Source organism: Macaca mulatta, chromosome 7 (genome assembly GCF_049350105.2).
Source record: "Macaca mulatta isolate MMU2019108-1 chromosome 7, T2T-MMU8v2.0, whole genome shotgun sequence".
Classification (NCBI taxonomy): Eukaryota; Metazoa; Chordata; class Mammalia; order Primates; family Cercopithecidae; genus Macaca; species Macaca mulatta.
The window spans coordinates 98,375,759-98,519,937 of NC_133412.1; positions in this window are offsets into that span (position 1 = coordinate 98,375,759).

Sequence of the window (144,179 nt, forward strand, 5' to 3'; positions counted from 1 at the left end):
GGGAGAAGGAAAATCTTTTAACTTTGAATTCAGACAGAACCAACAGCGAACCAAAAAAAAAAACACTTACAAATTTGCCTATTATAACTTGCATTTTTAACATCTAATGAGCACTTAAAATTCACAAATTTAAAGTTGTCATTTTGACTAATGGAAGGCCAGAGCAGAACTGCTGTTTTTGAATACATCACTTGAGTGGCAACCTAGATTTGCACAACACAATGCTACTTGCCCCAAAGCTCACGTCTCTCACATTTTATCAGTGTGTTGAGGGCCATTTTGGAGTCGTGGGTTTTTAGGATGGTATGCAAGTGACACCCTTTTGGCTGATGAATATGCCATGCTTGCCACCCAGCAACTATATCTCAGTTGACTTGTTATATATGCAGACAATATCTTTGTAGATTATAAAAGTAAATCTACAAAGAAATCTGAAGCTGGTAGTTGTGATGGAAGAGAAGATAAAGTTAATAAGCTGGAGTAAAAAAATGTAAAAATCAATTTTTCCAGTTGTGAAACTCTCAGTTTTATGCCTGACAAATGTCAGGAACTTCAGAACATAAAATTGCAGCACGTCACTCCCTTTATTACTGTAGAAGGTAATCAGTCCTTTAGTAAACATATCTTGAATGACTACTTTTTTGTTTTAGCATGATTCTTGAGGCTTAAGACAAGTGAAAGAATGACCAGAGATGACATCAATCATCAAAGTTCTTCAAACCTTTTTGAGAAGACAAAAGGAGCCTAGAGGAGACAGGAACAATAACAGTGTTGTTATAAAAGCCTGTCTAGAAAAAGAGAGCACTGATTGGGAGTCAGGAGAAGCAAATTCTAGTTCCAGCTCTTATAATAATTTCTCTCCACTACCTTCCAGAAGCTAATGTGCTCAAGAACTGGGCCCAGGTCTTAGCACAAGATCTTCATCCATGAAATAATTGTAATTTATCACCCAGACTGAGACACTTGGGAGAGTGAAAGGGAGCTTCATGAGTAATTATTCCAGAACAGCTGGAGTATATTGGGACTGTCTTGGACAAACTAAAAGGCAAAATCATTCTACTCCCATACTTCTAGGCTCTGGCTGATTCTCTCCACAGATCTCTTCCCAATGAAAATATCCTCCTCTTTGTAGCATATTTGTACTTCTACTGAATGATAAATAATTATATGCATTCCTTGTTTTTATGTAAGAAAATACAGTTTCCTGATACTGTTTGATGATTTTAGAAATTATGTCCTCATTTTGGTATTTTAACCCAATAATGGGAAATTTCAGACTGGAAGAAAGAAAACCAGTAACCTAAGGAAGATATTTTTATCCAGACCAGGACTTTTGGTCACTTTCAAATCTCCTGCCTAGGTAGCTGTCTGATCAGCCTATTTAAAATAATCACTGAGATAGGTATTAATAAAATGAATTCAAGAAAATTGCTTTTTAGATGTTAAGTTGATAAGAACATACCCCTATTAATAAGTACCTGTGTGCTTACTCTGCACAGGGTTATGCTATGTGCAAGTTGTGCACATGGCATATATATGACCAATGAAAACATGAAACTTGTTTTAACAAAATCAGTAACAGAGAGTAACATGTGCCAAATGTGTGTTAGAGAAAACAAGAACCACAAGACCCAGAAAAGGAGAGAGAAATTGAATTTGACATGTACCAGGAAGGTGGATTGAGCTTATATGGGTGGTGAGTATGTAGGGTAGCTGGTGGGTGGGGGGCAGGGGGTAGGTTTGGAGCGTGCTGTCGGAAGGACAACCAGATTGTCTATCTTTTGGTCTGCCAAGGGTGACATAAAAAAATTCTGCCCTTTAAATTTGGCTGGCCGAATTCTATAAAATGTGAATCACATTTTCCCATCAGAAACTAATTTACATTACCCTGAAGTGTGAAAGCTCAACCTGCAAGACAGATTTGATTTACCAGTCCATGCATTCCGCGTGTGTGTGTGCAACATTATTGAAGTAGGTGTGCTCTAAAGGCACTTTGTAGAAATGCCTTTGTCTAAAGGGTGGGTTAGGCACAACACGAGGGGCCTTGATGATGTACTTTACGCTAAGGTAAATGTGTAGAGAAGCCTCATGTGTGATTGCGTCTTAGTAAATCCACAGCTGACTGCAGATTTATGGGTGTCGTTATTCCGTTGTACAGACAGCACCTCCATTGAATTTAATGAGCTGAACTAGGTGAAAAGTTCATTCTAATCTCCTGGTCCCTGGAACTCAAGCACTCCCTGGAATCACAGAACATATCTCCTTCTCTTGTTTTAAAAACTGAAGGTGACTTTCTGATAAACAAGTCTCTCTTGAGGGTAATGACAAGGAAGTTATTTTGAAGATGCTTCCTTCAGTGCCTTGATTGAATATTAACCTACAACAGCTACCTGTTGCAAAGCTGAGAGGTGATTTGTCAAATTTAAGATCGATGGCAGATTTGCTTTAATTGATTTTTGTTCCCTAGAGTGAGTTTATTACTTTGAGAATGGCTTAGATTCTCTCACCCATATGTTTCCTTGCTATTCAGAAAAAAACATTAGCAAGTGATTTCTCTTATGTAGTCTTTTACGTGATAATTCTGAACTAATTCTAACATGTTTATCGTAATTAGGTAAAATGTTTATGAAAGACATGTCTACAAACCTAACCTGATGTTCCCTCCATATTTAAAAAACTGTCAACAATGAATTTAGGTAAAGAATTTTTTTTTTTTTTTTTTTTGAGACAGAGTCTTGCTCTGTCGCCCAGGATGGAGTGCAGTGGCGCAATCTCGGCTCACTGCAAGCTCCACCTCCTGGGTTCATGCCATTCTCCTGCCTCAGCCTCCTGAGTAGCTGGGACTACAGGTGCCAGCCACCACACCCGGCCAATTTTTTGTATTGTTTAGTAGAGACGGGGTTTCACCATGTTAGCCAGGATGGTCTCAATCTCCTGACCTCATGGTCTGCCCGCCTCGGTCTCCCAAAGTGCTGGGATTACAGGCGTGAGCCACTGCACCTGGCCTTTTTTTTTGACAGTCTCTCTCTCCAGGTTGGAGTGCATGATCTCGGCTCACTGCAACCTCCGCCTCTTGTGTTCAAGCAGTTCTCCTGCCTCAGGCTCCCAAGTAACTGGTATTACAGGTGCCAGCCACCATGCCCAGCTAATTTTTGTATTTTTAGTAGGGATAGAGTTTCTCCATGTTGGTCAGGCTGGTCTCAAACTCCTGACCTCGGGGGATCTGCCCGCCTTGGCCTCCCAAAGTGCTAGGATTACAGGCGTGAACTACCATGCCCAATCAGAGAATACTTTTGTTGTTGTTATTACTTGTTCTTGTTTTTTTCCACTACCCTCCCCGAGAATAGAACTTTTAAGGTCTCTAATGGAAGCTTTGAAATCTCACAGTGCTGCATTCACACATGGGAAGCACACTAGTGAAGTGGAACAATGGGTATATCTCAATAGGGATGCTCTTGGCATTTTGCATGTGTGGCGGGGGGACATTTTGTGTGTATGTGCAAGTCTGTCTACCTTATTGAAGGACTTTTACAATCACTGGACCCTACGCCGTAAGTGCCAGGAGCACACCCCAGTTATCGCAACCACCAAAAACATCCCAGCACAACTATTTAGCAGCTCTTAAGGTATAACTCATTGCAGATGGTAAAAGAGCAACTACTACCTAGATGTAAGTAATTTCTAACTTGAACAGTTTATGTTTTCAAAGATGACTTTGTTAAGTTGAAATGTAGAACACATCTCTCTATATGTAACACAGAATATAAATGGTGATTATGTCTCCAGGATGGTGATACCTGCCTGGCTTCCATGACCCCATTCACAATCCCTACTTCAAGTTCTTAGACTAAGACAACTTAATTCCAATCTTTCAATCTCTTTCCCTCTTCCTAAAATAGGCTCTTCTTAAAGTCTCTTTGTTCAAGGAGAACTTACGGAGCCATGTTTCAGGAGCATATTGATTTCAGGTCAGAGTTTTACTCGATCAGAACTTGTTAGTGGCTCTTACCATATCCCCAGTGAGCTGGTTCTTTTCTTACATCCCAGTTACTGGTGTAATCTCTATCTGGGTCTTACTTGCTTTGTGTCCTGTTTTACTTCTCTCTTTGCTGCCACTGCCAAACTCCTGGATGTTTGTTCTCGATGTCCCATGGGGCCACTTGTTTGCTGCTCTTTGTGGAGCCTTTTCGTTATCAACACCAAATGGGGCATCTGATCATTCCTTCCTTCCAGGCTGAAGAGGTTGTGCCCATCTGCTCATTGCAATTTCTTCCTAAAGACTGTTTTTGGGTGCTTTATTAATTGTTCACATTGTTCTGGTAGGTAGGTCTCTAACTCCTGACTCTTTTCTAGGAAGGGCTTGCCTGAGCACCAAGCGTAACAGTTATCTCACTCTACTGCAGACATGATGTAGCCTAAATCAGGAAACTGGATGAAAACATGGAAGCAATGCTGTTGCAGTATGGAAATTAAACGAAACTAAAAACAAATTGAATAAGAGTTTCTAAATCTTTAAATCCGATGCATAAAGTAGTCTTAATTAAAGTAAAAGAAGAGATACATGAGAATTTACTTTAAAAATTTGAATTTTCTGAGCCTTTAAGGCAAGGTCTTTAGAAACTGGTGGTGGCAATGACTTCTTATTATGGTTAATTTTCCTTCAGAACTGGTGAATTTACTGTTCCTTGATATGGAAATATTAACACTACTCTTAGGCAGATCAGACATAATTAGGATACTTTTTTTGCCTCACAAGTGAAATGAAAAGATAGATTTCCCTATTCTTCCTACAAGATAATTAGGCAAAAAATGAAATAGTGAGCTAAATGAAGAAAAGTGTTAAAAACAAGTGTGTGGGTAAGCAAAATGAACAGCTTGATGGGGAGATGGAAATAGCAGATAATGCACCTTAATGCACCTTATTATTATTTTGTGGGTAAAATAATTTTGTCTTATTTGTTTAATAAGTCTGTATTTGAGAAATCAAAAGAGGCAAAAAGATAACTACTGAAAAAAGTGAGTCTTCCTCATACCTCTTTAATCCTGCTGGCCCAGTTGCTTTCCCTAGGAGGAAAGTGTACATTGTGGATTTGCCGTGTATCTTTCCAGAGATACTATTGTTTGTTTTTATTTCAATAGCTTTTGGGGTACAAGTGTTTTTCGGTTATATGGATGAATTGTACAGAGGTAAAGGCTGAGATTTCAGTGTACCAGAGATATTCTATGAATAGGCAAGTGTTTGTATGTATACATGCATTAACACACACATAAATATCTAAAAATCTGAATTATTTGGATAGATTTATGTATAATTGGCATTGAAGTTGATGAGGACCAGAAGGCTCTTGTCAAGAAGTTCAGTAAGACAGTGATGTCAGGCTTTATTGAAAACCTTACTAGAAACATATTTCTCTCTCTCTCTCTCTTTTTTTTTTTTTTTTTTTGAAATGGAGTTTCACTCTGTCACCCATGTTGGAGTGCAGTACAGTGGCGCAATCTCAGCTCATTGCAACCTCCGCCTCCCAGGTTCAAGCAACTCTCCTGCCTCAGCCTCACAAGTAGCTAGGATTACAGGTACCCACTACCATGCCCAGCTAATTTTTCTATTTTCGGTAAAGGTGGGGTTTCACCATGTTGGCCAGACTGGTCTCAAAGTCCTGACCTCAAGTGATCCACCTGCCTTGGCCTCCCAAAGTGCTGGGATTACAGGTGAGAGCCGCTGCGCCCAGCCGAAACATACTTCTTTATGGTCTCATCTTTCAGTTGCAGCCATATGCTATCTTTAGTGTGGATAACATCAATAAAATGATGGTTTGGTTGACCTTATCCGTATCTACCTGTTCCCTCTGAATGGATGTATGGTTACAGATATGGTGCCTTGTGCTGTCCTTGGGCACAAATGTTTTGATATGTCCTGATCTAAACCAGTTTCCCTTTCTCTTCGAATGCAGTGGTTAACCTGGATTCTTCCTTCCCCATCACCCTGGACATTCTCTTCACTGTTCTCTTTGGTTGAAGGCATTGCTTCTTACATTTTATGTATTCTTCTTTCTTAGTTTACTTTCTCATTTTGTTGGAACATGACTACCAGTTATGTTTTGAGAAAGGGTATGTGACAAATAAATTTGAGATGTTGTACATCAGTAAATATCTTTGTTTTACGTTTCCACCTGCTTGATAATTTGACATGTATAGAATTCTCTGTTGGAAGTAATTTCTTTTCAGAATTTTGCAGGTATTGCTTCACAATCCTTCAGCTTCCAGGGTTGCTGATAAGTCAGAAGTCATTCTGATGCTTCATTTTTGTATTGTAGCATATTATCTGTTTTTTTTTTTTTTTTTTTAAATTCCCAGGAGCTTTCAGTATCTTCTCCGGGTCCTTAATGTTTTGAAAAGTTTTCACCTATTGTGTTGAGCACTTGGTGGCTCCTTTCAACCTGGAAAATCAGGTCTATTAGTCCTGGGAAATTTTCTTAAATTATTTTATTTATGATATCCTCCCACCTGTTACTTTGCCTTCTGGAACTCTTATTCAAATTAACCTAATATTTGAACATTATATTTTTTGCTTCCTCCTTCAATTTCTTTTTTTTTCTATTTGTTTATCTTCCTACTTTACTTTCTGGGAGATTTTCTCAAATGTATCTTCTAATTGTTCTATTGATTTAAAAAACTTTTCTGTTACCATATTTTTAATTTTCAAGAGCTTTTAAAAAAGGTAGCATCATACTTCATGGAAGTAACTTCTCTTATTACTCTGAGGGTAAGTACAGATTAAGTTTTTTTTTTTTTCTAGTGGCATTATCTCTGTTTTCTGTAAATTATTCTTTTCCAGTTTGTTTTTGTCTTTATCTGTCTCATAAACCAATTTCTTCAAATGTTCCTTGACCCTTTGTTGTCTGCTTGGATTAAAAGTGAGAGCCTAAAGTGCTCACGGAATGTGGGGCGATTTGAGTTTCACTTAGGGTGATTTGCTGTTCTTTCCTTGTCTTATTCTCTGAGGTTATTCAGGTAAAAATTTCAGCTCTTTCTAATGGGGCAAAGTCTGGCTCCCAGAGCTGTGGGAAGTTATGGCCAGGTGGCTAAAGGTCTCAGCACTTAGTGTAGAGCACTTAACAAGCATTTGCTATCCTAATTTCCCTTTTATGTATGGTACCCAATTCCTCAATTATGCCTGAGTCATTCCCTGGTTCAGAAACCCTGTTTTTCCCTTCTGAAGGCAAAACTCTACATTTCTCCTGGTGTTGGGAAAGATGGTCATCTTTCAGCATGCTGTGAGGAAAAGGATCTAACTGCTACACACACAACTATAATTAAATTTTCCTTATGTTAACCTCTCTGTCTTCATTACTTACTCCTAGTCCTACAGGTAGCTGGAATTTACAGTGTAAATCATCTAATTTATCAGCTTTCTTAACTGTTGGCTTTAGACATCTTTGCCTTGGGTCTGTAAGTCAATTCCCTCTCATGATCTGCTTTCCATCTTCCAAAATTTTGTTGCTGTTTCTCCAGGACTTCCCATCTTTGTGGATTTAGTTCTTAAAAAATTCCTTTTTTGTACTTTAATGGGGTTGTGGGCAGCTCATTTGTGTTATCCTCTGTCACCCAGGCTAGAGGGTAGTGGCACAATCACAGTTCACTGAAGCCTTGACCACCTCAGCTCAAGGGATCCTCCCATCTCAGCCTCCTGAGTAGCTGGTATTACAGGTATGGGCCACCATGCCTAGTTATTAGTGTTGGTTTGGATGGTGGGTTTAAATGTGATTATTTTTTACATTTTAAAATATTTTTACACTTTTATCTTACTTTTTGTGTGTGATTTTAATTTGTGAATTCTATATATTTTGAATTTACTACACTTGTTAATATTTTACTTTGGTAAAAACAAAACAAAATACAAAATACAAGCTCATGGAATTATTTTGAAAATTCTAAACGTTTTCTTGCCCTCAGGGATAGAAGTGAAATAAACAGTTACAAGTAATAAAAGAGTGGAATCACTATTCAGTAGCATCCTTTTATCTGCAGGGCGTATATTTCAACACACCCAGTGGATGCCTGGAAATTTGGATAGTACTAGACTCTGCTACCATAAATCAGAATACATTTCTGTTTATATCTTACCCACAAATTTAATGTGTTTTCTATCTTAACTAAGCATGTATCATGTACTGTGGCTGTAACTTTTGCAGTTTGAGGCAAGACAGCAAAACACAAACACATTTTTTTTTCTTCTTTACAATTTCATGGATGAAAGATTCATTCTTACTGTAGATCTTAGCAATTTCAGCATAATATTTTTCTTTGTTTCTTAAGTAGAACATGTTCCATTTAATAAAAGCACTTGACAGCTTCTCTTTGGCATATCTGAATTGCCATTATCACTATTCCTTTGCTGTGGGGCCATCATTAAGTAAAATAGGGGTTACTTGAGCACAGACACTGTGATATGCAATAGCAGATCTGATAATCAAGATAGCTACCAAGTTATTAAACGTGAACAGCATGAATATGCTGGGCGAAGGAAAGTTCAGATCCCAAACTGGAAGGAGCAGGAAGGAGATTTCATTGCACTACTCAGAATGGCATACAATTTACACCTTACGAATTGCTTATTTCTGGAATTTTCTATTTGATAATTTTGGACTGTGGTTGGCTACAGGTACCTGAAACAGCAGAAAGTGAAACCACGAATGGGGTTGGGGACACCTGAGGAAGAAGGTGGTTTGGGCAGTCTTTTGTGGCAACCACCAGATGATGTCATTGACCAAGGTCAGCTTTGTTATGGTTTAGCTTTGAGAGAGAGGGGTGGGGTATTGTTTTGAGATTCATAAGGATTGAGGAACAACATCTATCAACTTTCCATGTATGATGCTTATGTAAGTTTGGCATGCTTTCACTTGGTATATTTGGTCTGTCCATTCTCAGACGTAGAATGAGTTTTGGTGGCAGTTTTTCATTTGGTGTTTGTTTCAGCTGCTTTGGGATTTTGCCTTGAAGGTCAAGGGATCTAGCTGATTTAAATGATGTATTTTATTCAGTGAGAACCCTATTAAATGTATTAAGAGAGCTTACTTTTTATTAGTCATGGAGATAATGAATGAGTAAGAAAAAGCTGATGTAAATCCACCCACAATCCTAAAATCTCATTTGTAAAGTCTGGTGTTTTCTTCCTTGACATTTTATCTATTTCTGCTAGGGAAACCAGTTTCTTGAATTGCACAATAATCAAAAAATAAAGAAAGTAAAATCAATAAAAACAATGCTACTAGCTGGTGCTAAATGTGACCTGAAGCTTATATCCTTTAGATAAACACATCAGGGTTGGGACCCCAAATCATAACTATTTTTACAAATACTATTTTTTTAACAAAAAGATTTTTAAAAATCTTCTTATTAAAAAAATTACTTTTCAAAAGGCAGCTCTTGATTTTTTGTTTTTACCAGTTTTCATCTGGCTAAACACTGATGTAAACAAATGTAACTAATGGTAATTTTACATAAACCTATACTGGGTCGTTGAAAGGGTTTAACACCTGCATAAATGAAACCATAACTGGGACTGAGGATTTCAGGCTCAATTTTATAGAAGCTGATAATAATGTGCTTCATGAAGAATAATGAAGTTCTCTGAATTTCAACAATTTTTTCTTTTCCTTTTTCTTTAATTTTTTCCCCCTCTTATCACACTTTTTATAGAAGAATGAGGTATTTCAGCTAATGAAAAACATATTGCTAAAAAGACTGGAAAACAGGTTGTGGCCGGGTGCGGTGGCTCACACCTGTAATCCCAGCTATTTGGGAGGCTGAGGCAGGAGAATTGCTTGAAACTGGGAGGCAGAGGCTGCAGGGAGCAGAGATCGCGTCATTGCACTCCAGCCTGGGCAACAAGAGAGAAACTCCGCCACAAAAATAAAAAAAATAAAAAAATTTTAAAAAAAGCAAAAACAACAACAAAAAAACAAAAGTAGGTTGTAAGAGTTAAAGTGGTTGGGTGTGGTGGCTCACACCTGTAAATTCAGCACTTTGGGAGGCCAAGGTGGGAAGATTTCTGGAATCCAGGAGTTTGAGCTCAGCCTGAGTAACATAGTGAGACCCCACCTACACACACACACACACACACACACACACACACACACACACACACAGTGTGGTGGTACATTCCTGTAGTCTCAACTACTCAAGAGACTGAGGCAGGAGGATCACTTGAGCCCAGGAGATTGAGACTGCAGTGAGCTGTGGTTACACACTGCCCTCCAGCCTGGGTGACAGAGCAAGACCCTGTCTCAAAAACAAAAAAAAGTTTAGGTAGTACTCAGGAACAGATAAGACAAAAGGGGTTTAGGAATACACAGACCATATAACATAAAAGTGAAGAATTAATAAACTAAAGTAATTTGAACACAACTGTTCTTGTGAAGCATCTTGAAACTGTGATTTTTATGACTTTATCATTTTTTTTTCTTCATCTTCTCTTTCACATTTATAATGGAAATTAAATAGGAATGAAAATTGGTTGGAGGCTACCTGCCCAAATGAATTAGGTTGAAATGATGAGATAAAGAAATGGTTCCTAAGTATTTACTGATAAGGTTTAAAGGAAATGAGAACCAGGGAGAAGATTGGAAACAATATATTTTGCCTCTGGTATTATGATATAGATTATTTACAAACTATGTAGTTGTGGTTCAAAACGCAAAATTTTATCCCTGCAAATGCTACTACTTGGTAAATATGCTTTGTCTACCAAGACTGGAAAATAGGAAATGGAAAAGTGAAAAGGAAAAGTGAAAATGGAAGAGTAGGTATGCCAGATACAAACCTACATAATCAGAGGGTGCAGCAACAGTGGGGTGCCCCTGATTGATCCTTGAATTTTCTTACCTTTTTTAAAAAAATATATTGTTCATGTCTGTGTCATATTCCACTTTCTGGGAGACTATTTAAACCTTGTTTTTCAACAATTCTGTGGACATATTCATTACTGATATCATATTTTTAATTTTTAAGAGCCTTTCTTTAATTTATTATAGCATATTCTCATTTCATCTGAAGATATTAAAGGACATTTTTATTCATAAAATTTTCTTTGGATCCCTACATGATCTGTTTTTCATCTGAATTTTTTTATTTGTGTTCATTTTTATTTTGAACTTTGTCTTCGTTTACTCACTATTATGGTTTTGTTTTTTTTTTTTTTTTTTTTTGAGATGGAGTCTTGTTCTGTCATCCAGGCTGGAGTGCAGTGGTGTGATCTCGGCTCACTGCAACCTCTGCCTCCTGGGTTCAAGCAATTCTCCTGCCTCAACCTCCCAAGTAGCTGGGACCACGGGCGCGTGCCACCATGCCTGGCTAATTTTTTGTGTTTTTAGCAGAGACGGAGTTTCACTGTGTTAGCCAGGATGGTCTCGATCTCCCGACATTTTGATCTGCCTGCCTCGACCTCCCAAAGTGCTGGGATTACAGGCATGAGCCACTGCACTCGGCCTTATGAATGCTTTTTATCTAAAATCTCATTTAATCTTTACGACAACCTTATGAAGTAAAAATCTTATTCTATTTTACAGATATGAACATTTAGGTAAAGAAAGGTTAATTAGATTGACAATGGTCACACACTTAGTATTGGAGTCAGGATATGAACCTAGTCTGTCTGTCTCAAACATCTTGTGTCTTGTCTACCCACTCATATTTTGGAGTGGAGATCTCAAATACTGGGAGGAAACTCTGTGTGCATAGCTGGGGCTTCTCAGCTGCCAGACTTCTCTGTAGGGAACAAAGCAGGAACCAGATGATTGCTGATGGACCCTGACATGCTGCATCTGGAGATGTTTCCTCAGAGAGAGACCCTCTGTTCTCCTGTGCTGAGAGACTGTGAGTCTAGGGAAGGGGTTGGCATCTTCATCATTCTGTAAGCAGATGGTTTTCAGCCTGGTGCCTCAGCCCTTCCCTCCACTGTGCCAGATTTTATCAAATTTGGAGCTTCCCTGGTTCCATTTTTCTAGAACATAAAATAGTCTGTTCCTGTGATGATGGGAGAGGAGATGTCACCTGGCTACATAAAGTAAGAGAGGAGAACTGGTGGTCAAAGTCCTCCTTATTTAGACTTCATATTGACCTGTTTTTCTGCCTATTTCTGACATCAGCTTCAGAGGTGTCTGTGGTTTCCAATTCCTGAGTCTACCCAAGTTCTGTGGTGTGAATTGATGTGCAGTTTCCTGTTGCTACTGTAACAAATTACTATAAATTTAGTGCTTTAAAACAAGACAAATTTATTATCTCAGAGTTCTCAAGTCCAAAATAAGTTTTAATGTAGCTAAAATCAAGGTGTTGGCAGGGTTATGTTCCTTCTGGTGGCTTCTGGATAGAATGTTTTCTTTTCTGTTTTTTTTTTTCTTATTAAAAATGTTTCACTAGTTTGTGGAGGAACAGGTAGTTTTTGGTTACATGGATAAGTTATTTAGTGATAATTTCTGAGATTTTGGTGCACCTATCACCTGAGCAATATACATTGTACCCAACGTGTAGTCTTTTATTTCTCCCCCCAGACCCTCTTCTACCCAAGTTCCCAAATTTCATTGTATCATTCTTATGCCTTCATGTCCCCATAGCTTAGCCCCCACTTATAGGTGAGAACATATGATATTTGGTTTTCTATTCTGGAGTTACTTTACTTAGAATAATGGTCTCCAACTCCAACTTGCTGCAAAAGACATTCTTTTATTCCTTTTTATGGCTGAGTAATATTTGATTGTGTATATTTACCACATTTTCTTTATCCACTCTTTTTTTTTTTTTTTTTTTTCATTAAGATGGAGTTTCACTCTTATTAACTAGGTTGGAGGGCAATGGTGTGGTCTCAGCTCACTGCAACCTCAGTCTCCACCTCCTGGGTTCAAGGGATTCTCCTGCTTCAGCCTCCCAAGTAGTTGGAATTATGGGAGTCTGCCACCATGCCTGGCTAATTTTTGTATTTTTAGTAGAGATGGGGTTTCACCATGTTGGCCAGGCTTGTCTTGAACTCCTGACCTCAGATGATCTACACGCCTCAGTCTCCCAAAGTGCTGGGATTACAGGCATGAGCTACTATGCCCAGCTATCCACTCCTTGGTAAATGGACATTTAGTATGGTTCCATATTTTTGACATTGTGAATTGTACTGCTATCAACATGTGTGTTCAAGTGTCTTTTTCATATAACGACTTTTTTTCCCTCTGTATAGATATCCAGTAGTGGGATTGCTGGATCAAATAGTAGTTCTACTTTTAGTTTTTTGAGGAGTCTCCACACTGTATTCCATAGTGGTTGTACTAGTTTATATTCCCACCAGCAGTGTAAAAGTGTTCCATTCTCACCACATCCATGCCAACATCCATTATTTTTTGATTTTTAAATTATGGCCATTCTCGCAGAAGGTGGCATCTCATTGTGCTTTTAAATCTGCATTTCCCCTAATAATTAGTGATGTTAAGCATTTTTTCATATTTTTTGGCCATTTGTATATCTTCTTTTGAGAATTATCTATTCGTGTTCTTAGACCACTTTTTGTATTTCTGTGGTCTCAGTTGTAATATCTCCTGTTTCGTTTCTAATTGAGTTTATTTGGGTCTTTTCTTTTCTTGTTTAATCTTGTTAGTGATCTATTGATTTTGTTTATCTTTTAAAAGAACTAGTTTTTGGCGGGGGGTGGTGGCTCACGCACTTTGCATAATCCCAGCACTTTGCGAGGCTGAGGAGGGCGGATCATGAGGTCAAGAGTTTGAGACCAACCTGACAAACATGGTGAAACCCCGTCTCTACTAAAAATACAAAAATTAGCCAGGCATGGTGGCACGTGTGTGTAATCCCAACTACTCAGGAGGCAGAGGCAGGAGAATCGCTTGAACCCAGGAGGCAAAGGTTGCAGTGAGCTGAGGTCGTGCCACTGCACTCCAGCCTGGGAGACAGAGCAAGACTTCGTCTCCCCCCACCAAAACAACAACAACAACAACAACAACAAAAACTAGTTTTTTGTTCCATTTATCTTTTGTATTTTTCATTTAGTTTTGTTCTGATCTTTGTTATTTCTTTCTTCTGCTGGGTTTGGGTTTGGTTTTGGTTTGTTCTTATTTCTCTAGATTCTCAAGGTGTGAGCTTAGATTGTCTACTTGTGCTCTTTTAGAGTTTTGATGTAGGTATCTAATGCTACAAACTTTTCCCTTAGCACTATTTTTGCTGTATCCCAGAGGTTTTGATAAGTTGTGTCACTATTATTGTTCAGCTCATATAATTTTTTAAATTTCCATTTGATTTCATTATTGGCCCAAAGATCATTCAAGAGCAGACTATATAGTTTCCTTGTATTTGTATAGTTTGAAGAGTTCCCTTTGGAGTTAATTTCCACTTTTATTCTACTGTTGTCTGAAAGGATATTTGATATAATTTCTATTTTCTTAAATGTATTAAGACTTATTTTGTGACCTATCATGATCCATCTTGGAGACTGTTCCATGTGCTGGGAAAAGAATGTCTATTCTGCAGCTATTGGGTAGAATGTCCTGTAAATATCTGTTAAGTCCATTTGTTCTAGCTTATAGTTTAAGTCCATAGTTTATTTGTTGACTTTCTGTCTTGGTGACCTGTTTAGTGCTATCAGTGGAGTATTGAAATCCCCCACTATTATTGCATTGCTGTCTATCTCATTTTGTTTGTCTAGCGGTAATTGTTTTATAAATTTGGGATTGTCAGTGTTAGCCTCATATATATTTAGGGTTGTGATATTTTCCTGTTGGACTAGTCCTTTTATCATTATATAATATCCATCTTTGTCTTTTTTAACTGTTGTTGCTTTAAAGTTTGTTTTGTCTATCTGTATAAGAACAGCTACTCTTTCTCACTTTTGGCTTCCATTTGTGTGGACTGTCTTTTCCCACCCCTTTACCTTAAATTTATGTGAATCTTTTATGTGTTAGGTAAATCTCTTGAAGACAGCAGAAATTTGGTTGGTGAGTTCTTATCCATTCTGCCATTCTGTATCTTCTAAGTGGAGCATTTAGGCCATTTACATTCAAAGTTAGTATTGAGATGTGAGATATTGTTCCATTCATCATGTTAGTTGTTGCCTTAATAGCTTTTTTTTTTTTTTTTTTTTTTTTTTTTTGAGACGGAGTCTCACGCTGTTGCCCAGGCTGGAGTGCAGTGGCGCGATCTCGGCTCACTGCAAGCTCCGCCTCCCGGGTTCCCGCCATTCTCCTGCCTCAGCCTCCTGAGTAGCTGGGACTACAGGCGCCCGCCACCGCGCCCGCCTAAGTTTTTGTATTTTTAGTAGAGACGGGGTTTCACTGTGGTCTCGATCTCCTGACCTTGTGATCCGCCCGCCTCGGCCTCCCAAAGTGCTGGGATTACAGGCTTGAGCCACCGCGCCCGGCAATAGCTTTTTTTTTTCTGTTATGTCTAGGTCCTGTGAGATTTATGCTTTGAAGAGGTTCTATTTTTGTGTATTTTGAGGTTTTGTTTCAAGATTTAGAATTCCTTTTAGCATTTCTTGTAGTTCTGACTTAGTAGTGACAAATTCTCTCTGTTTCTTTGTCTGAAAAATACTTTATCTCTCCTGTATTTATGAAGCTTGGTTTCACTGGATACAAAATCCTTGGCTGACAATTATTTCGTTTCAGGAGGCTGAAGATGGGACCCTAATACCTTATGGCCTGTAAGGTTTCTGCTGGGAAGTCTGCTGTCAATCTGATAAGTTTTTCTTTATAGGTTATCTGATGATTTTTGTCTCACAGCTCTTAAGATTCTTTCCTTTGTCTTAATTTTAGATAACCTGATGACTAAGTGCCTAAGTGATTATCTTTTTGTGATGAATTTCCCAGATGTTCTTTGAGCTTCTTGTATTTGGATGTCTAGATATATAGCAAGGCCAGGGAAGTTTTTCTCAATTATTTCCTCAAATAAGTTTTCCAAACTTTTAGGTTTTTCTTCTACCTCAGCAACACCAATTAGTCTTAAGTTTGGCTGTTTAACATAATCCCAAATTTCTTGGAGGTTTTGTTCAGTTTTTAAAATTCCTTTTCTTTCTCTTTCTCTAGTTGGGTTAATTTGAAAGCCTTGTCTTTGAGCTCTAAAGTTCTTTCTTCTATTTGTTCTAGTCTATTGTTGAAAGTTTCCAGTGTATTTTGTACTTCTCTAAGTGTGTCTTTTATTTTCAGAAGTTGTGATTGCTTTTTCATTATGATATCTATTTCTCTGTAAAATTTTTCATCCATATCCTGTATTTTAAAAAAATTTCTGAGTTGGTTTTCACCTTTCTCTGGTATCTCCTTTAATAATTTAATAGTCAACTTTCTAAATTCTGTATCTGGCAATTCAGAGATTTCTTCTTGGTTTGGATCCATTGCTAGGGAGCTGTTGTGATCTTTTGGGGGTATTATAGAATCCTGTTTTGTTCATATTACCATAATTACTTTTCTGGTTCCTTATCATAGGCTACCCAGAATTACTGTTCTGGGTAGCCTATTTCAGTGGAAAAGTCTGAAACTCAAGGACTGCTGTTCAGATTCTTTTGTTTCATGGAGTGATCCCTTGATGTGGTGCTCTTGCTGTTCCCCTGGGATGTGGTTTCTTGAGAGCTGGACTGCAGTGATTGTTACTGCTCTTCTGGGTCTAATCACCCAGCAGGGCTGCCAGGCTCCAGGCTGGTGCTAAAGGATGTCTGCAAAGAGTCCTGTGATGTGATCCATCTTCAGGTCTCCCAGCCTTGGATACCAGTACCTGCTCTGGTAGATGTGGCAGGAAAGTGAAGTAGACTCTGTGAGAGTCCTTGGTTTTATATATGTTTAGTGTGCTGGCTTTCTTGAATGCTGGTCATGCTAGCAGTGTAGTTGTTCACATGGACATACTCAGAACCCGGTGTGTGATGTTCCCCTTCCTGTGTCCAAGTGATCTCATTGTTCAATTCTCACCTATGAGTGAGAACATGCGGTGTTTGGTTTTCTGTTCTTGCGATAGTTTGCTAAGAATGATGGTTTCCAGCTGAATCCATGTCCCTACAAAGGACACAAACTCATCCTTTTTTATGGCTGCATAGTATTCCATGGTGCATATGTGCCACATTTTCTTAATCCAGTCTGTCACTGATGGACATTTGGGTTGATTCCAAGTCTTTGCTATTGTGAATAGTGCTGCAATAAACATACGTGTGCATGTGTCTTTATAGCAGCATGATTTATAATCCTTTGGGTATATCCCCAGTAATGGGATGGCTAGGTCAAATGGTATTTCTAGTTCTAGATCCTTGAGGAATCGCCACACTGTTTTCCACAATGGCTGAACTAGTTTACAATCCCACCAACAGTTTAGAAGTGTTCCTATTTCTCCACATCCTCTCTAGCACCTGTTGTTTCCTCACTTTTAATGATCATCATTCTAACTGGTATGAGATGGTATCTCATTGTGGTTTTGATTTGCATTTTCTAAGACAATTAGTAGGAATTAATTGCTCCCTTCTCTGAACTCCTGAGGCATTTTGTTTTCCTGTTTAGTGGTACTTACTATTCTCCACTTTTTATTTATTGAATCTTCTCCATTAAGTTGTAAATTACTTGAAAACAGTCATTTACTTTTGTATCCTTTTAAATTCCAGATTTAGGCTGTGCTCATAGTAGATGCCTACAAGTTTGTTTAATAACTATTGCCAATAGACATTTTCAAATTGCATGTCATTTTCTTGTAGGGAAAATTGAGACCCTGGGCAATGGTTCACATACACTCTCTCTGTGTCTAGATAAAATTGCTTCCTGTGTAGTCGTCTCATTGGGGCAGTAATGTGATTTTCAGAAAGATATATATGGATACAGTTAGAGGCTTAAAGTTTATTTAATTGCAAAAAGAATAGGGAGATTTTCAGAGATATTTAGTTAAGGCAAGTGATAACATAGAGAGAGATTAGATAGAGATATAGTTTCCCCAGTCTTCCAAAATTTCCTATAGGGAACTATAGCTGTGGATTGTATCATATATAAAGAATGAAGATTCAGACAATTAACTGTTCTGGAGACAGGCTGCATTTCAGCCTCCCTAATAGGTAAAATTTACCTTTGCAAACAGCCCTAGCATATTCCTCAGAGGATTGTGAGACTGGATAAAGCAAAGGCCAGTTTTTAATGAGATGCCTCAATATATTTCAGCTTTATCCAAAGTCACTGCTAAAACATATAAGTTCTGAGAGTGGGTCACTCTTACCCTTGAGATTTCAAGACATGATTTTTGTAAATAATTTCAGGTGAGATCTTGAATGCATATGGGTGACTTCTTAATTTAGCTGTCTTAGAAAAAAAAAAAAAACACTACTGCGTGCTGTTTCAATTGTTTCTCTTAAGGAAGGTATTGAAATTCTTGACCAAAAATATGTTATCTATTAGGGTGCCTGATGTTCCTCATATTATAATCTTTCCTTAATGTTCTTTAGCCAATTTCTTAAAATTATGCCATTCCTCTTTCTTCTCTACAATTGCATACAAACAAAGCTGAGTTGCCAATGTAACCAGAAAGTTTTTCTGGGACAATGGGAAAGACTTTAGATATTTCTGTTTCTAGTTAGTAAAGAAAGCAACTTGGCATTTAATTCCCAGCCCTTTCAGGTTGCCAGCCACGAAGTATTCCTTACCAGTCTCCCACTGCTGAGTCTTCGTTCATCTGTCCACCTCCAGGTGAGTCTTTGTTTTTCTATCAATAAATTTATCTGGTTTACCTTTTCTTTTGTAAATCTGCCTTACATTGGCTAGACCTCAATGAGGTCAGACTTCTTGAAAATGGAGGCAGTCTCAGCTCTTAGGCCACTCAAAGGCCCCTGAGAGAACTTGGGTTGGACTTGGTGTGTGGGCGTGGGCCTGCCCTTTCCTCCTTTCATCAGGAGCGCTCAGAAGTGGGGCAGCAGCTCTTCTAGACCAGACAATTCTTAGTGCCTTAATTTTTTTAAATTCAAGGAGTCAACTTTCAATGGAATTTCTAATACATCAGAATAGAAATTAGGTTTAAAAGAATAGTACCCATAACAGAGAAATTGTGAGGGGGCAAAGAGATCAGGATGAAAAGCCAATCAGGAAGCTGTAATGAAAGGGCACTGGTGGGGGGTGGGATATGGTGAAAGAAGGCATAGAAAAGAGGTAGTGAGGCACCTGTGCTCAGCACAGAGAATCACCAGCTGTTCTCCTAGTCTTGGGGGTGTATTGGGGTCTGTATGTTTATGCTGTGCTGATACCCAGTGCCACACAGATGTCTTGCCCACAGTGATCAATGAGACTGGAGAAGGAAGGAAAACATATTTTTTTCTTTCTGCAAGAATTCTTTACAGAAATGGGCAAGTGTAACATCCCTAGGTATGTCAGGTGACATTGCCGGTTGTATTTTTTTTTTTTTTTGAGACAGAGTCTTGCTATGTGGCCCAGGCTGGAGTGCAGTGGTGTGATCTCGGCTAACTGCAAGCTCCGCCTTCCGGATTCACGCCTTTCTCCTGCCTCAGCCTCCGGAGTAGCTGGGACTACAGGCGCCCGCCACGATGCCTGGCTAATTTATGTATTTTTTAGTAGAGAGGGGGTTTCACTGTGTTAGCCAGGATAGTCTCGAGCTCCTGACCTTATGGTCCGTCCGCCTCAGCATCCCAAAGTGCTGGGATTACCGGCATGAGCCACCGCGCCCGGCCGCCAGTTGTATTTTTTTAATGTAAAAATTAGCAAACTGTGACCAAGAGATGGATTTCCCATGTTTCAGAGCGTATGCTTAAGTATTCTAGGAAAGAGAAAGCTCTATTCATGTTTTGAGCCCGCCAGCTTTATGGGGGCCTATAATCTAACTGGTAGGAACAGCACAGAGTAGCTGAATAATAGAATGAAACCATTTAGCATGGACAGGTGTATGTTCCCAGTCAGGCGTAAGATTCACAGGACTGCAAGTAATATTTTCAATGCAGCCAGTGACTGGGGAGGCCTGGTATGAAATATGGAAAAACACCTCATATGAGGATGTGCAAGGCTTTTAACCTTGGGGAGTTTGGCCCAGTTCATCAGAGAGAAAAGGGAGTAGGTACTTGTCACAAAGATTGGCTTCAGTATCAAGTTTTCATATGGCTGGCTAGAACCTGTATAAGGGTCCAGGAATGGATAGAGCTACTTTGTAATGAGAGACTTTGACACATGCGACCTCACTTAAACTGAAGCTGGATATCCTCTTAGTTGAAAAATACTCTAAAACACAAAAAACCTACTTCCAAGGTGCTTTAGTAGGTATCTTTAAAAAAAGATACCTTTATTTCCCTAGGATTTTGCAGGATTTTACAGCATCATGCATATCTTAGAATTTGGAGAATCTTATTATCCAGATATTTGAAAATTTTCCTTCTAGTATTTACATTTTTTTCTTGTGTGCATATGTTTGGATATTTTATATATTTTATTAATTATTCTTGGAATCCAACTTTACACAAACATATAAGTTGGTTTTGATTTTTTAGTGTTAAAAATAATGCTGTTATAAGCACATTTTACATAACGCTTTGTATTTAAAATTACTTTTCCTGGCAAGATAACTATAAGAAGAATTACTGATTTAAAAACTATAAGCAGGCCGGGCACGGTGGCTCAAGCCTGTAATCCCAGCACTTTGGGAGGCCAAGACGGGTGGATCACGAGGTCAGGAGATTGAGACCATCCTGGCTAACACGATGAAACCCCGTCTCTACTAAAAAATCCAAAAAAAAAAAAAAAAAAAAAAAAAAAAAAAAAAAAAAAACAACAACAACAACAACAACTAGCCGGGCGAGGTGGCGTAAACCTGGGAGGCGGAGCTTGCAGTGAGCCGAGATCCGACCACCGCACTCCAGCCTGGGTGTCAGAGCAAGACTCCGTCTCAAAAAAAAAAAACAAAACTATAAGCAATTTTAGGCTTTAGATGTATATTGCTACTTTTTCCCCAGAAAGAATGAATGAATTAACATGTCTATCAACAGAAGAGAATTGCCCAGTTTGTTGTATCCTCATCAGCATTGGGCATAATCTGTGCTAATTTAGTTATTGTTTTCTAATTTGCATTTTGGGTTATAACTTGCATTGAATATTCTGATATGTTTATTACCTATTAAAATTTTAGTTAACTGAGATTCAAATATGTATTATCTATTAAAGTCTTAATAGATAATAAATATATTATGTACTTGAATCTCAGTGAATTAACTTTTTATACTTCCTGTTGAAATGTGGAAAAAATTTCCTGGCACATCTCATCTGATCATTAACATTTCTTGGATTTTTATTTGTTTTAAGAATACAAAGATTGTCTATTTTAATAATTCTGCAACCTTCATATAATAAGAATTTTAGCTTTCTTAATTTTGACTGATGTTACTATAACTCTTACTACAGGTAAAACTCAACTCATCAGGATAACTCGAAGTGTTTATTAAATGCCTGCTTTCTTATGACATTGTGTTAGAGGCAAAACAGAAGCAGTTTTCCCAGCCACATGCCCTGTCAATTCCCAAGCTTGGCTTTTGTGGTAGTAACAGCTGATGAATTCGTGCACTTGTTTTGAAAACTAGTTATTCTGTGCCCAGTATTTGAAACTATTAATGAGTACTTTGGCCACCTTGGGATTCTAGTGACTTTAGATATTCTCTGTATTTATTCCCCCACCCCGACAGTTTTCAGCTTTGCCACACAAGCTGAAAACCATCACCAGGCATCTACAATTGCATGTCAATTCCCCTCCCACCTTAAGATATATTACTCACCATCCAGAATGAATCAAGAGCAAGTGCTTTAAATAAAAGAGAATTCCTTGTTTTAACTTTGACAGCACTTCCTCCAGTTAAATTTAAACATTCCTCAATACCCGCAGGGATGAATACGTGTCTGGATTATTGGAACATTACTGAGGCTCCAGCTCCTTGACCTTGGCATGCAAGCTTCTTCACCTTTGAACTAAAAGCTTTCTCTGGGTTGTGGGTGTGATGATGTCTTTCCAAAGTCATTCAAAGCAGTGTTGACACTTGCGAGCTATTTTAAGGTCTGTCATAGAGCCTAAGATGTATTTCTTTGCTTTAACAGTCACCTATCAAAGCCTCTGTGCTTGTGGCCAGAGAGTTCCCTCTGCTCCTGGGATCCTGTGTTGCTACTGGAGTAAACAGGGGTGCCAACCACCCCGAGGTGGCCACATTGGGTCGCTGCCTTAGCAGAGGGCACACTGAGCCACATCACACCACACTCTGATTCTTGGTGACTACACTTCAGATATGTCTCTTAGCCTCAGTGTCCTCATTTGTCAAATAACAGAACAGGAGTAGTTACAAAGATTTATTCAATTTGTATGAAAGAATTGATGAATGAGTTTATGAATGAGTGAATCTAACTCTACCAGCCTCTGTAGTCTTAATTTTTTTTAAAAAAAGATTCACATCCTCTTACCACAGAACATTAATTATTTTAATATACATTTCTTACAACCATGTACCAACAATGACCCTCAGTCAGGAAGCTAGTTTTTACTTTCTCCCAATTATAGAATCAAATCAAATGTTTCTTAAAATACGTAAAGAATCAACGAGGTTGAGCAATCACACGGTGAAGTCATAGTTGTCAGACGTGGGCTGTGAGGCTGTGAGACTGTAAGCCTAGATGATGGTGCATCCATGACAGTAGACACAGCCAGAGGAAGCTTAGGCAGGAAGGGACAGCGGCTATGGTAGAGAAGTCCTGTAGAAACTATTTCTATGATTAATGCAAGACAGGTTTTGTATTATAAGACAAGGTAGTTTGTGGAATTATAGAGCTGACAGCTCTCTTCCACAAAGCTATGAAGAAAGTAAATGTAGAAGTACAGATGAAACATTGGAAACCAAAGCAGTTCTGGGCCGCGGAGCCAGTGGCTTCACAGCAGGACTTGAGAGTCTTATTTTGAATGACGTATGAAATGATTTGAAATGTTTAAGGTTTAACAAATTTGTAACTGTTTAAGTTGTATTTTTTTATTTTCTAATAATTTCGTTGTTTCTAAAATTTCAATGGAAGAGTTTTATTTAAATATATTTGGAGTTGAGAAATGTAATCTTAGGTAGAACCAATCATACATCTGTTTAGTATATTAAAGTTCCGGTAGCATCAACAGACAGCAGGCACCCTGAGCATTAATGTTACCCTAACTAGGGACCCTGTTTAAACTGGCACCTGCAAAGATGGTCTTAGGACTCTACCTGTAAGCACAATTACTGGGTTTATTTGTTAAGGCAATATTCGGAAATGTTATCAACTAAGAACAAGCCTTCAAAGTAAAAAGTAAAGTAAATCACTGCCTCGAGCTGTCTTATTTTAAGCTTGATTGTAAATAAGTATAACTGCAAAAGATAAACACATGTTTAAGATTATAGTAAAAAAAGTTTGGAATCCTACCAAACAGCATTTAAAAAATTCCTGATTGTTTTCAGTGTAAAGTCCACATTAAGTACATTTTGCTATTTAGTTGTACATTTAATATTGGTAGTTTGATAGGAAATTTTTCACTGAGATTGAAATAATGAAAAAATTAAATTTGTATTCCAAATGAATTAGGTATTGGAGTACTTGAAGTATAAAAAGCATTGGGAAAGCTTATAGCTCTGTATCCATACCCATACCTCTATCTATACTTTTAAAATAGTCATCAATAGTCTCTATGATCAGATAATAGAAATACTGTATAAAAATATTTCAAGGAAAATCAAATAGATTTCTACTTTTTAGCTCTAAGTCTTTGGAGGAAGTGTAAGTAGTTTGATCCAGGGTTAGAGCTGAGCTTGAGAGCATTAAGCTCACATAAGTGAGGAAGTCTATTGTCCAAGCTGGTTCTGCCTGGATCAACCCTTTTGGTATTTATCTCATTGACTCCACTAATCTTGATCAGTTTTAAAAAGATGAAGCCATTTTATACAGCTGATTCTCCACTGCCAAAGTCCACTGTTTACAAAATTGACTAGAATTTAACATCTTAGATGGCATTTTGTACTACATTCTAACTTCTAGAGAATATAGTTCATTTATTTTGAAAATATAAAATAAGAATGCTCAAATAAACTCTCTGTGGTATTCCACTTAGGAAATACAGAGCCCAATAGCTTAGAGATGCTCACATCTGGGGCTTTATTATTTGTGTTTTAGGTTCAGCAATAGTAACTGCTGAGCAACTCTTAAAAGTTACAATGATTAGCTTAGCCAGTAAGTTCCCAGACAGCTTTAAAACACTGATCTATGATCTTATATCTTCTACATCAGCTCACAATTCTATGGCTATATTTTCTGTGTAGCAGGAATTAATGTTTGGAGAGAAATGTGATGGCTTAATTGATTCTGAACATAGAACCTCAAGGTAGCTTTTGTTAAAGTTATCTGAAAATGTCTCTCCCACTCTGTATTAGACAATTCTACCCCAGATTTTTACCCACTGGGTAGAAAGCAGTGTCCACCTGCTTTCCCTGTTAGGCTCCAGGCCATCTGCCATGATGCTGCCCTGTCCCAATGGTACCACCACTTCTGCCCGTTCTTGTTGCTGCTTTGCCAGGCACCACCACCAAAGCTCCCAGGCACCCCTGCCGATTCCACTGGGAATGGCTGTATTTGTTGGGGCTGTGGTTGCCCTGGATCACTGGAGGGGCAGAGTCTCCATCATTTCATATGGTAAAATGTCCTAGCACTAAACTCAAGGTCGGGTACAGAGCAGGCACGCAATGCTTTACTCCTCTTCCTTATATATTACTGCTAAAGGGGTACCAAAGTATTTCCACCTTGAGGCCATGTTTTATAGAAACGTTAGTGAAGCAACTCTTTTGCTTTTCTCTAACAAACAACCTTCATTCCCATAGAAGTAGTCCAGAAGTTCCTGGGAAGACAGGTATGGGGCAGATCTGAGAGAGATTCTACCCTTCTCAGAAGTATCCCTAATGCCTCATGACTAATTATTATTTCAAGCTGACTTACCTATCTCCCTTTAATATCATTTTTCTCCGGTAGGACTTCCAGCACCCTATGAAAATAAACTTATGTGAAATTTAACACACATTATGTGAAATGTAACAATATCAAAACAAATACAAAATTTGAATATCTTCCAGGGTATACAAGCAAATCATCTAAAGAAGACCAAGAATCAGATTGACATCAAATTTCTAACAAGAATCAGAATGATATCAGATTTCTCAATAGTAGCAATACATACAAAAAGATAATGAAGAAATAATTTTAAAGAAGATAAGTAACACTGAATTTATAATTTTATATCCATCCAAACTGTTATTCATATATAAGGGAAGAATAAAAACATTATCAGGCATGAAGGACCTCATACAATTTGCTATGCAAAGATTCACATTATAAACATTGGGAAGAAATATTCAAATAATAAGAGAAATCCAGAAAATGATCTAGGAGATGTGAGACTATCAATTAGAATGGACACTGGCCATAAACAACTGTCATGGCTAAAGTGGGGCATGTTGGCAGAATATCAGCCTGGGCGTTAGGGAGATCAAATAACTTAGTATGATTTATAGTTGTCTTAGGGGAAAAAAGTTAGGACAAAAGAAGAGACAGAGAAAGCATATAGAATACCTATGCAAACCCAGAACTACAATTTTTGACTATTAGCATGATGGAATTTGGGGTGGGCAAGTTAAGTGAGCAAGTGATACAAGAGCTTGCAAAAGGAATTTTCTTGTTGGGGAAAACATATATATTGATTGGTTTAAGGTATCTGTTTTTACCTTCATGAATCTCTCCTTTTCTGTCATTAACTTATTATTATTATTATTTTTGAGACGGAGTCTCGCCCTGTCGCCCAGGCTGTAGTGTAGTGGCGCGATCTTGGCTCACTGTGTCATTAACTTACTTTTCCCTTTCACCTGCATCCTTCTTTGTTTCTTCTTTTCTTTCTCTTTACCTTCTAACTACCATTCCCATTCAAAATTTCTACAATCAGAGATGTTTATTATAAAATACAGAATGGAATATCAAAGGTATAGTTGGTGTCTTTGGAAAGAGTACAGAAAGGTGAATGTTTGATAAATATTAATCTAAAGTGGAGGGCTCCATAACCTATAGCTCATATAATTTATTTAAGACTTAATGCCAGAAACAGCATGTATACTTTTATTCCCTTTTGTAATTACTGCTTCCTCTAACAATGACATATACTCAGTTAATATTTCCATCCACAAAGTGATTCTTAGATTTACTTTTTTTTTTTTTTTTTGAAAGATAGCGTCTCTCTCTGTCACCCAGGTGGCTGAGATGCAGTGACACAAACATCACTTCAGCCTCCAACTCCTGGGCTCAAGGGATCACACTGCCACAACCCCCAACTCTCCAACACTCCTCTTCCCTACCTGCAGGCTCCTGAGTAGCTGGGATTACAGCAAGTACATGCCAACATGCTTGGCTCCAAATGTTTCTAAAGCAAAGGTTTGTTCAATCAAGTTTAGCCTAAAGCTACCTCCCTACGTATTTTAACTTCAGCCTAAAGATTTCTCTGTACGTAGTGAACTATAACCTAAATAGAGATGTAAACAGACAGTAACATACTCTTGTGCCAATTACTGAGTTTTGGCCAATCAAAGGGGGCCGACTGTTCAAAACGTGTTCAGTTCCCTTCCAGAGTCTAAGTGATCTCATTGTTCAATTCCCACCTATGAGTGAGAACATGCGGTGTTTGGTTTTCTGTTCTTGCGATAGTTTGCTGAGAATGATGGTTTCCAGCTGCATCCATGTCCCTACAAAGGACACGAACTCATCCTTTTTATGGCTGCATAGTATTCCATGGTATATATGTGCCACATTTTCTTAATCCAGTCTGTCACTGATGGACATTTGGGTTGGGGGAACATCACACACCGGGGCCTATTATGGGGAGTGGGGAGAGGGGAGGGATGGCATTGGGAGTTATACCTGATGTAAATGATGAGTTGATGGGTGCTGATGAGTTGATGGGTGCAGCACACCAACATGGCACAAGTATACATATGTAACAAATCTGCATGTTGTGCACATGTACCCTACAACTTAAAGTATTTTTAAAAAAACTATGTTTCAGGGGACACTTGAGGAATTATAACTGATTCATTGGGATGCCCCAAGTTAAAGCCCTGGAGATTTCTCATGTACACAATTGGTGTTCAATACAGGTTTGTTGAATTGACAAAAAAAAAAAGTGTTCAGATAAGGCAAATGTCAAGTTGTAACCAATCCGGTTGCTTCTGTCCCTCACTTCCCTTTTCTGTACCTCACTTTCCTTTTTCTGTTCATAAACCTTCTTCCACCATGTGGCAGTGCTGGAGTCTCTCTGAGCCTACTCTGGCTTGGGAGGCTGTCTGATTCTCAAATTGTTCTTTGCTCAATTAAACGCTGTTAAATTTAAGTTGGCTAAGATATCTTTTTAAACAGATAAAACCTTAAATCATTCCCACAACTCTATTAGGCTATGTATTGTAGACCACCTTTTATTTGTCCATTAACATATAGAGAGAGCACATTAATTTTTCTTACAATATTAGCCCAATGTTTAGGCTAACCTTACTTACCGTAATCCTTCCTAAAAGCTCTAATATTTCAATGTGTCTCAGTGGCGACCATCTATATTTTCAGAAAATCCACTTTGGCAAGCTTGTTGTATTATTCATGGTTCTCTTAGAGGGACAGAACTAATAGGATACACACACACACACACACACACACATATACACACACACACACGATATATATTATATATATGATTATATATAGATACATACATATATATCTATGTATCATATATATAAAGGGGAGTTTATTAAGTATTAACTTACATGATTGCAAGGTCCCACAATAGGCTGTCTGCAAGCTGATGAGCAAGGAGAGCCAGTCTGAGTCTCAAACCTGAAGAATTTGGAGTCCAATGTTCCAGGGCAGGAAGCATCCATGGGATGCCCAGGAGAAAGATGTAGGCTGGGAGGCTAGGCTTGTCTCGCCTCTTCACATTTTTCTGCCTGCTTTATATTCACTGGTAGCTTATTAGATGGTACCCACCTGATTAAGGGTGGGTCTGCCTTCCCCAGCCCACTGACTCAAATGTTAATCTCCTTTGGCAACACACTCACAGACACACCCAGGATCAATATTTGCATCCTTCAATCCAATCAAGTTGACACTCAGTATTAACCATTACAAGTCCACCCCTTGTCAACTTCAACCCATATACAGCTCCCGAGATCATACTTTGACTGTTCTTCAAATAAAGACAATTATGCCTAATATAATACAACTATCCTTCCTACAACCAGAAACATACCAATCCCCAACCCAAATACTATTACATAAAGTTAACAATACTTAAAGGCTGATATGAAGTTAGTAAATCTTATGTCACATGATAAAGGAAAAGAAAATAAAATGAAGATTTTTGTTTTTTAGTACAATATATAGATGCACAAACATGTTTTTAACAAAAGAAGGAGGAAATACTCATGGTAGTTACAGTCCTCCTTTACTGCAGCTGGTCATGTGGTCATAGCTGGTATTGATGACTACCTTCTTCTACTACCCATTCTGTATTCCCTTTGTCTTCAGCAAACACCCCAGCAGGTTGTGGTTTCTTTCCTGGTGGAGTGACCCAAACCTTCATTCCTTAGGGGTCTGGGCCATTTGTAGTTCTGCCTGGATTGAGCTGTTGTAGTTTTCCATTGACCTTAATCACAGGGCGTGGTAATAGTAAGAGACAACCTAATGGATCTCCTGTATTCCATGCATACTCTTCCTTAGCTCTGTTATGGAGCAGTAGACTGATTTCATCTTGATAGTCTGGGTCAATCACCCCAGCCAACACTGTATTTCCCTTCTTAGCCTGTTGACTTAAAGGTAGGGGGAACCCAAAGTGTCCAGGTGGCAATCGTAACTTTCAGTTTAATTGAATAGTTGTGTCTTCTGGTGGCAGCATTCCTCCCTCTGGAAGCAAGACTCCTAGGCTAGCAGAACGTAATGTCACAGGAACAGGAAGCAAAAATTTTGCTAGTGGATCACTACGGGTGATACTGAGTGGTGCCACTTCCACTTCTACCCCTTGATTCCTGACTTGTGATTCCTGGCTAATGGAGAAACGGTAGTATATATTGGACCCTGATTCAGAGTATACATGGCCTTCTGGAGAACTTTGCCCCAGTCCGGCAAAGTATTGTCACCTAGTTGGCAGTGTAATTGTGACTTTAAATGGCCATTCCACCGTTCTATCAGTCCACCTGCTTCAGGATGATGGGGAACATGGTAAGATCAGTGAATTCCACGAGCATGAGCCCACTACCACACTTTTTTAGCTGTAAAGTGAGTGCCTTGGTCAGAGGCAATGCTGTGTGGAATACCATAATGGTGGATGAGGCATTCTGTGAGTCCATGGATGGTAGTCTTGACAGAAGCATTGCGTGCAGGATAGGCAAACCCATATCCAGAGTAAGTGTCTATTCCAGTGAGTACAGACCTCTGTCCTTTCCATGATGGAAGAGGTCCAATATAATCAACCTGCCACCAGGTAGCTGGTGGATCACCCCAAAGAATGGTACCATATCAAAGGCTCAGTGTTGGTCTCTGTTGCTGGCAAATTGGGCACTCAACAGTGGGTATAGCCAGGTCCATGTTGCTGAGCCATGTGTAACTTTCATCCCTGCCACCATGGCCACTTTGTTATTGGGCCCATTGGGGGATGACAGCGGTGGATGGAGAAAGAGGCTGAGTGTTGTCCACAGAACAAGTCATCCTATCTACTTGATTATTAAACACTGGTGAGCATTCGCATGGGATACAAATATCTTTACAGGTTTTGACCATTCAGAGAGGTCCATCCACACACCTATTCCCCAAATTTCTTTGTCACCAATTTCCCAATCATGGTTCTTCCAAGTCCCTGACCATCCAGCCAAACCATTGGCTACAGCCCATGAATCAGTACATAATTCCACATGTGGCCATTTTTTCTTCCATGCAAAGTGCACAACCAGGTGTACTGCTCGAAGTTCTGACCACTGAGGATATTTCCCTTCACCACTGTCCTTCAGGGATGTCCTAGAAAGGGGCTGTAGTGCTGCAGCTGTCCACGTCCAGGTGGAGAAGATGGTATTGTACAGAACCATCTGTGAACCAAGCCCTAGTCTTCTCTTCCTCTGTCAACTGATCATAGGGAACTCCCCATGAGGCCATCAGTGCAGGCTGGGGTACAGAAGGCAGGGTGGCAGGAATGGAGACCATGGGCATTTGAGCCACTTCCTCATGTAACCTACTTGTGTCTTCAGGACCTGCTCGAGCCCGATCACATATATACTACTTCCATTTGATGATGGAATGCTGCTGTGCACAACCCACTTTATGATTAGATGGGTCAGAAACACCCAGTTTATGATAGGCAGTTCAGGTCACAGGGTGACTTGATGGCCCATAGTCAAACGTTCAGTTTCCACCAAAGCCCAGTAACAGGCGAAGAGCTGTCTCTCAAAAGGAGAGTAGTTGTCTACAGAAGATGGCAGGGACTTGCTCCAAAATCCTAGAGGCCTCCACTGTGATTCATCTATGGGAGCCTACCAAAGGCTCTAAACAGTATCCCTATCTGCCAGTGACACCTCAAGCACCATTGGATCTGCTTGGTCATATGGCCCAAGTGACAGAGCAGCTTGCACAGCAGCCTGGACCTGTTGCAGACCCTTCTCCTGTTCTGAACCCAATTCAAAACTGGCAGCCATTTGGGTCACTTGATAAATGGGCCAAAGTAACACCCAAATGAAGAATGTGTTGCCTCCAAAATCCAAATAGGCCCACTAGGCGTTGTGCCCCTTTCTTGGTTGTAAGAGGGGCCAAATGCAGCAACTTATCCTTTACTTTAGAAGGACTATCTCAACAGGCCCCACACCACTGGACCCCTAGAAATTTTACTGAGGTAGAAGGTCCCTGAATTTTAGTCAGATTTGTTTCCCATCCTCTGGCTTGCAAATGTCTCACCAATAAGTTCAGTGTGTTTGCTACTTCTTGCTCACTGGATCCAATGAGCATAATGTCATCATGTAATGGACCAGTGTGATATCTTGCGGAAGTGAAAAGTGATCAAGGTTTCTCCAGATAAAATTATGACACAAAGCTGGAGAGTCTGTATACCCCTGAGGTAGGACAATGAAGGTATATTGCTGGCCTTGCCAGCTGAAGGCAAATTTCTTCTGGTGGACCTTATGGACATGAATGGAGAAAAAGACATTTGCCAAGTCAATGGCTACATACCAGATAGCAGGAGATGTGTTAATTTGCTCAAGCAATGAAACCACGTCTGGTACAGCAGCCGCAATTGGAGTCACCACTTGATTAAGCTTACAATAATCCACTGTCATTCTTCAAGATTCATTGGTCTCCTGCACAAATGGGAGAGTTGAATGGGAATGTGGTGGGAATCACCACCCCTGCATCATTCAAGTCCTTGATGGTGGCACTAATCTCCACAATACCTCCAGGGATGTGATATTGGTTTCGATTTACTCTTTTTCTAGGTAGGGGCAGCTTTACTGGCTTCCATTTTGCCCTTCCCACCATAATAGCCCTCACCCTACTAGTCAGGGAGCCAGTGTGTGGGTTCTGCCAGCTGGTAAGTATGTCTGTGCCAATTATGCATTCTGGCACTGGGGAAATGACCACAGGATGAGTCTGGGGACCCACTGGACCCACTGTAAGTTGGACCTGAGCTAAAACTCCATAACTTACCTAACCCCATAAGCCCCTACATTAACTGGAGGACTACAGTGATGTTTTTGGTCCCCTGGAATCAACATCAGCTCAGAGCCAGTGTCCAGTAGTCCCTGAAATATCTGATTATTTCCCTTTCCCCAGTGCACAGTTACCCTGGTAAAAGGCTAGAGGTCTCCTTGGGGAAGGAAGGGAGAAAGATTCACTGCATAAATTTTTGGTAGTGTAGTGGGGTCCTTCCTCCAGGGGACCTGGCCTCCCCTTCATTTAAGGGGTTCTGGGTCTGTAAACTGGCTCGAGTCTGGAAATTGATTGAAGGGCCATGATTCTCTGTTTTTATAATTCAAGTTAGTCTTTTGTCCATTCGACCTAGAAGTTTTCTGTTTGCATAATTAAAGTAGGAATGCAGTAGGCTTCCTATCAATTTCATTCTAAGAACACTCATTAATTAGCCAATGCCAGAGCTCTACATGATTCTGATTGCCGCTTTGCCTCTGCTGTCCATTATGGTAGCTATGCCCACTTTGCCTTTGATGGTTGAATACTGCCACTTGGCCTCTGCCTCCTGGGGATTCAATTATTTCTGTTGTATTTAAATTTTGTAGTTGAGTGATTGTGGTTTCCACCATTAGATCCGACATACAGAGAAGAACAATTATAGGGTTCTTCAAAGATGCAGGTGCTGCCCTCACAAATCTGTTTTGCAAGGCATTTGTCAAGAGTATATCTTCTGGACCCTCCCAGCTGGAATGAGTAGGTCTAAAGTGACTAATCCACTCCACCATCCCAATTTCTCTAAGCCTTTGGATCCCTTCCTCTACATTAAACCAAGGGATATTAGGCATTTCCAGCTCCCTCACAGTGGGCCATCTTTTAATCCATATTTCAGCCAAACAAGCAAATAAACAATTATAACCTTTTTTTTTTTTTTTTTAGCTCCCCAAGCTGCAACCTTAAAAGCAGACTCCCTACTTTTTGGGCTCCTTTTTGAGGGTAGCACACCTCCTCATGGGTCACACTCTCAACTTCACTTCTAGGGGCCAGCTGGGATTTTAGTCTAGTTATAGGTCTAAAAGGAAACAGAGGTGTTGGGGGTGGCTTCTGAGGAGAATCAACATTTTCCTGCCTGGCAACTGCCTCAGGGGAGGCCATTACTGTTGCCTCAGGCAGCACAGGCTCTATCTCCTTAGACAAAGGTAGAAAGGCTGATGACAGCATGGGTCAGGGAGGGGATGTTGCCACTACTGGGGATGGGGAAGCTGTTCCATCTGGCAAAAACTTTAATCAGAGTTCATAAACTCAGTGTACCCAGCTTCATCAGGGTCCTCCCACACATCCCCATTCCAAGTTGCAGAGTCCCATTCTCTTCCAATCAATGTCCTCACTTTAACAGTAGACACCTGGTGAGGCTGTGCGTGCATCTTTTGTTGCAGGTCAGTCACTTGCATGACAAGAGCTTGTGTCTATTTTTCTACAATTTCAGCTCTCACTCAAGGCTCTACAGAAAATAAGACTCTCACGCAAGGTAATCGTAGCAGATTTGAGGCTCAGTATCTGCTTCTGAAGCTGGGAGGCAGAACCCCTGAGTTCATCATTTTCTTTTCTCACTTTGTCCACTGAACTTAGGAACAACCAACCAGCTTCATTATATTCCTTGGTTCTCCACATGTGGTCAGAGATATTATGTAGAGGGTCACTAAACGCCTTGCCTCTCACGAGTGGTGAATCAGGAGTGTCAAATCGTTTATTTTGCATGAGTCTCTAAACAGTTTCCACCAAGGACTATCAGTGTTCTACATGCTATTAGAAGAAGAGTCCTCTGTTCCTGTGGAACCACTCCTGGTACCAAAATCGGTATTAGTCAGGGTTCTCTTAGAGGGACAGAACTAATATATATGTGTGTGTATGTGTGTGTGTGTATATATATATATACGTGTGTGTGTGTATATATATGTATATATATGTGTGTGTATATATATATGTGTGCATACACACACACACACATGCACACAAAGGACAGTTTATTAAGTATTAACTTACATGATCATAAGGTCCCCCAATAGGCTCTCTGCAAGCTGAGGAACAAGGAGAGCCAGTCTGAGTCCCAAAACTGAAGAATTTGGAGTCCAGTGTTCCAGAGCAGGAAGCATCCATGTGATGCATGGGAGAAAGATATAGGCTGGGAGGCTAGGCCCATCTTGTTGCTTCCCATTTTTCTGCCTGCTTTATATTTGCTAGCAGCTGATTAGATGAGGTCTACCCGATTAAGGGTGGGTCTGCCTTCCTTAGCCCGTTGACTCAAATGTTAATCTCCATTGGCAACACTCTCACAGACACATCCAGGATCAATACTTGCATTTTTCAATCCAAGTTGACACTCAGTATTAACCATCATACTTGTCAACCATATAAACCACAAATTCAATGAAGTTTAATTCAACAAATATTTATTAAATATTATTATGCCCAGTGCATTCTGTTAGATACTATGGATTAATATAAAGAAGTCTTAGGTTTTGGTATTTTATTGGGAGAGACATATATAAAATATCATTTAATTCAGTTCAATTGAGTAAATTTTACTGTGAATGAACCATGTGGTAGGCACCATTTGGTGCTGGAGACACAAAAAGAGTCTATGTGCTTGAGAAATATATAGTCTAGCAAGGAGAAAACAGAAATCTGTGGAGAACATTGATTTTTCTCCATACATGGAGAAATGCTGGAGAACAGTAATTTGTGTCATGATTGCCATATCCATAAACATTGTAGACACACACACATACACACACACACACACAACTTCAGACATCAGTATTGCAATTCAGACTAGGCTTCATCTTGTTACAGATTGGTGATAAACATACTAAGAGTAGGAGACAACATTTCATCTGAGCCTTGTGCTATGCCTAGGACTGCGCTGACTGGACAAGAGAGAGAACGACATTCTAAGTAGATTGAACTGCATGAGTTAATGTAAAAAGGCAGAAAATATATTCCAGCCTCAATGCATGTGGTCTGAAATTGGTGAAATGGTAGAGCAGCAGACTGCCAGAAATCTATTTAGACAAAGAATTCAGGAGACTCCTGGGAGATAACTCATCCCAAGACGAGAACATCGAATGGACAAGCTTGACTCAGGAATAAACCACTCCCTCAGTTATTAAAAACTGACTTTGAATGCAGTTTCATGGATTGCTCTTGTCAAGGATGAATCAGTAATAAAGCATTTGGAAAATGAAAATAAGTTTAATTGCTAAGATTGCAAGAGAGATCAGGCTTTAAAATTACTGACTCACAAACTTAAATCTAAAGTGATTCTTAAAGAAAACACTCTTTACAAGATTACTAAGGTGACCATGTTTATTAGCCAACTCTTATCAAAATGCTGTGTAAAAAACAACTACAAAATCCACTGGGTTAACAAGCATATAAGTATGTTAGCTGAGGTGTATTAGTTCTAGTCAGAGTTTGACTTGTGGCTCCAACCTTACGATTGGTCTCAAGCCTACTCTAAGTGTCTCGCATCCTGAATTCCTTGGTCCAGTGGGCTAGCTGGTGCCTATTCTCAAGTGATGGCCGAAGCTCAGGGGTGAATAGATAAAGGTGATGTCTCTCAAGGAGTGAGACCTAAACTGGCAAGCTGTCACTTTCACTTACTTCCCATTGGTCAAAAAAAATTATGTGATGAAGCCCAAAACCAATGGTGTGGGGAAGCATACTCACCTCTACTGGGTGAGACTGCAAAGCTACATGTCAAAAAGCAACGTTGGAGGGAGGGTAAAGAACTGAAAATATTCTGCTATGCTGACAGTTCATGGTGCAGAACAGTAAGTTTTGTCATGATTGCTGTATTCATAAACATTGTACACACACATACATATACCTTTCAGACATCGGTACTACAAAAGTTAAAAATAACTTTGTTTTTGTTTTGGAGACAGTTATGGGAAAAGCTTAAGGTTTCACTTATTTTGGAGACTAGAACTAGACAAGGCAACCCTGTTTTTTAAATTTTTTTTTTGCTTATTTGGGGATTATTGCTTGTTTTTCCTGACTGTGAGATGTGATGGTCATGCTTCTCCATAGAGGTAACAGGTACCCTCTGTTCTGCATAAAGACCTCCTGCCTAAAGCTGACTTAGGGGTTGGGATAGTATAACATGATATGAGGTTGGAAAAAAAAATTGACTGGGATCAGGACGTAAATTATACATATATCAGGTTAAGGAGATTGACTTTACCCTCTGAGGAGTCTTCAGAAAGCTTTGAATACATTGAATTTGAATATATAAGATTTATGTTGTAGAAATTTGACCCTCATGATAATTGAATAAAGACACAAGGAGAAATACATGAATAGAGACAAATGTAATTTGGTGCAAGGTAGACAATAATTATTATTTAAAAAATACAGCAGAGGGAGAACAGAGAGCAGAAAAATTAATTCTATCGGGGGGGGTTTTGGGAAGATCAATAAATAAGATAGGCATCAAAATGACTTTCACAAATGGAAAACAAGTAATAGGGGAGGGAAAACAAACAAGAAAGACAGTAGAACATTCATTTATTTAGCAAATAGTTACTGAGTGCTACTGGGTTCTGGGTACTGTGCTAAATATTGGGGTGTAATTTTGGGCAAAACCAAAAATATTTTTTGCCGTTCAAGAGTTTATTTCTAGTGGAGTCAGACATCAGCCAGACAGTAACTAAAAATAAATGTAAAACTGCATATGTAGCAAGCCCTGTGAATGAGAGCTACACAATGCTAAGGCTCTTCAACAAAGAGTTTTCTGTGGTAGGGTCAGGGAGATCAGGGAATTCTTCCATGAGGAAGCAATGCTTAAGCTGAGACCTGGAGGATTAAAAGGGGTTAATTAGGTAACCAGCGGAGGGATGGTGTCTGACAATGTGGAGAGCTTACTCTGTACCAGATGTTTACTAAATGCCTTACATATAACAAATCTTTTCATTTTCAGAATAACTCTATGATATAGACTGTTATTATCCCCATTTTGCAGATATTGAAACTATGGTTTTCAGAGAGTTAAAGGTTATACAGCTAGTATACGGTACACCTGGCATTTGAACCCATACATTCTGTTTCAGTGATTCTGTTATCTCTGTGTTTACTATACCATCTTTCCAGGTAAGGAGGAGAATTTTAGGCAGAAGAAATGACATGTTCCAAGGTCTAGAGGTAGAGTTTCTAAAATGATATGAAATGAGACCATGTCAAGCAAGCAAAGGTAGTAAGCAGCAGGGTGTAATGGGATCAGGCAGGAAAGGCAGATAAGGAGTATGGATACAAGCTCTGTAGTCCAACTGAAGGACTCTCCTTCCCTCTCCTCCTTCCATCCCTTCCTCCCTCCCTCCCTTCCTCCCTCCCTCCCTTCTTCCTCCCTCCCTCCCTTCTTCCTCCCTTCCTCCCTTCTTTCTCCCTTCCTCCTTCCTCCCTTCCTTCCTCTCTTTCTTTCTTTCTTTCTCTTTCTTTCTAAAGGAATTATAAGATATTGAAGCATTTTACACAGAGTTCACATTTTTAGATACTCATTTTGAAAATATTGTGGGGAGAGAGTGGGGGGAGCAGCAGAGATACAAATGGGCCATTTCAGGGCCATCACGTCATGCCAAACAAGAAGTTACGGTAGTTTGTTGTGGGAAGTCAGGTACCCCAAAAGGAGGGACCAGCTGAAGCCATAGCAGAAGAACATAAACTGTGAAGATTTCATGGACATTTATTAGTTCCCCAAATTAATACTTTTATAATTTCTTACGCCTGTCTTTACTTCAATCCCCAAACATAAATTGTGAAGATTTCAAGGACATTTATCACTTCCCCAATCAATACTCTTATAATTTCCTATGCCCGTCTTTAATCTCTTAATCCCGTCATCTTTGTAAATTGAGGATGTATGTCACCTCAGGACCCTGTGATGATTGTGTTATCTGTACAAATTGTTTGTAAAACATGTGTGTTTGAGCGATATGAAATCTGGGCATCCTAGAAGAACAGGATAACAGCGATTTTCAGGGAAGAAGGGAGATAACCATAAGGTCTGACTGCCTGTGGGGCCAGGCAGAACAGTCATATTTCTCTTCTTGCAAAAGCAAATAGAAGAAATATCGCTGAATTCTTTTTCTCAGCAAGGAACAGTCCTGGGAAAAGAATGCATTCCCAGTGGGAAGTCTCTAAAATGGCCACTCTGGGAGTGTCTGTCTTACCTAGTTGTAGATAAGGGATGAAATACGCCCTGGTCTCCTGCAGTGCCCCCAGGCTTGCTAGGATTGGGAAATTCCAGCCTGGTGAAATTCTAGTCAGATTGATTGTCTGCTCTCCAATCCTGTTTCCTGTTAAGATGTTTATCAACGACAAATCGTGCAGAGTGGGACATGAAACCTCATCAGCAATTCTAATTTCACCTTGGCCTTGTGATCTTGCTCTGCCCCCATTTGCCTTGTGATATTTTATTGCCTTTTGAAGCATGTGATCTCTGTGACCCACTCCCTATTTGTACACCCCTCCCCTTTTGAGTCCCCTAATAAAAACTTACTGGTTTTGCAGTTCAAGGGGCATCACGGAACCTGCTGACATGTGATGTCACCCCCAGAGACCCACTTGTAAAATTTCTCTCTTTTGTACTCTTTATTTCTCAGACTGGCTGACAGTTAGGGAAAATAGAAAAGAACCCACGCTGAAATATTGGGGGCTGGTTTCCCCCAATAATAGTTTAGACAAGGCTGCTTCTGCAAAAAATGGGAGGTTGGCATGGATCTGAAAGCTTTTCAGCAGGTAAAATTGCAAGGACTTTGTGAATTGAATTTTAGAGAGGCAAAAGAAGTGTCAAGAATGACTTGGTTTCTGACTTGTACAACTGGGTGGACAGTGACACTACTGAGGACAGACTTGCTTAATGGATTATTTTTGGGACTAGGTTAAGTCCACTCTGGAATGTTTGAGGATTGAAACATGGGGAAAAAATGCAGTCTAGGATAACTAGCAGAGAAACTCCTGTTTGTCTATGAGTTTTCGTCTTACTGTTGCAAATTAGTAGTTGTCAGTTGCCACAAAAATATAGATACAATTAAAAATAGAAAAAGAAATTCACTTTTTCTGGTGAACAAAATTAAATATAGGGACAAGAATTACCTTATTAAGTTCAGGATTATTCTCATATCCATTATACAATATATGGTTTTATTTACAATGTAAGTATAGAATATATAGATCATATAAATTGTATATAGATTTTTTTACATCAATGGTAGAAGAATAATAAAGCTGGATAATTGTAAGTAGTTTTGATTCAAGATGAGTTGTATTTTTTCATTGTCTAGAATCTAATAAAATAGAGGGCCCTAAGATTAGATCACAGCTCAAGAGATTAAAGTGTACTGCTTTGCCTTCAAGCTCAAATGCATTCAGATTGCCACAAACTATTTTTCCCCTTAAACATAGTCATAGAAAACTAGCATTTATTTACTTATTTATTGGCAAAGAGTATTTTCTTTCCAAAAAAGACAAGAAAAAAATATTGCTAGCTCCTTTCCGTATGAAAATCAGATTGATTGAAAGCAATGCTTTGCCTTAAAGAACAGACCCACTCTGTTGCAAAATTTTAATTTAGCTTAAAAGTGCTATGAAATGCAATTGAACATTGCAAGCAAGTGGACTGGAATAGTACCTTCAGGTGATAAAAAGGGTAGTAAATGTATTTCAAAGTAAGGTTCAGATATAAAAGAAACTGCCTCACTAGAAGCTATTTTTAATTAATGCTTTACTTTTGGCTCACTTGTATAAGAGCTAATAAGGATATTTAAACCCATAAATTTAACTTTGCTTTTATGTCCTTTCTTGAGACATAAATTCTCATGAACTGTAAAGCACATATGGGAGGTTATTTTCAAACTCTTGATTACATTCATTGCAAGAACTTCACAGCTCAATCAAAAACATGGTCTAGGCAGTTTTTCAGTGAATTTGGGTCACACAGATAAGCAAGATACTTTAGACCACTGGTTCTCACAACAATGCCATTATGATCCTGTATGGATTGTTTTAGAAATTTGTGGAAGTCTTCTTTTGAAAAGTGTCTGTTCATGTCCTTTGCCCTGGGTATATACCCAAAGGAATATAAATCATTCTATTATAAAGACACATGCACATGTATGTTCATTGTAGCACTATTTACAACAGCAAAAATGTGGAATCAGCCTAAATGCCTAGAAATGATAGATTGGATAAAGAAAATATGGTACATGTACACCATGGAATACTATGCAGCCACATAAAAAGAATGAGATCATGTCCTTTCCAGGAACATGAATGGAGCTAGAGGCCATTACTTTTGGCAAACTAACACAAGAACAGAAAACCAAATACTTAATGTTCTTGCTTATAAGTGGGAGTTAAATAATGAGAATACATTGACATGTAGAGGGTAACAACACACACTGGGGACTATTGGGGAATTGAGGGTGGGAAGAGAAATATGATCAGGGAAAGTAACTAATGGGTACCAGGCTTAATACCTGGGTGGTGAAATAATTTGTACAACAAACCCCCATGACACAAATTTACCTATGTAACAAACCTGAATATGTACCCCTGAACTTAAAAATAAAAGTTAGAAAAAACAAATATGTGGAAGTATTTTGGGTTGTCACAATGACTGCAACAGTTTACTGCTGTTCAGTGGGTGGGATCAAGATGTTGACTATCCAGCCATGTGCAGGGCAGTTTTATACATCATGTAATTTTACCCTACATTGCAGAATTTCTGAATATTCTATTGGTCATTCACATAGGTGAGAACCTCCTTTACACTTATTTGAATCTAAAACCTAACTTGGTTTTACATATCAACACAAAGTTCTTTTTTTAGAGCTTTAATATACACTGAATATTTCAGAATCACAGTTGCAATGTATACTGAAGAAAAATTTTATATTATTTTATTTTCAATTTTACAAAGATGTGTTTTCCACTTTGATAAATCATGCCATCGATGGGAATGCCTGCTGCTTATAGTAGATATCTGAGTAACTAATACACTGTCTCTCATCAGTCTGCATTTACTGCTATTGTCCAGTTCATGGTGATTCTATATAGAGGTATAAGAATCTGACTTCTTCATTACGCCTTCCAGAGTAGGCGCAGTATTGCAAATGTAGCTACCTGATCACTTATATCTCTAAATACCAATTATTTTATTATTCATTGTTTAAAAAGTTTAATATATGTTTATATATATTTGGTAATCATGAATATAGACAACTTATATTATCTATGAGAGTGCTCATTACAAAATGTGTGTTATAAAGGGGGAGTTTTTGGTCTAAAAGGGTTGAGTTTTAACATTATACAAACATATATGTGACATATATCAATTTTAAAAGGCCAAAGAGAGATATTTGAGCCCGCTGCAGTCAGAGACTAGGTTATAGACAGTATAAATCAATACCTGAGCTTTGAATATGGGTATTTGATTGAAATATCAAATTGAAGTAAAAAATACTAGCAATTATTTACATTATACTACACATATATACATCAGAATATTTTGAAGGTGAGCACATATTTGGCAAATCATGCACAAATCTATATGCATTTTAAATGAAGGCACTCAAATTTCTACCCTTAATTAGACACTGTATTTAAATTTGGTTTGGGTAGTTGCTCTGTCTTATTTTTAAAGCACTCCATCTGGAGGTAAAATTAAACTAATTTATAAAAAAGTAGTGTTTGACATATTATATTGAAAATGTTAATATTTATTTCAAAAATGTACTATTAAGCACTTAGAACATTACAATTGACATAAATATTGCATGTACATACCAAGATGACATAGGCACACTCTTTTTAGCCAAATTGTTCAAGTCTTGACTTCATGACTTTGATGCTTTATATGTATTATTTATATATAAAACAACACAACATGACATAATATATTTTAGATGAGGGAGTAGATTTGGAATATCTAAGACAAAATCTCCATTTCTTATCACAGATTTTTCTTTATTTAACCTCACTAATAATCTCAATATACACTTTGCTCACCTAGAAGATTCAGGTCATGAACAAATGGGTGAGACAAATAAACTCTAAAATTTGGGAGCTGAATTAATATGTTAAATTCTGCCAGAGCTAATATTCAGACTGAGAATATATATCTCACTATAAAGTAACATGTTACAATTATGTAAGAAAATATGCAACTCTCAACTCTCATAAATCAACATTCTTATAATCAACATTGATATAATCAACATAAGCATCTCTATACTGCCTTATCTATACTAAATGCTGTACATCAGCTGGACAATACATTTTAAAAAATATTACACAGAGGTGACCAGTCATCACACCATCTTACTAACTGGTTCCTTTGCTTACTAGCTATGAAATCATATGCAAATGACTTTAACTTACTAAGCTTCAGTTTCAAATGGATAATTGTGGCAACTCGTAGTATTGCAGTGTTAAATGGAATAATGCATATAAAGATGTTTTATATAGTCCTTACATAAAAGAAACTCTTAGAAAATTTTAATACTAGGAATATTAACTATTGGTAGTAGCAAAGTTCACAACTATCTGAACATTTTACTTTATTTTCTTATTTTTTTAAGAAACATGAGGAATAATAAAAGTTAAGGTGCTTATATTATTGCTAAAATGCTTAGTCTCACAAAATTAAAATAACGCTGACAGAGTTGGAAATTATTAGTTAAAGGCCTAATGTGTCAAGTTGTTATTATTAAACTCACACTCATGAATCTAAGCTCAAGTTTACATACACTGAGTTTATATGTGAAGGAAAATAACAGAATTAGAGGTGATGTATGACATATGGAGGCTATATATTAGAAAAATGGTTTTGGAAAAATGGTTTATTTTTATAGCAGTTTTTAGCTCTTGGAATAAAAGTTTTATTATTATATCTACAAAATGTTTTCACAGTAATTGTTTTGTGTTTTAAAGGAATATATGATATATGAAAATAAAGAAAAGTCTGTATAGTAAATTCTAATTACAAATTTTTCTTTTCCTTCCTTCCTTCCTTCCTTCCTTCCTTCCTTCCTTCCTTCCTTCCTTCCTTCCTTCCTTCCTCTCTTTCTTTCTTTCTTTCTTTTTCTTTCTTTTCTTTTCTTTTCTTTTCTTTTCTTTTCTTTTCTTTTCTTTTCTTTTCTTTTCTTTTCTTCTTTTTGAGACAGAGTCTTGCTCTGTTGCCCAGGTTGGAGAGCAGTGGAATGATCTCGGCTTACTGCAACCTCTGCCTCCCAGGTTCAAGCAATTCTCCTGCCTCAGCTTCCCAAGTAGCTGGGACTATAGGCCCGCACCACCATGCTTGGCTAATTTTTTTTTGTATTTTTAGTAGAGATGGGGTTTCACAGTGTTGGTCAGGCTGGTTGTAAACTCCTGATCTCAAATGATTCACCCGCCTCAGCCTCCCCAAGTGTTGGGATTACAGGCGTGAGCCACCATGCCCGACCTTATTTTCATTTTTAACTCATGGCTGTGCTCTAACAATAAAATTCTGTTGCTAGTAGATGTGAACATACAACAGGAACTGAGATAATATACTTGTGCTAACGTAATTTCTTTCCTTTAAAAAAATGAAAAAAGAAGTTATTAATGTAACTATCTTCTTATATACTTTCTTCCCTTGCAGAGGATGCTGCAAAGGACACCCTATTTCTCATAATCGTATAGCATATTTTTTGAAATTCTGTATTTTACATAATATATGGCTTTAAATTAAAAAAATAAATCTCTTTCTCAATTACTTGTATCTTCCTGAGGGTCAAAGATGAAATGTTTTTAAAGAATATTACCATTATATTTCAAAGCAGCACATTTTCCCCCAGGAGTTTGGTTCTACATGGTTTCCAATGTGCCAAATTTTAAAAATATTTGCATGTACATTCTATTGAAAACCTATTAAGTACCTCTCATATAGTGAAACTAAGAAATATTCTTATTCTTCAAGGCAAAATTGTTATGTGGTAATTTAAAAAATTGCTGAGAGTGATAGTAAGCAATTATGTATATTACCTACTCATTCTTTTCTTTGAGTGAAGGGACACAATTAATTTGGCTCACGGTCCCATTGATGATAATGTATATGGATCTAGAAAGTCAATGGTCAAGTTTTTTATATAAGTGAGCCTATTTCTAAAGGCGACAAGCTGATAGATGGACTTAAAATATAGAATGTCTAACAAAGAGATGGAAGAACAAAAATTAGAGAAGTTAGTCATCTTCTGGGGATGAATAGCAGAGATCATATTGAAGTTGTCACTGACAATGTAATGATCAAATGCTTGCAGATACTTCATGGCACAGACATGATAAAATCTATATATTTAATTGGCTCTGGTTTTAGGAAGTAATTTCTAAGTTCTGTATTTTAAAGCATAATTGACTTAGGCAATTCTATAGAATGTACTGTTTGTAAACTGTTGATGTTTTGGTAATAATTAAATTTCCTGAACTCATTCTCTCCACTTTCTCTTCATCTATAAGTGTGTGGGACCTGGAAGTCAATGTCAGGATTCTGCCGAGAGGTGGGCATGTCAAATTTCAATTACCTATTCAGGAACAGGGGATGCAACCACGGGGTCTGCACATGGAGACATGGGGCACACTGTAAATTTAGGAAGAACCTGAGGTTAAAATTCCAGGTATCACCAATTACTGGTGTATCACCACAGGTATCTCTACTTTGACTGGTGGACTACCTTGGTGCTTTGAATCCCTATGGAAAGGCCAGGCAGGCTCACGCCTGTAATCCCAGCACTTTGGGAGGCTGAGGGCGGTGAATCCCTTGGGATCAGGAGTTCAAGACAAGCCTGACAAACATGGTGAAACCCCATCTCCATTAAAAATACAAAAATAGCTGGGTGTGGTGGCATACGCCTGTATTCTCAACTGCTTGGGAGGCTAAGGCATGAGAATTGCTTGAACCCAGGAGAATCGCTTGAACCCAGGAGGCAGAGGTGGCAGTGAGCCAAGATTGTGCCACTGCACTCCAGTTTGGGCAACAGAGGGACACTCTGTCTCAAAATAAATAAATAAATAAATGAAACTAAAAAAGAATCCCTAGGAAATAGTTCATTGAGAGCCTGTATCTAGAGACCCCCTGAAAGATCTTGGTATTTCCTTTCTCCTGTGTGTGGTCACTTAAGAAAATGGGGAGTGACTTTAGGGAAGAAAAGAAAAAAAAAACAAAAAACAGTATGCATTTGTATAGTGTTACACAGCCCTTCCTCAAGGGCTTCTTCAAACTTTTCTTCAGATAAGAAACTTGAAGTCCATGAACTGGCTTCATTGTGAAAACTGAATGGTAGGTTTTGGCTCTCCTGTGTGAATCTTAAAGTCCAGTTTCTAGCCCTGGGTTTTCTGTTAAACACATCAGGTGACATTTTAGAACCTATCCATCTATTTCCTTCCTAGGGAAAACATAATCAGTTAAGGACTGTCACATCTATGAGGGTCAAAACATTCAGACTACCACATTATCTCTACTTTCTGTTGCCCCTTACAGAAATTATGTTTACTTTGCTTCTCATGGCTAACTATTACCATTTGGTCTTTGCCACTTGGAGATCCCATCAGCTCCACTAACTCCAGGGACCACATCTCACTAGTGACACATTATTCTTTCATCCTGGCCTACACAGACAAACCCCACAGAACTTTCCAAAGATATTGGTACTCCTATCATTGATGTATTTTTTCAATATCTTAATAAAGTAAGTGTTTTTTTTTTTTCCGGGAAGATATAGTGGTCATGGGGATGTGCAGTTTCACAAGACAAATTTACTGCAACATCCCTATCTTCTTATCTTTTGGTTTCCTTCCTCTACCTGATGTTAAGAAAGCTATGGCTTCTCAACTTTATCAAACAAACTGTTACAGGTACTTCCAGCTGCTAGAGCTAGCACATGCCATCCAGGATCTCTGGCAATGCCCTCACCAGTAAATTTAAACTTAATATTAAATTCCATTCTCCTTGATTTAACATTCTTAGAGTCCATTCACATGTATTTCTCAGATGTCTGCCAATACAAATTGGTATAACCGTGCAATTCCTTTGAGTATAAGTTATTTTCTCCTGCTCATGCTTTACAGTTTTCTTTCCAGAGCATGATGAGATCTGACTCTATTTATTGGTCTAACGGCCATGAAGGATGATAGGTGGGACTAGGGAGAATGGGCATCCCTTTGTAGGATGGAACTGGAAAGTTAGGATCAAAGTCACATGTGAAAGAGTTATCTTGTCTCAGCAGCTTCTTCCTCACCCTGGAGAGTGGCCTGGGCCTCTGAGCTCATGTAAGCATCCCTGTGCTTGGAAAGGGAGTCTTACCGCCTTGGGGTTCTAAATGGTTACATAGATTGATGGGACCCTGAAATCTTTTGAAACAAAATCTAAAAACCTGATTCCACTGGTACTGTCAAGGAAGATTTGTTCTTGTCTGCAAGTAATTGGCTTTTAAACAGCTTTGTATGTAAAATTCATCACAGTTTCATTAGAATTCGGGAAATGCTGAATCAGGGAATTGTTTGAATAAGAATGATGTAAAGGATGCCATCACAGAAGGATAATATCATTATCATCAACTAATGGTCAGGTAGTCCTCAGTGAATTAAAAGTACTGAGGCTGGGCTCAAGGAATATATCAAGGTTGCCTGACTCAGACACTGACTGACTGTGACTTTGGGCAAATCATTTAATCTAAGCCCCAAGTATTTTTTATGTGAGATGGTAAAGTAATGCCACCTGACTACCCACAAGACAATTATTAGGATAAAATAAGGGTGAGGTTTGCTAGAATGGTACACAGTACAGGGCAAAGGATTTAAGGATAAAAATGTGGATATCTACACACAAAAATCTGTTCTAATTCTTATTTTCTGTTGTGAGACAAGAATGAGATTGATATATGATTGCAGTGGTCATGTACTGACTTTATTTTATCTTGAGGAATATAGCTACCTGCTGAAGCATATGGGAATTTGTTATAATATTCTGTTTTTGTGTATGTATTGATTTTACATGATAATGTTAAGAAGTTAAACTATAGGTCCCTAATTTAGAATCATTCTATATTTGGAGTGGTATTAAGGAATAAAGCTTTTATTACAAAAGAAAGATGATTAGAAACAAATATGAAAAAAGTAAAAGTATAAGAAGGAAGGTGATGAAGATAATAATGGATCAAAAAGTAAGAGTTATGCTTGATGCTAGAAAGGAACTGAAAAGGGGCACATGAAATCTATGTTTTTTGTAAAGAAACAAAGGGTAGAAAATAGTAGTAAAAAGAAAATAGAGGAAATCAAAATACATTAAATACAATAATTTAGTGGATGGACAGGCAAGAGGCTCCCCATCCATGCCCAAGATTTCTGCTACCATATATGTGTGGATGTTCAAATCTATGAGACTTTATGCCCAATGGGTTACTGGATATGTCTTCTTAAAGTCCTGCAGTCTTTCAAACTCAGCATGTCCAAAGCAGCAATTATTTCCAATTCCTCACTGCCCCCAAATCACACACACTTGCAAATGCACATGTGCGCACACACATATGCACACATACTCATTGCTCTTCATTCTTATTCTGCTTGTCCTGGCTAATGCCACCCAAGCATCCACTTACCCACACACTTTTTCTTCTGCATTCCTCCTCATATCCAATTGGCTATCAAATCTTACTGCTTCTGCCTTCTGAACATATTTGTCATATTTGAACAAATTTGTCATATACTTAATTTGTATTGTTTTCAGATGTATTACAGAATGTTCCTAGCTGATCATCCTACCTGATCATCCTTTCAGTGCTGACTTTGTCTGAACTGTGGTCTTTCGAAAGCCCAGATCTGACAGTGCTTCACCCCTGCTTAAAAGTCAAACAGTTTTGTTTTACGTATGAGGCCCCCTGTGATCTATTCCTTGCCTGCCTATTTAGCATTATTAGGTGCTAATTCACACTTGCCACCTTTCTACCGGTATAAGACTAACTGAAGTTTTTCCAACATGGCATGCATATTTATACTTAATGTGTTTTTGCACCTGCTTTTTTTCCCCACATGGAATGTTTTTCTGTCTAGTTGATGGACTTTTGGTCACTCTTTTAAGAGTATGTTTAATAATCTCTTTCTCTGTGAAGCCTTCACTGACACACATACCATGATAACTCAAGCATAACATAATTAATATTCCCTTTAAGCCAACCATTGTCTCTTTTACATACCACTGATGTGATATCTGATGCCATGTGTTTTCACGTCTGTCTCATCTTATAGTCTGAACTTGTTGAGGTCAGAAATCTTGTTATGGATATTTCTGTATCCTCAAAGACCAGCTCAATACCTGGTATATAAAAGACTTTCATTTGGTGTTTAATGAGGAATGAATGTTTACCTTAAATATCTGATCACTGGAGTTTGACATTAGCAGATCCTATTGATGATTTTATGTCCTGAGCATAGTGCCATTTGTAATGAGTCCACATTGCTGCTTCAAGACTCCAATGCCACCTGCTTTCATCACTGGTTATCTCTGGCTGCAGTTGCTCCATGGCATAAATAACATATATTTCATGGACAACAAAGATATTTCAGAGTGAGTCCTCAAAGCCAAAGCCCTTTCACTGGTCGTCCTACCTGTCTTTGTGGTCACTGATTGGTGACTGTTTAGAGTTATTTCCAGATATAAATCCTGTGCCATTCTCACTTAGGAAGTGATATTTTGTTGTTTATCCTGGTTTTTGCTGAGGTAGGGGAAAATCTCATGTTTAGCAGAGAAAATGCAAGTGCTATAGATAGCCAGAAGAGAGAAGACAGTCCTAGATCTAATAGTTTATAGTGCCTATTTCCCAGCTACCCTCTCCTGATAGTTGACCTCAGTTCTGGTGAAAATGTTTTGCTGCATTTTTCCAGTCCCATCATAAATGTTAATTTAATCATCAAACACCAGTGATGTCAGCATTGTCACTCATCCTGCTTAGGCTTAGGTGCCTTCTGAGTTACTTTTGTAATGCTTTTTCAAATGGTAGGTAAAGTAATTGGGAAAGGGATGCGTTTACAAGTTAGCCATGCTCCCTCCCTATGCTTTGTCTGATTTGCATGTATTTGACTTGAAAGTTAAAAGTCAGTGTGTAGTGGTACTGCTATTCATCGGCTGTGATATCTATTTTAAGAGATACTCACACAGGGAGGGAGTATTTTGAAATAGAGCTATTTACCTTTAGTAGCTCTAATGTATGTGCTCATTAAGGGCATTTTCTCATTATTCAAAATGGGGCACTTGAATTGATAAACTGATGCTGCTTGGTTTGGATAACCAACTTCTGTGAACTGAGTGTGCAATACACTTAGCAAGCACAGTGTGGGAAACTAGAATTTTCAGGAATATGCTTCCTAGGTAACTAGTTTTCAAAGCAGAATCGCTATACTTCTTTAATAAAAATAAGACCATAGAGCATGTGAGACATACTAATATTTTAGTTGATGTATCCTTGCTTCTTGGAAACACATAGCTAAAATTTACCTTTAAAAGTAATCTTGTAAAGAAGTCTGAGATGGAAAATCTGTAAATGTTTGAAGGGCATGGAGAATCTGAGATATTTCCTAGCCAAGACTTTAGATGAAAATCTAGAAAATTATGGTGGCCTTTTATAGCCTTCAAGCATATCTAAAGACATATTAAGCACACAGTGCTTTGATGAAGCAGGGGAAAAATGTAAAATAATTTGTTGAGAAATCTTTTCGAACTCATGGATTGTGGTATTAAAAAGTGAGAATGGATTAATATTCATTGAAATCTCAAAGGAGTTTATAAAAATCCTGTGGGTCAATCGAGTGACAGCTATAAGATGCTGGTTTAAAGATGTGATTATTTCCTTAAACAAGGGGATCTTTGGAACCAAAGGGTTCTAGGACTCTTGGTGCCAACAGAGCTACTCTAATATTTATTTGAAGCCCGTTGACTGAACCTACCTTATACCACAATCAAACCCCCAAGGGCAACAAATAGGATAAAAGAAAAAAACACCCATCCAAAAGATAACAACTTCAAAGGCTGAAGGAACAGCAGCCCACAAAAATGAGGAAAAAACAGCACAAGAACTCTGACACTCAAAAAGTCAGAGTGCCTTCTTTTCTTTACACAACCACAATAGTTCTCCTGCAAGGGTTCTTAACTAGGCTGAGATGGCTGAAATGATAGAATTCAGAATATGGGTAGAAACAAAGGTCATTGAGATTCAGGAGAACATTGAAACCCAATCCAATAGGAACAAAGATCATAAGATTCAGGAAAAAATTGAATCACAATTCTTAGGAAGACAAGAATCACCATAAAATGATACAGGAGCTGACAGACAAAATAGCCAGGATAGAAAAGAATGTAACTGACCTGATAAAACTGAAAAATGTACTATAAGAATTTTATAATGCAATTGCAGATATTAACAGCAGAATAACCAAGGTGAGGAAAGAGTCACAAAGCTTGAAGACTGTTTTTCTGAAATAAGACAATCAGACAATAATTGTAAAAAAGAATAAAAAGGAACAAATAAAACCTCCAAGAAATTGGGATTATGTACACATACTAAATCTATGACTCATTGATATCCCTGAAAGAGGTGAGGAGAATGGAAGGAACTTGGAAAATATATTTAAGGATATAATCCATGAAACTTCCCCAACCTCGCTAGAGAGGCCAAAATTCAAATTCAGGAAATGCGGAGAAACCGCACATGACACTTAACTAAAAGGTCACCGTCAAGACACATAATCGTCAGATTCTCCAAAGTCAAAATGAAAGAAAAAAATGTTAAAGGCAGCTGGAGAGAAAGGACAAGTCACCTACAAAGGCAAATCCATCAGATTAACAGCAGACTGCTCAGCAGAAATTCTACAAGCCGGAAGAGATTAGAGGCCTATATTCAACATTCTTAAAGGAAAGAAATTCCAATTACAAATTTCATATCTAGTGAAATTAAGCTTCATAAGATATGAATTCATATCTAGTGAAATTAAGCTTCATAGGAGAAATATGATCCTTTTTAGACAAGCAAATGCTGAGGAAATTTGTTACCACCAGACCTGCCTTACAAGAGTTTCTGAAAGAAGCACTAAATATGAAAGGAAAGACCATTACCAGCCATTACAAAACCACACTTAAGTACACAGAACAGTGACACTATAAAGCAACCACACAAACAAGTTGGCATAATAAACAGCTAACAACATGATGACTGGATCAAATCCATACATACTAATACTAACCTGGCATGTAAATGGGCTAAATGCCCCAATTAAAAGGCACAGAGTGGAAAGCTAATTAAAGAAGCAAGACATAATGGTATGGCCTTCAAGAGACCCATCTCACCTGCAATGACACCCATAGGCTTGAAATAAAGAAATGAAAAATAATCTACCCAGGAATTGGAAAACAGAAAAAAGCAGGGGTTCCAATCCTAGTTTCTGATAAAACAAACATTAAACCAAGAAGGATCAAAAGAGACAAGTGAGTTACATAATGTTAAAGTGTTCAATTTAACAAGAAGACATAACTATCATAAATACATATGTACCCAATATAGGAGCACCCGGATTCATAAAGCAAGTTCTTAGAGACCTTCAAAGAGACCTAGACTCCTACACAGTAATAGTGGGAGACTTCAACACCCTACTGACAGCATTAGACAGATCATTGAGGCAGAAAATTAAGAAAGATATTCTGCACCTGCACTTAACACTGGACCAAAGGGATGTGATATACATCTACAGAACTCTCCACCCCAAAACAAAAGAATACATTCTTCTCATCACCACATGACACATACTCTAAAATTGACCACACAATGGAACATAAAACACTCCTCAGCAAATACAAAAGAACGAAAATCATATCAACCAGTCTCTCAGACCACAGCATAATAAAAATAAAAAGACCAAGAAAATAACTTAAAACCATACAATTACATGGAAATTTAACAACCTGCTCCTGAATGACTTTTGGGTAAATAATGAAATTAAGGCGGAAGTCAAGAAGTGCTTTGAAACTGATGAGAACAAAAACAAAATATATCAGATTCTATCGGACACAGCTAAGGCAGTGTTAAGAGGGAAATTTACAGCACTAAATGTCCATAGCACAAAGTTAGAAAGATCTCAAATTAACAAACTAACATCACAACAAAAAGTACTAGAGAAGCAAGAGCAAACCAACCCTAAAGCTAGCAGAAGACAAAAAAAAATTGAAGTCAGAGCTGAAATGAAAGCGATTGAGACACACAAAAAAACGTCTAAAATATCAACAAATCCCAGCTACTACAGAGGCTGAGGTAGGGGAATCGCTGAAACCCAGGAGGCAGAGTCTGCAGTGACCTGAGATCATGCCACTTCAGTCCAGCCTGGGCAACATAGCGAGACTGCATCTCAAAATAAATAAATAAATAAAATAACAAATCCATGAGTTTTTAAAAAATTAATAAGGTAAATAGATCACTAGCTAGACTAATAAGGAAGAAAAGAGAGAAGATCCAAACAAACACAATTTGAAATGACAAAGGGGATATTACCATTGATGCCACAGAAATACAAATATCCATCAGAGACTATGATGAATACCTCTATGCACGCAAGCTAGAAAATCTAGAAGAAACTGATAAATTTCTGGACATGTACACCCCCCAAGACTAAACCAGGAAGAAATTAAATCACTGAACAGACCAATAATGAGCTCCAAAATTGAATCAGTAATACATAGCCTAACAATAATAAAAAAAACAAGCCCGGGACCAGATGGATTCACAGATGAACTCTACCAGATGTACAAAGAACAGCTCATACCATTGCTACTAAAACTATTAAAAAACAATGAGTAGAAAGGACTCCTTCTCAACTCATTCTATGAGACCAGCATCATCCTCATACCAAAACATGGCAGAGCCACAACAAAAAAAGAAAACTTCAGGCCAACATTCTTGATGAACTTTGATGTAAAAATACTCTACAAAATACTAGCAAATGAATCCACCAGCACATCAAAAACCTAATCCATGATGATCAATTAGGCTATATCCCTGAGATGCAAGGTTGGTTGAACACACTCATATCAATCCATGTGATTTATCACATAAACAGAACTAAAAATAACCACATGATTATTTAAATAGATCCAGAGAGGCTTTAGATAAAATTCAACATCCCTCCATGTTAAAACCTTTTGATAAACTAGGTGTTGAAGGAACATACCTCAAAATAATAAGCACTATCTATGACAAAACTACAGTCAACATCATACTGAATGTGCAAAAGCTGGAAGCATCCCGCTTGAAAACTGGCACAGGACAAAGATGCTCTCTCACCACTCCTACTCAACATGGTAGTGGAAGTCCTGGCCAGAGCAAACAGGCAAGAGAAAGAAGTAAAGGGCATTCGAATAGGAAGACAGGAAGTCAAACTATCCCTGTCTGCAGATGACATGATTCTATATCTAGAAAACCCCATAGTTGAGAACAAAAAGTTCTGTAAGCTGACAATCAACTTCAGCAAAGTCTTAGGATACAAAAATCAGTACACAAAAATGACTAACATTCCTATACACCAACAACACCCAAGCAAACAGCCAAACAAACAATTTCATTCACAACTGCCACAAAAAGAGTAGAATACCTAGGAATGCAGCTAATTAGGGAGGTGGAAAATCTCCACTATGAGAAGTAACAAAACATTGCTCAAAGAAATTAGAGATGATACAAACAAATGGAAAAAAAAAATTTATGCTCATGGATAGAAAGAAACAATTAAAATGGCCATACTGTTAAAAGCAATGTATAGTTTAAATGCAATTCCTATCAGACTACCAATGTCATTCTTCTCAGAACTAGAAAAAAACTATTTTAAAGTTTGTATGGAACCAAAAAAGAGCCCAAAATACTGTTCAAACCAGAAATCCCATAACTGGGTATATACCCAAAGGAATATAAATCATTCTATCATAAATACAGGTGTACTTGAATGTTCAATGCAGCACTATTTATAATAGAAAAGACATGAAATCAACCTAAGTACCCATAACAATAGACTTGATAAAGATAATGTGGTACATATACACCATGGAATACAATGCAGCCATAAAAAGAATAAAATAATGTCTTTCGTGTGAACATGGATGGAGATGCAGGTCATTACTTTTGGCAAACTAACACAGGAACAGAAAACCAAATACTGCATGTTCTCACTTATAAGTGGGAGCTAAAGGATGACAACACATGGACACAAAGTGGGGAACAACAGACACCGGGGCCTACTTGAGGGTAGAGGTTGAGATGGGGGAGAGGATCAGAAAAAATAACTATTTGGTACGAGGCTTAGTATCTGGGTGACAAAACAATCTGCACGACAAACTCCTGTGAGTTTACCTATATAACAAACCTGCACATGTATTCCTGAACCTAAAATAAAGGGATTTTTTTTTTTTAATGAAGTGAGAAAGGTCAGGACCTTCAGATTATGAGACTGATGGATTTATTAATAAACTTGACTTAGTCATTTCCCATGTATACATGTATTAAAACATCATGTTATAGACCATAGATATATCCAAATATTGTCAATTAAAAATAAATAATTTTAAAAAGATATGTTTGTAAAAAGTGAGAATGCAGAGATGTTACTTATGAATCTTATTGAAAGAAAAAGACAAGAATTTATAGTGCATATTCAAATTATGTTTAATCTTTTCTAAGTAAGAAATCTTGATTCAGTCCCATAGAAGTTGTAGTAAAAGCTCAGTCTTATTACACTCTATTGTGTTAATAATATATTCTTGTACTATTTATGGTTTCATGATCCTGTCCAGAGAATTAGAATAACAGGATACTAGATCCAAGTTGAGACAGGATGGACTTCAGGATTCCTGGTGAGGAGCAAGTACAGAGATATTCCAGGAGCAAACCTAAAGAGAAAGCACTGTAGGACAAAAGCCAAGACATCCGTCCATAGGGGCTTGGCTGATTTCATAACGGGCCTGGGTCTTTGATACACATGAAGGGTGAGCAGTTAAGAATCTTAAACCGTCTCAGACAGCAGCCAAATGTGTAGGAGATGTATATAAATTGCATTTAAAAGATAATTCTTGAATATTTTATATGACAATGATTTCAACATCAAAAAAATAGAATATAAAGTTGTATATGCAACATGATCCAGATTTTACACACACACACACACACACACACACACACACACACACACACACACACACAAAAGTAGCCACAGGGGAAAAAACTAGAAACCATCTCTAGGTAGCATTATGGTTATTTTTTATGACTTCTTTGGCAGGTTCTGTGTCCCAAATATTCTATTACAAGCACACATTACTTTTGAAATCAATAATTAAAAAATGCAAGCGTAGAAACTAATGGAAAAATATCAGACAGGAGACAGGACTAACACACAGCTCGCACTTGGATGGACAGAACAGCATGTGGAGACTCACACTTTTGTTCCAAGAACCAGTGCAAGAACATAACAGGAAAATGGAAAGAATTCGCAGTGCCTTTGAAAGAAGGAACTTGCCACTGCAAACTCTGCAAGAGAGCTAAGAAACTGAATTTCCAAAGCGTGTGAGAGAGAAAATTTGTCTCTGAACACACATCCCCACTGGGGAACTTGAAAATACAGATTGGGGAGAAGGATTTAACGTTACCTAGAGCTGAAACAGATTTAGGGGGGCAAGTGAAATATAAAAATAGAAGAAAAGGCAGGAAGATCACTGTAGGCACTCCCAGTTCCTAGTTCAAACCCAGAGAAGTCATTCCCGGCTTTATCACACAGGGGTCCTTCGGGAAGGCAGCCAGTGGAATAGCGGAGAGGGCCACAGGATGAAGGAATCTTCCAACTGAATTTTGTAATAATTTTGACGCTGCATGAACTTTCCTGAGCAGAATCTGGGAGGGCAAATTGGAAGTGCAGATACAAGAGTAGAAGCTACAGTCAATGGTACAGGCAGGCAGGGAGGAGTAAGGCCTGAGAGCCCTACTTGTTTTCTCAGCAGGGAGGCTCGTAGCCTGGAACAAGATCTCAGACCTGCTCCCAGCCGCTTGGATATAAACTCAGTGCTGTTGTTGGGCACTGGGGGAATGAGACAGGCCTTGCTGGCTGGCTGAGAGCTGGGTGAAGCCTGTCACTTCTGGCTTTCCTTCAATTCCCTGACGACCTGTATGATGCAGTAGAGGGAGCCATAATTTTCCAGAAAACACAACTCCATTGGCCTGAGAACTACCTCTTCATCCCCAACAGTGGCTGCAGCAAGCCCCAGCCAAGGAGAGTCTGAGCTCAGACCCATCTAACCCTGCCCCCACCTGATAGTTTTTCTCTACCTTCCTAGCAGCTGAAGACAACAGACATAAATTCTTGGGAGCTCTATGGCTCCGCCCACCACCCGAGAAAACAAATACTTATCCTGGCCAATGTAGGGAAATATTATATCCTTCTTCCACTACTGTGGCTGGTGCTCTCTTGAAAGCACCACCTTCTGGTTGAAGGTCAACAAATTCTAGTCATTACAGCAACTCATAACAGAACAACCCTGCTTCAAAGAAGAAAAAAACAACACCGTGGCTAATCAGAGGTCCTGAGTCTGTTCATGTGATGAATTCACTGCTAGCATTACCAGCATTTGAGAAAACCAGCACATTAAACCAAACTACAACCAAGGACTCCCAGACAGTCCACTTTACTCACCTCTACCGAAGTAGGTGCTGGTATCCACAACTGGGAGACCTGAAAACAGATAAAATCACAGGACTCTTTGTAGCTGTTCCCCAGCACCAGCTCAGAGCCCAATAGCCCAGCTGGGTGGCTAGACCAGAAGAGCAGTAACAGTCACTGAAGTCTGGCTCTCAGGAAGCCCCATCCCTAGGGGAAGGGAAAGAGCACCAAATCAAGGGATCACCCCGTGGGACAAAAGAATCTGAACAGCAGTAATTGAGTTCCAGATCTTTCCACTGAACTGGTCTACGCAGATGAGAAGGAATCAGAAAAGTAATTCCGGTAATATGACAAAACATGACTCTACAACACCCCTGAAAAATCACACTAGTTCTCCAGCAATGGATCTAAACCAAGAAAAAATTTCTGAGTTGCCAGGTAAAGAATTCAGAAGATTGATTATTAAGCTATTCAACAAGGTACCAGAGAAAGGTATAAACCAACTTAAATAAATTTAAAAATATATAGGATATTGATTAAAAAGTCCATCAAAAAGTGGGCTAAGGACATGAATAGACAATTATCAAAACAAGATATACAAATGGCCAATAAACATATGAAAACATGCTCAACATCACTGATTATCAGGGAAATGCAAATTAAAACCACAATGTGATACTACCTTACTCCTGCAGAAGTGGTAATAATTAGAAGATCAAAAATAAGAGATGTTGGTGTGGACGTGGAGAAAAGGGAACACTTTTACAGTGCTGGTGGCAATGTAAACTTATACAACCACCATGGAAAACAGTATGGAGATGCCTTAAAGAACTAAAAGTACAACTACCATTTGATCCAGCAATCCCGCACTAGGAATCTACCAAGAGGAAAAGAAGTCATTATGTGAAAAAGACTCTTGCACATGCATGTTTATAGTAACACACTTCACAATTGCAAAAATATGGAGCCAGCCTAAATATCCATCAACCAATGAGTGAATAAATAAATAAATAAAATGTGGTATATATATATATACCATGGAATACTATTCAGCCATAAAGAGGAATGAAATAATGGCATTCCCAGGAACCTGAATGGAGTTGGAGACCATTCTTCTTCTTCTTCTTCTTCTTTTTTTTTTTTTTTAATACTTTAAGTTCTAGGGTACATTTGCACAACGTGCAGGTTTTTTACATATGTATACATGTGCCATGTTGGTGTACTGCACCCATTAACTCGTCATTTACATTAGGTATATCTCCTAATGCTATCCCTCCCCCCTACCCTCTCCCTACAATATGCCCCAGTGTGTGATGTTCCCCTTCCTGTGTCCAAGTGATCACATTGTTCAATTCCCACTTATGAGTGAGAACATGCGGTGTTTGGTTTTCTGTTCTTGCGATAGTTTGCTGAGAATGATGGTTTCCAGCTGCATCCATGTCCCTACAAAGGACACGAACTCATCATTTTTATGACTGAATAGTATTCCATGGTGTATATGTGCCACATTTTCTTAATCTCTCTGGCCGTCCTTAATATTTTTTCCTTCATTTCAACTTTGGTGAATCTGACAATTATGTGTCCTGGAGTTGCTCTTCTGGAGGAGTGTCTTTGTGGCGTTCTCTGTATTTCCTGAATTTGAATGTTGGCCTGCCTTACTAGGTTGGGGAAGTTCTCCTGGATGATATCCTGCAGCGTGTTTTCCAACTTGGTTCCATTTTCCCTGTCACTTTCAGGCACACTAATCAGATGTAGATTTGGTCTTTTCATAATCCCATGTTTCTTGGAGGCTTTGTTCATTTCTTTTTACTCTTTTTTCTCTACACATCTCGCTTCATTTCATTCATTTGATCTTCAATCACTGATACTCTTTCTTCCAGTTGATCAAGTCGGTTACTGAAGATTGTGTATTTGTCATGTAGTTCTCGTGTCATGGTTTTCATCTCTATCAGTTCTTTTAAGATCTTTTCTGCATTGATTATTCTAGTTATCCATTCATCCATTCTTTTTTCAAGGTTTTTAGTTTCTTTGCACTAGTTACGTAGTTCCTCCTTTAGCTCTGAGAAGTTTGATCGACTGAAGACTTCTTCTCTCAACTCATCAAAGTCATTCTCTGTCTGACTTTGTTCTGTTGCTGAGCTGCATTCCTTTGGAGGGGGAGATGCGTTCTGATTTTTTGAATTTCCAGCTTTTCTGCACTGCTTTTTCCCCATCTTTGTGGTTTTCTCTGCTTTTGGTCTTTGATGATGGTGATGTACTGATGGGGTTTTGGTGTGGATGTTCTTTCTGTTTGTTAGTTTTCCTTCTAACAGTCAGGACCTTCTGCTGCAGGTCTTTTGGAGTTTGCTTGAGGTTCACTCCAGACCCTGTTTGCCTGGGTATTGGCAGCGGAGGCTGCAGAAGATAGAATATTGCTGAACAGCGAGAGTGTTGCTGTCTGATTCTTGCTCTGGAAGCTTTTTCTCAGGGGTGTACCCAGCCGTGTGAGGTGTGAGGTGTTGATCTGCACCTAATGGGGGATGTCTCCCAGTTAGGCTACTCAGGGTTCAGGGACCCACTTGAGCAGGCAGTCTGTCCCTTCTCAGATCTCAACCTCTGTGCTGGGAGAACCACTGCTCTCTTCAAAGCTGTCAGACAGGGACTTTTACATCTGCAGAGGTTTCTGCTGCTTTTTGTTTAGCTATGCCCTGTCCCCAGAGGTGGAGTCTACAGAGGCAGGCAGGCCTCTTTGAGCTGCTCTGGGCTCTACCCAATTTGAGCTTCCTGGTGGCTTTCTTTACCTACTTAAGCCTCAGCAATGGTGGGTGCCCATCCCCCAGCCTCGCTGCTGCCTTGTGGTTAGATCTCAGACTGCTGTGCTAGCAATGAGGGAAGCTCCGTAGGCGTGGGACCCGCCGGGCCAGGTGTGGGATATAATCTCCTGGTGTGCTGTTTGCTAAGACCTTTGGTAAAGCAGTATTAGGGTGGGAGTTACCCGATTTTCCAATGTTGTGTGTCTCAATTTCCCTTGGCTAGGAAAAGGAATTCCCTTCCATCTTGTGCTTCCCAGGTGAGGGGATGCCTCACTCTGCTTCAGCTCTTGCTGGTCAGGCTGCACCAGCAGATCAGCATCGACTGTATGACACACCCTAGTGAGATGAACCGGTACCTCAGTTGAAAATGCAGAAATCACCTGTCTTCTGTGTCGCTCATGCTGGGAGCTGGAGGCTGGAGCTGTTCCTATTCAGCCATCTTGGGTGCCCCCCTGGAGACCATTATTCTAAGTGAAGTAACTCAGGAATGGAAAACCAAATGTTGTATGCTCTCATTTATAGTTGGGAACCAAGCTCTGAGGACACAAAGACATAAGAATGATATAATGGACTCTGGGGACTCAGGGGGAAAGGTGGGAAAGGGGTGAAGGATAAAAGATTACACATTGGGTGCAGTATGCACTGCTTGGGTGATGGTGGCACCAAAATCTCAGAAATCACTGCTACAGAACTCATCCATGTAATAAAAAACCACCTGTTTCCCCAAAATGATTGAAATTAAAAAAAAAAAAAGCACGGAAGCTGAAATATCTAACATTTTGTGACACCACGGTTTGTGAATTTTAGGGGATGGCTCAATAGAAGATATAGACAAAAGGAAATTTAATTAGAGAGCTGAAGAAAAAAGTATGAGTTGGAAGTAAAGTAAGGATGTCTCCTTATGAGAGATAAAATATTTGGTCATTTTGATGAGGACTTAATTACATAGAGGCTGTTAAAGAGGGTGATAGCTGCACGTTTGTGGCAGTGGGTTATGGTGATTCACTGTTAGTTAAGATTACAGGAGGAATAAACTGTTTAAATATGCCATGACTTTTTCCACAGGTAATGAAGGCAAATTATAATGCTACATAAAAAAAGCAAGTAGCATAATTTAAAAGTAATAGGAAGATAATATCAAGGTAGGTCACAAAATGAATATGACTCTCTTTGAAGTAATAGCCATACATATGAGCACTGAAATGAGAGATTAGGAGCAAGTTTATGTGAGAAGAACACACTTTTCCTACTGTGCAATTTTGCCGGATATTGGCTCTAATAATATTGAAACTAATGATGTACCATTTGACCCTAAAGTCCTACTTAAATGAGTAATATTTTCTTCCAAATCATGTAGCTAGCAATTTTCTCAAAATAGAAAACAACTCATTTTTGAAAAGCATAAGAAAATTAACTTAGAGATAATTTAAATTCCAATGGGGAAAAATGAAAATTCAATAATGGAGAAAATACTGTTCTAACTTTGATAGGAAGAATTATGTTTCTTTTTTTCCCCAAGGAAGTTCCTCAGAAAAATATTTAAATGTGTTAAATTTTTGCTCTGGATATCTTCTTTTTTCAATCCCTTAGCTACTTGATAATCTTTAGTTTTTCTTCTTCCCTCTTGAGTGGTTTATCTTTTGTCTCATCTTTCTTAGTTCACTCTTTGGAAAATGTCTACTGTTATTTATAATACATCCTGAAATTAAGTTAATTATTTCAGTAATATTTACTCTTTAGTCCTCAAAACTAATTTTTAGAAGTATGTGGACTTCGCTCCTCATATTTTAAGTCTTAGGCAAAAGGAGGCTTGGATATGCAATGGTAACAAGAAATTCCAAAATCTCAGAGGCTTGAAAGAACCAAGTTTATTTCTTGCTCACACTGCTGGTTGGTTCATTATGGGTTGACAGGGTATCTGCCCATTATAATCAGAGTTGCAGGCTAACAGAAGCTCCATCTCAACACATGCTTCCATAATAAGGACAGGGAAAAGAAAATATACAGTGTGTTCTGTATTCTTTTCTGTGATGATTAGTCAGGTGGGACCATGAGAGAAGATGCCAGATAGGCTGAGGAGAACAAAGTTTATTATACTCACAGGTCCTAGCAACAGGAGGCATGGCATATCACCCAGGGCCACATGTGAAAATACCAGGGTCAGTCTGGAGGCAGAAGGGATAGGCATGAGGGGAAGGAATAGGACACAGTCTTTATTGTAGTTTTAGACGAACAGCAAGGCAGGACAGGGTAGACAGCTTAGGACTGGCTATTTAAAAAAAAATCCAGTGAGCTCTAAGCTATAAGAGTGGTCCCTAGTTGCCTGGAACCTAGCCCTAGGATGGTTAAGGTAGAGGAATATTGGCCCTTGAGGTGTATGGAACAGATAAAGGAGGTATGCATCTGGATTGGTTAGGTTGCATGTTGAAGGCATGCTCCCACAGAAGCCCCTTGCTGTCTCTAAGGATGGACTAGCCCTGGGAGAAGCAAACTTTCCAGCCAGAAAGGCTTTTAAGATGTCAAAACCTAATATACAGAAAATAAAAATATAAACAATACACAGGGAAATACACAATGGCTTTAAAAATTTCTGCTTGGAAGAGACCCACATTATTCTTCTCACTTTTTAATGGCCCAAGCAAGTCACAAGGTCATGCACGAGTTCAAGTGAAAGAAGGATATCTTCCCCATGCATGTGGATATTGATGAACAACGAGTTTATCATACAGGGGAAGTTGTGTTTGTTGCAAGTGTTTTCACCTAATCCCTTGCTGTTTCTCCAGTGCAAGATTACCTGTTGCTTCAGTTAGACTGATCCCTTGAGCATAGACACAATGGGTGCTGTTTTACCCAGCATGGCCTTAAGAATTTACGAGGCCCATTACTTCCCTAAGAACTTGGAAGAGTGAGAATATTTTTTCTTGTGGGACTTCAGTGGTTGATAGAAAGTTACTTGAATACTAGGCAGGATCTGTCCCTACTTTCATTTCTGACTTTATTTGACTACTCGTTCTTGTTTTTATTTAGTCTAGCTAAAGTTTTGTTCATCTTGTCAATCTTTTCAAAGAACAGGTTTTGATGCCATTAATGCTCTCTTTTGTTTTCTATTCTCTAGTTCCTGTACCACCATTTTAATCTTTATTATTTCCTTCCTACTTCTAGTCAAGTAAAATAAATATCTAATTATTGTTTTATTCATTTTTCTTTTAAATTTTATAGAGAACAAAAAGAGGAGTTACATAACAAAAATGCAATGTTAGTGGTTTTAATGTTTATTTATGTATTTACCTTTACCTAAGTTTTTTATTTATTCATATGGCTTCAAATTACTGTCTAATACTTCTTTAATTTCAGCCAGAAGGACCCCTTTTATCACTACTTAAAGGGAAAGTCTGCTATCAACAAACTCAATTAAGGTTTATTTGGGAATGTCTTAATTTTCTTTTTCATTTTTGAAGGACAGTTTTACTGAATATAAAATTTGTGATTGATATAGTTTTTTTTTTCAGTTTCAGCACCTTCAACATGTTATCCTAATGTCTCTCGTCTCCATGGTTTCCAAAGAGAAATCAGATGTAAATCTAATCAAGGACCCCTTGCATGAGATGAATTGCTTCCCTCTTGCAGTTTCCAGGATTTTCTTTGTCTTTCAACAGCTATAATGTGTTTCAGTATGGACCTCTTAGAGTTTATTCTGCTTGGAGTTCATTCAGCTTCTTGAATATGTAGTTTTATACCTTTTATTAAGTTTGGAAAGTTTTTATTCATTCTTTTTTCAAATATTCTTTCCTTTTTTGTCTCTTCTCTTTTTCTTTCAAGACTCCCATTATATGTATGTTAGATATGCATTGAACAAGAAATTCTATACAATTGTTGATGTACTAAAGTTTTCTTTGACTCTGTTCAATTATTTTTCTTTTTGTCTCCCTGCTTCTCAGGCTGAATAATTTCAATTGACATGTTATCAAGTTCACTGGTTGTTTTTTTTTTTTTTTTTTTTTTTTTTTTTTTTTTTTTTTTTTTTTTACCTACTTAAATCTGCTGTTAGAACATTCTCAGCTTTCCATTTCAGTTTATAGTACTTTTCAGCTTCAAATTTTCTGTAAGTTTTTTGTTAATGCTTTTAAAAATTTGAAGTTCTTTTTTCTTATGCCATTCTCTTGGTGTTTAATTTTTTATCCATGGTTTCATTTAACTCTTTGAACATGTTTCAAACAAAAGTTTTGAAGTTTTTGTCTAGTAATTCCAACATCTGTGTTTCTTTAGGAATTGTTTCTGTTAATTTCTTCTGTAAATGGGCCATACTTCCTTATTTCTTTGATGCTATTTTTTACTAAAAACTAGATTTTTTTTTTATAGTGTGGTAACTCTGGATATCAAATACTTCCCCCTCCTTGGAGTTTGTTCTTGTTGTCTGCTGTGTGCTGTAGCTATTCATTTATTGACTTGTCTAAACTATTTTTGTAAAGTATGTATTTGCATGTGTGGTCTCTGAAGTCTCTGTTTCCTTAGCTTATGTTCAGCTTGTGTTTTGAAGGACTTTTCCTTGAATGCAAGGAAAAAAATTAGGAAAGGAAGCAGTGAAGGAAAGAAGAAAAATAGAAAGAGTAAAATGGGAAAAACACTTAATTCTTGATAATTGGTTTTCTGTTGGGGCACCTTTTTAATACTTAACCAGGCTGTTTATAGCTCTGCCTTAGCCTTTACTTACCGATAGTGCTGAGTCTAGAGATCAGCCAGAGGTTAAAACTTAGGGTATTTTTAGGAATTTTCTGAGCATGCCTTCTGCTCTGGTCATGCATGGGGCTTTCTAAATTCCCCAGCATACATGGATATTATTGAACCCTAATTTCTCAAACCCCAGGTTTTCCTATAAGCCTTTCAGCAATCTGTTTTTTTGCTTCAACTGTAATGTTTGACTCCAGGTGATAACTGGCTGTTTGTTTGCCTTACGATGTCTTTAAGAAATTTCTCTTGCTTTTTCTACCCAGAATGAGTTCAAGTTAGGTGGAACTGAGTTGAGTGCTTTGTCTCAGTCCTTCTGGTAGTTTCTCATAGCATCCAGACAGGTAAAAATAGAGAACAACATTTATTTGAAAATAAGGTCTGCTTGGCTTCCTCCATAACTAGAGACCACACAGGGGAACATATGTTATCATTTCCTTGACCGACGGTAAGTCGGGGTGGTTGATGGGGTTAAGAACATATTAAAATAGCAAAAGGCTTTAGTTTTAAACTTCCTTTATTTGTGTTAAAATTCGTACTCTATAAACATTTGACTATGTTCCAGAGTATTTATGAAGGTGATGCTGACAGATTTTGATTTATATTTTCATATTTCTGTGGAGGGCAGACACCTAGAGCTATCTAGCCCTCCATTATTGCTGATGTCTTACCCTTCATATGCCTTTATAAACGAGCATAAGACCTGCTGGGTTTGTAAACCAATAATAGTAACTTTTTTTTTTTTTAATTTATTTATTATTATTATACTTTAAGTTGTAGGGTACATGTGCATAACGTGCAGGTTTGTTACATATGTATACTTGTGCCATGTTGCTGTGCTGCACCTATCAACTCGTCATTTACATCAGGTATAACTCCCAATGCAATCCCTCCCCCCTCCCCCCTCCCCATGATAGGCCCTGGTGTGTAATGTTCCCCTTACTGAGTCCGAGTGATCTCATTGTTCAGTTCCCACCTATGAGTGAGAACATGCGGTGTTTGGTTTTGTGTTCTTGTGATAGTTTGCTAAGAATGATGGATTCCAGCTGCATCCAAGTCCCTACAAAGGACTCAAACTCATCCTTTTTTATGGCTGCATAGTATTCCATGGTGTATATGTGCCACATTTTCTTAATCCAATCTGTCACTGATGGACATTTGGGTTGATTCCAAGTCTTTGCTATTGTGAATAGTGCTGCAATAAACATACGTGTGCATGTGTCTTTATAGCAGCATAATTTATAATCCTTTGGGTACATACCCAGTAATGGGATGGCTGGGTCATATGGTACATCTAGTTCTAGATCCTTGAGGAATCGCCATACTGTTTTCCATAATGGTTGAACTAGTTTACAATCCCACCAACAGTGTAAAAGTGTTCCTATTTCTCCACATCCTCTCCAGCACCTGTTGTTTCCTGACTTTTTAATGATTGCCATTCTAACTGGTGTGAGATGGTATCTCATTGTGGTTTTGATTTGCATTTCTCTGATGGCCAGTGATGATGAGCATTTTTTCATGTGTCACTCATCTGACAAAGGGCTAATATCCAGAACCTACAAAGAACTCAAACAAATTTACAAGAAAAAAACAAACAACCCCATCAAAAAGTGGGCAAAGGATATGAACAGACATTTCTCAAAAGAAGACATTCATACAGCCAACAGACACATGAAAAAATAGTAACTTTTTTTAATGCATTCTATGTGGTGGGTACATATAATATTATACAGTAGTTTAACTATTTAGAATCAATAAGATATGAGATGAATACACCCCACCAGCAACAAGCAAACAAACAAAACCCATCAAAATTGTGCAAATATGTAAAACCTTCTCATCTCCCAGGGCTTTGCTTAGGACTTGTCAGCTCTTTTCTAGTTTTCCTCCAAATGCGGATCAGAAAGAGCAAATTAAAAGGTTCAGAACTGGAAGCCTTAAAAAGTAGAAAAAATCTGCACTAATGGAAGAAGTATATAGATAAGTTAAAAGCAGACATGGACTCAAAGGAATTTGTTCAATTTTGTATTTTAATTTTTAATTTTTGTGGGTACATAGTAGGTGTATAGACTCACATCAGGTTAAATGGGGTATCCATTGCCTCAAGCATTTATCCTTTGTGTTATAAAAATATCCAATTATATTCTTTCAGTTATTTTAATATGTACAATTACATTATTTTTGACTACAGTCGCCCTGTTGACCTGCTAGGTCTTACTCATTCTTTCTATTATTTTTTTGTAACCGTTAACTACCCCACTCTCTCCCACCCTCCACTATCCTTCTTAGGCTCTGGTAACCATCCTTCTACTGTCTATTTTGATGAGTTATATTATTTTAATTTTTACTTCCCACAAATAAGCGAGAACATGCTAAGTTTGTCTTCTGTGCCTGGCATATTTCATTTAACATTATGGCCTCCAATTTCATCCATGTTTTTGCAAATGACAGGATCTCATTCTTTTTTATGGCTGAATAGTACTCCATTGGATATATGTACCATACTTGCTTTATCAATTCATGTGTTTATGGAAACTTAGGTTGCATCCAAATCTTGGCTATTGTAAATAGTGCTGCAATAAACATGAGAGTGCAAATACCTTTTTTACATACTGATTTCCTTTCTTTCGGGTATATACCTAGGAGTGGGATTGCTGAATCATATGGAAGCTCTGTTTTTAGTTTTTGGAATCTCCAAGCTGTAGTGGTTGTAATAATTTACATTACCACCAAGTGAATGAAGATTCCCTTTTCTTTACATCCTCACCAGCATTTGTTATTGCCTGACTTTTGGATGAAAGCCATTCTAATTGGGGTGAAAAGATATTTCACTGTAGTTTTGATTTACATTTCTCTGATAATCAGTGATGTACAGCACCTTTTTATATACCTGTTTGCCATTTGTATGCCTTCTTTTAAGAAATGCTCTATTCAGATATTTTGCCCATTTTTAAATGGGATTATTAGATTTCTTCCTATAGAGTTGTTTGAGTTCATTATATATTCTGGTTATTAAACCGTTGTCAGATGGGTAGTTTGCAGATTTTTTTTTTCCTATTTTGTGGGTTACATCTTTACATTGTTGATTGTTTCCTTTGCTGTGCTTTTAACTTAATAGGATCCCATTTGTCCACTTTTGCTTTGGTTGCGTATGCTTGTAGGGTATTACTCAATAAATCTTTGCCCAGTCCAATATCCTGGAGAGTTTCTCCAATATTTTCTTGAAGTTGTTTCATAGTTTGAGATCTTAGATTTAAGTCCTTAATCCATCTTGATTTGATTTTTGTATATGGTAAGGGATAGGGGTCTAATTTTATTCTTTTGCATATAGATACCCAGTTTTCCCAGCACTATTTATTGAAGAGACTGTCAATTCCCTAGTGTATATTCTTTGCACCTTTGTCAAAAACAAAATCCTTGTAAATGTGTGGGTTTATCTTTGGGTTCTTGATTCTGTTACACTGATTCATGTTTCTGTTTTTATGCCAGTTCCAAGTTGTCTTGGTTACTATAACTCTGTACTATATCTTAAAGTCAGGTAATGTGATTCTTTCAGTTTTGTTCTTTTTGCTTAAGCTAGCTTTGACTAGTCTGCATCTTTTGTGGTTTTACATAAATTTTAAGGTTGTGTTTTCTATTTCTGTGAAGATTGTCACAGATAGTACTTTGATAGAGATTGCATTAAATCTATAGACTGTTTTGTGTAGTATGAACCTTTTAATAATATTAATTCTTCCAACCCATGAGTATGGAATATCTTTTCGTGTGTCTTCTTCAAGGTCTTGCTTCAGTGTTTTATAGTTTTCATAGTAGAGATCTTTCAATTATTTGGTTAATTTCTGACATGTTTTACTTTATTTGTTTCTATTGTGAATATGATTACTTTCTTAATTTTTTTCTTCAGATTGTTTGCTGTTGGCATATAGAAATGCTCCTGATTTTTGTATGCTGATTTTGTATTCTGCAACTTCACTGAATTTGTTTATTAGTTCTAATAGCTTTTTGGTGGAGTCCCTAGGTTTTTCCAAATATAAGATTATATAATCTATAATGAAGAATAATTTGAATTCTACTTTGCAATTTGGATGCCCCTTTTGTTTATACTTGTCTGATTGCTGTAGCTAGAAATTCCAGTCCTGTGCTGAATAACTGTGGTGAAAGTGGGCATTCTTTCTTTGTCCCTGATCTTAGAGGAAAAGCTTTTATTTTTTCATCATTCAGTATGATACTAGCTATGCTTCTGTCATATATGACTCTTACTATATTGAGGTATGTTCCTTCTATACCCATTTTTGAGGGTTTTTATGATGAAGGGATGCTCAATTTTATCAGATGTTTTTTCAGCATCAATTAAAATGATCATATGATTTTTATCCTTCATTCTGTTGTTATAATGTATGACATTAATTGATTTGCATACGTTGAGCCATCCTTGCATCACCCACTTGGCCATGATAAATAAGTTTTTAATCTGTTGTTAAATTTGGTTTGCTAGTATTTTGTTGATAATTTGTGCATCAATATTTATCAGAGATGCTGGCTTATTGTTTAATTTTTATATGTATTTTTGTCTGGTTTAACTATCAGGGTAATGCTGGCCTTGTGTAATGTATTTGAAATGATTCCCTCTCCTCTATTTCTCAGAACAGTTTGAGTAGGATTGGTATTAGGTCTTTAAATGTTTGGTGTCATCCATCAATGAAGTGATCAGGTCTGGGCTTTATTTTATTTTTATGTTTTTGCTGGGAGACTTTTTATTACAGCATCGACCTCATTGCTTTTTATTTATCTGTTTAGGTTTCGAATTTCTTTGTGAGTTCAATATTGGTAACTTGTGAGTGTCTAGAAATTTATTCATTTCTTCTAAATTTTCCAACTTACTGGCATATAGTTGTTCATAGTAGCCACTAATGATTCTCTGAATTTCTGAGGTATCAGTTGTAATGTCTTCTTTTTCATCTCTGATCTTGTTTATTTAGGACTTCTCTCCTTTTTTTGTCTTAGTCTAACTACATGTCAATTTTATTTATCTTTTCAAAACACCACCTTTTTGTTTGTTGATCTGCTTTTTTCTTCATTTCAAATTTGTTTATTTCTTCTTTTACCTTTATAATTTGTTTCGTTCTCCTAATTTTGGGTTTGCTTTGCTTTTGCTTTGCTAGTTCATTAACAGACATTTTTAGGTTGTTTATTTGACATTTTCTCCCTCTTTGATGTAGGCATTAATGGCTACAAACTTTCCTTTTAGTACTACTTGTATTATATCCCATAGGTTTTGGGATTTTGTGTTCCTATTATCATTTGTTTCAAGACATTTTTCAATTTCATTCTTAATTTCTTCATTGAACTACTGATTATTCAGGAGCATATTGCGTAATTTCCATGTGTTTGTATAATTTTTTAAATTCTTTCTGTTATTGATTTCTAGTATTATTCCATTGTGGTCAGAGAAGATATTTGATATTTCAATATTTTGAATGCTTTTAGACTTGTGTTTTGACCTAGGATATGATCTATCCTTGAGAATGATCCATGTGCTAATGAAAATGATGTGTATTCTGCAGCTGTTGGATGAAATGTTGTGTAAATATCTATTAAGGCCATTTGGTCTATAGTACAGATTAATTGTGATATTTCTTTTTTTGATTTTCTGTCTGGATGATCTGTTCAATGCTGAGAGCGGGGTGTGGATGACCTGTTCAATGCTGAGAGTTGGGTGCTGAAGCCTCCAGCTATTAATGTATTGGGATAAATCTCTCTTTTTTGCTCTGATACTGTTTGCTTTAATATATCGGTGTGCTCCAGTGTTGGGTGCACATATGTTTGCAATTGTTATATTCTCTCTTGCTGAATTGACCCCTTTATCATTATATGATGACCTTCTTTGTCTCTTTTTATATTTTTTGTTTTAAAATCTATTTTTTTCTGATGAAAATATAGCTACTCCTACTCTTTTTTGTTGTTTGTTTCAGTTGACATGGAGTATCTTTTTCCATCCCTTTGTTTTCAGTCTATGTGTGTCTTTATAAGTGAAGTATGTTTCTTGTGGGGAACAAATCATTGGGGCTTTTTTAAAAAATGTATTCAGCCACTTTATGTCTTTTGATTGGAGAGTTGAGTTTAGTTACATTCAATGTTATTATTGATACGCAAGGATTTACTCCTGCCATTTTGTTATTCGGTTTCTCTTTTTTTGTGGTCTTCTCTTCTTTCTTTCTTTCTTTCTTTCATTCCTCCCTGTCTTCCTTTTAGTGGAAGTGATTTTCTCTGGTGGTATGATTTTATTTCTTGCTTTTTTATTTTTTCTGTATGCATTGTATGAATTTTAATTAGAGATTACTGTGAGGCTTGCAAATAATACCTTATAATTCATTATTTTAAGCTGATAACGCTGTTTGCATAAACAAGCAAGGAAAGAGAAAACTAATAAAAATGCTACACCTTAACTTTGTCCCCTTTTGGCTTTTTAACTTTTTGCTGTTTTTATTTATATTTATTGCACTGTCATGAAAAACTGCTGTTGTTATTATTTTTTATTGGTTCATCATTTAGTCTTTCTTAAGATAAAAGTAGTTTATACACCATAGTTACAGTGCTATAATATTCTGTAGTTTTCTGTGTACTTACTATTGCCAGTGAGTTTTGTATCTTCACATGATTTCTTCTTCTTTATTAATATCATTTTCTTTCTGATTGAAGAACTCTCTTGAGAATTTTTTTGGACAGGTCCTATGTTAATAAAATCACTCAGTTTTTGTTTGTCTGGGAAAGTGTCTATTTCTCCTTCATGTTTGAAGAATATATTTTGCCAGATATACTATTCTAGGGTATAAGTTTTTTTTTCAGCACTTTAAATGTCATGCCACTCTCTCCTGGCCTCTAAGGTTTCCACTGAAAAGTCTGCTGCTAGATATATTGGAGTTCTATCATATAGATATCATATAGTTGTTTCTTTTCTCTTGATGCTTTTAGAATCCTTTCTTTATCCTTGATCATTGGGAGTTTGGTTATTGAATGCCTGGAGCTAGTCATCTTTGGGTTAAATCTGCTTGTTGTTCTATAACCTTCCTGTACTTAAATATTGATCTCTTTCTCTAGGTTTGGGACATTTTCTGATATTGTGTCTTTGAATAAACTTTCCATCCCTATCTTCTTCTCTACTTCCTTATAAGGCCTATGAGTCTTAGATTTACCTTTCTGACATTATTTTCTAGATCCTGAAGGCATGCTTCAGTTTTTAAATTTATTTTTCTTTTCCTACTGTATGTTTTCAAATAGCCTGCCTTCAAGCTTACCAATTTTTTTTCTGCTTGATTATTTCTGCCATTAAGACTCTGATGCATTCTTTCTTATGCCAATTATATTTTTCAGCTCCACAATTTCTGCTTTGTTATTTTAAATTATTTCAATTTCTTTGTTAAATTTATGTGATAGAATTCTGAATTCCTTTTCTGTGTTATCTTGAAATTCTTTGAGTTTCCTCAAAAGAGCTATTTTTAATTCTTTCTCTGAAAGGTCACATATCTGTTTCTTCAGGATTAGTCCCTGGTGCATTAATTAGTTCATTTAGTGAGGTCATGTTTTTCTGGGTGTTCTTGATGCTGGTGGGTGTTTACTTGTGTCTGGGCATTGAAGAGTTAGATATTTATTTTAGTCTTCACAGTCTGAGCTTCTTTCTACCCATCTTTTTGGGAAAGGCTTTTCGGGTATTCAAAATGACTTGGCTGTTTCAGTCTAAGCCATATCTCTATTAGGGTGCACCAAAACTCAGTAATGCTGTGGTTCTTGCAGACTCATAGAGGTACTACCTTGGTTATCTTGGATAATATCTAGAAGAAATATCTACGTTACCAGGAAAAGACTCTAGTTCTCTTCCCTTATTTTGTCCCAAACAAGCAGAGTGTCTCTCCCTGTTCTTAGCTGCCTGGAGCTGGCGCTGTGGTGTTACAAGTTCCCCTGTGGCCACCACCACTGACTTGATGAATCAGACCTGAAGCCCACTACCTGTCCTTTGCCTATGTTTGTTAAGGCACTGGAGCTCTACTATCACGAAGTGGTGTAGCTAGCCAGGCTTGTGTCCTCTGTTTCAGGGTTATGAGCTCTGTCACGCCCTGGGTGGGTATGGAAGTACCATCCAGGAGCCAGGGACTGGAGTAAAAAACCTGGTGTTCTACTTTACTGCAACTGAGCTGCCACTCAAACCATGAGATGCAGTCCTTCCCACTCTTCCTCCCCTTTCCACAGGCAGAGGAGGTTCACTCCATGGCCACCAGTGCCACAGGCCCATGGGGAGTACTGCTAGACTACCAGTGACGTTCCCTTCAGGCCCAAGGGCTCTTCAGTCAACTTGCAGTGAATGCTGCCTGGCTTGGGACTCACTCTTCAGGGAAGTGGGCTTCCCTGTGGCCCAGAGAAGGTCCAGAAATGCCATCAAAGTGTCAAGGCCTGGAATCAGGGACCCCAACAGCCCTTTTGGTCCTCACAACTCTGAGACTGAGCTAGTACCTAAGGTGCAAGACAAAGTTCCTTTTCTTTTCCCTCCTCTTTTCTCAAGCAGAAGGAGTCTCTCCCCATAGCTAACATACCTTGGAATGTGCTGAGTCTCAGCTGAAGCCAGCAAGTCTCAGAATCTCACCCAAGTCCCATGGTGTACTACCTAGGTATTGCTGCTGGTTATTCAGGGTTCAAGGGGTCTTTAGTCAGAAGGTGATGGGTCATCCCAGGGCTGGGTGATTTCCTTCAAGGCAGTGGGTTTCCTTTTGGCCTAGGATGTGTCTAGAAGTGTTATCTGGGAGTTAAGGCCTGGAATGGGGGACTCATGACTCTGATTGTTGCCTTATCCTACTGTTGCTGAGCTGGTATCCAAGATGCAAAACAAATATCCTCATCATTCTCCTCTCTCCTCTCCTCAAGTGAAAGAAAGGGATGTCTTCAGAGTCATGAGCTGTGCAGCCTGAGGTTAGGGGGGTGCGTGGAACCCTGGCAGGTGTCTGAGTAGGTCTCATGCCACTAGAGTCCACTAGTTCTGAGCCCAGTTCAGCACTAAAACTCACCTAGAAGTTGCATTCCTTGTGGCCTAAGGTACCTTTCAAATTTATTTATAGTCCCTGAGCAATTTAGCCCACAGTGGCAAGGCTTACTGGAACTCAATTTCTGACCACTGGAATGTACAATTTCCCTCTTGATAGGCCTGGTTTAAATAATCCTTCTGTGGACAGGCATAAACTGAGGTCACCCAGGTTTTAATTTCTGCTGTGACAAGGCAGCACGGAGTTTAATGTAACGTCTCACAGTTGCTGCACTTTTCCTCTCCCAAGAGCACAAATTATCTGTGCTGTGTGGCTGTTGCCAGGAGATGGGGGAAGGGTGGCATTGGTGATTTGAGACTCTTTCCTACCATCTTCAATACCTCTTTCATCAATATGAAGTTAAAACCAGGTACTGTGAGTGCTCACCTGATTTTTTGGTTCTTATAAAGGTACTTGTGTGTGTGTGTGTGTAGATAGTTGCTAAATTGGTGTTTTTGCAGGGGGAATAATTGGTGTAGCCTTCTATTCATGCATCTTGCTGTGTCTCCCTTTTCAAGATACAGATATTTGGGTGGTACATGTAACAGATGAGTGAAAAATCAGTTGCCATCAATGATATTATTGTACAGTAGGGCTCAACTAAAAATTGAACAACGATATGTTTTGCAATGTGAGATCTCGCAGTAATAAGTATCGACTAACGATGATAACAATAATAATAGCTAATGGTTTGATGTTCACTCTGTTCCAGACTGTGATCTAAGGGTTCTATATCTATAAACCTATGTAATCATCATCAGGTGTACTGTTAGTAGCCCCTGTTTACAGTGAATGCACAGACATGTCACAAGGTCACATAGCAATGTCAGAGAATGGCCGAGAAGGGTTTCAGACCCAGGCTTTAGAGCCCATGATTCCAAACATTTCAGTATGTCAATAAACATGGAATTTGAAATCTGTGATTATTATACCAATGACTGCCAAGACCAAAGTATATCCAATTCTCAAATGAATTATACCTCCATTTATCTCTTGGTCCCTTTCCCTTTTCTCACTTCCACAGAAAAATTATAATTTTTAATAGTTATTAATAATAAAATTTTATCCTTAGTATTATACTTAGATAGACCTCCTGGAAACTCACCTCCACTCCAACACAATGCTTGAACATAGACCATTTTATGCAGAGTGAGGTTACCAATAGACTGGGAAGATTAGCTCTGAATACAAAAAAGGTGAAGGGTGGTTTCTGGGTCAATTGCATGGAGTATTCCAGAAAGTTAGAAACAAATCATAGTAGGTTATTCAAAGTCCTAAGTTATAATCTTACACCATTTAATCAAGCTGTTCATTTGTGCAGGTTACTAAACCTCTTCTCTGATATTTCCTCAACAGTAAAATGAGGATGCTAATACTTAACTAGTGACTTAATTATTCATTTTATAAACATATTTTCAGCATCTACTATGTCCAGGAGTACATTAAACCAATCGTATTTGAGCCCTCACTCAACTTACAGTCCAGTTGAGAAGACAGAAAAAGTGTAAGCAAATCAGTAATTTCAAAGAATGATAAGTACTCTGAAAGAAATTCAAGAACAATGGGATGAAGTGACTAGTGGGTGAGGTCAGGGATAACTTACTAGTTAAATGAAATTTGAACTGACAAATAAATGATGTGATGGAACTGATACAATAACGATGAGAAAGAAGACAGCAGAAACAGAAGGAATAGCCTGGGGAAAAGCATCAAGGTGGGGATGCACTTTACACACAGAAAATACAAAAATAGGCCAGATAACTCAGATGACATGACCCAGAGGGAGTAGCAAGGGTGGTGAGGTTGAAGAGAAAGCCAGAACCAAACCATATTAGTTGGAAATTAGGGTAACATTTGCTGTGAAATCATGATATTCATCATTATGTTTCCAGAACATGGTAAATTTATCAAACAATTTTATATAAAATTTATCTTGGAGAGGATGGGTTAAAGGTGGGTTGCACTAGCCTTCCTTATATGTGGTTATCCTCTGTGTAGCATCAGAGGTTATTTTCTTGGCAGTTCCTATGTCTCTGCACATTGACTGTTGTTGCTACTACCTATGCTATCATGCTTATTTGGTATAATTCCCATTTTAGTACTTCACAGAAATTATATAATCTTAATGCTGGAAGGCTTCTAGGGATCAGGTCGGCCAATGTCTTAATTTTACAGATGTGGAGACAGAGACCCAAAAGAGAAAAAGTTTTCAGTTTTCAATGCTTTTTGCAGATCCTCTGCAGTCTCTATGAGAGTTTTTTTCTTCTGTTTATGAATGTTTAAATCCTTCAGTACTTCTGTGCCTTTAATGGTTCTGGTCATTTCCACATCCCCAGGGCAAGCATCCTGAATACTGATTCTTTCAGATATTTCGCAAACTCACTTCCCATTTTAGATAGGACTACAAGAGCAATTTCTCCCTAACAACTTATTATTGTACCTGCTTCTGTTCAAATTTAGTTAATTTTCTCATGAATAGTAAAATTTCCAGCACCGTAAGCCAGCTCCTTTTTTTCCTTCTGTCCTTCATGTTATGGCTGCTTAGTGAAGGCAGAACCTATTTTTTTGTAGAGACCTGTGGATTTATCAACTGTCTGCGGAAAAGTTCTTATTCACATTGCTCCTTTTGCCTGAGCTATAAGTTGTTGTAAATATCTAAAGTCTCTGGCCTGGGTGGGAAAATAAAGTGATCTTTTCTCATTTGTTCGGTCTGACTCCAGCAGTTTGCAGATTTGAAGTGAAACATTGCTTAACTTGTTCCCAATTTTATTTGACATTGCCAGAAAGGCAGAGTTCAGGCAGGTATTTTCCATTATCATTCTTTCTTGGCTTGTACCATTTCTGGTTGTGTTGAAGGAGGTTGATAGACACCAGCATAACATCTCACAAATGGAACTGTTGTTGAGAGACTGTTTCTGTGTGTGGCACTGGGCTCATTCTACCTGAGTAAATGTTTCTAAACCACCTGCTTCAGGCCTGATCCTCATATTTGTCAAGTAGAAAGTATTGTTCTACTAGCTCTGGATCTGAACTCAACTTTTAAGAACTTCTTGAAAAAAGGAAATCAAGACTCTAGACATGACATGATATCTAGTTCACTTATTTATTAAAAATAAAACTTTATAGAAAGTTTGCAAACAAGTAAATTATATAGAATAGGGAACACATGATGGACCTATGTAGAAAACCAATTGACTTGGGTACAACTTCCCAAATAATACACAGTGTCCCTTTGCATCTTTTCTTTATTGTTATTATTATTGTTGAACTTTAAGTTCTGGGGTACATGTGCAGAACATGCAGATTTGTTAAATAGGTATACACGTGCCATGGTGGTTTTCTGCACCCATCAACCCATCATCTACATTAGTTATTTCTCCTAATGCTATCCCTTCCCTAGCCCCCCAAACCCTGACAGGTCCCAGTATGTGATGTTCCCCTCCCTGTGTCCATGCGTTCTCATTGTTCAACTCCCACTTATGAGTGAAAACATGTGGTGTTTGGTTTTCTGTTCTTGTGTTAGTTTGCTGAGAATGATGGTTTCCAGCTTCATCCATGACCTGCAAAGGACATGAACTCATCCTTTTGTATGACTGCATAGTATTCCAGAGAGAATACATAGTATTACAGAAAGAAAGAAAATGTGCCACATTTTCTTTATCCAGTCTATCACTGATGGGCATTTGGGTTGGTTCCAGCTTTTTGCTATTGTGAAAAGTGCCACAATAAATATGTGTATATGTGTCTTTATAGTAGAATGACTTATAATCCTTTAGCTATATACACAGTAATGGGATTGCTGGGTCAAATGGTATTTTTGGTTCTAGATCCTTGAGGAATCACCATACTATTTTCCACAATGGTTGTACTAATTCACACTTCCACCAATAGTGTAAAAGCATTCCTAGTTCTCTACATCCTCTCCAGCATCTGTTGTTTCCTGAGTTTTTAATGATTGCCATTCTAACTGGCGTGAGATGGTATCTCATTGTGGTTTTGATTTGCGTTTCTCTAATGACCAGTAATGATGAGCTTTTTTTCATATGTTTGTTGGCTGCATAAATGTTTTCTTTTGAGAAGTGTCTCTTAATATCCTTCACCCACTTTTTGATTTTTTTTTTTTAATTTGGTTAAGTTCTTTGTAGATTCTGGATATTAGCCCTTTGTCAGATGGATGGATTGCAAAAATTTTCTCCTGCTCTGTAGGTTACCTGTTCACTCTGATGATAGTTTCTTTTAGTGTGCAGAAGCTCTTTAGTTTAATTAGATCCTATTTGTCAATTTTGGCTTGTGTTGCCATTGCTTTTGGTGTTTTAGTCATGAAGTCTTTGCCCATGCCTATGTCCTGAATGGTATTGCCTAGGTTTTCTCCTGGGTTTGATGGTTTTAGGTCTTACATTTAAGTCTTTAATGCATATTGAATTAATTTTTGTGTAAGCTGTAAGGAAGGGGTCCAGTTTCAGTTTTCTGCATATGGCTAGCCAGTTTTTCCAATGCCACTTATTAAATATGGAATCCTTTTACCATTGCTTGTTTCTGTCAGATTTGTCAAACATCAGATGGTTGTAGATGTGTGGCATTATTTCTGAGGCCTCTGTTTTGTTCCATTTGTCTATATATCTGTCTTGGTACCAGTACCATGACATTGTGGTTACTGTAGCCTTGTAGTATTGTTTGAAGTCAGGTAGTGTGATGCTTCTAGCTTTGTTCTTTTTGCTTAGGATTGTCTTGGCTATACAGGCTCTTTTTTCATTCCATATGAAATTTAAAGTAGATTTTTCAATTCTGTGAAGAAAGCCAATGGTAGCTTGATGGGGATAGCATTAAATCTATAAATTACTTTGGGCATTATGGCCATTTTCACAATAACGATTCTTCCAATCCATGAGCATGGAATGTTTTTTCATTTGTTTGTGTCCTCTCTCATTTCCTTGAGCAGTGGTTTGTAGTTCTCCTTGAAGAGGTCCTTCACAGCCCTTGTACAAACTACCATCAGAAAATACTATAAACACCTCTATGTAAATAAACTAGAAAATCTAGAAGAAATGGATAAGTTCCTGGACACATACACCCTCCCAAGTCTAAACTGGGAAGAAGTCGAATCCCTGAATAAACCAATAAGAAGTTCTGAAATTGAGGCAGTGATTAATAGCCTACCAACCAAAAAAAGTTCAGGACCAGACGGATTTATGACTGAATTCTACCAGAGGTACAAAGAGGAACAAAGAGCTGGTACCATTCCTTCTGAAACTATTCCAAACAATAAAAAAAGAAGGAATTCTCCCTAACTCATTTTATGAGGTCAGCATTACCCTGACACCAAAACCTCACAGAGACACAACAAGAAAAGAAAATTTCAGGCCAATATCCCTGATGAACATCGATGCAAAAATCCTCAATAAAATACTGGCAAACTGAATCCAGCAGCACATCAAAAAGCTTATTCACCACGATCAAGTCAGTAGCATCCCTTGATGCAAGGCTGGTTCAACATATGCAAATAAATAAACATAATCCATCACATAAACAGAATCAATGACAAAAAACACACGATTATCTCAATAGATGCAGAAAAGGCCTTCGACAAAATTCAACAGCACTTCATGCTAAAAACTCTCAATAAACTTGGTATTGATGGAAGGTATCTCAAAATAATAATAGCTATTTATGATAAACCCACAGCCAATGCCATACTGAGTGGGCAAAAACTGCAAGCATGCCCTTCAAAAACCAGCACAAGACAAGGATGCCTTCTTACCACTCCTATTCAACATAGTATTGGCAGTTCTGGCCAGGGCAATCAGTCAAGAGAAAGAAAGGGTATTCAAATAGCAAAAGAGGAAGTCAAATTGTCCGTGTTTGCAGATGACATGATTGTACATTTAGAAAACCCCATCATCTCGGCCCCAAATCTCCTTAAGCTGATAAACAATTTCAGCAACCTCTCAGGATACAAAATCAATGTGCAAAAATCACAGGTATTCCTACACATCAATGACAGACAAACAGATGGCCAAATCATGAGTGAACTCCTCATGAACAATTGTGAACTCACAATTGCTACAAAGAGAATAAAACACCTAGGTATACAACCTTTGTATCTTTTCTCTGCATCTTTTGTTTTAGTATCTGTAGGACTTGGAATAAGAAATGTTTATTTAGGAGGGGCTTCAAGATGGCTGACTAGATGTATCTGGTACTCACCTCTTGTATAGAGGGGAACCAAAATAGCAAGTAGATCTTCAAACTTCAAATAGACCATCTAAGAAAGAACACTGGAAATCAACAAAATGATGAGAAGTCCTAACAGCAAGAAAGGAGATGGAAACAAGGCAGCCTGTTTGACCAGGATCCACTGGGCATCTGAAGTGGCCTCTAATAAGGGGGAAAAGTAAGTGAAAATCCCCCAGCAGTCCATGTTCCTGCATGAACTCCTATAATATACACTGTTGGAGAGCCCGTCAACCCTCTTGAGCCTCTGGGGAACTGCCTGGAGACTTGGAAAAAGCTTTGCTCCAAAGAGAGAGCTCACACTGGATCTCACAAACCCCTAAATCCTGAGCTGCTGCAGCACAGCACCATTTTGAAAGCACAGCCCCTGGCAGCCTACATCCTGCCCTGCTGCCAGGGTCAAGGAAGGAGCCATGGGCAGCAATCTCATTTCCCCCTACCCCCAGCAGAATGGCAGCCATTACATTTCACATGCCCTAAGGACAAATTCCAACTGCCTGTGCAACACCAAAACTGCAGGCTACTACAGGGCTGAGGAGCAGCTGCCTGCCTATGGCTGCACCCAGGGATAACATCCCTCCTATATCTAATAGCAGGGCTGCAGTGCAGCTGTGACCACCCCTACCTGAGCATTCCACTGGTTTCCTGGGGATCACCCCATTCTTATCACAAGGAGCACCTGCATGGACCATGAGGGAGCCTGAAGGCAGGTCTGCCCAGCTTTACTCCACTGCCTCCAGTACCTGAGCACACTATCCAGGGGTCTTGCAATTACCCTCACACACTGTCGAGGGGCTTGGGGAATCACTCAGCCGAGTTTACTACCAGTGGCACCTGAGCACTCCTCCCAAGGTTCGAAATCAGACCCACTCAACCTGCCACTACCCCCATAGCTGGCACCCACCCACATGCACCACCTATAGGTTAGAGGAATGGCCCACCCAACACATTACAGTCACTGCCAACATCAGTGTGGGCTGCTTGGGTCCCTGAGGGTTGTCTCACTACTGTTACTGTCATTGCCCATGCCATGCTTGTTGCCCAAGGGCTTGAGAAACCGCTCACCTATTTGACCCACCATATCCAATTTTTGTACCAAAAAAAAAAAAAAAACCCACCTGGGGGCTCAAGAACTGACCTGTCTATACCCACTAATACAAATGCCAGGGCACACACTGCCCTGGGTCCCATGAAAAGGCACTCTCAGTCCACAGCTGCCATTCTTGGGGCCTGAAGACTGGCCCACTCAGCATCCCAGTCCCCAGAAAAAATTCATCACAGCCTCCACTAACAATCATACCCTAAGGCACTAAGGAAATCACAGACACCACTGACACTGTTTACAGCTAAAGAAAACAGAGACTACACTACTGAACACACCCATAATAAAAACCAAAATGCCCTACCCATCTATCATTATAGATACATCTTCAGGAAAATTTCTTCCCCTATGACAGAAAATTTAAAAAATTGGAAGAAGTTACTGTTAGAGCAGATGCACAGGTATCAATTTAAGGAAACAAGAAACATGATAAAGCAAGAATATATGACATCTCCAAAGGAAACTAATAATTCTCCAGTAAGAGATTGCAACTAAAAAGACATTTAGAAAACCCTGAGGAAATAATTTGAAATATTAGTACTAAAGAAACTCAGTGAGATACAAGAGAATTCTGGAAAAACAATGCAAAGAAACCAGAAAACCAATTTGGGATATGAATGAGAAATTTATCAAAGAGATAAATATAAAAATGAACCAAACAGAAATTGTGGAACTAAATAACTCATTGAATAAAATACAAAATACATTTGAAAACTTCAACAACAGACTAGATTAAGCAGATAAAGAATCTCAGAATTTGAAGACAGGTCTTTTGAAATAACAAAGTCATATAAAAAAGAAAAAAAGAAAAAAAGAATGAGCAAAGTATTCATGACATCTGGACATATAGGACACTATAAAGTGATGAAATATTAAAAATTTTGACATCCCAAAAGGTGAATAGACAACAAAAGGGTTAGAAAAACTATGTAACAAATAATAGCTAAAAACTTCCCAAGTCTAGCAAGAGATTTAGACACCCAGAACAAGATTTCCAAATAGATACAATGTAAAAGGTCTTCTCCATGGCACATTATAGTCAGTGTCAAAAGTCAATGACAAATAGAAAATTCTAAAACAGTAATCAAAAAGTATCTGTCACCTATAAAGGAATCCTTATCAGCAACAGCGAATTTCTCAGCAGACACTTTAGATGCAAGGAAAGAATGAGATGATATATTCAAAGTGCTGAAGGAAAAACAAAATAAAACCAAAAAAACACTGTCAGCTAACTTACTCTCTTCCCCCTTAGAAGACACAGAATGGCTAAATAAATTTTTAAAATTACCTAACTGTATTCTGTCTACCAGAAACTCATCTCACCTATAAAAACACATATAGAAAAATAATGAGACGGAAATAGATATTTCATGCAAATGGAAGCCAAATGTGAGCAGGAATAGCTGTATTTATGTCAGATAAAACAGATTTTAAGTCAAAATAGTAAAAAGAGACAAGGTCATTATACAATGATAAAGGAATCAATTCAACAAGAGAATATAATTCTGAACATATATGTACCCAACATTGAAGCACTCAGATATATAAAGCAAATATTATTAGATCTAAAGCAAGAGATATATTCCAATACAAGAATATTTGAGGACTTCAACACTTCACTTTCAGCATTAGACAGCTCACTCAGACAGAAACATTGCACTTAAATTGCACATTAGATCAAATGTACCTAACTGATATTTATAGAATATTTTATCCAACAGCTGCAGAATATGTATTCTTCTCTTCAGCACACAGAAATTTCTCCAGGATAGACCATATGTCGAAACACAAAACAAGTCTCAACAAATTTTTTACAGTTAAAATCATATCAGGTATCTTCTCAGACCATAGTGAAATAAAATTATAAATCAATACTGAGAAAAATTTTGAAAACTATAAGCACATGGAAATTAAACACTATACTTCTGAATGACCATAGGGTCAAGAAATAAGGAGGAAATAAGAAAACTTGAAACAAACAAAAATGAAGATGCAACACACTAAAAACCTATGCAATACAACAAAATCACTGCTAAAGAAGAAGTTTATAGTAATAAACAGATATCAAAAAAAATAGAAAGATTTTAAATAAACAACTTAAGGATGCACCTCAAGGAATTAGAGAAGCAAAAACAAATCAAACTCAAAAATTAATAGAAGGAAAAAATAATAAAGACCACAGCAGAACTAAACAAAATAGAGACTAAAAAAGTACAAAGAATCAATGAAATAAAAGGTGTTTTTTGAAAAGATAAATACAATTGATGAAAACTTGCTACAATAATCACAAAACAGAGATACCCAAATAAAACCAGAAATGAAAAAAGGAAACATTCCAACTAATACCATCAAAATACAAAATACCTTCAAAGATTGTGATAAACAACTGTACACTAACTAGAAAACCTATAAGAAATGGATAAATCCCTAGACACATATAACCTGCCAAAATTGAATTAGAAAGAAATAGAAAACCTGAACAGACCAATAATGAGTAATGAGATGGAATCAGTAATCATCTCCCAAAAAAGAAAAGTCCGGGGCCAGGTGGCTTTACCGACAAATTCTACTAAACTTTCAAAGAAGATCTAACACCAGTTCTCCTTAAATTAGTCCAAAACAATTGAAGATGAGGAGTTTCTCCCTCGCTCATTCTATATGGCCAGCATTATCTTGTGTCTTGGTTTATTTGTATTGCTATAAAGGATTATCTGAAGCTGAAGCTATGTAATTTATAAAGAAAAGAGCTTTATTTAACTCATCATTTTGCAAGTTGTACAAAAAGCATGACACCAGTATCTGCTTCTGGTAAGGACCTTAGACTGCTTTGGCACATGACAGATGGTGAAGGGGAGCCAGAATATCACATGGCAAGAGAGGGAGAAAAAATGACAAGGGAGAATGGTGCCAGGCTATTTTTTTTTTAAATTTATTTATTATTATTATACTTTAAGTTGTAGGGTACATGTGCATAACGTGCAGGTTTGTTACATATGTATACTTGTGCCATGTTGGTGTGCTGCACCCATCAACTCGTCATTTAAAACAGGTATAACTCCCAGTGCAATCCCTCCCCCCTCCCCCCTCCCCATGAGAGGCCCCGGTGTGTGATGTTCCCCTTCCTGAGTCCAAGTGATCTCATTGTTCAGTTCCCACCTATGAGTGAGAACATGCGGTGTTTGGTTTTCTGTTCTTGTGATAGTTTGCTAAGAATGATGGTTTCCAGCTGCATCCATGTCCCTACAAAGGACACAAACTCATCCTTTTTGATGGCTGCATAGTATTCCATGGTGTATATGTGCCACATTTTCTTAATCCAATCTGTCACCGATGGACATTTGGGTTGATTCCAAGTCTTTGCTATTGTGAATAGTGCCGCAATAAACATACGTGTGCATGTGTCTTTATAGCAGCATAATTTATAATCCTTTGGGTATATACCCAGTAATGGGATGGCTGGGTCATATGGTACATCTAGTTCTAGATCCTTGAGGAATCGCCATACTGTTTTCCATAATGGTTGAACTAGTTTACAATCCCACCAACAGTGTAAAAGTGTTCCTATTTCTCCACATCCTCTCCAGCACCTGTTGTTTCCTGACTTTTTAATGATTGCCATTCTAACTGGTGTGAGATGGTATCTCATTGTGGTTTTGATTTGCATTTCTCTGATAGCCAGTGATGATGAGCATTTTTTCATGTGTCTGTTGGCAGTATGAATGTCTTCTTTTGAGAAATGTCTGTTCATATCCTTTGCCCACTTTTTGATGGGGTTGTTTGTTTTTTTCTTCTAAATTTGTTTGAGTTCTTTGTAGGTTCTGGATATTAGCCCTTTGTCAGATGAGTAGATTGCAAAAATTTTCTCCCATTCTGTAGGTTGCCTGTTCACTCTGATGGTAGTTTCTTTTGCTGTGCAGAAGCTCTTTAGTTTAATGAGATCCCATTTGTCAATTTTGGCTTTTGCTGCCATTGCTTTTGGTGTTTTAGACATGAAGTCTTTGCCCATGCCTATGTCCTGAATGGTACTACCTAGGTTTTCCTCTAGGATTTTTATGGTATTAGGTCTAACATTTAAGTCTCTAATCCATCTTGAATTAATTTTCGTATAAGGAGTAAGGAAAGGATCCAGTTTCAGCTTTCTACTTATGGCTAGCCAATTTTCCCAGCACCATTTATTAAATAGGGAATCCTTTCCCCATTTCTTGTTTCTCTCCAGTTTGTCAAATATCAGATGGCTGTAGATGTGTGGTATTATTTCTGAGGACTCTGTTCTGTTCCATTGGTCTATATCTCTGTTTTGGTACCAGTACCATGCTGTTTTGGTTACTGTAGCCTTGTAGTATAGTTTGAAGTCAGGTAGCGTGATGCCTCCAGCTTTGTTCTTTTGGCTTAGGATTGTCTTGGAGATGCGGGCTCTTTTTTGGTTCCATATGAACTTTAAAGCAGTTTTTTCCAATTCTGTGAAGAAACTCATTGGTAGCTTGATGGGGATGGCATTGAATCTATAAATCACCTTGGGCAGTATGGCCATTTTCACGATATTGATTCTTCCTATCCATGAGCATGGTATGTTCTTCCCTTTGTTTGTGTCCTCTTTTATTTCACTGAGCAGTAGTTTGTAGTTCTCCTTGAAGAGGTCCTTTACCTCCCTTGTAAGTTGGATTCCTAGGTATTTTATTCTCTTTGAAGCAATTGTGAATGGAAGTTGATTCCTGATTTGGCTCTCTGTTTGTCTGTTACTGGTGTATAAGAATGCTTGTGATTTCTGCACATTAATTTTGTATCCTGAGACTTTGCTGAAGTTGCTTATCAGCTTAAGGAGATTTTGGGCTGAGACAATGGGGTTTTCTAAATATACAATCATGTCATCTGCAAACAGGGACAATTTGACTTCTTCTTTTCCTAACTGAATACCCTTGATAAGTTCTGGCTAGGGCAATTAGGCCAGGCTATTTTTATACAATCAGTTTTCACAGGAAGTAAAAGAGTGAGAAGTCACTCATTATGGTAAGGATGGCACAAAGCCGTTCATGAGAGATCTACCCCCATGATCCAACCACCTCTCACTAGGTTCCTCCCTAAACATTGAGGATTAAATTTCAACATGAGATATTTGTGGAGGGACAAATATCCAAATTATATTACTCTGCTACCAAAACCAGACAAAGGATACAACAACAACAACAACAACAACAACAACAACAAGAAAACTAATATCCCTGGCTAACATAGCCTCAAAAATTCTCAACAAAATATTGCATCCAACAACATATCAATAAAATAATACACCATGATCAAGTGGGACTTATCCCAGGGGTTCAAGGATAGTTCAACACATGCAAATGAATAAATGTGATATATCATTACACAATGAAGGACAAAAACTACTATGATCATCCTAAAAGATGTAGAAAAAGCATTTGGTAAAATTCAACATCTTTTTATTATAAAAGTCTCAACAAACTAGGCAAAGAAGGAACATATCTCAATATGATAAAGACCATATATGACAAACAATGGCTAACATCATACTTGCTGGAAAAAGTTGAAAGCCTTTCTCCTAAGAACTGGATCAAGACTAGAATGCTTGCTTTTATCACAACTATTCAACAAAGTACTGGAAATCCAAGCCAGAGCATCAGGCAAGAAAAAAATAAATAAATAAAAGTTGTCCAAATTGGAAAAGAGAAAGTCAAATTGTCACTTTTTGCTGATGATTTAAACTAAACACCACATGTTCTCACTCATAGGTGGGAACCGAACAATGAGATCACTTGGACTCGGGAAGGGGAACATCACACACCGGGGCCTATTATGGGGAGGGGGGAGTGGGGAGGAATTGCATTGGGAGTTATACCTGAATGTAAATGACGAGTTGATGGGTGCAGCACACCAACATGGCACAAGTATACATATGTAACAAACCTGCACGTTATACACATGTACCCTAGAACTTAAAAGTATAATAATAAAAAATTTTTTTTAAAAAATCTTATATTTAGAAAAACCTAAAGGCATTTCCAAGAAAAGCCCCTTAGGTCTAATAAATAAATTTAGTAAAGTTGCAAGACACAAAATCAACATGCAAAAATCAGTAGCATTTATATATACCAATAATAAACTATCTGAGAAAGAAATCAAGAAGACAATCCCATTTACAATAACTACAAATAGTAAAATTAAATGCCTAGGAGTACATTTAACAAAGGAAGTGAAATACAAAGAAAACTATAAAACACTAACAAAAGAAATTGAATAAGACATAAATGGAAAAAATCCCATGTTTATGAATTAGAATAAATACTGCTAAAATGATCACGCTGCTTAAAGAAATCTACACAGTCAATATAATTTCTACCAAAATAGCAATGTCATTTTTCACAAAATAGAAAAAACAATCCTAAAATTTGTATAGAACCAAAAAAGAGCCTGAATAGCCAAAACAATATGGGCACTGTATTAATCCATTTTCTCACTGCTAATAAAGACATACCCGAAGCTGGGTAATTTATACAGGATAAAGATTTAATGGACTCACAGTTCCACATGGCTGGGGAGGCCTCACAATCACGGCAGACAACAAGGAGGAGCAAGTCATGTCTTATGTGGATGGCAGCAGGCAAAGAGAGAGCGAGCAGGGAAACTTCCCCTTCTAAAGCTATCAGATCTTGTGAGACTTATTCACTACTACGAGAACAGCATGGGAAAGACCTGCTCCCATGATTCAATTAACTCCCACTGGGTCCCTCCAACAATACGTGGGAATTCAAGATGAGATTTGGGTGAGGACACAGTCAAACTGTATCAGGTACAAAGAACAAAGCTGGAGGCATCATCACACTACCTGATTTGAAAATATGTTTCAAGGCTATATTAACCAAAACAACATGGTATTGACCACCCCCCCCCCCCCACAGCAAAGAAAACCCGCAAAAACAAACAAACAAAACCCCAGACACATAGAATGATAGAACAAAATAGAGAATCCAGAAATAACTTCATTGATTGCTCTTACAGCAGACTGTTTTTCGACAAAAACATCAAGCACCTACATCAGGGAAAGGACATACTCTACAATAAATGTTGCTGGGGAAAATTGGACATCCATATGAAGGAGAATGAAACTGGCCCCCATTTCTCATAACCTAAAAATAAAAAAGATGGACTAAAGACTTAAATATAAGATTTTATAAAACTATAAGCCACTAGATGAAATCATAGGGAAAACACATTTTAGGATATTGGTCTAGGCAAAGATTTTATGGATAAGACCTAAAAAGCACAGAAAACAAAAACAAAAGACAAATGGGACTAAATTAAACTATTAACTTGGTGCAAAAGTAATTGCAGTTTATACTGTTACGTTTAATGGCAAAAACCACAATTTCTTTTGCACCGACCTAAGAAAAAGCTTATACAAATAAAATTAGTCAAAAGAGTGAAAAGACAGTCTGTCGAATGGGAGAAAATATTTGCAAACTATGCATCTGACAAGGAATTTTTATCCAGAATACACAATAAATTCAAACAATGCAACAGAAAAAAAAAGAATTCAATTAAAAAATGGGCAAAGGACATGAGACATTTCTGAAAAGAGGACATACAAAGGCAAGCAGGTGTATGAAAAAAATGTTCAACATCAGTAATCATCAGAGAAATGCAAATCAAAGCTACAATGAGTTATCACCTTACCCCAGTTGGAATGGCTGTTATTTGAAAGTCAAAAAACTACAGTTGCTATTGAGAATGTGGAGAAAAGTGAACTCATGCACTGTTGGTAGGATTGTAAATTAGTACAGCCACTATGGAAAACAGTATGTAAATTTCTCCAAAACTAAAAATACCATAAGATTCAGCAATCCCACTATTGAGCATTTATCCAAAGAAAAAGAAATGAGTATATCAAAGGGATACTTGCACTACCATGTTTATTGCAGCACTATTCACAATTGCAAAGATATGGAATCAATCTAAGTGTCTATCAACAGATGAATGGATAAATAAAATGTGCTATACACACACAGTAGAATACTATTTGGCCATAACAAAATGAAATGCTGTCATTTACAGCAACACAGATGGAACTGGAGATTATTATGTTAAATGACATAAGTTAGGCAGAGAAAGATAAATTTCCTCCATGTTCTTATTCAAATGTAGGTGCTGAAAAAAATTGACCTCATCAAGGCACAGATTAGAATGATAGAAACTACAGGCTGGGAAGGGTGTGTGGGTTGCGCTGGGTGTTGGCGATAGAGACTGGTCAATGGCTACAAATATACAGTTAGATAGAAGGTATAAGTTCTAATGTTTGAAAACAGAGCAGGATGACAATGGTTAGCAGCAATGTATTGTATATTTCACAGCAGTGTGAAGAGAAATCTTGAAATGTTCCCAACACATAAAAATGATAATTACTCAAGATGATAGATTTGCCAAATACACTGACATTATCATTACACATTCTATGCATGTGAGAAATATCACATGTACCCAATAAATACATAAAATATTTGTATCAATAAAACTATTATATTGTATTGATATATGTATCAATAAAAATAAGCTTATCAAATAAAAAATAATAATTTATTTGGATTAGTTAATTATGAATCAAAACATTAATTCATCAGATCATCAGATCATCTCTTTTTTAATTATTTCTTTTTTAACATTTAACAAGTCATTTATTGGAAATTTTTTTAATACTTTAAGTTCTGAGATACATGTGCAGAACATGCAGGTTTTAAAAATAGGTATACATGTGCCATGTTGTTTTGCTGCACCCATCAACTCATCATCAACATTAGGTATTTCTCCTAATGCTATCCCTCACCTAGCCCCCCACACCTCGACAGGCCCCGGTGTGTGATGTTCCCCTCCCTGTGTCCAGGTGTTCTCATTGTTCAACACTCACTTATGAGTGAGAACATGCAGTGTTTCGCTTTTTGTTCCTGTGTTAGTTTGCTGAGAATGATGGTTTCCAGCTTCACCCATGTCCCTGCAAAGGACATGAACTCATCCTTTTGTATGACTGCATAGTATTCCATGATGTATATGTGCCACATTGTCTTTATTCAGTCTATCATTGATGGGCATTTGGGTTGGTTCCATCTCTTTGCTATTGTGAAAAATGCTGCAGTAAACATATGTGTGCATGTGTCTTTATAGTAGAATAATTTACAATCCTTTGGGAATATACCCAGTAATGGGATTGAAGGGTTAAGTGGTATTTCTGGTTCTAGATCCTTGAGGAATCACCACCCTGTCTTCCACAATGGTTGAACTAATTTACACTTCCACCAACAGTGTAAAAGCGTTCCTATTTCTCCACATCCTCTCCAGCATCTTTTGTTTCCTGACTTTTTAATGATCACCATTCTAACTGGCATAAGATGGTATCTCATTGAGGTTTTGATTTGCATTTCTCTAATGAGCAGTGATGATTAGCTTTTTGTTTCATGTTTGTTGGCTGCATAAATGTCTTCTTTTGAGAAATGTCTGTTCATATCCTTTACCTACTTTTTGATGAGGTTGTTTGTTTTCTTCTTGTAAATTTGTTCAGTTCCTTGTAGATTCTGGCATTAGCCCTTTGTCAGATGGATAGATTGCAAAAAAATTTTCTCCCATTCTGTAGTTTACCTGTTCACTCTGATAATAGTTTCTTTTGCTGTCCAGAAGCTCTTTAGTTTAATTAGGTCTTATTTGTCAATTTTGATTTTTATTGCCATTGCTTTTGATGTTTTAGTCATGAAGTCTTCACTCATGCATATGTCCTGAATGGTATTGCCTTGGATTTATTCTAGGGCTTTTATGGTTTTAGTCTAAGTTTACATATCTTATCCATCTTGAGTTAATTTTGTATAAGGTGTAAGGAAGGGGTCCAGTTTCAGTTTTCTGCATATGACTAACCAGTTTTCCCAACACCATTTATTAAATAGGGAATCCTTTTCCCATAGCTTGTTTTTGTCAGGTTTGTCAAAGATCAGATGGTTGTAGATGTGTGGCATTATTTCTGAGGACTCTGTTCTGTTCCTTGGTGTATATATCTGTTTTGGTACCAGTACCATGCTGTTTTGGTCACTGTAGCCTTGTAATATAGTTTGAAGTCAGGTAGAATGATGCCTCCAGCTTTGTTCTTTTGCTTAGGATTGTCTTCGCTATACAGGCTCTTTTTTTGGTTCTATGTGAAATTTAAAGTATTTTTTTCTAATTCTGTGAAGAAAGTCAGTAGTAGCTTGATGGTGATAGCACTGAGTCTATAAATTACTTTGGGCAGTATGGCCATTTTCACGATACTGATTCTTCCAATCCATGAGCATGGAATGTTTTTCCATTTGTTTGTGTCCTCTCTCATTTCCTTGAGCAGTGGTTTGTAGTTCTCCTTGAAGTGGTCCTTCACATCCCCTGGAAGTTGTATGCCTAGGTATTTTATTCTCTTTGCAGCAATTGTGAAATGGAGTTCACTCATAATTTGGCTCTCTGTTTGTCTATTATTGATGTATAGAAATGCTTGTGATTTTTGCAAATGGAATGTGTATCCTGAGACTTTGCTGAAGTTGCCTATCAGCTTAAGAAGATTTTGGGCTGAGATGAAGGGTTTTCTAAATACACAATCATGTCAACTGCAAATAGAGACACTTTGACTTTCTCTCTTCCTACTTGAATACGCTTTATTTCTTTCTCTTGCCTGATTTCCCTGGCCAGAACTTCCGATGCTATGTTGAACAGGAATGGTGAGAGAGGGCATCCTTGTCTGGTGCCAGTTTTCAAAAGGAATGCTTCCAGTTTTTGCACATTTGGTATGATATTGGCCATGAGCTTGTCATAAATAGCTCTTCTTACTTTGAGGTATGTTTCATCAGTACCTAGTTTATTGGCAGTTCTTCACATGAAAGTCGGTTGAATTTTATCAAAGGCCTTTTCTGCATCTATTGAGATAATCATGTAGTTTTTGTCATTGGTCTGTTTATGTGATGAATTACATTTATTGATTTGCATATGTTGAACCAGGCTTGCATCCCAGGGATGAAGCCAACTTGATCGTGATGGATAAACTTTTTGATATTTTGATGGATTCTGTTTGCCAGTATTTTATTGAGGATTTTCACATCGATGTTCATCAAGGATATTGGTCTGAAATTTTCTGTTTTTGTTGTGTTTCTGTCAGATTTTGGTATCTGGATGATTCCTCACAAAATGGGTTAGGGAGGATTCCCTCTTTTTCTGTTGTTTGGAATAGTTTCAGAAGGAATGGTACCATTTCCTCTTTGTACCTCTGGTAGAATTGGGCTGTGAATCCATCTAATCCTGGGCTTTAATTTTGGTTGGTAGGCTATTAAATACTGCCGCAATTTCAGAACATGTTATTGGCCTATTCAAGGATTTAACTTCTTCCTGGTTTAGACTTGGGAGGGTGTATGTGTCCAGAAATTTATCCATTTTTTATGGATTTTCTGGTTTATTTGCATAGAGGTGTTTATAGTATTCTCTGATGGTAATTTGTATTTCTGTGGGATCAGTGGTGATATCCTCTTTATCATTTTTTATTGCATCTATTCGATTCTTCTCTCGTTTCTTCTTTATTAGGTCTGGCTACTGGTCTATTTTGTTGATCTTTTCAAAGAATCGGATCCTGGATTCATTGATTTTTTGAAGGGTGTTTCATGTATATATCTCCTTCTGTTCTGCTCTGATCTTAGTTATTTCTTGTCTTCTGATAGCTTTTGAATTTGCTTGCTTTTGCTTCTTTATTTCTTTTAATTATGATGTTAGGGTGCTGATTTTAGATCTTTTCTGCTTTCTCTTGTGGACATTTAGTGCTATAAATTTCCCTCTAAAAACTGCTTTAGCTGTGTCCGAGATTCTGGTACATTGTGTCTTTGTTCTCATTGGTTTCTAAGAACTTATTTATTTCTGTCTGAATTTCGTTATTTACCCAGTAGTCATTCAGGAGCAGGTTGTTCAGTTTCCATGTAGTTGTGAGGTTTTGAGTGAGTTCCTTAATCCTGAGCTCGAATTTGATTGCACTGTGGTCTGAGAGACTGTTATGATTTCAGTTCTTTTGCATTTGGCCTTCAGACATTTTTAAGTTTTTCTTTTAATTTCTTCATTGATGCATCGGTTGTTCAAGAGTCTGTTGTCTAACTTCCATGTGTTTGTGAATTTTTTGAAGTTCCTTCTGTTATTGAGTTCTAGTTTTATACCATTATAGTAAGAAAAAGTATTTGATATTGTTTCAATCTTCTTGAATTTGTTAAGACTTGTTTGTGACCTAACATATAATCTGTGTGTAGAATATTCCATGTACTGTTGAGAAGGATGTGCATTCTGCAGCTGTTGAATGGAATATTCTGTATGATCTGTTAGGTTCATTTGGTCTGGAAGAGTGCTTAAGTTCAAAGTTTCTTCATTGATTTTCCTCTGGATGGCCTGTTTGTTGCTGAAAATGGGGTGTCAAAGTCCCCTGCTACTATATTGCAGTCTCTGTCTTCAGATCTATTAATATTTGCTTTATATATTAAGGTGCTGTGGTGTTGGATGCATATATGTTTTAAAGTGTTATATCCTCTTGCTGAATTGACACCTTTATTATTATATGATCTTGTCTCTTTTTGCTGATTTTGACTTAAAATCTATTTTGTCTGATGTAAGTATAGCCATTCCTGCCCTATTTTGGTTCAATTTGCATAAAATATCTTTTTACATTCCTTCACTTTCAGTCTATTTGTGTCCTTGAAGGTGAAGTGAGTTTCTTAGAGGCAGGTGGCTTATGGTTGGGTCTTTTTTTTTTTTTTTTTTTTTTTTTTATCCGTTCAGCCACTCCACGTTGTTTGATTAAATAATTTAATCCATTTACATTCAAAATAATTATTGATAGACAAAAGACAATGTTTCTACTTTGTTAATTGTTTTCTATTTGTTTTGTGGATTTTTGTTTGTTTGTTTGTTACTTTCTTCTTTTGTGGCTAAGTGATTTTCTCTAGTGGTGTGTTTTCATTGCTTTATTTTTATTTTTTGTGTATGTACTATAGATTTTTTCTTTGTGGTTAGCATGAGCCTTAAAAGTCATCTTAATAAATAGATTATTTTAAGCTTATAACAACTTAAGCTTTTTTTTTGACCTTAAGCTTTGATCACAAAATACTTTATAATTTTACTCCATATCCTCACCAACATTTTAATTTTTGATGTTACATTTACATCTTTTTATATTGCATATCTCTTAACAAATTACTCTAGCTATTATTTTTCATAGTTTTGTCTTTCACTATTTATACTAAAGATATAAATGATTCATACACTATCATTACAGTATTAGAATATTGCAAATTTGACTGTGTACTTACTTTTACTAGTGAATTTTATACATTCAGCTATTATCTTACTCATTGACACCCTTCCACAGCTTGAAAACTCCCTTCAGCATTTTTTTTTTTTTTTTTTTGAGATGGAGTCTCTCCTCTCTGTCACCCAGGCTGGAGTGCAGTTACCTGGTGGCTCACTGCAACTGCGCCTCCCGGGTTCAAGCGATTCTCCTGTCTCAGCCTCCTGAGTAGCTGGGATTACAGGTGTCCTGTACCTGTACTAAATTAAAATTTAATTTAGCCACCATGCCCGGCTAATTTTTGTCTTTTTAGTAGAGACAGGGTTTCACCATGTTGGCCAGGCTTGTCTCGCATTCCTGAACTCAGGTGATCCACCCGCCTTGGCCTCCTAAAGTGCTGGGATTACAGGTGAGAGCCACCGTGCCCGAACAGCATTTTTAGTAAGACAGGTTTGGTGATGATAAACTAGCTTAGCTTTTGTTTACCTCTCCTTTATTTTTGATGCACAGTTTTGCCAGTTATAGTACTCTTGTTGACAGGGTTTTTTTTTTTCTTCTTCTTCTTCTTCAGCAGTTTGAATTTATCATCCCACCATCTCCTGGCCTGTAAGGTTTCTGATGAGAGGTCTACAGCTAGCTGTATCAAAACCCTTTTACATGTGATTTGATTCTTTTTTCTTGCTGCTGTCAGAATCTTCTCTTCATCTTTGATTTTTGACAGTTAGATTGTAATATGTCTTGTGGTAGTCTTATTTGGATCAAAACCGATTAGAGACCTTCTTGTACCTGGATACTTATATATTTCTTAAAGTTTGGATACTTTTCTGTTATTATTTTTTAAAATTATATTTCTACTCCTTTATCTTTATTTTCTCCTTCTTCTTTATTTTCTCCCTATGACTTGAAAATTTTCTCCTTTATTTCCTCTTATGACTTGAATATTTGCTCTTTTGATGCTATACCATAAATCCTGTATGCTTTCTTCATTTCCTTTCATTCTTTGTTATTTTCTCTCCTCTGACCGTATATTTTCAGATAGCCTGTTTTTGATTTCATGTATTTTTTCTTCTCTAAGCAGAAGAAACAGTTCTGCTATTGATGCTCTCTATTGCATTTTCCACTTTGGTCATTATATTTTTCAGCTGCATAATTTGTTTGATGTTTTAAAATTCCAATATCTTGGTGAATTTTTTGTTCTGGCCACTTACTCTTTTCCCCATTTGGTTAAATTGTTTCTTTAGATTTTCTTGAAGTTTGCTGAACTTCTTTAAAGAAGTTATTTTGAATTTTTTGTCTAGGAAGTTCATATATCCATTTTTATGGGGTAAGTCATTGGCATTTTATTTTGTCCCTTCAGTGATGTTATATTTCCCTGATTGTTCTAGATCCTTGTGACCATGCACCAGTGTCTGCCATTTGAAGAAGTAGGTACTTATTTCAGTCCTTGCAGACTGGCTGTATCTGGAAAAGACTTTAAATAGTTTGTCTAGCGGGACATGGTGGTGGGCACCTGTAATCCCAGCTACTTGAGAGGCTGAGGCAGGAGAATCGCTTGAACCCAGAGGCAGAGGTTACCATGAGACGAGATCACGCCACTGCACTCCAGCCCGGGGTGATAGGAGGTGACTCTGCCAAAAAAAAAAAAAAAAAAAAAGTTTGTCCAGAGATTCTGGGCAAATCAAAATTACCCTGCGGCCACTGGAGATGGTGAGGTGTTGGAGCACAAGAGAATCCTGCAGCCTCTGAAGCTGTGGTGATGCTGGAGCTTGCCTGGGCTTGCTGCAACTGGCAGAACCCTGAGGTGGGTCAGAGGTTGATTGTGCACTTCAAGCATGAAGCCTGGGACTGTGTGGTTCCACTTGGCATTGAGATTGGTCTGAAGGCTTTGTCTGCTGGTATCAGCCTGGAGTTTGGGGCCAAGAGGGGCTGCCTGGTGCTGGGTTTTACTGTGGTGGGCCTGGCGTTGAGGTCTAATACAATGTCCTGTGCTCATTTTTCTCTCTTTGTTCCCATTGGATGGTCTGTCTTTGAGGTGAACAGAAGGGGAATATAAGTAATATAAAACTCCTTCCTTCCCTCTTCAATGCATCTCTTGTGTTATACCAGGTACTGTGATCTCTCACCTGGTTTTCTGAGCTCTTATGAAAATATTTTTCTGCATGGGTAGTTGTTCTAATTGATGTTTCTGTGGACGGACAGTTGCGGGAGAGTCCTATTTCACCATCTTGCTCTACCCCTTTCTAATCTCCATTTAAAAGACAAAATTGAAAAATAGACTGATTAAAAAGCTTGCTTGGGTCACATATTTCATATTTGCTGGGTGGCTACAATGCCTGTGCTCTGAATTTTAGATGCTTTTCTGAACTTTAATGTTTGTTTTTCTAAATACTTTTTAGACCACTTGAATATAGATTAATCTCCATGTATTTAGAAAGGTTAAGGTTGGCCTTTGTGCCAATCATTCATTTGTTCACATGGTTTTGGTTTAAACTTGACCCTAATGCCATTTAAGGTTGAAGGTTGAATTGGAATGGCTTTTTTTCATTAAGGAATTAAAAGTAAGAAAATTAGTGCATTTCAAATATGGCCATGTTTTAACTCTTCTATGGTAACATATATGAAGCCAGACTTTCTTTTGCAGAGGAAATTACTTCTATAGAATCTGCTTATCATTATGCTGTGACAAACCCAGCTACTGTGACAAATCCCAAATCACCACACACATTTGGTAAATGTCAACTGACTTTACTGGCTTTCTAGGTTTAGGAAAACATAAAGTCATAAGTAAGAAGAGAATTTTATTCCAACTGCAAGAGTTCTGAGCTACAACATTACTAGAATTGAGTAACTGCCAGTAAAGCTTCTCTGTTTTATCAAAATTCTTCATTTGTCTGAAATTTAGAAGCATTTGCCATATCAAGTTCAGGCTAGGATCCGAGTTTATGACAGGAACATTTCTAAAATTGCAATTCTATATAAGTCAATCTGATTTATTAATAGTCCATTATTCAGTAAGACAACCCCAATATGAATGCCATACAGGAATTTATGGAACCAATTACTCTTCAGAGATTGTCACTTGTTTACTGTGTGCCATGCAGTAATGTTTGGTTAGGAATAATTCATAAGTCAACATTAATGTAGTATGCAAGTAAATCAGAGAGAAAACTTCCACGATAAAGGGTTACAATATAAAATTGAAAAGACATGAGAGTCCAAGGCAGGAGGATCAGTTGAGACCAGGGTTTGAGACTAGCCTGGGCAATATAGCAAGATTCCATTTCTTTATTTTTACTTTTATTTTAGGTTCAGAGGGTACATGTGCAGGTTTTTTATACAGGGAAACTTGTGTCATGGGGTTTGTTGTACAGATTATTTCATCACTCAGATACTAATCTTAGTATCCAACAGTTATTTTTTCTGATCCCCTCCCTCCTCCCACCTTCCACCCTCAAGTCAGCCCCAGTGTCTCTTGTTCCCCTCTTTGTAAGACCCTATTTCTTAAAAAAAAAAAAAAATATATATATATATATGTGTGTGTGTGTGTGTGTGTGTGTGTGTGTGTGTGTGTAGTGGGCATGGTGGTGCACACCTGTAGTCCTATCTGCTTGAGAAACTAAGGTGGGAGGATTGCTTGATCCCAGCAGTTCAAGGTTATGGTGAGCTATGATTGTACTGTTGTACTCCAGCCTGGGTGACAGAGTAAGACCCTGTATGAAAAAAAGATTGAAAAGAAGGTCAACCAGAATATTAGGGAACAGAATAGGATAATTACCTATAAAATCATTAGAGTATGAATACTCTCTGTTTCTGATGAAATGGAAACTCTTTGGAAAGGTTTGAGAAACATTGAGGCCATAGAAATAAAGTAACAATAAAAGAGTGAGAAGTAAATTAGTGTATTTCAGCCCTGGATGAACATTAGCATCACTTGAGGAGCTATTAAAAAATACTAATTAATCTGAGACAAGACTTGAGCACATTATTTGAAAGTCCCAGGTGAGTCTCATGTTCATCTAGAGTGAAGAAACTCTAAATTAAATGATGCTTTGAAGGGTATTTATAGGCCTCTTACTTTTGAAAGATCAAAAGTGAGCCATAAACAGCTTTATATCAAATTTTATCTTCAAAACATTTCATAACATTTCAAAATCTTTGTTTTTTTGTGAAAGTCCTTAAAAATAAATTTGACTTACTAGACCAATAACAGCCCCCGATGGCTTATATTTCATAAACTTTTATATTTTATGCTTTCATTAGGGTGATATATTCTTTAAAATTTGTGGTAACCCTTTCTTATTCATAGTAGCTTTGGAAGAAATTAAATAAAAACGCAACCCTCACTTTAGAAAGAACTTTAGAAAGACTATAGCTCTGTTTCTTCATGTTGATTTAAATAACAGCTACCCTGCTTTTTATTCTTCTTTCTAAAGAAATCATGAAAAATCCTCTTTGGTATTTATATGGTATGAAACATTTATTTTGTGTAAACATAGAATAACTTTCTACATGACATTATTCATTTGTCAAAACACATAGAATATATGACTTAAGAGTAAATCCTAACATGAATTATAACTTTGAGAGATAATAATGTGATAATATTAGTTTATCAGTTGAAACAAATGTGTCACTATGGTGGGGGATGTTGATAGTGGGGGTATGTGGGGGTTGGGAGTATATGGAAACTCTCTGTATTTTATACTCAATTTGCTGTGAACCTAAAACTGCTCTAAAATTAGAGTTTATTAGTTAATTTTTTTCTTTACTTTTCTTAGGAATTTAAATAGTAGTAACCAGGACTATTGGCTTTTTAAACTAATTTATAGCCAGTTATAATTATAATGGCCAAAGATACTTTATTAGTTTTCTACGATTGCTGTAACAAATTGCCAATAAACTTGGTGACTTAAAATAACATAAATTTGTTCTGTCACAGTTCTGGAGGCCAGAAGTCCAAAATCTGTATCAGTAGGCTAAAATCAAGGTATTGGCAGGGTCATGTTTCCTCTGGAGGCTCTAGGGGAAAATCTATTTCTTGCCTTTTCCAGTTTCTGGCAGCCATCAGCACGTGATGCTTGAGTCACGGCAGCATCATTTCATTCTCTGCCTCCATAGTCACTGTGTGTGTAATCTACCTCTGTTTCCTTCCTATAAAGATACATGTGATTGCATTTAAGACCCACCTGGATAATCCAGGTTAGTCTCCCCGTCTCAAGATCCTTAACTCCATCACCTTTGCAAAGACCACTCTGATTTTTGCCATATAAGATAACATTCACAGGGTCCAGGGATTAGGAAATGAATATATTTGGGAGTGGGGAGGGACACATTTTTCAGCCTGTTGCAAATACCAGGTAAAAACTTGACCTTAGGAAAGTTTACTTTAAAACGTGACCCATGGACATAGATAGTAGAAGGATGGCTACCAGAGTCTGGGAAGGGTAGTAGGGATTGGGGGGATAGTGGGGGTGGTTAAAGGGTACTACAAAAATAGAAATAACAAATAAGATCTATGTGATAGGCACAGTAGGGTGACTATAGTCAGTAATAATTACATGTTTTAAAATACAGAATGTAATTGGATTGTTTGTAACTCAAAGGATAAATGCTTGTAGGGATGGATACCCCATCTAAAACAATGAAAAATAAGGCCAGGCACAGTGGCTCATGCCTATAATCCCAGCACTTTGAGAGGTCAAGGTGAGCAGATCACAAGGTCAGGAGATCGAGGCCATCGTGGATAATACGGTGAAACCCCATCTCCACTAAAAATACAAAAAATTAGCCAGGCGTAGAGGCGGGTGCCTGTAGTCCCATCTACTCAGGAGGCTGAGGCAGGAGAATAGCATGAACATGGGAGGTGGAGTTTGCAGTGAGCCAAGATTGCACCACTGCACTCCAGCCTGGGCAACAGGGCGAGACTCTCTCTCAAAATAAATAAATAAATAAATAAATAAATAAAATAAAATAAAAATAAATAAAATATGTCCCAGGTTAGAATGCCACCTAGTGTCCTTCCATCATTCCTGATGCATCGATGGGAAGCATTGGTAATGTTCTCTTTTTATCCATTGCCTGGGCTTGTCTGTCTCTTTACATGGAAACCTGAGTGTGTTCTCTCCCCATCTCCAGTGACAGCTTCTGAGGAAAGTGTTATATTTCATAAATGCTTACCTTCTACTGTGTTTCCTAGGCACATGGTGATTATATTTATAATAATTATAATTACAATAATAAATATTTATTGCATTAAGTAACAAGTTCTCCATCCTTATCCAGCCTTATTTAATGGAAAAGGCAAATCTTGATGAGGTATTCCTGTATGTATGATATCCAATGTAATAGAGAAGCCTCAAGTTTGTAGGAAACAAAGGAAATGTTTCCGTTTAGAGTAGCTGCAAGATAAAATGTAATGCAATTTCCAAGAACTCTGACAGTATGAAAGTTGCTGCGTGTCGGTCTTGTCAGCCTCTTGCCTCTATAATATAACCAGTAAAATTAATTAAAATAAAATGGACTTTCAACAGAAATCATTCGGGAATTAGAAACAAGTGTTAGTCATTGAGCTTTTTAGGTTGTTAAAGCATGACCTGAAAATGCATAAACCTGAGTGAATTTGGCAACTTGAAAAAGGCTTGGGAAACTTTTTGAAGCATCAGAAGCAGTCTGACCCCTGGTTTCAGAAGATACTATTTCCAGTACTTCAGAGGCGTGTGGGTGGTCTGAGTCATTCTCATTCCTTCCCAGTGCAATCTCTCCTTTCTGTCCTCCCCCAGCACCCATGAGCAATTGGCTCCCTTCTGTCCAGCAGACGGCAATAACTTACTGATAATGCTTCTGAAGAAAAACTTAAAAAGCCAATCACACATATAAAGGTATAGCAAATCAGGATTCATTAATTTACCATTTATCAACTCTGCTTCCTTCCACTACTCTTATCCAAGCTGGAATATCAGCAAGAACACTTGGATATCTCAACATCAATAATGCCAGGCCATTTTTCAGGTTAAACCCTACTGTAGGGTAAGAAGATGAAAAATGAAGCATAGAACAAATGGCACTGGGTGCTCTGCTCTATTGGCACTGTTGATTTTCTTTTATGCATTCTCAAGAGTGGGATTTAATTCCGAAAGAGAGAACCTGAAGGTCTTTGCATGTGTGAATCATAAAGTCTCCGCAACCCACAAAGCCCCAGGCTCCTTTCAAAACTATTTGTTGGACACCCCAGGAGATTCTCTATACCAATGAGGGCATGGTCAGAGATGACATTTTGCTGTCACTTTTGTGCTGCCTTCTCTGCATCTAGAAGTTATGCTCCTTGGGTAGCGCTTGTGTCAATTAATTAGATATTAATAGCAGAACATATGTGCTGCTCTCCCCTGCTGCCTCTTGGCTTTAAACAGGCTGCTGAGGGTCGGTGAGAGACTACTGATATGTATGAAGACTTTGGAAGGATGAGAGAGGGGAAACATATTAGGCTTCCAACCTGGGGTTTGACTGCTTGTTCCCAGCTCCTGCTGCTCTGCTTTGCCAGAAGATGACTTCCTCCTGACCCTGCCTGTCATCATTTTTGTCCTTGAAACTCTCCCATAAACAGTCCATTGAATCAGAGATACTGTGGCTTTCCAGAGGCCTGCCTCTTATAATGTTCTTGAAGATGAATATTTAGGGAAAACAAGAAAGGCCATTAAGACTTTGTTTTCAGGGACATTGAGTTGGGAAAGCTAAAATGTGCCTCAGTGCCTGACAGACAATGGGACATCCTCCATTCCTGTGTTTCCTAATACTTGCATGCCAAGTACAATCGCTTGAATGTAGCTTCCTAATCAGGTTTGAAGTGGAGGGTCTTCTAGGGAAAGACCTAAAATTCCACTTTTCATTTGTTCTTTTGGCAACCCCTATTGTGATGGTTAATATTAGGTGTCAATTTGATTGGTTTGCAGGATGCCTAGATGGCTGTTCAAGTATTGTTTCTGGTTGTGTCTGTGAAGGTGTTGCCAGAGGAGATTCACATTTGAGTCAGTGGACTGGGAGAGGAAGACCCACCCTCAATGTCGGTGGGCACCATCCATTTGGCTGCCAGAGTGGCTAGAAAAAAACAGGTGGAAGAAGGTGGGATACGTTGGCTTGTTGAGTCTTCTGGCTTTTATTTTTCTCACATGCTGGATGCCTCCTCTTATTCCTCCTGCCCTTGGATATCAGACTTGAGGTTCTTCTGTTTTGGACTCTTGGGCTTATACCAGTGTATTGCCAAGGGCTTTTGGGCCTTCAGCCACAGACTGAAGGCTGCACTGTCAGCTTCCCTGCTTTTGAGGCTTTTGGACCTGGGCCGAGCCACTACTGGCTTCTTTGTTCCTCAGCTTATGGACAGCCTATCATGGGACTTCACCTTGTGATTTTGTGAGTCACTTCTCTATAATAGACTCCCTTTCATATATATATAGACCCTATTAGTTCTGTCCCTCTGGGGAACCCTAACTAATACACCTATTCTGTTTATCTAAAAGTCTAGCTAGTGGTCAGATCACTCACTGTGCACTGCCTATGCTTTATCCTGTGCCTCTTTCAATAGTTGACAAATCCTCAGAATGATAGCCTATTCAAAAAGAGCTGTTTTGTCAAAATGTTCACAAGACTACTTTAAGTCTGCTGCTCATGGAGACTGGGACTGCCTCCTTTCATCACAAACATACTTCTTTTTTTGCAGTATCTTTGCCGTGAGTGAAGCCTGTCTGCCCCAATCTAGTCTGGGTGATTCAGATATGAGGACATTGGGAGGCATGTTGGCTGGTTCCGTTTCTGCACCACCTTCATGAGTTACTTGGGTGAGTCAGTTTTGAGTTCAGTCTTCTGATCTATTAGATTATTGGGTTGGATCAAATGATGTTTCAGTCTCCTTCCAACTTGACTACATTTGGATCAAAAGAGATTTTTGAGTTACTTGGTATATTCTTAACAGCTGTTCACTGATTTGTTATATGGAAGTTTCTAGGAAAAGATCTAGGACCATCCCTATTCTTAAAAACCTGATATGTTCAAAAAATGGTGATAAACTGCATGTTCATCACCATGATAATTCCTACATTTATACAGAGATGAGTAGTTTTGTAAAGTGTGTTCACATTTATTATCTCAAATGGCCTGCTTAGGGTATGCGAAAGCTAGGGTTCAGAAAAGGTGCTTATTCAAGACCTTGAGGCTAGTTGTTTCCATCTATTTTGTGTTACTATAAAGGAATACTATAAAGAATATAAAATAATACTATAATTCCAATACTATTGGAATATATAAATAAAAGAAGTTTACTTATCTCAGTTTTGTAAGCTCTACAGGTATGGTGCTGACATCTGCTTGGCTTCTGGTGAGAGCCTCAGGCTGCTTCTACTCATGGTGGAAGGATAAGGGGAGCCAGTGTGTGTAGATATCATATGTTAAGAGAGGAAGCAAGAGATAGAAAGGGGAGGTGCGAAGTCTTTTTTAACAACCAACTCTCATGGGAACTAACTGAGTAAGAACTCATCACTGAGGAAAGGGCATTAATCTATTCATGAAGGATCTTCCCTGTGACCCAAAAACCTCACATTAGACCCTACCTCCAACATTGGGAATCAAATTTCAACACGATTTTTGGAGGGGTCAAACATCCAAACCATAATACTAGTAAATGAGCTGGGACTAGAACCCACTTTTTCTCACTTGAAGTTTGGCACTCTTTCTACCTCACTGTAATAAAATAGTACTGAAACAATACAAGCCAGAAGGCAGTAATATCATCCGAATGGTATAGGCTATGCTCTGTGAATGTCTTCTGCAAAGAAGGTAACAAGTGAGTAGAAAAAGCTTACATTTTAGTTTCTCTTAAAAGATATTACAAGTGTCAATACTATTGCCATGGTGAACATTCCTGTAAGTTACATTTCTTTTTAAGTACCACAGTCACCAATACAGCATTTGTTTTGTTTTTATGAGCTAGACTTTATAGTGCTGGTTGTTTTCCTATTCTGGGCTGGTTTTTCCTCCACCAAGGATCTTTATTTGTATACCATTTTCTTATTTGGTGCTTGAAATAAATGATAAGTAACCTTGATAGAGAACATAGATACCTGTACAAATTAGCTTTTCTCCTACTACATAGAGGCCATCCTTATAAGAAATCTAATCTATAGCACTCTTCTCTGTTCTAAGAAATGATATAGAATCAGATTGGCTAGATTATTATTTAAGTCTCATCAAAGACCAGTTGGTAACATATCTCTTGACTTGGCATGACTAAGCTTACAAGCACTAGAGGGTAGAAATTGATAAGCAACTTATAGTTGTATAATATTTTTCTTATTAGAATTGACTGCTCTTCTAATATTATTTTTTATTCTGTGCCTTTGTAAAATTTAATTGAATTAAATTTTACCAAATGAAGGACAGTAGCATTTGAGGTATACAGAAATGTTTAATACATTAGGGATGGGAAAAGAGAAAAAAAACAATAGCGAGCCCAATTAATTTCTTCCCTGTGAACTCCCTATGAACCTTCTACAGTTAAGAGAGCAAATTGTACTAAAAACTCCATTGTTCAGGAAAGTCTTTGTTTAAAGAACGAATGCAAATTCCAAGACTTCGGCTTATTGAATTTATTTCAATGGCTTGTGGCCAAAAATTTAATGAGGACTGAAACAGCTGATATCTCCCAGCATTCAACTCTGTACCACCGGGACTACAGCTGAGAGAGAGAGTTGTCTTAAAGTTCAAGACAGAGTTAATATATTCTGTCTATTTGCAACTTTCATCAGAATGAAGTCACCTTCATAACAATGACTTGTAACATGAGTTTGTCCTCATTTGCCATTTTTAGCTGAAATTTTGAGTGAAAATAAAGGAAAATAAATCACTCTGTCCTCTTCCTTCTCTTTTTACCTTAAAGATTTGGGGACTGCTTTTAAATTTCACAGTGACAGGGATGACAGCAAAGGAGAAAATATCCTTTTAGTAGTTTGCAAAGCTAATTTGAGTGATTAGCTTCATGAATGCTAGAAGAGTAAACTTGGAATTCTTAGTCTCACTGAATAATTAATAAGTAATTTTGAGTGGACCAAACCAAGATGAAGAATGAAAAATGAGAAGGCAAGGACCACACAGTTCTTAGATGTCTCTGTTTATCTCTCTTTATAAGCAATACACTGCTTTCAACATTTTTCAGTGTCTACCATTTATTGAATACTTAGAAGATAATGCACTACTATGTCATGCTTAGGGTCTCTGAAAGACAAAGAAATGTGAATCCCAGTCCTTTCCATGTGGAACAGAGCTAGATTGATACAGAGAAATTAGGGTATTATTAGCCATTGTATGAGTGTGTGCATATGTGTTTTTGTGTGTGTATGTATGTGTTTATGTGTATGTATGTGTACATATTTTCCTTCTGGGATCTTGACAAGTATCTTGGGAATTACAAATGTATTATTTTCTCAGGATCAAAATGAGTAGGAATATTAGCAATCAGTATCGAACTCATGGATTTCTTTTTAGCACAAGAAGAGCAGGAAGCCTCCTTCCTTGCTCTGTGCCTTACAGAATCTGGATAAGGTAAAATATTGGGCATTAGATGAAAATAGGACATAAACCCGAGATTAGAATGTTACTTGGGATCTTCTAGATTTTTTCCTAGAGACGTATTTTTCATGCTGAGCGTACAGCACTAACTCTAGTCAAATTAATACCAGCTTTTAATCTGAATTGAAACTCTAGAGATGATGGCTCTAATATTCACACATAGAATAGCTGAACCTCAGGCACTAATGCTTTAACAAACAACATAGTTTAGCTGAAATAGACTTTTACTGTATATTATCAAGCAGGTGAATTTAATGTGAAAGTTATTTCCATAATTAAGGCTATTGAGAGTGTCACTGTAATTATAGATACTTTTAAAAAGTTCCTTTCTAATTATCATCTGAGGGGTGTGTGCTCTCAGTGGATTAATGATAGCATTACCCACTGCTGAGCTAGACTCAGGATTAAATAGACCTAACATCTGCTGCTGTGACAGCTACCCAATGCACTTTATGGTAATATATTGGGTCAGGCTTCTATTGACTTATCTTTAAAAGCTATGTTTGCTTCAATTAGCTAGAAAGTTCTAGCATAAGTGGACTTAATGCCTGAATTAATGGAAAACCTCTTTCAATTTTCCACTTTATTTTGCAAATAGAAATGGAATTTCAATGTATGGCGTAGGTAAATGCTAAATATTATCTTTGTTGGGGATTTTATTTTAACCTCCAGCGTTTCTTTTTTAATATCATAGAGTGAAATTGACTAGGACAGAGAATAGTTTTTAAACTTTGAAATTTTCATTGTGGAAAATATAAATTAACTGAGGGAAAATAGGGATTCCTTGGGGAAAGGAGGTGACTTTTTTGTAAATCAAGGCCATGAAACAGTGTGGAAAGTTATCTCTGTACATATAGGTATTGTGGGTCATATTAATTAGAAAGTGACAGTTTTTGGGGCGGGTAGGTCTGATTTTGACAGCGTCCTCAGAATAATTATTATATGCAAATCTATTTTTATTAGATAATAAAATCTATAAAATATTCACTGTTTATTTTTAATTATTGCATAAATGATTGTGTTTTTTCCAAAGTAGCAAGCTCAGAATGCAAAGAGCTGAACTTGATAAAGAAGTTAGTCAATTGGCATGAGAATTTCTACCTAGAAAACATATTTTTCCAATATGAATTTATTTTGATATAACTGGCTCTAATATCCTATTGAGATAGGTTTTACAAGAGATGTTCCAGTGTGTGGCAAGGTAATGATATAATGGAATCCTTGTGAAGTTTTATATGCTGGAAAGTCTTTTGGGGGTTTCCAGCCCAGCATGTAGGGAGCTTAGAAGTCACCACTTCTTCCTGACAACAAAAGAAACACTCAACAAAGTGAAAAATCAACAGCTCTTCTTAGATTCATCAGAGAAGTGAGATCACAGGGAAAACCAGTGTCTCCCCAAGTTGGAGAGACAGACAGTCAGATACAGATAATCACAACTTACCGGAACAGAAACCCACAACCAGGAAATTCCTTCAGAAGCAGTGATGGGGTAGGACAACCTGAACGGCAATCGATGTGTCACTAGGGGCTCGGTGTGAACAAGTCTGGACAAGACCCTGGGGTGGGGGCCGAATCATGGGGTACTCTAACTTTGTGAGTTTCACCTCCAGTAGCTCTACTAGGTCCTCATGTAAATATCTTTGTACTTCTGTCAGAGGTGTGAACCAGCACAACTCCATCTTGAATAGAAGCTGGGTAAAATGAGGCTGAAACCTACTGGTTTGCATTCCCAGGAGGTTAAGGCATTCTAAGTCACAAGATGAGATAGAAGGTCAGCACAGGTACTGGTCATAAAGGCCTTGCTGATAAAATAGGTTGCAGTAAAGAAGATGGCTATAACCCACCAAAACCAAGACAGCGATGAGAGTGACCTTTGGTCATCCTCACTGCTATACTCCCACCAGCACCATGACAGTTTACAAATGCCATAGCAATGTCAGGAATTACCTTATATGGTTTAAAAAGGGGAAGCATGAATAATCCACCCCTTGTTTAGCATATCATCAAGAAACAACCAAAAGAAAGGGCAACCAGCAGCCCTCAGGGCTGCTCTGTCTATGGAGTGGCCATTCTTTTATTCATTACTTTCTTTATAAACTTGCTTTCACTTTAGCGACTCTCCTTCAATTCATTCTCGTGTGAAATCCAAGAACCCTCCCTTGGGATTTGGATCTGGACCCCTTTCCTATAACACTTCCAGCAGGTGGGAGGGAAAAAGGAATCATTTAAAAATATGCCAGAGCACTCTGCTCTTCTTAATAAGGCCTACCCTGAGGAGAAACTATTTTACCAGAGCCTAATTTGCTGGAATTTAATTAGAGTGGAATCTAACTGAGATGAGATTCTAGCCATTCTGTCCCACCTAATGGGGAAAAGAGACAGAGAAGCACTGATGAAGTTCACAATACAGAGGCATGGGCTTCCCAAAAGACGGATACCCAATCAGAGTAGAAAACTTCCCCTCTCTATATACCATTAAATACCAATTTATTGGTATTCAACTTGTATTAATACATCACGTTCAGATTTGAAAGAAAAATTGGAAGGCATAAAAAAGGCAGAAACAGTTGGAAGAGACTGAACAAGCATCAAAACCAGCATCAGATGTGGCAGAGATGTTGAAATTACTAGACTGATAACTTTCAACAACTATAATTAATATGTTAAGGGCTCTAATAGAAAAATGTAAACTGGATGTGGCTGAGGAAAGAGTCTCTGAGCTTGAGGATATGACAACAAAAAACTCCAAAACTGAATAGCAGAGGAAAAACAAAACTGAACAAGAAACTCAAAACTCAAACCAAAAATACCAAAATAGGATATTTAAGAAATGGGGAACAACTACAAAGGGTGTAACATACATACAATGACAATAACAGAGGAGAAGAAATAAACAGAAGCGATATTTGATGTAATAAGTACTGAGAATTTCTCCAAATTAATGTCAGACACCAAACCACAGATCTGGAAAGCTCAGAGAACACTAAGCAAGATAAACACCAAAAAATGACACATGAGCATATCATATTCAAACTTCAGAAAATCAAATATATAAAAAAAATCTTGAAAGAAGCCATAGGGGCCGGGCGCGGTGGCTCAAGCCTGTAATCCCAGCACTTTGGGAGGCCGAGACGGGCGGATCACGAGGTCGGGAGATCGAGACCATCCTGGTTAACACGGTGAAACCCCGTCTCTACTAAAAAATACAAAAAACTAGCCGGACGAGGTGGCGGGCGCCTGTAGTCCCAGCTACTCGGGAGGCTGAGGCAGGAGAATGGCGTGAACCCGGGAGGCGGAGCTTGCAGTGAGCTGAGATCCGGCCACTGCACTCCAGCCTGGGCGACAGAGCGAGACTCCGTCTCAAAAAAAAAAAAAAAAAAAAAAAAAAAAAAAAAAAAAAAAAAAAAAAAAGAAGCCATAGGGAAAAAATACCTTACCTACAGAGGATCAAAGATAATAATTACATCTGACTTCTCCTTATAAAACATAAAACCAAGAAGAGAGTAGAGTGAAATATTTAAAAGATTGAGGCAAAAAAACCCCTACCAAACTAGGATTCTGTATCCTATGAAAATGTCCTTCAAAAGGAAAGGCTTTCTCATACAAACAAAAATTGAAGAAATTGGTTGCAAGTAGATCTTCCTTGCAAAACATGTTTTGTTTTGTCTTGTTTTGTTTTTTAAAAAGGTCTTCATAGAGAAGGAAAATGATACAAGTCAGAAACTTGGGTCTACGTAAAGGAAAGATGAGTATCACAGAAGGAAATAAGTGAAAAATGTGTCTCAGCAACATGGGACCAAAGAATCTACCTCGTGTTTTGGAATTCTTCCTCCTACACTTCTTAGATGACCTGGAACTGCAGCCTTTCCTCTTCAGGCTGTCCCTGAACCATGAACCTAGTCACAGTGCTTGGAAACTTGCTCACATCCTTCTGATTGTCAGCTTTGGCCTCACCTCCACAACCCCATGAACTTCAACCTGTCCTTAGCTGACATTGGTTTCACCCCTGCCATGATTTCAAAGATAACTGTAGGCATCCAAACTCACAGCAGAATCATTTTATATGTGAGCTGTCTGAAATAGATGCCTTTTAAAATTATTTTTGGATGTTAGCACAATCTACTCATGACTGTGATGGCCTATGACCCATTTGTGGCAACTTGTCATCTCCTGTACTACACAGGGATCAGCGATCCCCACCTCTGTGGCCTCCTGCTTCTGGTCTCTCTCTCTCTCTTTTTTTTATCAGTCTTTTGGAAACCCAGCTGTATAGTTTGATGGTGTCACAGTTCTTTCATGCAAATGTAGAAATTCCTCATTTCTTCTGTGACCCTTCTCAGTTTCTCCACCTTTCCTGTTCTTACACTGTCACCAATAACACATTAATGCATTTTATTGGTGCCATCTCTGTGGTCCATTCTCAGGGCTCCTTTACTGTTATACTCAAATTATGTTCTCCATCCTCATAACACTATAAAAGGTGGGAAGTGTAAAGCAAACCTTCTCCACCCATTGCTCTCACCTGTCAGTTGTTTGCTTATTTTATGGAACAGGCCTTGGAGTATACCTTAGTTTGGCTGTCTCACCTCCCCCAAGAACGGGTGTGGTAGCCTCAATGGTATATACCACAGTCACCCTCACGTTGCACCTTTCATTCATAGCCTGAAGAACAGAGACATCAAGAATGCCTGGTGGTGGCTCCTCAGCATAACCGCCTGGTATCAATACCTGTGCTATCCTTTATGGAGTGTGGTTAGAAAAAACAGCAAATTCAAATATCTGGAGCCAGAAACGCTGCATGTTTGGTTACATATTTTTTTCAGCCCTTGTAGCTTTCAATCATCTCGTTGTTTCATATCTGGATATCACTTCTTTTGGTATGTCTTTAATGGGATCAAGAGAGTATTCTGGAATCCTACCTACATTATAATCACTGCATGATTGAATCCTATGACAGCTATAGAGTCTTCTTTATCTCTCCTTTGTGATCCAGGCATGTTGGATAAATGTACAACTCTCTGTTTTAAGAAATACTATTTTCAGAGCAGTTTTAGGTTCACAGCAAAATTGACAGGAAGGTATAGAGATTTCCCATATGCTCTCACACATGCATAGACTCTCAAATTTTCAACATCCTCCACCAGAGTGGTACATTTGTTGCACTTGATGAATCCACATTGACACATCATAATCACCTAAAGTTTGGAGTTAGCTCAAGGGTTCACTGTTGGTATTGTACATTCCATGGGTTTGCACAATTGTACAATGGTGTGTATTCATCATTCTAGTACATACAGTATTTTCACTACTCTAAAAATCCTCTGTGCCCTGCCTATCCATTCCTCCCCTTTTCCCCACCCCAACTCCTTGTAACCACTGATCTTTTACATCCTCAATGCCATGTAGTTGTAATCATACAGTATATAGTACATATAGTCAATTGCATGTAGTAATTTGACCAGCAGCTTAATAGTCTGTCACTGGGGAGAATGGCATAAAATAAGACAGATGATGAAGAGAAGCAATTATTCATAAAGCAAGTTTCTGAGAAAAAATGGCTAGTGTTCCATATTTAGATCAGACTGGGGTATTTCATATGGTTTCTGAGCAGTGGTGGTACTAGTCATTGGGATAACAATGTATACGTTCTGTGACACTTTCGGATTAGGTGAGATCACAGCTAGTAACTGAAGATACAGGAACTGATTCTGGTTTCAGAGACGGGACAGATGAAGCTTAAACAGATTTCAAATGTCTTCCATTCCCAGGAGTCCACATTACTGGAATTGAGGAAAGGGAACAAATCTGGATATTCAAAGGTCCTAATGTACATTTAGTCATTTTTTTTTTTCCAATCATTAGAGACCTGGCAAGGCTGACATGGTAGCTAAAGGTCCTCACTACCTGATGGAATTGGAGTGATTAGCATATGCAGATAAAGTAATACTATTAGCTACCGTTTGTTATAATCCTACTATGTACCAGTTCTCTGTAGGTTTTAAGTCTCATAACAATACTGAAAGATGTTACTGAAAGAGGGTTTAAAGATAAACCCTCCAATGAAGTAATAAAACTTCTTTTTCTTTCTGCCTTCAAGAAAAAGAGAGAGCTAGATTTTTAAATTGCTAATGATAAGCTCTCTGGGTATATGGGACCACTGGAAGAATAAGAAAATAATAGAATAATAGAGGAATAATATTAGAGGAAAAATATAGGAGGAAATAGGAGTTGTGAAGAAGATAGAAGAAGGAAAGAAAAGATATATTCTGGGCAAAACAAAGAAGGACAAAAGCATTTTCACCTGCGGAAAAGAAAATAGGAGATTACCAGAGAAGAGTACTAGTGACCTCGGAGCTAATTCTGAAAGGTTGGTTTGGGAAATGTTTTAAGATTGGGCCCATTAGAATCAGAGCCTGAGAAGAGGATTCTTATGCAAATATTTAGTGAAGGAGGGCTCTCCAGTAGTGGAACCTGTAAGGAAATGAGGAAAGCAGGGTACACCAGAAGAAACTAAGAAAAATATGAGTTCAGGTGAAGCATAGTCTCATCCTGATGAAATGAACTTTGGAGCTTGTGTGGCCAGCATCTACTGGGCTCACCTATTATGGTATGGTATCATCCACTGGCTATGAGCTACTAGGGGTTGGTATGTGACCTCCCAGATATCTCCAAGATAGGCAGGGTTCAGAAGTGAGCCATCTGCATCCAATACCCACAGACCAGGCTTATATAAGGGGATCTTGTTGAGATACCAATAGCATCTGTTATGGGAAGAGGAGAGCCTACTGCTTGGGAAGAGTCAAGTGGATGGGCCTGGAAAAGACCACAGTAAGAGGCATCACACCACATGGAAACCAGATATTTACTTGCAGACCTCCTAGTTTTTGAGCACTTCTCATTATTTGTATCTTGGAGCTCTTTCAGCTGTTGCCCTCATGCTGTCTGGTAAGCTTCTTACTCAACTGCATCTAGAACTGTTGGTGGACCAGCAGGGCTAATATCAGTCTGTTCCATAGGAATATACTCAGGGCTCATCACATTGCCCACTGTGGATATCCCTATACTTAGTGTCTAATAAAAACAAGGAACTGATAACTAATGGTATAGTGGTAGGCAGACTCCTTATACTTGTAACTGGGAGAGGTGCTGAATTAAAGCAGCTCAGACAGCCTTTACATTGGAGAGTGATTAACAGTTTCCTTGTAGTTATTAATAGCTGCTCATGTAGCTCACACTCCTGGAAATGCAAGGCCTCTGGTAAACTGAGTCAGAGACTATGGCTTAGCTGTGAGGTCATGGAAGTCCTCTTTCTCTCACATTTAATTTAAATCCTAGAACCCACATAATGGGACTGGACTATTGCCCAGAATTTCAGATAGTTAAAACTAGGTTGAAGAAGAGATGCCAATACACTTAGCCAAACAGCTGCAGGCCACTCACAGCAGGACTGTCTCATCACCTCTCACACTCCTGTGTAGGAAGATGGGACTTGATAAAAAGTTTTTACTCCCAATGGCCCCGTGCACAAACCAGAGGAAAGAGAGAAAAAAAATTGTTCTGTATTCTGGTCATTGGGTAATGAACTGAAATCCAGTTCAAAGTGTCATACTTATGGTAATTGGGTTTCTCCTTTTCTGTGAATAAGTAAAGAAGGCAATATAGACTTGGAAATACATCTCATTAGACTGAAAGGTAGGAAACCTATATTCTGTTCTTGGTTTTGTCCTTGTGTGACCTTGAGAAAGTCATTGAATATTTCTGTGCTTCTGCTTGTCCACTGCAACTGTGTAACTGTTTGCTAATCATCTTCCTAAATAAGAAATCAGGATGTGATTATTTTACAGCCCAATTATTTTACTAATGATAAATGTGCTTGGGATGACCTCAAAACAGGCCATTTGGGTGGCTCTGGTCAAGGTGTTATGGTCATGCTGGGCTGTCATTAGAAGCAAGAAGACAAAGACTATGTCAAGTTACTCAGTTAGTCAATTGTGTAAAATAATTCAATCCACTCAACTGAGAAAGAAAAATAGTCAACAAATTATTGTCAGAGAGAGAACAATGTCTAAAAGTTGTTTTCGTGGCTTTTCAATTTTTGACTAATTTTCTTGGCATCAAGCAAACTTTTTGGAAAATATGTTAAAATGCATTTTTATAATCTTTTGAATTCTTAACTTCATTTTATGAAAATATTATGAAAATTATATATTTGATTCTGACACTTGATGCTAATAGCACTGATAAAACTCCAGATTTCTAAATTACATCTATTTAACTTGACTTCACAGAATTTTTCATTTATAATGATCATACAGGTGGTGGGTATGTGGCTTCAGAGAAATTAAGTTATAAAGTACCTGGGGTGTGTATTAGTATTCACTGTCAAATTAGTTTAATAATTAACAGAAACTGCATAGAAACTGTTTTGCTTTTTTATTGTCCTTTTCTTTAATCTGCTAAATTTCTATAAGGATCAAGAGAATATAAATTAGAGAAAAAAATAAGCAAAGGCTCTGGATCAATTACCAATCATGTCTGAATTAAGTCTTTTCTTAAGTTAGTTTTTCTTAGACCATTGCCCTTTTTATCCCTCTTTAAGATTCTCGAGGGCTTTCTCCTTCCTGACTTTTGTCCTCAAACTTTCTCCTGAGGTAGACTTGGGAAGATGATAACAATTCTATGTAACACTTATGAAACATTTCTCAGTTCACCAACTCATACAAAAGAATTTTATTCTTTCAGAAAATTGGTGGGTTTGGTAGAATAGGAATTATTCTTCTTATCTAAATATGAAGGAATTGAAAGGCAGTATTCCATATAGATCAACCCCTGGCCCAATGTACATGGATAAATTTGGAAAGTGACACATTAAAGAATGCCCACAAATGCCAATGGGATACTCAAGAAAGGAGTCCGTTTTAGCTGATTTGCTCTGTTTTACATCCCTTTTTGAGTTGCATTCTCATTTAATTAAATTTATTTCTGGGAGGCCGAGACAGGCGGATCACGAGGTCAGGAGATCGAGACCATCCTGGCTAATATGGTGAAACCCCGTCTCTACTAAAAATACAAAAAACTAGCCGGGCGAGGTGGTGGGCGCCTGTAGTCCCAGCTACTCGGGAGGCTGAGGCAGGAGAATGGCGTAAACCCGGGAGGCGGAGCTTGCAATGAGCTGAGATCCTGCCACTGCACTCCAGCCTGGGCGACAAAGCGAGACTCCGTCTCAAAAAAAAAAAAAAAAAAAAAAAAAAAAAAAAAAAAAAAAAAAATTTATTTCTTAGGAAATATTTCATACTTAAAAAACAACATGATAAAATACATATGAGGATTATGAAGCATAATGATAAGGTGAATTCTCATGAAACCAGCACCCATGTAAGAGTTAGAACAATACTAATAGAATTTTTTTATTTATGTGTTACTCTCTTGCCTCTCTGCCTCCCTGATCACCCCCACCTAGAAATAATGACTACTTTAGATTTTGTATTTTTCTCTTAAATAGTACTTAAAATTGTATATGTAGACACTTCTTAACAATTCATTGTTTAATTAGTTTTGCATTGTTTGATTTTGACCTTTACAAAAATGACAACAGTTTATAGTCTTATGAGATGTGCTTTTTTCATTCAATAGTAAGTTTATTTTTCTTTATTTTTCTTTTTTATTATACTTTAAGTTCTAGGGTACATGTGTGCAATGTGCAGCTTTGTTACATATGTATACATGTGTCATGTTGGTGTGCTGCACCCATTAACTCATCATTTACATTAGGTATATCTCCTAATGCTATCCCTCCCCCCTCCCCCCACCCCACAACAGGCTCTGGTGTGTGATGTTCCCCTTCCTGTGTCCAAGTGGTCTCATTGTTCAATTCCCACCCATGAGTGAGAACATGTGGTGTTTGGTTTTCTGTTGTTGCGATAGTTTGCTGAGGATGATGGTTTCCAGCTGCATCCATGTCCCTACAAAGGACATAAACTCATCCTTTTTTATGGCTGCATAGTATTCCATGGTGTATATATGCCACATTTTCTTTATCCAGTCTGTCACTGATGGACATTTGAGTTGATTCCAAGTCTTTGCTATTGTGAATAGTGCCGCAATAAATACATGTGCATTTGTCATTATAGCAGCATGATTTATAATCCTTTGGGTATATACCCAGTAATGGGATGGCTGGGTCAAATGGTATTTCCAGTTCTAGATCCTCAAGAAATCGCCACGCTGTCTTCCACAATGGTTGAACTAGTTTACAGTCCCACCAATAGTGTAAAAGTGTTCCTATTTCTCCACATCCTCTCCAGCACCTGTTGTTTCCTGACTTTTTAATGATTGCCATTCTAACTGATGTGAGATGGTATCTCATTGTGGGTTTGATTTGCATTTCTCTGATGGCGAGTGATGATGAGCATTTTTTCATGTGTCTGTTGGCTGTATCTGTATAAATGTTTTCTTTTGAGGAGTGTCAGTTCATATCCTTTGCCCACTTTTTGATGGGGTTGTTTTTTTCTTGTAAACTTGTTTGAGTTATTTGTAGGTTCTGGATATTAGCCCTTTGTCAGATAAATAGATTGCCAATATTTTCTCCCATTCCATAGGTTGTCTGTTCACTCTGATGGTAGTTTCTTTTGCTGTGCAGAAACTCTTTAGTTTAATGAGATCCCATTTGTCAATTTTGGCTTTTGTTGCCATTGCTTTTGTTGTTTTAGACATGAAGTCATTGCCCATGCCTATATCCTGAATGGTATTGCCTACGTTTTCTTCTAGGGTTTTTATGGTTTTAGGTCTAACAGTTAAGTCTCAAATCCATCTTGAATTAATTTTTGTATACGGTGTAAGGAAAGGATCCAGTTTCAGCTTTCTACTTATGACTAGCCAGTTTTCCCAGCACTGTTTATTGAGTAGGGTATCCTTTCCCAATTTCTTGTTTTTTTGTCAGGGTTGTCAAAGATCAGATGGTTGTAGATGTGTGGTATTATTTCTGAGGGCTCTGTTCTGTTCCATTGGTCTATATCTCTGTTCTGGTACCAGTACCATGCTGTTTTGGTTACTGTAAATAGATGCAATAAAAAGTGATAAAGGGGATATCACCACTGACCCCACAGAAATACAAACTACTATCACAGAATACTATAAACACCTCTACGCAAATAAACTAGAAAACCTAGAGGAAATGGATAAATTCCTGGACACATGCACTCTCCCAAGACTGAACCAGGAAGAAGTCGAATCCCTGAATAGACCAATAACAGGCTCTGAAACTGAGGCAATAATTAATAGCCTACCAACCAAAAAAAGTCCAGGACCAGATGGATTCATAGCCAAATTCTATCAGAGGTATCAGGAGGAGCTGGTACCATTCCTTCTGAAATTATTCCCATCAGTAGAAAAAGGGGGAATCCTTCTTAACTCATTTTATGAGGCCAACATCATCCTGACACCAAAGCCTGGCAGAGACACAACAAAAAAAGAGAATTTTAGACCAATATCCCTGATGAACATCGATGCAAAAATCCTCAATAAAATACTGGCAAACTGAATCCAGCAGCACATCAAAACACTTATCCACCATGATCAAGTGGGCTTCATCCCTGGGATGCAAGGCTGGTTCAACATACATGAATTGAAAAATGTAATCCAGCATATTAACAGAACCAAAGACAAAAACCACATGATTATCTCAATAGACGCAGAAAAGGCCCTTGACAAAATTTAACAGCCCTTCATGATAAAAACTCTCAATAAATTTGGTATTCAAGCCTGTAATCCCAGCACTTTGGGAGGCCGAGATGGGCGGATCACGAGGTCAGGAGATCCAGACCATCCTGGCTAACACGGTGAAACCCTGTCTCTACTAAAAATACAAAAAACTAGCCGGGCGAGGTGGCGGGCGCCTGTAGTCCCAGCTACTTGGGAGGCTGAGGCAGGAGAATGGCATAAACCCAGGAGGTAGAGCTTGCAGTGAGCTGAGATCCGGCCACTGCACTCCAGCCTGGGCAACAGAGCGAGACTCCGTCTCAAAAAAAAAAAAAAAGAAAAAAAAATTTGGTATTGATGGAACATATCTCAAAATAATAAGAGCTATTTATGACAAACCCACAGGCAATATCTTACTGAATGGGCAAAAACTGGAAGCATTCCTCTTGAAAACTGGCACAAGACAGGGATGCCCTCTCTCACCACTCCTATTCAACATAGGAAGTTCTGGCCAGGTCAATCAGGCAAGAGAAAGAAATAAAGGCTGTTCAATTAGGAACAGAGGAAGTCAAATTGTCCCCGTTTGCAGAAGACATGATTGTATATTTAGAAAACCGCATTGTCTCAGTCCAAAATCTCCTTAAGCTGATAAGCAACTTCAGCAAAGTCTCAGGATACAAAATCAATGTGCAAAAGTCACTAGCATCCTTATACACCAATAACAGACAAACAGAGAGCCAAATCATGAGTGAACTCCCATTCAAAATTGCTTCAAAGAGAATAAAATACCTAGGAATCCACCTTACAAAGAATGTGAAGGACCTCTTCAAGGAGAACTACAAACCACTTCTCAATGAAATAAAAGAAGACACAAACAAATGGAAGAACATACCATGGTCATGGATAGGAAGAATCAATATCGTGAAAATGGCCATACTGCCCAAGGTAATTTATAGATTCAATGCCATCCCCATTAAACTACCAGTGACTTTCTTCACAGAACTGGAAAAAAGTACTTTAAAGTTCATATGGAACCAAAAAACAGCCCACATTGCCAAGACGGTCCTAAGCAAAAAGAACAAAGGTAGCATTGCGCTACCTGACTTCAATAGTATGTTTAAATATTTATTTCTGAAGTTTTGTTTGATGTGGTTTATTCCTTTTTATTGTGGAGGAATATAATTTACTAGTTTATTCATTTGTTTATCCATATCCTTGTCAATGAACCTTTGGATATTTGAGGGGTTACCCATTCTTAATGAATAGGAACAATGTTTTTATGAACTTGCGTTTCTGTGCAAGGGCTCTGTACGTATTTACCCAAGGCATGTCTATAAAATGTGTATCTACTAAACTTCAGCAGGTTATGGCATGGTTCTTTCCAAAATGGCTGTACAAGTTACACTCTTACCAATAGTGTAAAAGAGTTCCACTTGATCAACATTCTCTCCATTCTTTTGCTATTATCATATTTGTAAATCTTTTCCCTCTTGTGGGTGTATATAGTGCTTTGTCTTGAAGCTTCAGTTTTAAATAGAGGTGGGATTTGCTTCTTTTAAATTCCTTAATCCCACCTAGAAGTTGCCACCTCTCCAAATCCATTTGTTTGCAGAGAAATTGGACTGTGATTCATTATTAAATAAAATGAAGGAGTCTGCTGCCCTACAGGGAAAACTTGAATTCTCTCAGGCCTTCCTCTGCTTCCTCATTAATACACTGCAGCTTCTAAACAACACAAGAGGAGGACACAGCTTCTTAGTCTCAAAGACTGTTTCTTCTCCCACTCTGCTAACTCAGATTCCACAAATATATGTGAGGCAGATCCAGTTTTTCTTGTTTTTGGTCTACTGCAAGCATGACTGCTCTGCTGAGCATATTAAGCTTTGAAGCTGCATAGTTGGTAATATGTTGAGTGAAACAGTCAGAAATTCGCAGTGGGGCATGAATGATGAATTTTCTATAGCAGTAGGGATAGAATCTGCTGCTCATCAAAGGCTGAAAAACAGGCCTCCCTTAGAAGTCAAGACAGAAGAAAAATGAGCTTGGAATGAGAAAGTACATGATAGAAATGTGGATATCTTCAAAGAAATATGAAAGTTAATGATTACAGGCATACGCAAACTCCACACTGAGATATGCCTTTCCAGATAGCAATATTTTCATAGGTATTTAAAGACCCTGGAGATGTTCTTCAGCCCCAGAGAATATCAGCAGATATTCTGAAGCCTAGAAATGGTGAACGACTTGCTCAGGTTTACACAACTAGTTATTCAGAGACCTAGACTAGACTCTGGGATGTTTGAGTACCACATAAGCGTGCTTTCCATTAAAACACAAACTGTCGCTTCCTCTATTTGGCTCTCTACTTTTTCTTTAGCTGATTAAACTGAAACAATGCCATAGTATACAAATTCCCAAAGAAGAAATATATATTGTATTCTGTTAGACTAAGGGTTCATGACAAAAATAAAATTTTTTTTAAAGAATTTATATTTGAACTCTCACAACCAAAATGTCTTCTTCCTTTCTTACAAGCCAGTTGTGGTACAGGGACTTCTGTGAAGTGTGATTTGTTAGAAAACGTTCCCAGAACATTTTATTGTAATGGGAAATTGGTCAGGGAAAGGAAGGTGGCCAGGCAAGCAGGACTCACAGGGAATGATGGTCCAGCTCCACAGGGAATCTTGAACATAGAGTAGACCATGCCTTGGAGTAGTTTCCAAGGGGAAGCAAGGAAGCTAGGGTATTTATATACACTTAACAAGTCGGTCTTTGGTTAAGGTTATCCCTGGGGTGAGGGGAAGTGAATCCCCAAGCACTTCTGGCTTTCCTTTTGCACAAAGCAGGTTCCAGCAGCATGAAGGAAGCCCAACAAAGACTCACAGCTGGCCATCAGGATTAAAAAGCACATTAGTAGCTGGCACGCATGAACGTGGTAAAGAGATCTAAAGAGATACAGCAGAGCACTAACTGCTTCTGTGGCTGCTTTAAACTAGATCTTTCCTGTTAACAAAATTCTCTGAAGCAGTGGTGGTATAGTAAAACTCTACTATGTAATATATTTCCTTGGGCTGTCTCACACATGGCTGATAAAGAAATTCATATAATATTTTATGGACATGGCAGCTCTGTACCCCTTCCCCCATACCTTGCCCTATGCATCTCTTCATCTGTGTCCTTTACAATATCCTTTATAATAAAACAATAATGCAATAGTCCATTTTCACACTGCTATAAAGATACTACCTAAGACTGGGTAATTTATAAACAAAAGAGGTTTAATTGACCCATAGTTCCACATGGGCGGGGTGGCCTCAGGAAACTTACAGCCTGGCAGAAAGTGAAGGGGAAGCAGGCACCTTCTTCACAAGTTGGCAGGAGAGAGAGGGAGAACACAGGGGAAACTGCCGCTTTTAAAACCATCAGATTTCATGAGAACTCCTTCACTATCACGAGAACAGCATGGGAGGAAACTGTTCCCATGATCTGATTACTTCCCATTGGGTCCCTCCCTCAACACATGGGGATTACAACTCGAGATGAGATTTGGTGGGGATACAGAGCCAAACGACGTCAAGTAAACATTTAAAAAATCTGAAACTATTAATATTTACATGTCTAAAAATTGAGATCTAGTTGAAGAATTTGTATTAGAATTATTTGATGGGATAATTTTTAACACAAAGCTAATATTGAAAATCTGTATTTTGCTTGACATGAAAAACTGTTCGCTATATAATATTAAATGAAAAATCAGGCGAAAACAACTATAGATTGTGTTTCCATTTTTGTGAAAACAAAATAACAAAACAAAGCAAAACTACACATGAATGGTTAGTGAACTATATGAAATAACAGATCTAAGCACTGGATGGTATTTCTGACCATTCTTTTCTAAAGGTTTATGAAATGCACTCACCTCTTGCTGTGGTTTAAATGTGTCCCTCAAAGTTGACATGTTGGAAATGCAATCACCAATGAATCAGTGTTGTGAGGTGGGGCCTAATAAGAAGTAATTAGGACATAAGGGCTCTTCCTTCATGAATGAATTAATGCTATTAAAACCAGAGTGGGTTAGCATTATGGGAGTTAGTTATGAGAGTGGGTTTGTTATATAAACAAGTTCAACCCCTTCTTGCTCTCTCTTGCCCTCTCTTTGCCCTCCTTCCATGGGATCATGCAGCAAGAAGGCCATCACTAGATGTTTTGTTCTTGGACTTCTGAGCCTCCAAAACTATAAGCCAAATAAATTCCTGTTCTATAAATTGTTCAGTCTGTGGTATTCTGTCATGGCAGTGTAAAATGGACTAATCCACCTTTCTAATTCTTTTTCAAGGCATCTCCTCAAAATAGTGAGGGGTTAGAATTTTTCTACAAATATTTTGAATTTGATAACCACAAATGGATGTGGAGGACCCTACTAAAATCTTGTTCATCGAGTAATTTAACCTGTTTTCATACTCACTTCCTAAGATTTGTGCACTGTAATCCTGGTAGCCTCTGCTTGGAAAGTTCTTTCCCTCTAAACCACCCTATTAATTCATAACCATTTTTCATATCTCAGCCCCAGGAGGGTCACGCATCCCTTCTTTTTCAACATTTCTTTTCTCAATAAAATATGTAAGCACCAGATACTATGCTGGGCACCAAATAGGACACTAGAAAAGAAATTAGCTTAGAGACTTGTGTTCATAATATGTCACAGAACATTTGGACGGCAAGAGATATATGGATGAATGAGATTCAAAATGAGATTTTTCAAAGGCTTATTCTCAAATGAATGGGAAGGGTCCTGTGTGTATTTCCAAATAACTCATAAGCTGTCATGCATATCCATTTTAAAGTGACTATTAAGCTACCAAAATAATAATAATAATAATAATAATAATAATAATAACAACTATAAGCTTACATGCACATCAATCTTTTAAGTGACTATTAAGCTACCAAAATAATAATAATAACAACAACTAAGACCATAAAGGGCCATATATGGTTTACAACTCTTCACAAATATTACTCCAGAAATAACAGGATATTTGGAGGAAGATCTCCAAATGATAAAGATTTTAGTTTTTGTTACTTATTTCCACAACTAAAGCATGCGGCTATTGAGTATAAGCATCTGCAAATATTTTTCTTTAGCATGTTGTTTAAACAAGGAGGACTTGGTTACTGTGCTAGTTTGAGGAAAGCAGTTTGGGCAGAATTACTTACCTTATTACACTTGATAGATGTACGGTGACATGCATCACTTTGGGTACCACTCACACAACCATGCTGAAGTACCACAGAGGACAGCAGAGGAATAAATAGAACTTTAAACAGGGAACTTGGTGTTACTTCAATAAGTCTCACATGTGAATGAGTAGGAGGCTCTGAAAGTTGATGTTCAGAAGGATATCATAAATCAAAATGTATTTGGCTTTGAAAGTTGTCTGGAAGAAATACATAATATAATTTATCCTTATTCTTCTTTAAAAAGCCTAGAATATCATTTGCTCTTATATACTGTATTGGAATCTATTCAGTTTATTCAAGTATTATAGTTCAATAATTCTTGGCGAAAGGCCAGGAAAACCTGAATGACAACACTATGTTTGTTTTACAGGTAAAAATGGAAATGGTACAATCAAAATCGAGCTTCAGGAATACAGTTCAGCATGAGAGAGTTATGCAGAAATTAGTGATCCTATTAAAAAGATGCACTTTAAGAATAAATATGATTTTTGTTAGTATTTAATGATTTAATTTTAAAAAGTTTAAAATGTCAGATAAAAATTGTGGTATATATTGGTGCACTCATCCCATTTGAAGTTTTGTAGACTTAAATTTCTGCTTTCTACTAAATTATTTTTTTGTTTACCCTATTTTTTCTACCAACTTTGTATTATTCACATCCACATATACAAAGGTAATTAAAATATTGATGACTATTAATTTTATGGGAATATCTGTACTGATATCTGTCACTTGTTCATTATGAAGACCTAATGGAAGAGCGATATCATTCCCTTTGATGTTAGGAGATCTAACTTCTAGGTCCAGCTGCATTCGTAATAAGCTCGATGACCTTGGGTAAGTCACATAATTATATATTAATCTTCAATTTTCTCATCTATGAAATGAAGTTGGACCACATGATTTTGAAAGTCCCTCTTATCTCTGAAATTATACTGTCAGCTCTCATGTTTACTAATTTGGAGGAGCAGTGATCTGCTGTTATGACACAGTAGATTAATCCCCACTGTATTTGCCTAATTGGCATGAAAAGTGACAGAGACTGAGAAATGGATGCAGCTGTCTTTGGTACAAGTGGGTACAGCCTGAAGCTCCTCAGTGCTCTCAGTGTCTTTCCATTTTTCATTAGCCCCACTGTCTGCATGCTCTTGACCGTTCTCAGAGTTGGGATACGACCATGACTCTAGTGACCTTCAATATATATAATCATAAATTGACATCCTTTGTCTTATAGTTGTTTCCCGAAGAATCTTCTCAAATGTATACAAATCCTGGCATTTAATTGTGGGAATGGATCTGCTACTGTGCACAAAAAGTGAGTTGCTTAAGAATGTCTTATTTATTTCACATTGGAGTGCTATAGTCTGTAAGTCTATGGACATGATCTTGGCAAACTTCTCTGACCTATCTCAGAGTAATGTTTTTAAACTCATAAAATAAAATATACAGGATTGCAAAGAAATGAAATAAATAGAAATACAGTTTCATCAATAAATCCAAATTTAAGACCTGTGTGAATATCATTTCCACCTAGGCTGTAAACTCCCTGAGACCAGGAAGTATGTCTTGTTCATTGATTTATCCTAAGTGCTTAACACAGTGCATGGTTCAGTCAGGATGCTCTATAAATGCATGCCTACTTATTTAATCACACTATTTAAAAAATCTTCTTTCTTTCAAGTCTGCTTCCTCATCAGATTTTAAGGTCCTTGGGGATAAGGGTAGACGCTTATCCACTATTGCCTTCCCAGGTCTTATATGGTGTTTCAAATTCGGTTGGTGCTCAACTAACATTTATTAAAAGCACGTATAGATGAGCTAGCCCTGTACATTTTCTGCTCTCTTCTGGCAACTTTGAGTACTGGGTTATTGGCTTATTGCTGGAAATTCTGTTCTCTGGAGGTGTAGGGTGGCCTGAAGTCTTGAAGAACTGAGGAGGAGGGTATATTGGTCTGCTTGGGCTACCATAACAAAATCTCATAGACGTGGTGACTCTGACATCAGAAATTTATCCTTTCATAGTTCTGGATGTTGGAAAGTCCAGGATCAAGGTTCTGGCAGAGTATGGTTTTTGGTGAGAGTTGTTTTCCTTCCTGGCTTGCAAATGATCACTTTCTCAGTTTCTCCTCATATGGTAGAGAGAGAAAGAGCTCTCTGGTATCTCATCTTATGAGGACACTAATTCTGTCAGATCAGGGTCCCATCCTTATGTCCTCATTTAGCCTTAATTACTTCTATAAATGCCATATCTCCAAATGCAGTCACGTTGGGGGTTAGGGCTTCAACATACAGATTTTGGAGTGATACAAGTCAGTCCACAGTAGAGAGTCAGTGTGGTGCCCTGAAATATGAAGGAGACCCCAAAGTCTCATTCCGGCTGTGCCGTTAACTAGACAAAGACCTAGAGAAAATCCACTGTTTTCTCACATGTAAAGTTTTTGACTAGATAATCTGAAGTTTCCTACCTACATTCAAATTCTTTGCACCTATGCGAAGATCCCAGTGAATCTCAGTAGAACAAAGTTGCTGCCCAAACTGAAAACTGTCTTTTAGAATATTATCATGCATCATTTCTGAAAATACCACATAATAAAGTTAACTATTGATTGAAGTGCTTCATAGCTTTTCAGTGAAGTTTAATACACAATATGGGTTGATAAATTAATGCCAAATCAGTAGTTTAGAGATCTGTATGGCTTCCCGGAGAATGAAATGGCTTGAATTTGTAACTGGCATTAGGAAAGCTAGGAGTGCTAGAAAACTAAAGTAACATGCTCTTTTACTTCTTGAAGTTGCTTCTTTAGCTCTTCTCAGGGCCATATTGATTCCTTCTTTGTTGTTATTCAAATGGAAAGAGGTAACAAAATAACTTCTATAGTGTATTTTTTTGAAATAAACTTATACCTAGGAAATTAATAAACAAATATACGTAATAGAAGTGTTCATTAGACATTAATCGAATAGTGACTTCAACACTTTTAAAAATGTTTATTTCTGTACACATGCTCTTCACCTCTGATTTCTAATGTGTTTAATATTCTTCATAGTAGTATTATGCAAGCTAAACTAACTGATATATACTGCTTTGCTGAGAATTTCAATATTTTATAGCTTGATTAGAATCAGTGTTTTTTTCTCAGAAAGAAAAAGACTGACAAAGTTTACTAACTAATTTTTTGTAGAGCGTTTCCATGATTATTAGTGTTTAAAAAAAGGTCAGGCATTTGAATAGGTTTCATAAATCTTAAAGGCAGCAAAAGCTTTTGAAATGATTAATTTGGGCTACTAATTTTACAAAGTACTAGAAATAAAAGGATTTTGAATGATAGTATAATCTAGCTTTGATGGTATAATCCAACTGTCATACATTACAATGCCCACAAATTCTCTATGACTTATTCTTAGCTGGTAATTTAATCAGTCATTCACTTACCACTCATTTATTTATGTTTTCATTCATTTATTCATCATTTGATGAATGAGGCAGTACGGCATACTGGTTAATAGAATGGGCTTGAGTTAGAATCCTGGTTTCTCTGTTATTAGCAGTGTGTGACCTTACTCAACTTCAGGAAAGCTTTGGTTTCCTCATTTTTAAGAAGGTGCGAATGGAAATGCCTACTTCATGAATTTGTTTCAATGATTAAATAAGATAGTATTTGTAAAACATTTAAAAGAAGTGCCTGACACATATAAATGGCTCAATAAATGTTATTCCCTCATAAATACCCATAAGGCTGTTATAAGGATTAAATAGATGATGGGCATAAAGATTTCAGCTAAGTACCTGGCAAACACAATCCATCAACAAAGGTGAGCTAGTATCATTAGGAAATATACATGTAGGTTTTGGGGACAAAAAGCTGAGTAAGTATCATTGACTTTTTAGAGTCCCTTCAGTCTTATTTCTTTAGGAAAAAACTAGGCTGGGAGAACACAACTTAGGTTCTCTCCAGATGCAGAAGATATCTAGAAAATGCCTAACAGAAAAATAACCAGAAGAGTTCATTAGAGTCCATTGCATTTTTTTCCAGAACCATTACTCAGTGGCTTGTCCCACAGATGAAAGATATTAACTTATCTTCATTTAGGAGCTTCAGACTAGGGGAAATAAAATGATGGAAGAGATGAAGTGGAGATAGATAAATAGTCTTTGAAGATAGACTTTAAAATTTTAATTTGTTTTAGAAAGGTTAATACTTAGAAGGGAATTGACTAGAATCTTAAGTTAAAAGGAGATAAAAGGAACACTAAATGCTACCAAGTCCCCAAAATTAAAAAGGGGGGTATCTTTGGAAATCTTATGGAGTTAAATTTGAGCAAATTAAGAGGATAACTTTCATACGTGGAAGGTAATATAGCATTAAATTGATTAGTTAAAGAAGCAGTACTGCTATACAGGATTCTGGGAAAATAATGAAAAGGTCATAAATAGTTATTCAGAGAAGCTGAGATAAAGGGTAATATCTTCCATGTTCTTACAGGACTTCTCATGGGACTTTTGGCAACAAAGTCTGTATTATATGGACTGAAAATCTAATCCAATAAGGCTATACTATGCTCCCATATTTTTTCCATTGCTAGTTAAGTGGATAATTGGTTATTATTATTATTGATAAACCTGTGAGCTTTTATTGTAGTTTGAAAAAATTTACATAGAAAAATTATTTCTTCAGTTTAGCATTTCAGTATGTAAATCTCTCACAGGACATTCATGTTTAGGGTAAATCTAAAGCCTTCATAATGTAACTGAAGCCATTTTTAGCTTTTCTCGCAGAGGATGTTGAATTCTATTGCTCTAATAGCTCTTAATGGCAAAAAAAAAATAAGGAATAATATGATTTTTTCAGTCTTTTTGCAAGGATGTTATTCTGTATTTATTTAATTATCTGGGTGGCTGTCAAAGGTTTCCATAGTTCTCAAATCAGAATATTCCATAGGGGTCTGAACTGTAGGTTTACATGGTTATTATTAAGTCCTGTAAATAAGCACATCTCATTGTACCTATGTCCTGAATCACTCAACATTTACTACAAGATTATGTATTCTTCCAGATATGCATCTTTTAATGCTTTTCATTATACCTTCAACTGATGCATTATTTAAAACTTTAATATGCCTGTCATGTTCCTGTTAATATATCCATCTCACTGCAATTTTTAAACCATTGCATCTCATTTTACGTTTTTCCGCATGCATCTCTGGCTCACTTCCATTGAACCATTTCGTTATACTTTCTCACTATCACGCTCCTTTTTATTAGTTTTGGATTTCTCCCTGAGAGTGGGGAGAGAGGTGTGCTTACTTCCTCTCCTCTCCTCTTTAATATGATCTCAGTATGATTTTCTAATTTTTTGTAGCTATCCTCTCCTATCTGAGAGGATCTCCAGAGATCATACTAGAAGTTTCTTTTCTGAGTCAATTTTCTGCTTTGGTTCTTTTTCATTCTTTACATGAACTGTTTGTTATCTAAGGAAACTGCTCCTAAATACTGTTCATTCAAAACCCTCACAGACTATATTCTAGGAACTTCTGTGGCAGGGGAGGTGGGGGAGAGTGTTCACATTTATTGTTTTACCAGGTATTTTAAGTTTCCTTATGTTCTAGCATTGTTGAATAAAAACTGACAGCACAGGTTGTCTGTGTACATTACTTTGTGTGATCTGTGTTAAAAGAAAAAGTGATGAGAAGGCAGCTCTTATTTATTTTCCACAACATTCCACAATTTTATGCTTTGATTTGTCAGTCTTTTATTGGGTCCTAAATGGAACATATGAAGCAGTGAAAACACCTTTTCAGTATTATTTGTGGATACTTTTCTCAAAGGCAGATGTCTAATGTTCATATTTCCCAGTAGACTTCTGGGAACTATCAAAAGTGAATATGGGTGATCAGCAGGACCAAAGTGCTGCCCCCATTTTTTTCCCTTTGTAAGCCACCATGATTCTTGAAATTACCAAAGCTAGTTATTGGCAAAATATTTTCTATGATATCAGTTAAAGGTTCAGACAAAAATTAGCATTGAATGATTAGGGAAATATAGCTGATTTTAAATAATATCTGTCTGGCAATCTTTGGAGCCATCTCTTCTAACATTCTTTTTAAAGTTTCACTTTTTCACTTATTTCTTTATTCATTCATACTTACTGAATGTGTGACACATGCCCTGTCTGTGATTTCTACCCAAATTGAAAAAAGATAAAATTTATATTACCACTTCAAACAGACACTGAGAGTCAATCTACTGATGAAAATGAAAGAATTTCTATTATTTGGAAGAACAATGAAGTTGCATGCAGAAAAACGCTTAGTGATCTGTGTCTGCTACCTGAATCAAGGCAGCCCTGTCAACCTGAAAGAAATTTGGAGGATATGTATTCTTCTGTCTATGTCTGCCTTTGGGTGAGGCCTGAGTTATCCTAAAGTTGGGCAGCTGTCCATCATCAGTAAGACACTTTTTAGTATCCATTTAGAAACAACATGCAGCTCAGTGTGTATTTCCCTCCTCCCCAGTAGGGGTCATGGACTGTGTCAGAGAACAAAAGACTCTGATATAACTTGCTGGACATTGTGGTTTTTAATGTGTTCCAGTGGAAACAGCAAATCATAAGATCCCAATGTGGCTAGAGAAGCTCTTCCTCCTGCAGAATGACTCAGAGTGAACACTGATCACCCCCAAACCGGAGGCTACGTCACTGCAGTCTGGCCTGAAGTCAAAATAGGTCTTTTTTACTTTGTACTTCTAAGCATGTCAGCTTGCATTTTCATCATTTAATTATAGTAAACATCATTGTTTTATAGTCTTTCTGATAATTCCTATCTGACATCTGCTTCTATTTGTTTTGGTTCGTTTTTCCTCGCTGGTTCCTTGTTTTCTTTTGTGTGTCACTTTCATTCTATTTTGTTCAGTGTCCTTAAAAAATGATTTGTGGTGGTCCTCCACAACCTAGAATTATAGCATCTTAGTTTGGACTGATATAACAAGATAACACAGACTGTGTGGCTTAAACAACAAACGTTTACTTCTCACAGTTCTGGAGGCTGAGAAGTCAAGCTCCGGGTGCCAACAGATTCACTGTGTGGTGAGGGTCTTCTTGGTTTGCAGACCAGCACCTTCTAACTATATCTTCACATGGCAAAGAGAAAGGGATCATCTCTTTCATTTCTCTTTTTACCTTTCAAAGGCCCCAGCTCCAAATTCCATCATCTTGGGGACTAGGGCTTCAACATATAAATTTTGGAGAGAGTCAGTTTATAGAAGATGGTGTCTTCCTCTGGATAGAATGTGGATTGCCTTTTGTTTTAGTCTGTTCCGGCTCCTTTAACAAAATACCTTATCCTGAGTAGCTTATAAACAATAGAAATTTATTTCTCATAGTTTTGAAAGCTGGGAAGTCTAAGATCAAGGCTTAGATCTGGGGTCTGGTGAGGGCCCCTTCTTCATAAACAGCAACTTCTTGTTGTATCCTCATTTGGTAGAAAGAACTAGCTAACTCTTTAGGGTATCTTTTCTCAGGGTACTAATTCTATTCATAAAGGGGGAGCCCTCATGACCTAATCACCTCCCAAAGACCCCACCTTCAGAAGTAAAATTTCAACATATGTGTTTTGCGGAGACACAGATATTCAGACCATAGCAGTTTCTACCAGATGCTGAAAGCACTCAGGGACCAGTTTAAACCACGTTTACCGATTCAGGTTTCCTTGACCAGGCAGAGTATGTATATATGAATGGCAAGCTTGTGTGAAGTTTGGATTATGGTCACTGCCACTGATTCTAAGGGGTTTTTTTTCTTGTTTTTGCATCTGTGACACAGCTACCTTTTTTGAGTGTCTGTGGCAGGAAGGAAACAAACAAAACTCCCCACAACCTTAATTTTTGTAAGACATTAAATTTTGAGGTTGTTTGATTAACTTGAGCTAAGCTGAGAATAATGAGAATGCTACACAAAATTTTTTGTTCAGGGATTTTTGCCTTTATTTTTTAGTAGTGTAAAAAGAGTTTCATTAAATTAAGAGGTTTTAAAATTAATTATTCATCAACAAGATAGAACACTAAACATTCATTAAAAAGTCTGTGTTGGAAGAATATTTAATTATGGAAGTAATGCTCATGATGTTATCAATCAAAAGCACTTTACGTTGTGGTAAGTATCACATGATTCTAACTGGGTAAAATGAAAATAAATTAAATGTACTTTTCCTTTTCACAATTTTTTACATTTTCCAATTGTGCAATAGTCGTGAGTGACTCTTATGTTCAAAAATAAAATATCTTCTTTTAAATGCCATCTTCCATTTTCCTAAGCAAAATTTAGTATATTTCTTCTCTGAATATATGTTGCTCTGTATCACTTTGTTTAGTGATATGATTTTATTTTTTCCTGTCAATCTCTTAAAGAATAAAAACCATATCTATCTCATAACATTATTAGGAGAATCAAAAGAGATAATTCATATAAAGCAATGAGCATAATGTCTTGCATAGAGTAACCACTGAATAAGAATAATGTGTTTTTATGATCCTATTTTGTGTTTTGACATTTTTAGAAATTGATATATTAAATCTTTTGGCAAAAGTGGAGTGGCAGAATGATTTTTTGGGTGAGCACTTACTCCTATTGCTCTTGGAAAGTTGTCATTTCTTGCAGGTGAGTCTTGTTCTTCTCATCAGGAGTTTCAGAGCCCAGATTATTGAATATACATATGCACTACCCATTTCCAATATGCTCCACTGTAAGGTGCTGCTAATGTAAAAGGCATGATTAACATACAATTCATGGGAGATGAATCAAAAACAGTTTCTGCTGTCTTCAATAGTCTCTTAAAAATGTATTCAGTAAGAGCATCTTTTTTCTTGCCACTAGGTTACCTTCCTTCTTACTCATAAATAATGAATAGTTTAAGTCTAGAAACATATTTTCAAGTTAGAAACTTTCATTGTCCAATCCAAAACATAAACCAATGTTTGATTTTTCATTTAGAAGAATACCTTCTCTGTGTCCTCCTCTGTGTCCTTTCAAATGCTGAAAGTTTGATTCTCTGTGTCCTTTCAAATGCTGAAAGTTTGATTTGGCAATTGCCCACTTTTGGGGAAGGAGCTATATTTGTGTTTTTTTGGCTTTTTTCTGTCTCTGTACATGCTCACTGGCTACTTTTAGACACCACCATGATCCACAATCTCCTCTTGGAAATTGCTCTTCACATTCTAATCACCTTTTAGATTCTTGGTCTAGCTGAGGGTTCCAAAAGTGATAGAAACATTTGTTGAATATTTCCTTGTAAATTCTGTATTTTGGCTTGGCACTTCACTTTGGTATGCAAGCATGATTGTGTCAGCATGATTGTGTCTTGGTGGCTGGATGAGCATTTCGGTGCTGATATCTTTTTATATGACTGTTTTAAGGAAATGGTAGAGCACAGCAGTGAGACAAAGGCGTTGGGAGGAGCAGAACTCTAGCAGTGCTGGAAAGCCAACGGGAAGTAGTAAACTTAGTGGTTAAAACACATATTTTAGAACTCAGATAAGCTCTTCCACTGACTAGCTATAATTTTGGGCAAGTAAATTAACCTTAGATTTCTCATCTGTAAAATAGGATAATAGTACCTGTCCTATAATCTGTTGTGAGGATTACATGGGATAATGCATGTAAAGAATTAGCACAGTGTCTGGCATATGCAATGATAACAGGCCATAAATAGATTTAGTAAATATTGTCAAAATAACATGATGATGTCCTTGTGGCTTTGCAACTTTGAAGTTGTTTCAGGTAGTATCCTAAAGGCTGTCTGCGTCTGAAAGTCACCCTCTCCTCAAACTTTTTACCTGACATTGACATCTATATTAATCTGTAGTTCCCATTACTATAGAAATAGAAAGCCTCCATCTATTAAAACTTTTAGCCCAAGGAACACTTGGGACTTGGTTCAAGTAGAGTCTGAGACCTGGCTTGATTATCTCAAGACCATTATCTTCCCATTAACATGACTTTCTGTGTGAGTCTACACTTCCCCCTGACCCCCAGCTGTAATCCATATAATTTTCTTCTCAGCCTTGATACTAAAATGACCTTGGATAACTTTTCCTCTCTGATTTTTTTTTCTGAATTCTATCTCATAGTCTAATATCATGCCACATTGATTTGACTAAAATGATAGCTTTGTCATTTAGAAAATTTTTGCATGTTTCTATAATGCTTTTTCTGAAGCACAAAGCAATTTTGTCATGAAATCATGAATGCTCTCTTTAGTTCCACTTCAAAATGGCTTTCCCAGAGTCAGATGAAAGTCTCCAAAATGACTTCTGACAACCATCAAAGAACAATGGCATTCTTGCCACCATGTTGTTTCTAATCTATAAGAAAAGGGTAACAGGCATTGAAGAGAGAATGTAACCACTTTCACTAGAGAATTGTTAATTTAGTAAAGTTATCAAAACTCTCCAAATCATCAGTTAAAATATTTTTTCAAGATTTTCGTCATCTAACTTGTTTCACACATACTTTGTGTGTGGAGTTGGGGGTGAGGTAGGGATTGGGGGATAGGGTAGGGTAGAAGTAGTTTCTTATTTCCAAATAATCAAGCCTAAATGTCTATTGACACTAAATTAGAACACCCTATATTTGGATCAGAGGCATGGCAGGGTGGCTCATTTTCACATTAAAAAATGTCTGATGGTTACTGGATGTGATGATGTGCATTTTCTTAAGCATCTGAGAAAATGTCTTTAAGCTACTATTTTCTTTCAACTTTAGCTGCTGGAAATACACAAAATTTTATATTTTACTTGTGTACTAAAAGATATATTTAAGATTAGTATCTCTATAATAGACCAAGATATTTGTAATTTTTCTTTCCAAGTTTTCTCCATTTTTTTTTCATTGATACAATGGAGAAAGAACTTTGGCATTTGGGTGCATTGCAGTTGCCTCTGTTATCTGATTCAGTGTGATCTAATAATAAAATGTAGACTATGTTAGCCCCACCACCATCATAGGATTTCAAGGAAGAAGAAGTAACAGGACTTAGGAAATATTGCAATCTAATAGAGGCCAGTGAATCTTTTATAAATGAATGACATTATTCATGTAAAAATATTTGCCTTAATTTTGTGTTAACAGTATGAGAAATGATGCTCAAAAGTTCCTAATATTTGGGAAATCTGATTGTATTCTAGGGTTCTACCCTTGCACTTGTGTCTCTCAAGCATGTGGGTTTCTGTAGCAAAACAAAGGGCCGCAAAATTGAGTAGGAGGTAACATGACACTTTGCAACAATTTTCAGGACAGTAATACTTAGAATGATTTTCCTCTATGATTTTGCTTCACTATGATGTGCTTAGGTATGGTTTACTTTGTATTTATCTTTCTTGAGTTTCATACTTTTTGAATCTTTGACTTGACATTTTTCTTCATTTTTGAAAAATTACTGGATGTTGTCTTCTAAAATATTACTTCTAACTTTTTTTTTTTTTCTACTGATGCCTTCTGGAACTCCAGTTTCATTCATGCAACAACCTTTTCATTGTGTTCTATAAGTCCCTTTCCTTTTCTCTATAATTTCTAATCCCTTTCTTTACCTGTTTCAATATGTATCTCCGGTTCACTGATCTTTTCTCTGGCTATGTTCAACTTGCTGGAAAGGGGACTTTTTCCAAATATTTGTTAATTCAGAAAATATGGAGAAACTGCTATATGTCAGGAACCAATTTAGGCATTGGGGGTGTGTTAGTACACAAAACAGATAAAAATCCTGCCCTGGTAAAACTTATATTCTGTGGAGGGACACAGACTATAAACAAAAAGTATAATAAGTAAGTATTTTATACAGTACTTTGGAAAGTGTTGATTACTGTGGAAAAAATAGAGCATGGTAAATGTCAACAAGTCAGGCCTCATCAAGAAGGTGACATTTGAGCAAAGGCTTGAAGGAGGTAATAAAGTGAACAACAACAGGACAATCAGTACAGAGAGACTGTGCTTTAACAGGATCACTGTGGCTGCTGTTGATAAGAGATTGTGAGGGCAAGACAGAGAGCAATAGACAAACTAAGGGCTATTGAACCAGAGGTAGCAGCAGATATGGCGAGAAGAGTATGGATTCTGAAAATATTTTGGTTATAGGACTAACAGGATGTGTCAATTGACTGGGTAACATGAGAAAAAGAGAGATATTGAGGTGAATTCCAAGCTTTTGTGCCAGTAGCTGATATGGAGAAGTGTGAAGGGAAGACAGGAGTTCATTTTGCAACATCCCATGTAATTAGGCAAATCATCACATGTAACCATTTTACCCAGTTTTATTGCTCATTAATCTTATTAATTTTTTCATGTGTTGTTAATTGTTTGTTTGACTATTAGAATGTGAGTTACAAGAAAGCAGGGCTCTTTTCCAACTTGTGTACCATTAGATCTTAGAATATTTCTTGGCAAAAAAGTATGTGCTTTATAAATATTTATTGAATTAATTAATGAATGCATACAGTTTTCCAAATTTGTAAGTGGGTAGATTGATACTTGCCTTGCTGAATTCTTCACTGTAGTTGCGAAGGTTAAATAGCATATAAAAACACAAGCAGAATATAGACACAAATGCCTCTATATCTGTGTGACTTTTAAAATTAATATTGATTTCTATATGGCTTCAAAAGCAGGCTAGCATAGTGATTTAAAGCACAGGCTTTGGAGCAAGAAAGACCTTGATTTGAATCCCAGTGAAGCTGTTTTCTAATTGAATAACTTTGGGAAAACTGATTAATTTTCTGTGCCCTTTGTTTCTTCTATAACTTGGGAATAATGATATTATCCTTAGTTTTTTGGTAACTATTCAATAAAATTATGCTCATAAAAGGTATGTGGGACATAGTAATTGCTCAAAGTCAGAGTTATGATTATTGTTATTCTGTCTCCCAGTTGATATACCTGAATGTGAATATTTATAATGTTTACAAGGCACTATTATATGTCTTGTATGCAGACCTCATGTTCTGTCTATTGCATCTTGTTTTTTTTTTTTTTTTTTTTTTTTTCCCTCCTATCCAGTAGAACTTCCCTTTATCAGCCTCTTCATTCCAAAATTTACTCCATACTGCACAATTTTCAATGATGGTATTTTCTAAGGACTAAAGATTAATGGAAAGGACAGTTAGGAACAGAAATAGCCAGACATGTTAGGCAATAAAATTGAGCAAAAGTCAGTTACCTGACATTAAATTCAGGTGTAGGGGCTTTTCATTTCAAACCCAGTAAACGTGCTAGAATTCTTAAGGAAAAAGAAGTCCCAAAGGTGAAGTTCTGTCTTTTTTGCTTTACACAGTTACAGGTGGGAAAATCAATAAGGTGGTATAATCACACAGAAAGGATAAATGCCACAGGAATATTCTCTTGTGATTGTATAGCTGGTGAGCCTCCTTATGCTTATTCTCGGAAGGCTGTCTTGATAACTTTGCCTTACAAACCTCTAATGAGTGAGTAACAGAGGATGAGGGAAAGTGGGGGAGAGGGCAGCAAGTGAAGGTTGATCTACTGCCAAGAACTAGCCAGGCTCTGAGCAGGGATCTACCCATTGGGAGCATGCCTGGAAAAGTGCATTAGGAATTTTTCTGGAGCTGTAAACTGACTGACAACCTCCTCCAAGGTCTCTTTTGTCCTTTGAAGGGAGATTATTTTTGGTTTAAAGTTTGGAGTAGTAAAACCATGTACAATGTAGAACGTAAATGAAACAGTAAAACTAACTTTGGCATACAACAACTTAGTGGAAATTGATGAATATCACTAATGCTGTTTAGCACTTTTTAAGAAAGTCCTTGTCAAGGGGCTTTATAATTTAAACAAAAAAGTGTTCTGTCCTTGTAAATTATATTCTGGTGAACTCTCTAGTAAAATGCTAATTATTTTTCAGGTGCTAGAAAAAGACAGAATACAGGAGCTGGGATAAGGTGCACAGCTGGGACAGAGAGTGCTCTTAGTGGAGGCTGGATCTGAGGCTCATGGGTCTGCCTGCCCATCATGTCTGCAGTGGTAATTAAGCTTTCTAGACACAATGAAGTTAACTAAGGTGTGTTAGTTTTCTAATGCAGCACTGCAGAATGATACAACAGAGGGCATTATAGCAAAGGATGAATTTCCTACCCTAAGGTGCTGGTGCCCTGAAAGGAGTTAGTGGCGTAACAGAACGAATACCAGTTTGCTGTGTGCTCATTAAATTTTTAAAAACGTAACCGTGAATATAGAGATAGAAAGTAATAAAATGAGATAATTTTACCTTCTGAATTTTTTTAACTTTTCTTGTCTTGCCACAGGTACTCAGCATTAACTGCATGAAATAGATCAAGGAATAGCTGCTCTGTTAGCTATGTAATTGGGCACTGTAATTCATTTGTCCTTTTCCTTCCTCCCTCTGCCTCTTAACTACCCCATCTTACTAAGACAAAGGCAAATCGTATATGGGTCCATTAATTTGGACACAGAAAGAGTTGGAAGTCTGGCATTTCTTCCATTTACTTCGGATAGTGGTGACTAACTTTCGGAGGTTCTTGCGCTCATGTTGTTTAGCTGGAAGAGACAAAATGATCACGCTGATTCAAAAGAACTGAATGCGGGCCAAGGACCAAGGAGAATGCTCAGAGTTCTATGAGTTCTCCAAAATTATGGCAGTATTTCAGTGTATTAACATATTTGAATTTTTCTGAAAGGTTTCAAACTTTCAGCCCTTTGAAATTACATTCAGTATTTCAATGTATGGACATGTTCGAATTCTTCTGAAAAGTTTTTAACTTTCTGCATATTTTCAAATGTGTTCATAAATCTGTAACAGTTAATACCTCTGGTTTGCATACCCCTACACACTCCTTTCTACAGATTCAAATTCTATATATCTTCCAAAATCAAATTTCATTGTTCGTGAACCTTCCGTAACTATTCTGACTCACAATGCATACTTCCATCTCAGAACTTGAATGAAAAAAAGTACAACTGTTTTAAGAGTCCCCAAAGAAAGTTATTTGGTGTGTGAGAGAAAGGAAACGGGGATGGGATGTAGTTAAGGGGTCAGGAAAGGTTTCCTGAGGAAGTGATAGTGGAGCTGAGATCTGAAGGAAGGGCAGCAAAGAACAAGGAAGAGAGAGAGGGAAGACTAGATGCTTAAGGCACATTTTAAACTGATGACTAGAGTTGATTTGGTGATGGTTGGTTGAAGAAAATTTTCAGATAATCATTATGAAAATGATTGTTTCCTTTGCACATGTAAATACTAGAGCTAGGGACTAGAACTATGGCAAGACAGTCTTGCAAACAATTGTGTAGATTCTGCCTACTCAGGGTAATATCTCACTTTGCAATTGAGAACATTTTGTGTGACTGTTTTCTTCTAAATTTATAGTTTCTTTTAGGTAAATGTCTAGGTCTACTCCTGAGATTCTGAATTATGTCATTGATGGGGCCCAGGCATTGGCACTTTTCAAAAACTCACCATGTGATTTTAATGAGAAGCCAAATGTTGAGAACTACTGTTAGAAGGCCACGAAAGAAACCTTAACAGGATTTTCAAATCATAATACCCAGTATTGACAAAGGCATAGGATATGGATACTCTCTCACACTGCTGCTGAGAGTTTAAATCGCTCTGAACTTTCTAGAAGACTATTTGATAATATATTTCAAACACCATACAATTTCATATTTTTTTTCCCCTAGCAATTCAACTTAAGGGGTCCACACTAAAGAAACCATTTGGTACATGGACCAAGATTTTATACAAGGTTGCTCTTCAGAGTGTTTCTACGACAAAAGCTAACTGAAAACAATTTAAAACCTTGGCAATAGGGGATTAGTTAAACTAGTCAATTATTTTTAGCAATTGTTTTTATAATGATATACAACTACTAGAGATGGTATAGCAAAATGCTTAGTGATGTGTGGAAGTGTTCAAGGTATAAAGTGAGGAAAGCAGTTGCAAAGTAGTATGTATAATGCCCATACTAAAGAAAGGATTGGAAAAGCCACAACAAAGTATTTAACTATATCACTGTTAAATAATATTTTAGACCGGGGGCGGTGGTTCACGCCTGTAATCCCAGCACTTTGGGAGGCCCAGGCCGGTGGATCACCTGAGGTCAGGAATTCAAGGCCATACTGGCCAATGTGGTGAAACCCTGTCTCTACTAAAAATACAACAATTAGCTGGGTGTGGTGGTGGGTGCCTGTAATCCCATCCGCTTGGGAGGCTGAAGCAGGAGAATTGCTTGAAAGGGCAGGCGGAGGTTGCAGTGAGCCGAGATCGCGCCCCTGCACTCCAGCCTGGGTGACAGAGTGAGACTCCATCTCAAAATAATAATAATAATAATAATATTTCAGATGATTAAATTTTAAAAAATCTTTTTTTTATTTTTATAGATTCAGGGGATAAATGTACAGGTTTGTTACATGGATATATATATATATATATATATATATATATATATATATATATATATATGTATAGTGTTGGGGTTTGGGCTTCTAGTATACCCATCACCCAAATAGTGAACATCATACAGAACAGGTAAGTTTTCAACCCTCACACCCGCTCCACCAGTCTCCTTTATTCTGAGACACCTAGTGTTAACCCTAGTGTTATCTTCTTCTGCATGTCTGTGTGTACCCATTGTTTAGCTCCCACTTATAAGTGAGAACATGGAGTGTTTAATTTCCTGTTTCTGAGTTATTTCACTTAGAATAATGGCCTCCAGAACCCTTCGTGTTGCTGAAAACAAAACAAAACAAAACAAAACATAATTTCATTCTTTTTATGGCTGTATAGTAGTCCATGGTGTATATATACCACATTTTCTGTATCCTATCATCTGTTGATGGACACTTAGATTGCTTTCACGACTTTGTTATCGCAAACAGTGCTGAAATAAGCATACAAGTACATGTGTCTTTTTGATAAAACTATTTCTTTTCCTTTGGGTAGATACCCAGTAGTGGAGTTACTGGGTCAAATTGTTGTGCTATTTTTAGTTCTTTAAGAGCTCTCCATACTGTTTTCCACATCGACAGAAGTTGTACTAATTTACATCCCCACCAACAATGTATAAGTATTTCCTTTTCTCCATATCCTTGCCAATATCAGTTGTTTTTTAACTTTTTAATAATGGCCATTCTGATTGATATCAGATGGTATCTCATTGTGGTGTTAATTGCAAGATTGTTAGTTTGCTGGCTACTTATATGTCTACTTTTGAGAAATGTTTATTCATGTCTTTTGCCTACTTTTTAATGGGGAGTTGTTTTATTCTTATTGAGTTGTGTGAGTTCCTTCTAGATTCTGAATGTTAGTCATTCATTAGAGACATAGTGTGGAAATATTTTCTCCCATTCTGTAGGTTGTCTGTTTACTGTGTTGACTACTTATTTTGCTATGCAGAAGCTTTTTAGTTTAATTAAGTCCAATTTGTCTATTTTTGTTTTTGTTGCGTTTGCTTTTGAGGTCTTAGTCATAAATTACTTGCCTAGGCCAATGTCCTAAAGAGTTTCTCCTACATTTTCTTCTAGGATTTTTATAGTTTCAGGTCTTACATTTAAGTCTTTAATCCATCTTGAGCTAATTTTTGTATATGTTGAAAGATAGGGGTTCAGGTTCATTCTTCTGCATATAGCTAGCCAATTTTTTCCAGCACCATTTAGTGAATAGAGTGTCCTTTCCCCATTGTTTATTTTTGTTGACTTAATCAAATATCAGTTGATTGTGGTTATGTGGCTTTATTTCTGGGGTCTCTGTTCTGTTTCATTGACCTATGTGTCTGTTTTTGTAGTAGTACCATGCTGTTTTGGTGACTAAAACCTTGTAGTATAATTTGAAGTTAGAAAATGTGATGCCTTTAGCTTTGTTTTTTTTGTTTTGTTTTTTTGTTTTTGCTTAGGATTGATTTGGCTATTTGGGATTTCTTTTGGTTCTATAGGAATTTTAGGATTGTTTTTTCTAATTCTGTGAAATGTGACGTTAGCAATTTGATAGGAACTGCGCTGAATCTGTATATCGCTCTGGACAGCACAGTTGTTGATTCAGTAACAATGTTAATTCTTCCTATCATGAGCATAAGGTGTTTTTCCATTTGTTTGTGTCATCTGTGATTTCTTTCATCAGTGTTTTGTAGTTTTCCTTGTACAGATCTTTTACCTCCTTGGTTAAATTTTTCCTGGGTATTTTTTTGTGTGTGTGTGTGTGGCTATCACAAATCTGACTGAATTATTGATTTGGTTCTTGTCTTGGTGGTCATTGATGTATAGAAATGCTACTGATTTTTGGCCGGGCACAGTGGCTCACACCTGTAATCCCAGCACTTTAGGAGGCTAAGGCGGGCGGATCACGAGGTCAGGAGATGGAGACCATTCTGGTTAACACGGTAAACCCTATCTGTACTAAAAATACAAAAAATTAGCTGTGCGTGGTGGCACTTGCCTGTAGTCCCAGCTACTCAGGAGGCTGAGGCAGGAGAATCGCTTGAACCCAGGAGGTGGAGGTTGCAGTGAGCCAAGATCATGCCCTTGCACGCAAGCCTGGGTGACAAAGTAAAACTCTGTCTAAATGAAATAAAATAAAATAAAGAAATGCTACTCATTTTTGTGTGTTGGTTTTGTACCCTGAAACTTCTCTGAAGTCATTTATCAAGACTGAGAATCTTTCAGAGGATCATTAGTGTTTTGTAGGTATAAGATTATGTCATCACATTAATAGAGATAATTTGACTTCCTCTTTTCCAATTTGGATGCCTTTTACTTTCTTCTCTTGATTGATTGCTCTGGCTAGGACTTTCTAGATGCTTTTTAATTTTTTTTTTTTTTTTTTTTGCTTGTCTGAATTCTGTCAACATCTTTGTAATAAACATGCATTATTTTTATATAGAAAAATTACAATTTTAAGAAGAATATTGACACAGGAATGCATACATTGTTAGAAGGATAAATGCCTTACCTCATGAGACATACTTCAAAAAATAATATGAAAGAGAAATCTCGAGTGGACTGAATATCAGACAACCTGAGGGCTTGATAAAAAATGTAGAATCCTGGACTCCTTCTTTATCAAATTCTCCAGGAAGTTCTGATGTAGACTTTAACTAATGGGGTTTTGGAAATTCCCAGGAGAGTTCAATCTTGTGGCATCTCTATGATTTTAGTTACTATTTTTCCCTTACCTAAATTTTTCATGTTTTCAGACATAGTTTCAGAGAATCTCATTTAATGTAGGTTTATTTTAAGGAATCAAGAGAAAGTAAGTCTCAAATCCTTGTTTTTTGGCTTCATTGATAACTACACCATTGGGCCTCATGGATAATGAAAGCCACCAGGACAAAACGCATCTAGAGTGGCCAGGGCACCCCTTGGGAAGCAGGTGTCTGAACACCCTCTGCTAATTCCCTTATGGTCTCCCAGTTACTCTGGGGAGGCTGCTATGTAGTCACTTCACTCATTAGATCAGGCAGCTTCTGCTTGCTGATGTGTTCTCTCCCTCATGGCTTCTTGGGTCCCATTGCTTGTGCTTTCTCTGTCTCTCCTTTTATTTTTCTCCTTCTGTTCCTTCCACTGAATGTCTTCTTCACTCTTGAGTGCTGAATGCTGGGCACCTTGCCAGAGGCATCTGCCTTTGGGTGAGACATTTACCCATGGTCCAGTCCTCTGTGGCAGTGCAGTCATGTGTTACAGAGCATGGGCTATGCTGAAGAAACCACAAATGCCTTCCTTCCTTCCTTCCTTCCTTCATTCATTCAAAAAAGTGCTGTGGAACAATTACTGTGTGCCAAGCAGTATTATTCTCTCAGAAGCAGTTGTAGCTCTGGAAGGTCCTCAGAGTGTTTTAGAGCTTTCTCTGATTTTTTCTTGTATCTAGGTTTAGCATTTAGACATTAGTGGGAGTGGCTTATTGACTCAAGGGGGAAATGATCCTGAAGGAGAGGAGTCAAGTTTCTTTTCAGAACTCTCTTCTCCCTCTCTGTTGAGTCTGTCTGCTCTGATCAACTGACTTTTTTTTTTCCCAGAGAGAGGCTGCTGAGCAACATCCTGCTCATTTCCACAGTAGCCTAGTTTGATCCTGGGAACAAATACTCCTGCCTGTGGTTTCTTCCTTCTGACACTTCAGTGGTTTGATTATGGAAGAAATTAAGGGATTTACCTCCTCTTGCCTTGCCTATTTAGTATATTTTAATACCATAATGCAAATAAGTTTTAATTGCTCATTTCTGTTCAGCAGTCTAGCATGTTCTTAATCAGGTGGAGGGACAAGGCACTGTTCTTCCTTTGGAGCTATCAGGACTGTCAGCGCTAGCTTGGGGTGGGTGTGTGACAGAGAGCCTGAGGAAATGGCTACACAGAAGAAGGAAACTGCCTATGGAGGACACATACGTCTCTCCACCCTTACCTTACTCTTGCCCCTTTGTGATTCTTTGAGACAGTGATACTCTCCTCACATCAGAGAAATCGAAGGCTCAGAGATTCAGTGTTTCATTATCAATTCTCAGCCCAGAATTTGGGCTTTTTGACCTTGAAGCTTAGAATCTTTCTAGCAAGGTTTCCTGTTGCTGAGAGGGAAGATCCTATTGAACTCGCCTTTTTTCATGAATTAATGAACAATGAAAGACTTTAAATTAAGTAGTGTGGGTAAACAAAGGTAAATCTCTCTGGCTCCTTCTCCTACTCCTAATTTGAAGTGTATATTATTCTTATTGTGGGCTCAACTGAAATTCCAGTTTTCCACTGAAGCTTTTCAAGACCTTCTTAGCCTATGCAAGGTTTCCCTGATTTGAATTTTTATTGTTTTATGATCCATTTAGGGCTCGGATTGCATCTGTATTATTGTCACTTGTATTTTTATCATATGTCCTATCACAATAGACAGTTGACAAACTATTTGAAGGGCAGAGTCCAGGGACCTCTTCCTGTGAATTCTAGCTATATATATTTGCAAGCAATCAATAGATTATTGATCACCATTGCAATTACTCAATAGATATTGGTTGGTTGACTGATTTTGGAAAGCCGCTGAAAACATCTTGCAGAAAGTCCTTCTTTTCAATTTCTGGGCAGAATTGCTACTTCAAATTCTATTCCCTAAAAGTTTTGGGTGGACCTTGAAGAGCAAGTCCTTTTAGACATAGAATATATTTTAGAGTTAGTAGGCTTCACTTGTATAGGAATTCATTTTATGAATCATGAAACAGGGCCAAATAACTTGCTGCTTTCCTGACTCCTGGAGCTAGTTAGACATTCATGATGACATTTTGGACTTGAAAGCTTGAAATGAATGTAAGAGTTGATGTTTTACATTAGTCTAGGGAAATCTCCTGCTGGGAAGCCAACACACAAAGCATTTTGGATGCTCCTGAGTATAAGTAATACTCTCACAGACCCTCTAAGCTATGAATATTACTGAAATGGCCCTTTTGACTAATAGAGGGCTATTTTTGGAATGTGAAGCTAGTAGAGAAATCTGGAGCAGGGATCTGAGTCATTCTTTGTTATTCTGGTTAATTACCACAACTCTGCTTGAGGGATACTGACTGTTGCTAAGTAATAAAAATAGATAAGGCCCACAAAGGAAAGTGGGTAACTGTTATGAAACTTGCAAGCACTTTAGAAAGATAAGACTGAGGTGGAAAGTAAAATCTCAGAAAAGGAAATCTAGTAAGAAAATGAAACTAATATTCTATACAGCCTACACTTAGAAACCAGTCAAATGAATTAAAGCAAATAATATCTTTAATTTTTTGCAATTCAGACATTTATTGCTGTTCCATTTTTTTCAACTTAAATAGCTTATTAGTAAATTTCTATTTGAAGGCTTTTAAAATTGCTAAATCTTCAGATTTGCAAATGGAATAGGCCAATTTTACCCATTAGATTAATAAGAACAAAAATTTAGACCCTTTAATTCTTTCCC